This window comes from Microtus pennsylvanicus, chromosome 4, assembly GCF_037038515.1.
Source record: "Microtus pennsylvanicus isolate mMicPen1 chromosome 4, mMicPen1.hap1, whole genome shotgun sequence".
Taxonomy (NCBI): Eukaryota; Metazoa; Chordata; class Mammalia; order Rodentia; family Cricetidae; genus Microtus; species Microtus pennsylvanicus.
Window position 1 is genome coordinate 57,309,916 of NC_134582.1, and position 144,179 is coordinate 57,454,094.

General features: G+C 45.5%; 1 protein-coding gene and 2 pseudogenes across 3 annotated transcripts; all 3 read left to right on the plus strand.

The window, feature by feature from the left end:
- Nucleotides 1–44,697: 44,697 nt before the first annotated feature.
- LOC142848992 (tubulin alpha-1B chain-like) lies at nucleotides 44,698–54,876 on the plus strand (annotated as a pseudogene).
- Nucleotides 45,230–83,319, plus strand: Ino80c (INO80 complex subunit C). Of its 3 annotated transcripts, none has more exons than XM_075969170.1 (6): nucleotides 45,230–45,426; nucleotides 55,815–55,912; nucleotides 70,586–70,696; nucleotides 71,700–71,811; nucleotides 72,730–72,797; nucleotides 81,259–83,319. In XM_075969170.1, the coding sequence occupies exons 2-6, from the start codon at nucleotides 55,883–55,885 to the stop codon at nucleotides 81,388–81,390; spliced, it is 453 nt and encodes a 150-aa protein (XP_075825285.1). In that variant the 5' UTR covers nucleotides 45,230–45,426; nucleotides 55,815–55,882; the 3' UTR covers nucleotides 81,391–83,319. The 3 variants fall into 3 exon arrangements, 2 of the variants coding, with proteins under 2 accessions (XP_075825285.1, XP_075825284.1); XR_012910321.1 differs by lacking the exons at nucleotides 45,230–45,426; nucleotides 55,815–55,912 and adding an exon at nucleotides 65,298–65,543 and having other exon boundaries at nucleotides 81,259–81,907; nucleotides 82,110–83,319; XM_075969169.1 differs by lacking the exons at nucleotides 45,230–45,426; nucleotides 55,815–55,912 and adding an exon at nucleotides 65,308–65,543.
- A 56,818-nt stretch (nucleotides 83,320–140,137) lies between these two features.
- Nucleotides 140,138–144,179, plus strand: part of LOC142848993 (small ribosomal subunit protein eS8-like) — an 8,126-nt pseudogene continuing 4,084 nt past the window's right edge.

Genomic DNA, 144,179 nt, shown 5'->3' on the forward strand with positions numbered 1-144,179 from the left:
GGTGACTTTGGAAACTGGGTGGCCTGTGTGGTGACTCGGGGGACTGTGTAGTGAATCTGGGAACTGCGGGACTGTGTGGTGACTCTGGAGGGACTGTGTGGTGACTCTGGGAACTGGGCAGACTGTGTGGTGACTCTGGGGGGACTGTGTGGGGACTCTGGAAACTGGGGGATTGTGCGGTGACTCTGGGAACTGGGGGACCCTGGAAACTGGGGGACTGTGTGGTGACTCTGGGAACTGGGCGGACTGTGTGGTGACTCTGGGGGGACTGTGTGGTGACTCTGGGAACTGGGGGGACTGTGTGGGGACTGGGGGGATTGTGTTTTTTAAGCCCTTTTCTTTTTCTGAAGATTCATTGTCTTCACTGACATCCGTTCAGATCCTAATTTCCCAGTAGATGAGGTCACTTGTCCCCTCCCCTTAGAGACTGCTTCCTTAACCAATAGAATCTAGGGTCTTTAGTTTCACCGAGTGTCCATTTTGTTGATGCTAACACTGTGATTCTGTAATATTTCTCCAGGGCTTTCATTTTCAACTTTCCCCACTTTGCGGTTCAGTGTGTCCCCTGCAAGTGACATTTGAATAGGTTTTTGCTCCTCCATTCTACAATAAACCTTTCCTTAACTGAATTTACTCTGCTGAGAATTGTTCCTGGGGGCTGGAGAGATGACTCAGTAGATTGTGGAACACAAGCAAGCACGGAGGCCACGTTGAGATCCCCAGGATCCTCTGAAAAGCCAGGCAGATGTGGCAGCTGTCCATCATCCTAGCACTCAGAATTCAGAGACAGGATCCACAGGGCAAGCCGGCTAGTGAGACTGACCAGCATCAGTGAGCTTCTGACGCAGTGAGCAACTGCGCCTTAGGCAACGTGCTTGAGCACAATGGAGAAGGCTCCAGAATTAGCCTCAGACCTCAAACACTTGTGAGCACGCACATACATGTGTGTGCACCATACACACATGGAAGAAGAATCATAGCTGGTCACATTTCTATTGCCCATTGTAGGGCCATTATTTTTCTTATTTTTTTTTTCGCTAATAAATTTCTGGTTTCTGTCATCCATTATTTTCTTTTCATCCACACACTAGTTTAGAGATTGTATGTTTCTTGTCTGTTTATGATTAATTTCTCTTGGTTTATTTATTGTGTGTGTTTGTGTGAGGTCAGAGGACAGTTCTAGCAAGTTGCTTCTCTCCTTCTGAGCTGTGGGGCCTGGGGATTGATCTTCGATCTTCAGGCTTAGCAGGAGGTGCCTTTCCCACCAAGCCAGCTCATGATCCTCTGCTGGGGAGTTCACAGTCTTTCCGCGTGCTGTGTATTGATGTACTGCTTCACCATTGCTCCTCGGACCTCAGGCATCCTCCCAAAAGCTCACCCCGCTCTCCTGGAGCCCCCGGTGTTAGCAGTGGAAAGGTTTGATCAGCACTGTACTGTCGCTGTGTGTCAGGAAAGCTTTACTTCATCTTGACTCTTGGAAGAGTTCGATGAGGATGCAATCCTGGATGAACAGCTGCCTTGGCACATTGAAGATATTCTTCCAGTATTTCCCTTCTCATCGCCATTAGCTAACTTCCAAATAAATTTCTATTTTCTAGCCAGGATTTTATTTTTTAAAAAATTTCTGACTTTTTAAATTTTTTTCCCATTTTGGAATAATTACATACTCAGAGTAAGTTATAGGGCTGGAGAGTTGACTTGTGCAAGCAAATCCAGATGCCCAGAACTCACGTAAGAAAGCCATGAATTACCTCTGTTCAGGTAACGCCACTGTCTGGGAGGTGGAGCCAGGTGGATCTGGGAGCTTGCTGGTGAGCCAGGCTAGACTAAATTGTGAGCTTCAGAGTCAGTGAAGAGACCCCGTCTGAAGGAAACAAGGCACGCATGGGCCTGCTCACCCTCACACACATTTATAACACGCACAATTTACAACGATATTGCAGGAGGCCCTTTTGGAATTTCCCCCAGCTTCTCCTATTGATCATGCATTATTAACATGTACTAGTAAAGGGCACATGGCTATGGATGTGTGCATGCACTTTTCTGTGTGTCATTGCTTCTCATGTATGGATTCCTATAAGCACCTCTGATATCAAGACTCATATGTCTCACGATGCTGGTTATAATAACATCTAAATCCCTCACTGTCCCTCACCCCTAGAAACTACTGATTTGCCTGACAAAATGTATTTTTAAGGATGTCGTATAAAAGGAATCATGCCGTATGCTATGAACTGAATTATATCACAGAATCCATATGTTAAAACCCTAATCCTCTTATTTGACTGCAATTGAAACTAACGCCTTTATGCAGTCGTTAAAGTTAAATGATGAGACGTCAGAAAGGCCCCAACCTTGTTTTCCACCCCTAATCATCCCAGGGGGAAGCAAAGTAAGAAGGTAGCTGCTTGCAAGCCAGGAAGTGCTCTAGCTAGAAATAACCTCTGCCGAACCTTGACCTGGGACTTAAAACTTCCAGAACTGTAAGGACACAAATGTTTGTTATTACAGCTCCTCAGTGCACGGCATCATTTGTGGCTTCCTTAATATGCAAATGCACTGTCCTTGACCTTTGGAGAATGGCTCCCCACCGCCACCACACTCAGCCTAAGATTCATGAAATCCATTCAAACTGTGTAGGGTATGTTAATAATTTAGTCCTTGTTGCTTGCAAGTCCTCCAACTGACTTCTTCAAAAACTTCAGTTTAGTTTTGGTGTTCTGGAGATGGATATGGAGTGTCTAAGAAGTCTTTTTCTTTTCCTTTAAAAATTCTTCTGGAGATTTTTTTCTACTTCCTGAATTTAAGAACTCATGTGACTCACTGCCGGGAGATGGCTCAGTGGACACGGGGCTTGATATGCAAGGGCAAGGAGCATAAGGACCTGGGTTTGTACCCTTGGCATCCTCTGGAAACTCAGGTATGGCTGTGTGCAACCAGAACCACAGTGTTTTGGAGGTGGTGTGGTGACAGGTGCATCTGAAAGGCTTGCTCGTTAGCTAATCTCTGAAAACACAAGCTCCAAGTTCAATGACAGACCCTGTCTCAAAATCTAACCTGGAAAGCTACTGATGAGAAAGACTCCCAACGCGGATCTCTGGCCCCCACATAGACACACATGGACGCAAACCTCTACAAACACATGTATACATAGAACATCACACAACACATACGGAGGAGGAGGTATTTATTAAATTATTCTGAAAAATAATGATTATCTATCACCAGGTATGACCTCTCTTTTCTTTCCTTCTAAAACTCTGATTACACAGATATTTATGTATCTCATTTGCCCTCCCTGACTCTTAATTAGTATAATTTTCCTCTTTGTATCATCTTTGTATTCTGCTCTGTATCCTCAAATTTATATTCCAGTTTATTTATTATTTCAAACGATTTGATGCATTCACTGAAGTTTTTGTATCAGTGGTTCTCAACCTGTGGGTTGTAACCCCTTTGGTCAAATATCAGGTATTTATATTACAATTCATAACGGTAGGAAAATTACAGTTATGAAGTAGAAACAAAATAGTTTTTTATGGCTGGTGGTCACCCTGAACATAGGAACTGTGTTAAAGGGTCACACATTAGGAAGGCCGAGGACTACTGTTTCATATCAATTATTACTTTTGTAACAGTTTAATTGTGTTATAATTCACATACCAAAAAGTCAACCCTTTTACAAGCCCACTGCTTCTTAGTAAATTCACACATTGTGTATCCATGACCACTATCAATGTCCAGGTTGTTGTCACAAGCTCAGAAAGAAACTTGGTGCCCATTATCTGCCAGCTCCCAATCCTCCGGCCTCCCAACCCTGGGAAACTATTAATCTCATCTCTTTAAGTTTGTCGTTTTGGGCATTTCATGTAGCTAGCCTCCTCCAGAGTTTAACCTTTTGTATCTGGCAGGATGCACTCAAGGTTTATCCCACCAAGACAGTATTCCACTTCCTATGATAGTAGATACCGCCCCGTTGCACACACGGCAGTTCACACGACCTTTCTGTTCACGAGCTGATAGACACGTGGGCTGCCTTTACTTTTCAGCTGTTATGAATTACACTGCTGTGAACATTCGTGTACAAATTTCTGTGTGAACATATGTTTTCAATCCCCTTGGTTATTTTATATATAGGAGTAGGATTGTTGGATAATATGGGAACTCTATGTTTAATCATTTGGGGAGCTGCCAGATAGTTTTCCAAGTCTGCTGCATGATTTAACATTCCCCACTAGCAATGTGCGAGGGATCCAGTTTTTTTGCGTCCTTGCCAGTACCTATCGTTCCCATCGTCTGGATTACAGTCACATCCTAGGGTGTAGGGCGGTTGTGCCTCCTTGTGGTTTTGATTATAAATTTTCTAGTGTTGAGTATCTAGTCATGTGGTGATTGGCTATTTGTATACTTATTTAGATAAAGCTCTAATCAAATCCTTTATCTGTTTAAAAAAATTTCATTTTATTTTTAAATTGCGTAAGTACAGTGCCCATGGAGTCCAGAAGAGGGTGTTAGATTTCCTGGAGCTGGAGTACTAGATGTTGTCAGTAGCCTGATATAGGTGCTGGGGACCAAACTTGGGTCCTCTGCAAGAGCAGAACCTACACTTAGCTACTGAGCTGTCTCTCAAGTCCCTTTTACTCACTTTTAAATTGAGTTGTGTGATAGCTAATCTCTCTTGTCAATTTGGTGGATTAACAGTCATCTTGGAGACGTATTCCTGGGCACATCTGTGAGGCTGACTCCGGAGAGGACTAACTACGGAGGGAAGATGACCCAGAAGGTGGGCAAGCAGCTCCTGCAGGATGGCATCTTAGGCTGGGAAAAGGACAAAGCTAACAGAGCATCGTCATTCGCCTCTCTGTGTGTCCTGACTGCACAAGGTGAGCAGCCCTGCCACGCTCCTGTCATCACGCCTTCCCACTGTGGTGTCCTGTGTATCTCTGCATTCCCCCTTTCTCGCCACACTGGACCACAGCACCAAGAACAGTCACTGGTACTGCCGACTGCCTACTGCTGTAACAGATCTTCTATATGGTCTACAGACAGATCCCCTTATGAAGTTTATGTTTTGCACTAATTACCTTTTGTGTTTATGGGACCAGGTACAACTGAAGGGAGCGAGAATTTACTTGGGCTCATGGTTTTAGGGGGGTTCCAGACTGTCACAGCAAGGGAAGGATGGTGGCGAAAGTCCTGCGTTGTGGCGATGGGACTGTGGCGCAGCTCGTTCATGTGTGTTCGCCAGAAGGCAGACAGCTCAGGTCAGAACCAGGAGTGAGCAACACCTTCATAGACTGTCTCCTTGTGAGCGAACTCTTCCTGCCAGGCAGACCCCATTCCTCAGGGCTTCTCAGCCTCCTAAACAAGCACCAGAAGCTGGGAACTGGGCATTTAGAATACCCTGTGGGGACAGCTCAGACTTGAAGCTAATTTTATTTTCATTTCTATGTATTTATATCCTTTTATGTATTTGTGTCTTGTTTGGGCATGTATTAAGTGAGTACACATGTGAACTGTATGTGTATTTTGTACATGTGGGTAAGCCAGGGATCAACTTAGGGTATTGGGTGACTCACTGAACTCAGAGAGCATCAATTCACTTCTCTAACTTGCTCTGGGAATCCCCTGTCTCCACCTCTTGGGCTTGTCTCTTCAATGGAAGGGATGTATACCTGTTTTCCATGAGGAAGATTTGGAATGGATCAACTTAATTGCCTGGTAATCTGTAGGACCAGGCCTCGCCCGAATTTCCCAGATGTTTATTCCAGATTCTTTCTCTGTAGACCTTTGTCTTGGGCACTGTTTCTCAGTCAGTGGAACCCATTCTTAGGGGAGACATCATGGACTTTATAGCCTGGTGACCTCTGAGTTATCCATATGACCGAGGCCACACCAGATGCTAGGCCCTTGGGATGTAGAACCCATCTTCATGGTAGAAGTCACATGTACTTTGCAAAAGAGTTTTGATGTGGTCCTGCTTAAGCTTTATTGTGAACATGGATTGCGATAATTGTTGCCAGGAAACATTTTTCCAAAAATTTACTGTACTTAAATATGTCTAAATAACTGCCCTGGGACAGACTCTGGCAGTTTGAATCAGCACTGGCTGCTGAGTTATGCTGAACCAGATTTTATTCTTGCCTCATGTGGATCTTTGCTTTACCAGCTGTGGCATTCGCAAGGACCCCCAGAACCCACTTTTTCTGTTGTTGCTTCTGTGTTTCACATCATATTTAATAAAACACGGTTTAATCTAAGGTGAGATTTGTGTATATCTGTCTCTGAGCGCTCATGATTTAACGCTTATTTGTATTTTAGGCCCATTTCATTCTCTGCACAAGTCTGTTCCAGAACTGTGTGTTGGAAGGACTATTCTCCTTATGATTGAATCATCCCTAATTAACAAATGAAGTGAGGGGTGAACTCAGCAGTAGGATGTGTGCTTAGCATGCCCAGTTCACAGTATTTAATCCTCAGTCCATGCCCACCAAAGCAGTAAACACACAGGCGTTACATGTGAAATCTCAGTTTTATTTAATTTCTCCCTGCTTCTGCTCTTACATTACACTGTGTAGTTATTTACTGTACCCTTGTAGTGAGATTTGAAGTGTGTGAATTATTCATCAATGTCTTCTTTTTCAAGGGTGCTTTGACTATTCTGCATCCTTCCAGTTCTTTGTAAATTTTTGGGTCAGCATATCATGGTCACTATGAAAAGGTTGATGAGGGTTGTTTTGAATGTCTACTCCAGTTTGATGATCTTTGCCATTTTAACAACAGCCTCCCAATCCATGGATATAGGCTGTCTTTCTATTTATTCAGATTTGGTTGAATTTCTTTCAAGGCTCTCTGACAGTTTCAGTGTACAAGTTTTTCCACTTCTTTTAAAACCATATTCCTAGGGCCAGGCACAGCTGCGTACATCTTTAATCTCAGCACTTGGAGACAAAGGCAGGCAAATATTTGTGTCTTTGAGGCCAGCCAGGTCTACATGGTGAGTTCCAGGACAACCAGAGCTATGAAGATAGACCCTGTCTCAACAACCAAAGAACCAAACGCATTGGGATTGGGAATGTAACTCAGTAATAGAACCCTCACCTATCATACAGGAGGCCCTGAGTTAAATATCAGCGCCACAAAAGAAAGTATAGTTCTAAGTATTTAATTCATTTGGTTCTTACAAATGTAATTTTGTCAAATTTCTATTTTTAGCTTATTACTGCTCATATAGAATATAATTTATTTTTTATGTATGATACCACACTGTGCAGCTTTGTTATACTTACTAGATCATTATTTGTCTATTAGCTTATTTTTCCCCCTCCCCCACTCTGTGTGTGTGTGTGTGTGTGTGTGTGTGTGTGTGTGAGTGTGGTCTGAACCTACAGTGTAGTACTAGACAAGGGCTCTGCCACTGAGTTATGTACAACCCTCCTTTTAGCTTTTATTTTTGAAACATGGTCTGACCAAATTATCCAAGCCAGCCTTCAATTCACTCTGTAACTCAGACAAACCTTGAACCTGAGATCGTCCTGCACCAGCCCGTTCCTTATCTGGGAAGTCAGATCTGCATAGCCGATAGGGTTTGAGTCAGCATGGATAATCTTCTTTCTAAAACCTAGTTCGTTTCCTTTTGTTCTCCTAATTTGCTAGTGTACAAATTCTACTGTCCTTACTTCGTCACACTGCTCTTTTGTTTCGTAAAGGTCAGCTGTGACCCTCTCTTTCCTTGCCAGTCTTTGTGGTCTGAGTCTTCCCCTTCTTCTTGCCCAACCTAGCCAAAGTTTCCTCAATTAGAAAAGAAAATATCTCCAGATAGATCAGTAAGACTTTCAGTAGCAGCACTTAGTCCAAAAGGATGCCTGTATTGCAGTATGTGTTTAGGTGATAGTTTCGGAGCAGGCTAGAGGAATATTAACATTATGTAGTGAGTCTTAGCACCGTCGGGGAGGGGATTCCTAACTTGCACCCGTCAGAACCAAGGAGAGTACGTGTAACTTCACTGTTACTAACAACATTCATGGCACAGAGAAGTCTTGAACTATTTTTTACATTTCAATATAAAAGCAGATATAGTTCAGGTGTGGGATCTCTTTGGGGTCCTTTTAGAATTATACACGATGCCCCCTCCACAGACAGTCTACAGTAGTTAAATTTGAAATTGTTTTAATATGAAGTCGTGCTGCGTATTCGTAATGACGTTCTCTGTAGTCAGGTCGTGCTCCTTTTTATTTCTATACACAGAGCAAACAAACATTTCACATCTGACAAGTGCAGCAAGCCAGGTCTGTGAATGAGCCATTGTCTGGCTCTCACTCCCGGCACCTCTTTTTCTTATGTTTTCCTTAATACTTGAGTTTCCTGAATCCTTGCTGAACTTCTCTGAGCCCTGACTTCAAGGCTTCTTCTTTCAGAAAAGATTTGGCTTACTTCTGCAGGTGCCTGGGGCTACTTTCAGTTTTCAAGCTGGGGTTTTCAAAACCTCCTGGGCAGCTTGAATTCAGGCCAAAACCCATAGGTGTAATCCTGCTGAGAATTACACACGCTCAAGACTCTGTTCTATGGCAGCTTTGAGTCTTTCTTTGGGGTGAGCTCACTAGCAGTCTATCACCCCATCAATGATGCACCCCTTGGGGTCCTCTACTTTCTCTCAGACACACACTTTTACACTTTGAACATCAGGAAGGCTTTCGATTTTAGCTCCTGTTTCTCACCCTTTGCAGTGCCGTCCGGTGAAGGCTCACGTTTAGCAGGGTTGAGCTGGTGCCTCAAAGTGAGAGCCAATCCCATGGCTGACTTTCGTCTATGGATATCAACTTCTGTTCTATTTTTGCCATAGGAGCCTTCTTTACTGCCTTGCAAGCTCTTTGGCCCATATGTTGCTCAGGGCTTTGGTTGTCCTCTGGAGGAGAGAGAGGTATTTAAGATGCGTGTTAACTTGGAGTGCTTAGATGATGCTATTGCTGAAGTCGTCGCTTTACCTTATTCCCTTCGTGTGTGTGTGTGTGTGTGTGTGTGTGTGTGTGTGTGTGCGCGCGCGCGCGTGCGCGTGTGTGTATGTGAATGGGGCACTTGTATGCTATACTTGTGGAGGTCAAAGGACAGCTTTGGGGAGTCAGTTTTCTCCTTCCACCGTGTGGGCTCTGGGGACCAAACTCAAGTCTTCAACCTTGGCAGCAAGCACCTTTACCCACTGTCACCTCCCCAGCCACTATCACCTCTTGTTTTATTTGAAATGGTGTAGCCCTCACTGGCCTGGAACTCACTCTGTAGACCAGGCTGGCCCTTGAACTCCCGAGATGACCCTGCCTCTGCTTCCTGAGTGCTCAGGTTAAAGGTGTGGGCCACCACTCTGACCCTTTCTTATCTTTGAACTCACAGAGATCCCTCTGCCTCTGCTTCCTGAGTGCTCAGGTTAAAGGTGAGCACCGCCACTCTGACCCTCTCTTCTTTTAAAACTGATTGTTTGCCTAGTTCTGGAAATGCTACTATATTCTTTTATTTCCTAAAACTTGCTTTGGTTTTTATTTAATGGATTATATAAGAAATGATTTCACTACGTATCCCAGGCTGGTCTCAAACTCATGCTCTCCCTGCCTCAGCCTCCCTGGTGCAGCGAAGACAGGCATGAGCCACCACACCTGGCTAGCAACTTTTGTGATTTAGGGAAAAGATAGGGTTAACAAGTCCCATTCCAACTGCCTTCTGTAGAGCAGGCTGGCCTTGAACTCAGAGATTTCTCTGCCTCCCAAGTGCTGGGATCAAAGATGCACGCCTTCTATAATAGAGTTGGAAAGGACACTTCTTTAGAAGGAAGTGCTTAGGATGTCACCACACCCACTCCTCACCCTCAGCTCCTCTGGGTTTTTATCCTCAGTTACAAATCAGGAGTCGAGTATAACCAGAGCAGAAAGAAACAGAAAAAAAAACCCAAAGTACCAGGCTGGTGTGGGACAATTCTATATTCTATATATATTTAAATTATGTTTTAAATAAATGCTGATTGGCCAGCAGCCAGGCAGGAAGTATAGTTGGGAAACCAGACAGGAAATAGAGGCAGGGCAATGAGAACAGGAGAATTCTGGGAAGGAGGAAGCCCATTCCCCCCCAGTTCTGTCTAGACACCAAAGAAGCAAGATGTGACCTGCCCCACTGAATAAGGTACTAAGCCACATGGCTAACATATACTAGAATAATGTACTGATAATGGGCTATAAAAGTTATAAGAGTTAATAAGAAGCCTGAGCTAATGGGCCAATCAGTTTATAACTTTGTAGACCTCTGTGTGATTTCTTTGGGGCTTACTGGCTGTGGGAACTGGGCAGGACAGAAACCCCAACAAGCAACAAGCAGGCACTTATGTTACACCAGGCAGAGGCATTTTTCTGACCGTGGAGCCAGAGCGTCACAGTGTAAGCCAACCAGAGCAGCAGCTTCATGCCTCCCTAAGCCTTGTGTGGTGGTGTAAATAGGAATGGCCCCATAGACTCATGTATGTGAATACTTGGTCCCTAGGGAGTGGCACTACTGGAGGCATGGCCTTGTTGGAGTAGATGTGGCCTGTTGGAGGAAGTGTGTCACTGGGGGGGGGCAGGTTTTGAGGTCTCACGTGCTCAAGCTGCACCCAGTGGTGCACATAGTGTCCTTTTGCTGCCTGTGGATCAGGATGTAGAACCCAGTTACCTCTCCAGCACCATGTCTGTCTGCTTGCTGCCATGCTTCGGGCAATGATGATAATGGACTAAACCTCTGAACTGTCAGCCAGCCCCAATTAAATGCTTTCCTTTATAGAGCTGCCATCATGGTGTCTCTTCATAGAAACAGAAACCCTAACTAAGACAGGTTGCCAGAGTTGTGGCATGCTAGCTTTCATGCTATGGCGTAGACCGTGGATAAGCCATGCTTCAGCTTCTTAGAGCAGATACTGTCGCTCCAATGTGGTAGCCTGAATGCTTTAGCTTTGTCACGTTGTCTCAGCTTCAGGTCGACAGCTAAAATACCCAATTCTTTTTGTTTGTTTTGTTTTTTGAGACAGGGTTTCTCTGTGTAGATCAAGCGGTCCTGGAACCCATTCTGTAGACCAGGCTGGCCTTGAACTCACAGAGATTCCTCTGCCTCTGCCTCCTGAGTGCTGGGATTAAAGGCATGCACCAGCACCACCAGATCCAATTATTTAATGAGTTAATACTAACTCATTCCTGACTCTTCTTTAGATTCATTTATTTTATTTTATGTGTGTTAGGTCTCAAGACTGGGACAAATGGTTAACTAAGGAGTCTATTAACATATGAAAGTGAACCTGGCCAGCAGGTTTTCTCGGCCCCTACTTGTTATAGGGTAAGACTGGCTTACCAGCCCCATACCCTAATCTTCTCCAGCCCAGGGACTGGACTGCCTATAGAATCCAGACATTTTGGTTACCTGGCATTTTTATCTACACTTTGTTCTCCTGGCTCTCCTCTCTCCCCTCTTTTCACGTGGCCTGGTTCACTCTGGACTCTCCCAGATGTCCCTGTCTCTGGCTATGTTCTCCCTTTTATCGACAATAACCCTTCTTATCCTCCATACCTAGGAGCAGTCATATTCTTCCTTTTTTATTGATATTTTTCATTCATCTGGTGCCAAAACAATGGGATTGGCATATCTGAGTTCTCTTCTGAAAAACTTGGCCTCTCTGAATCAAGCTGCCTATTTGATTCTTCGAAAGTATGTACGGATCATTTGTTTCTGATGGTTTCTGCCATCTATCAAATCCCAGAGTCCACCTTCTCAGCTACTTCTCCTCTCTACGTGTTCTAGCCATTCCTAGCCTTCTCTATGCCATAGGAATCTCTCTGACTCCCAGAACCTTCTGCAACCCACAATGCACCTGCCTGGACCCTTGTCTCCAATCTCTCTCGGCTCTGGCCTGCCACACCTATCTGGGTCTCTCTGCTAAAGACACTGTCTCCCTTTTCCCGCTCCCCCATCTCTCTCTGCTGGATTAGTTTCACCCTGAGCTGTCTGATTTGTCCACTATAACTACAAAAGCCACACTGGTGTGCCAGGAAACTCCTCTTGTCCAACTTGGGCCCTGGTCACATGGGAAGAAACACCTTTTCTCTGTGATTTAGAACATTTTTCTCCTTGACTAGTTTCCCATTCCTCTTGGGGACGCCCCTGATGGAAATTCCTGTGACAATGACCCTTCATCACCTCAGCTCAGCTAGCTTTCCTTGCCTCCCCCAGGGGCTACAGTCTCAGAGCTCCTGCCCTCAGCTCCTGCCCACAGCTCCTGCCCTCAGCTCCCGTTGGCGGTACAGAAGAGTTTCATTTTTCCACCCCTCTCTCCCCTCTGAACTACAAACAGCTTGGCTTCAGTACAGCTCAGTGGCCAAAAGTTGGCACCCTTGGTTTCCAAGTTCTCACAAACCGTAGCAACTGCCCCAGCACGAGTAAACGGCCCGAGATCTCCTCTATCTAAACCTCCTCGGCGCCATACTCCTCTACTTCCTGCTGTTACCGTCTTTTATCTTTGCAATTTTCTGTGCTCTGCTCTCAAAAAGAGTCCCTTAAGACTATGCTGTAAATTCTATCTCAGGATTTCTAAGTTCATTGGAAATGGTTTTTAAGAAAATCTACAAAATCTGTAACAAAATTTGGCTTTAAACTTACGACTGAAAGCTTCTAATTAAAAATCTATACATGGATAATCTTAATTTGCTATGGCATATTGTATCTGATTCAAGTCTTATTTAAGGTGTGTGTGTGTGTGTGTAACTTAGATTCAACTCTTATTCAAAAAATAGATCTACTAGGAAAATAGATGTTTTAAATAGAAGCACTGTGACTTGCCTCCACCGTGGTTGGTGACCTCATCAGTACAGAAGCAACCGTGTGATTGGCAGCCATCTTTACTAAGGTTAAAGAGTATGTGCCTTGTAGCTTCACCACTACCTTAAGAGGACCACATGGTGCAAATCAACTGATGAAACTTCTTAGTCCGACTGCACCTCTACTTACTGTTTCAGACTAAAGAGACAACAGCAGCCCTCCAAAATATTTTGGACTGGTAGGAATTATTTTTGTATGATAATAAACTTTAAGGTTATGAAGGTCTACTCAGATTATCAGAAGCTGACTTAGAGATGTGTACCTAAGTACTTAGGTCTTTACTAACTGTTCAACACTAGGCTTTTAAAAAAACTCAGATATGTAACATGTTTGATAAATAAGGTATATTTGGTAAATAGATTTATAAACTCCTAGGGCCTACTGGGGTTCACAGTAATATTTGTCTAGCTTCTTTGTTTTTCTCACTTTGTTAAGCTTTAGCTATTTGGATAAGCTAAGTCATACAAAAAATGTGATATTCAAAAAAAAGGAGAAAAGAAGAAAAAATGTGCTATTCTATATCACTATAAAACGATCAGGAAAGTTGCTGATCTCCCTGCGGAGTGTACTTATGGTTTCTATGTATGTATGTGCACCACAAGCTTGCCCGGTACCTGCAGAGGTTATAGAGGGTCCAGGTTCACTGGGACTGGAGGCACAGGGACACAACTGTGAAGGCTGAAAGCTGAACCACGGTCCTCTGTAAGATCAACAAGTGCTCTTAGCTGCTGCTCCATCTCTCCAGCCCCTCTCTCTGTTCTTAAATAATTGGATGGGTTTGTTTTTAAAGAATACAGTGTAACACACATTCATGAGTGTCAAAAACTTTGGTTCTGATTTTGTCTTCTTCAGTGTTTGCTGCTGTTAAGGTTTGGGTAGAAAATGCCCGGCACGGCCTCATGTGCTTTAACACCCTGTCTGCAGTTGGCAACTCTCTTTGGGAAGCTTGTGGAACCTTTGGGAGGTGGGGCCTACCTAGAGGAAGTGAGTTGTGGAGAGAGGTGGCCTTGTGGTTTATAGCCTGGCCACAGCTTCCGATCCAGTTTCTGCTTCCTGTTCTGGGAGTGTGTGAGGTAAGAGGTCACGGTGGCAGGTCCCCCACCAGTACCACAGACAGAGCTGGGGATACTAGGTCTTCCCCACCATGGAGCGCCAATCTTCAAGTTGTGAGCAAAAGAAGACTTTCTTGCCTTAAGTCTCTTCCTGTCAGGTATCTGTTAGCAGCGAAGAGAAAAAGAACTATCTTCCTTGGTCCTATGCCATCTGTCAACTCCATGGTTACTGTACTATCTGTCGGTGATAAAAAAAATGTTTCTTTTTAAGATGTATTTATTATGCGTATGTGTGTGTATGTGTATTGTGGGGAGCAGGTTATGTGAGTATGAGTATACCCTGACATACATATACACAATTTTAAAAATGAAATGAATCTTAAGAAAGAAAGAAACCAGTAGTAGAATGTCCAGCATTCATAATGTTTAACACACATTTCTCTTCTTCCTCATTCCAGCCTCCCTGGCTATGCTCTAACATGCTACCTCAAGCAGGCAGCTGAACAGGAGACCCAAAACACAGGAAATCATACAACCTGGAGCACACAAAAGCTAGGCAGGACAGCCTATCCCATAATGATTAAGACCTGGCATCGTTTTTTTTTTTTTTTTTTTTTGGAGACGGGGTTTCTCCGTAGCTTTTGGTTCCTGTCCTGGAACTAGCTCTTGATACCAGGCTGGCCTCGAACTCACAGAGATCCGCCTGCCTCTGCCTCCTGAGTGCTGGGATTAAAGGCATGTGCCACCACCGCCTGGCTTCCTGGCATCGTTCTTGAGGCTGCAGATCTTCCTAGGTTAACACCGACCCAAGCTAACCAAGCTTCCACTTTTGTATTCTCAGCGCTGGGATCCCAAGGGTGTGACATTGTTCACCTTGCTTTGTCGTCCCTAACAGTCTGCTTCCTACCGACCATCTAAGACGCTCTGCCTGTACTTCTTTTTACCTCTTTATCTGAACCAGCTGGGAGGTGGGAAGGGAGAAAATGGGGGCTTGCTTCAGTGTGAATAACTCTGGAGATTCATACATTATTTCTGCTTTAATTTCTCTGGTCAGAGAACGGAATCACGGGGCTACATCTATCTGACAAAGACACTTGGAAAGAATCATATTCATTTGGGGGAAATGAAGGGCCTATCCTGGACCAGCTCATTGTGATTTCCTGGGGACTTCTTGTCTTTGACACTGAAAGTCCTGCACCTTGGGAATTCTCTAGGTCCGGAGTGAACAAAGAGAGTTGCCCCCATGAACTTATAAGTTTGAAAGAAAAAGGAAAGATTTTTCTTTTGCTGTGAAGAGACACCCTGTACCCAGCAACCCACAAAGAAAGCATTTATTCGGGGCTTCCTTACAGTCCATTGTCATCATGTCAGGAGAGCACGCAGCACGCAGCCAGACTTGGTGCTGGAGGAGCAGCTGAGAGTTCTACATCTGGATTTACAGGTAGCAGGAAGAGAGTGACACTGGGCCTGGCCACACCTCCTAATCCTTTCAAATAGTGCCACTTCCTGGTGACTGAGCATTCCAACCGATGGGCCTGTGGGGGCCATTCGTATGGAGCCTCCACAGATGGCTACTGATGTGCCTAGCTTTCCTCCTCTCTGCCCAGGATGCCCTGTGCAGCTGCTGTTTTTGCTGCTCTTCCTCACAGTAACCGCCCTTGAAAGGGAGGACTTGAGCAGCGAGTGTTGGAGAGCCCGCCTCACCCTTCTTACCCGGAGACACCATATCAATTATGCCCATTGCTTTTGGCCCTAAAGATTTTTTTAAAAAATTTAAAACAACATTCATCACACGTATTTATTTTGTGTGTGAATGTGTTTGTCTCTGTGTGGATACACATGTGCTGTGAAGCGCTTGTGAAATTCAGAGAACAACCTTGTGCAGTGGGTTCTCTCTATCATGTGGGTTCTGGGCTCAGACTCAGGGTGCCAGGACTGGCGGCAAGTACCTTTAGCTGCTCAACTGTCCCACTAGCCCTAAGCTTCTTACTACATTTTTTTCATTAGTCATGTGTATAGGCACACACATGTAGCACACCACACAGGTGGAGGTTAAAAGACAACTTATGGGTCTCTATTTTTTCCTTCTATCATGTGGGTCCCTAAGATAAAACCTAGGCCATCAGTAAGTGCCTTTATCCTTGGACCTATCTTGTCAACCTGGCTTTGAACACTTATTTAAGTTCTTTTTAGTGAGCATGGCATTTAAAAGAGAAGATCTCTGAACTTCACCAAAGAGACTCTAAACTTGCTAATAAATTTGTACAGATGCTAACCATCACTAGTCATCTGTAAAATGCAAATAAAACCCACGAGGAGATCCGATTATACATTCATTAGAATGACTCAAATTTGAAAGACTGATAATATCAAATATTGGCAAGGATGTGGCCAAACTGGCGGCTTTACAGACTGCTGCAGAGTTTACAAAATGGCAGAGAGCGTTCCAAGACAGTCTGGCGTCTTAAAAACTTAAACACAACTCTATCAGATGATTTGGTCATGGAATTTGCCCAAGAAAAAGGAAAACTTGTGTTGAAAGACTTCGCTACACATTCTGTTCGTAGCGACTTTATTTATACTAGCTGTAAGCCACAAACAGTTAAATATTGTCAACAGGAGCATGGGAAAACAAATGGTGGCACCGTCTCATACTAGGAGGTCACACAGCAACATCAAAGAATAAGGCCCGGAACAGAAACATGGACGGATCTCAAAATCCTGATGGTAGGTGAAAGAATCTGGACCAAATAAACAAGAAAAAAAAGAAAAAGGGAGTTGTTTGGCTGGTTTGGGGATTTCAAGATTATCCCATGCGTTCCTGGTTGGTCTCAAACTGTGTAGCTGGCGTTGACCATGAACTTCTGATCCTCCTGCTCCACCTCCTGAGTACTGGGATTGCAGGTGTGTTCTACCACATTTAATTCATATGTTTTTGAGGGTTGGACTCAGGGCTTCTCAGGGCTTCTTGCACTGAAGGCACTCTCTACCTTTAGAGCTGTGTGCCTTGTCTTTCCTGCCCTCCAGGAAGAAAGTATGTAATGTGTGATCCCAGTCACGTTAAGTCCTAGAAACCAGAACAACCCATAGAGAGAGATCGGAAAATGTATGTGGACAAGATGGAATGAGGGATGGATCACCAAAGAACATGAGGAACCTCCACAAGAGACGATGGGAATGTTCATTATCTATATTTTATCATATCTAATGTTATGATTTAAATGCCTGAAGCCTACACCTTAATGAAGACATTTTGTATGGATGAACTACTTTGGACAAAATGAAGGCTGGAAGTCAAGTCAACCATTAGCAGGGGTGAGGTGAGAGGTGGCTAGGGGCTCCCTCATTGGACAGAGTCATAATGATGCCCCGGGGATGGCAACAATGCTTGGTGTTCTGGTCTGGATGCCAGTTACACAGACATGTTTAGGCTTTGGAAATGAATTGAGCCGACCATTGTGTTGCTGTGATTTGGGGCATATAACTGTAATTCAGTAAAGATGGCGACATAGGAAATAGGAAGCTCCTCCCCATCTTCCTCACCTGCTTAAATTAGCGAGCTCCTCCTTGGTCCTTCTCTTCCTAGACACCTTTTACAAGGTGTGTTGTTTTGTTTTTAAACTGGTGGCAAGCAGTCATGGTAGCTCACACTATAAATGCAGTGCTTAGGAGGCCAAGGCAGGAGGGATACTACCAGTTTGAGACTGAATTCCAAGCTAACCTGAACTACACTGTCAAATTATATCTCAAAGAAACAAAAACAAAATTATCCCTTCCTCCATTCCCGCCAAGCCAAACCAACAAAGAAACGCTGCTGGCAGAGCACTCGAAGATTACATTTTCTTGTAGTTGTGCTTATATTTTCTTAGAAAAATAGCATAACATTTTCCCCATAACTTTCTTGTTGATTCTTTGTGAATTTTATACCACTCATTTCCCAGTTCTTCCATATCTACCCTCCACCCTTGTCACCTCCCCCCAAAAGAAAATAGAAAAAAAAAAGAGTCTTGCCCTGGAAGCTACAGTGTGCCATGGTGTAGCAGTGTGTCACGGTGTATCCCACAGTCCTCCCTTTTGTCCAACCAGCTTTACTTGTAAATGTTCATTGCAATGAGTTATTGGGCTGGCTTGACCTCTGGCTTCACCATCCATACTGGACCCTCCCTGAGATTCCTCTCAGATATCCTGGTGTTGCCCTGAGTCACAGAAATCTGTGGCTATGGATCTGTAGGGCTGGCCCCTTCACATGCCCCAGCAGCGTGTAGACAGAGTATGTGTTAGGGTGAGCCAGCTCGAAGTCTGGGAGGTAGCTAAGTTTATCCCCCACCTAGCATTCCTGCCCTGCCCAGGCAAGGGGCAGGCCATTTCTCCTGTATTCCATCTCACCGCTGATGCCAGCTGTGGTGGGCAGTGAGAGGCTAGTTCAGCTCAGCGTGGTGCTCAGATATCAACATGGTCTCAGACAGCAGCCCATGCCAAGGAGGTCCACATGATATTGGTGACACTGGCCACAGACATCAACACAAGACACCTGCTGCAGAAGGGGCAGAGACCCAAACATGGCCCTTGGTGGCAACAGGGGTCCAGATATCACCAAGGCCTTAGGGGGCAGAGCAGGCCTCTCACTTCTTCATCGCTGTCACGTCTCCAGTTCCACCTCTCTTCACAGTGCACAAACTGTCCTGCTCCTATTATTTCCCTCCCATCTCCGCACCACACACAGGCTCATCCCCATCTCCCCAGCACACACAGGCTCATCCCCATCTCCCCACCACACACAGGCTCATCCCCATCTCCCCACCACACACAGGCTCATCCCCATCTCCCCACCACACACAGGCTCATCCCCATCTCCCCACCACACACAGGCTCATCCCCATCTCCCCACCACACACAGGCTCATCCCCATCTCCCCAGCACACACAGGCTCATCCCCATCTCCCCAGCACACACAGGCTCATCCCCATCTCCCCAGCACACACAGGCTCATCCCCATCTCCCCACCACACACAGGCTCATCCCCATCTCCCCAGCACACACAGGCTCATCCCCATCTCCCCAGCACACACAGGCTCATCCCCATCTCCCCACCACACACAGGCTCATCCCCATCTCCCCAGCACACACAGGCTCATCCCCATCTCCCCAGCACACACAGGCTCATCCCCATCTCCCCAGCACACACAGGCTCATCCCCATCTCCTCACCACACACAGGCTCATCCCCATCTCCCCAGCACACACAGGCTCATCCCCATCTCCCCAGCACACACAGGCTCATCCCCATCTCCCCAGCACACACAGGCTCATCCCCATCTCCCCAGCACACACAGGCTCATCCCCATCTCCCCAGCACACACAGGCTCATCCCCATCTCCCCACCACACACAGGCTCATCCCCATCTCCCCACCACACACAGGCTCATCCCCATCTCCCCAGCACACACAGGCTCATCCCCATCTCTCCACCACACACAGGCTCATCCCCATCTCCCCACCACACACAGGCTCATCCCCATCTCCCCAGCACACACAGGCTCATCCCCATCTCCCCACCACACACAGGCTCATCCCCATCTCTCCACCACATACAGGCTCATCTACTGCCCCCCCCACCCCCCCCCCCCGTGCTGGCAGGGCTGCAAGCCAGGCCTCTGCAGTCTCTGACTATCGGGTAACATTTAATGACATACTCTCGGGTTTTTTGTTTTGTTTTGAGACAGAGTGTGGTGGTTTGAATAAGAATGGCTTCTATAGTTTCATACATTTGAATGCTTAGTCATCACAGAGTGGCCCCATTTGAGAAGGCAAGGAGGAGTGGCCTTGTTAGAGAAAGCGTGTCCCTGGACGTGGGCTTTGAGGTTTCAAAAGCCCACACCAGTCCTAGCTGCTTCTTCCTCTCAGCCTGCAGATCAAGATGTAGCTCTCAGCTACTGCTCCAGTGTCTGCCTGCATGCTGCCATGTTTCCCACGTTGATGATGATGGGCTTAACCCCTGAAAGTGTAAGTTAGCTCCCAGTTAAGTGCTTTCTTTTGTAAGAACGGGTTTGGTCATGGTGTCTATTCCCAGCAACAGAACCGTGACTAAGACGCAGAGTCTCATTATGTAGCTCTGGTAGACCTGGAACTCACTATATAGACTTGGCTGGCCTCAAACTCACAGAGATCTGCCTGGCTCTGCCTCATAAGTGCAACAGAACCGTGACTAAGACGCAGAGTCTCATTATGTAGCTCTGGTAGACCTGGAACTCACTATATAGACTTGGCTGGCCTCAAACTCACAGAGATCTGCCTGGCTCTGCCTCATAAGTGCTAGGATTATAGGCATGTACCACCATCCCTGGCAATGCTATATATTTTTTTCATACTCTGGAATCTTAAAAGCAGTTTGAGATTATAGACTACAGACTTCTCAAGAACAGGTATCTGGTATCAACATTAGCACAACTCTTGGCACATTTCAGATGCCTGACAGCGTCCACTCATGCATGCCTGACGGTGTCCACTCCTGAGTGCCTGCTGGCGTCCACTTCTGCGTGCCTGCTGGCTCCTGCGTGCCTGCCGGCGTCCAATCATGCGTGCCTGGCAGTGCCCATTCACTTCATGAAGGCTGCTGCATGCTGTCTTGATTATCCCACTTCTGTGCCTTTTATTTTTGTTGTTGTCTTCCTACAGGGAGCACTTAACAAGCTGGGAATCAAACCCACGGTCTAGCACAGCTTGGCAAGTGTTCTACTTCTCAGCCGGGCCTCTCATCTGCTTTTGAGTCTCATCACCTAGCCTTACCTTAATTAAAACTGTGAATTTGTCTAACCATTGTGCTCCAGTGAAGAAACCCAGGCCATAAATGCTTTGCTTTCCAGCCACTCTCCCCACAGCGTTATCAGGAACTTTCCACACTGTACATATTTTTTTTCTTTTTTCTTTCCCTCTCTTTGGAATTTTCTACCCAACATTTTAGGTAGTTCCAATTTTTTTTCACATGCACGTAGTTTATTTATTATTTAACATTGAGACTTACTTTGCAAGGTGGACATTTGGACTGTTTTGATTGCTTTGTTTTCATCTTCCTATTTATCTTTTTTCTTTTCTGTTTTTTTGAGACAGAGTTTCTTTGTGTAGCCCTGACTGTCCTGGAACTTACTTTGTAGACCAGTCTGTCCTTGAACTCACAGATATCCGCCTGTCTCTGCCTCCCAACTAGTGGAATCAAAGACCTTAACTGTCTGGCCTTAGGTATATTTTTATCCTTCATACAATGTTAAAAAAATTTTCCTGGGACCAGTGAGGTGGCTCCACGGGTAAAAGAACTTGTTGTGCAAACCTCATGATATGAGTTTAGTCTGTGGGATACACAGTGGAAAGAGAGGTTTGGCTCCTTAAAAGTTGCTGTCTGACCTCTATGAGCATGCCATGGCACACAGACCCACATGCACACACATTACACACACATACACACCCACCAGTAATAATGATATGTTTAAAGTAAAGCTTTAAAATCTCTCCTGATAGATTACCTAGTCCCCAAACAAAACATTCTTCTGTGACTGTGGGTCTGTAGAGACCAAAGGCCAGAAAAAAAAGCCAGATTCTCACACTCTAACAGTCCAGCCACAACTGTTTAGAGACTGACCCATGCTTTCTGTCTTAGTTGAATTTCTGTTGCTGTGATAAAAACAAACAAACAAAAAATAAAACACCCTGGCAAAAGCAACATGAGGGAGAAAGGGTTTATTTGATTCAGAATTCCAGGTCACATTCTATCACTGGGGGGAACTCAAGGGGACAAGAACCTAAGTGGCTGGTCACACCCACAGTCAAGAGCAGAGAGAACGAATACACGCCTCACCAGTACCCAGCTTAAGAAATGGTGCTGCTCCCAATCATGGTAGGTTTTCTCCTCCATTAACCAAACTAAGAAAAGTCCTCACAGACAGGCTCACAAGCCACCTGATCTAAACTGTCAGAATAACAATTAACCCTAAGCATCATGGTGCTGGAGATGTGGCTCAGTGGCTAAGAACACTGACTGTCCTTCCAGAGGACCCAGGTTCAACTCCCAGCATCCACGCGGCAGCTCACAACTGTTTGTAACTATGGTTCTTGGGGACCCTACACCCTTACACATAAAAAACATCAATGCACATAAAAATAAATATTTTTTAACAACAACTAAGCATCATGTGTCTTACACAGACGTCTGGCGCCTAGCTCCTGATGACTCAGTATGTCTTACACACATGGCCAGTGTCAGCAAAAGAACTTAACACTGTGAAATCACTACTTAACAAGATGAGAGGTGCACCAGTCCCCTCAGATGCTATCCCTACGTGACTTCCCCTTGACTACTCTACAAGAACCTCCACACCCTCTCATTGGTGCGGTCCCCTTGCTGGGAACCCAGCCATTGTTTTCAGTGTAAGAAATAAATTATTTCTTTGTCTGTAGAAAATCTTCCTTTTTAAAAAAATTTTTTACTTCTGGTGATGCTGTCCTCCCACATGCTAGCTCTCAGTGAAGGAGTCTTTTCATTATTAGTTAAAACCTCATTCCAAGCTGGGTATGGTAGCACACACTTTAATTCCAGTACTTGAAAGGAAGAGGCAGCTGGATCTTTCTGAGTTCGTGGTCAGCCTCATCTACAAGTGAATTCTAGGACAACCAAGGCTACATTGAGAAATTCTGTCTCCAAAAGCTAAAACCAACCAACCAACCAACCAACCAAATAAACAAACAAAAAACCCCAAACAAACAAAACCCAAAAACAACAAAAAAAATCCCAGCCCTTTATGTTAAAATCTAGAATGTCAAATGCCCCCATATCATCTGATAGGAATATAAAATAAATAAAATTTCCTCCCCCAAAGTCTCTGTGTGGCATAGTAAGAAATATAAATTTGGTTTCTATTTCATTGGTGTAGGGAGATAAGGCCTATGAGGCCAAGAGGTAGCCAACTAGGAGTCTGCCTGAGGGCCTATCAACAGGCGCTGTCAGAGGTCCTGATGGTGCCTAGCCAATGAGGGGTGACCATGCATTGTCACCAGAGGGACACAGCTTGGGTGCTGGGAGGAGGGTATGTAAGGCTCTTCCCACTGATGAATAAACGACTCTGCTGTTGCCTTTTACCTGACTTCCGGTGTCTATGCCATTGATGCTGCCCCTTCTCCCCTTCTCCCCCCTCCCCTCAGGGGTTCTTAAGACCCAGAAACATATGGGATATAAGACTTTAGGGTTTCTAAGTTTAAAACTTGGGGATTCCCATGTGGTAGGGATATCTTTGGTATTTGATCTCCATTTCAAGTTCTTGACACAGAGCTAAGACACAGGGAGTCTGTGGTTATTGGTGTCCTCACTTGTCAGGATCTCTAGTCACCTAGAGACGGACTCCAGGAACACCTGCGAGGGCTTTGTAGCCTCCGGAGACACCTGTGAGGGCCTGCCTGTGTCAGTTAGGATAACTGAGGTAGGAAGATCCACTCTAACCCTGGGGTTGGATCATGGCTGTCGAAGTCTTTGCTAAGGATGTCCTATGATCAGCTGCCTCCAGGTCCTGTGACCGCCCCGTGAGCCAAAACAAGCCCTTTCTCCTTCAGGTTACTTTTGTCAAGCATTCTGTCATAGCTGCAGGAAAAGAAACCAAGAAAGAATCCGAATGGCGAGAGTGTGTTTTTATATGATAATGAGATGACTGAACGCTGACAGCCCCTAGACAGCATCAGGAAGGAGCTGGCTGCTGGAGGAACCGATTCCAACCCCCACCCCCTACTTCCTTGGGAGAGGGCTGGAGATTGACTTTAATCACCAGTGACTAATTATTTAATCAATCACACTTACATAATAGAACCTCCATAGGAACATTAAATAATAGAATCAGGAAACATTTGGGATTAGTGAACAAATTTTTTGTGTAGAAAGGGTGGTGTGCCCTTATTTCCATGGAAACAGGAGTGCCCTCCCAGACCTTGCTCGGCATTCAGTCTGTATCCTTTAAAATACATCTGAAAATGAAAATAAATATTCCCCTAAGTTTTGTGAGCTGTTATGCTGAATTAACATCATGAATTAAATTTATATCTGGTTGGTCAGAAGTATGGTTGACAACTTGGGACTGGCCAGTCGTTCTGAATGGAGTCAGTGTGGTGGATTTAATAACAATGGCCCCCATAGGTCCACAAGGAGCGGCACTATTAAGACGTGTGGCCTTGTGGTAGTAGGGTATGGCTTTGCTGGAGGAAGTGTGTCACTGGGGGTGGGCTTTGAGGTTTAATAAGTTCAAGCCAAGCCTAGTGGCTCAGGGTCTCTTCCTGCTGCCTTCAGATTCAGATGTAGAACTCTCAGGAGAGTCTCCAGCACCGTGTCTGCTTGCATGCCACCATGCTTGCTGCTATGATGACAATGTAAACCTCTGAACTGTAAGCCAGCCCCAATTAAATGCTTTCCTTTATAAGAGTTGCCATGGTCATGGGGTCTCTTCAGAGCAACAGAATTCTCAGTGTTTAAATAGGAGCGGCGGGGCTGCGTCCCCAGCACCCCGGCCGCCTGCTAGCTTATGCCCCGAAATAATTACACGGACACTGTATTCTTTTAAACACTGCTTGGCCCATTAACTCTAGCCCTTACAGGCTAATTCTCATATCCCGATCAACCCATCTCTAATAATCTGTGTAGCATCAGTCTTACCGGGAAAGATTCAGCATGTCTGACCTGGCAGCTTGCTTCATGGCGTCTGCCCGGGAGAGAGGAGCATGGCCTCTGCTCCAGAGAGCAGAGCTGTCGAGTCTGAGCTCACTTCCTCTTCCTCCCAGCATTCTGTTCTGTTTACTCCTCCCACGTATGTTTTAACCTATGAGGGCCAAGCAGTTTCTTTATTATAATTAACCAATGACCTTCCTCCATCACCCCAACGAGGACAGGCAGGATTGCGAGACTGAGTCCTTAGTCCATGGATCTGACATCAGCTCCAGGTGGGCAATGTCAGTCTTCAGCTGAACTGCAGAGCAGGACGTTATCTTGAAAAGTGGAAAAGGTGATTTCTGTTGTGAAAAAAAAAAAAAGCCCATGCCATTTCATAGACACTTCAAAATTTCCACATATATCCCTTAGGTTGTAAGTCTTCTATTTAATCATTTAAACATAGTAAACAAAATCTTGCTGGGCTTGGTGGAATGTGACTTTAATCTCAGACCCTGGAAGCCAGAGGCAGGAAGATCTCTGTGAATTCGAGGCCAGCCTGGTCTACATAGAGAGTTCCAGGACAGCCAGGGCTACATAGTGAGAGACCCTGTCTCAAACCAAACAAAGCAAACAAACAAAATTTCTGGTCCTTCTCAAGAAGTACTCTTTTAAATCAGAATGTGTGGCTGTCTGTGTGTGAGTCTGAGGTTAGAGTCCTCCAACATTATTTCATTAGGAAGGTAGCGTAGTGGACTGGAGGGATGGTTCAGTGATTAAGAGCACCAGCTGCTCTTGCAGAGGACCCAGGTTTGGTCCCAGCACTCACACGGTGGCTCACAACCATCTGCAACTCCAATATCAGAAGTTCTGACATCCTCTGCTAGCCTCTGATGGAACTACTTGTATGTAGAGAATAGACATTTATGCAGACAAAATACCTATACATTTAAAATAAAAACAAATATTTTTTTTTTAAAAAAGTAATGTTTTTGGCAATACCTGTATCTATTTTAGATTCAAATCCATCTGGACTTCACTTTCTCCTCTGCCACCATCTTTGGTGTGTGTGTATGTGTGTGTGTGGTGTTCCATGTAGTTCCATGGTAGGAACTAAACTCAAGGCGTCATGCATACTAGGCAAGTGCTCTGTCTCTTGTACACACCCAGCCTTCTGCTCACTAGTGGTTCTTGTCACTATTTTGGCTGAGGTTTATTTCTATCCACTTCCTCAGAATCAGAGATTGCCTAGTTTTCCTTCCTTCTGGGAAGTAAATTGTTACTTCTAACAGATCGGGGAATTTTACTTTCTCTCAGTTGGCATCAGAATAATATATAATAATATAATTAACCAAGAAAATGCAAATTCAGAACTACGAGTCTCCCCTTTTAAGACGGGAATTAGAGCAGGGTAGTGGTGGAATACACTTTAATTTTAGCACTCTGAAGGCAGATCTCTGAGTTCAAGGCCAGCCTGGTCTACAGAGCGAGTTCCAGGACAGCCAGGGTTAGGGTTAGAGAAACCCTGTCTCAAGAAACCTAAAACAAGAGGAGAAGGAAGAGGAGGAGGAAGAAGAGAATTGGCCTTTAATGAAGGGATGTGTGGATGCAGGCTCATGAGAGTCTGTTGAATCGGGGGCAAGGCAGTGCATCCCTCTGCTCTGAATATCTCCTGTGCTCCTCAATTCCTTGGTAGGCCTTAGACGACTGAGCTCAAAGGTCCACGCAGATAGCATTCTGCTCTACTCTGGTTCCCTCCTTGATTTCATTCACCTCTTGCCTCTAGAAATCTGAACCCTGCCAGTTGTCACGTTTCACAAAATGAAGCACTTATTACCATGTATTCTGCTAATCCTATGACAAATTATAGATAATGTCACACAGTTGTAATGTGACAGAGTAGATGGCTGCTAGCTTTAACTTGGCACTGAGTGTCTAGTGGTAGATCCCCTAACATGTGCAGTAGTTGGAGAGGGTGTGAGCCATATACAAATACCAAGGCACAAGTCACAAGGGGACAGAAAACTGGTCGCTGTCATCCTTGAGACCTCTGCTCTGTTTTGTCGCAGACTTACTTTCGCCAAAACTCCTTGCTCCTTCACATTACATAGGTTTCTGCCAACCTTAGCCCAAGACTCCTGAGCAGCACAGGTCCTCTACCCCACCACTGACATCCTCGTGACACGTAACTGAATGCCTGGGAAGACGGGAGATCGGGGCCCTCTAACATACAGGCCTGGGTGCAGATAGAAGGGGAAGAGCTAAGAGTGAGTCTCATCAGGCAGATTAGAGTCGAAGTGGTGTCTGCATTCTTCAGACTGTACCACGTCTGGCTGGGAAGCCATGGCATCTGAATCTAAGGAAAGCAGTGAGCAGAGTTTCCAGCCTTACGCAAACCCCTTCCTGCGCTCTCAAAGTCCCTGGGCTGTTCCCACGTCAGGAGGAAGTTCTTTATAAAGTTGGCGTCTGTTCCCTCCTTTGGAGACTTGCTTTCTTCTCTTGTCTTGCCACTTTTTTGCTGTTGTGGTAAAACACCACAGCCATAGCAATTTATAGAAGGAAGGGTTGACTTGGGGATTGAAGTTCCAGGGTGTGAGAGTCCATCACCATCACGGTGGGGCGCATGGCAGCTACTGCAGGCATGGGTCTAGACCAGCAGATGAGAGCCCACATCCTGATCTGGAAACATGGAGCAGGGGGAACGCTGGGAATAAAGAAGTCTTGAAATCTCACTGCTCAACCCCAGTGACTCACCAGACTCATCTCCATCAGCAAGGCCACACCTTCCAACCGCTCCCAAACAGTCCTACCAACTGGAACCAAGTATTCAAACACGAGCCTGTGGGGGCCATTCTCATTCAAACCACACCTTTCCATGGCAAAAATTACCTTTTTCTGAGTTCTCAGGTACTGGTTCATTGTATTAAATAATGATTTAATGAGGCGGGGGTGTACTGCTGTTATACCCTGTTGAATAGGAGGAAATCCTAAATTATAAGGGCCATGAATGTAGTTCAGTAGTAGAGCATTTGCCTAGCATGTGCCAGGCTCTGGGTTTGATCTCCAACCCTCACGATCCTCATTCACGCCTCAGTGTACACACACACACACACACACACACACACACACACACACACACTCACACACTCACACATACACACACACACACACTCACATACACACACACATACTCTCTCATACACATACACACACACTCTCTCTCTGTCTCTCTCTCTCTCTCTCTTTCTCTCTCTCTCTCTCTCTCTCTCTCTCTCTCTCTCTCTCTCTCACACACACACACATACTCAACGTAATCATTTCTTTCCTTCATTTTTTCCCCCTGAGACAGATCTCATGTGACCCAGGCTAACCTCAGACTTACTATATAGCAGCAATAGATCTTGAACTCAAGACGCTCCTGCTTCAACTTCTCAAGAGCTGCTGTCACAACCATGTGCTAGTATATCTCTGCTAGATGTGGTGCCCATGTTTGTAATCCCAGTATTTGGCAAGCCTGAGTAGGAGGCACACCAGTTCTGGTCTAGCCTAGGCTACAAGGAAGACCCTGTCTCAACATGAGCAAAAACTAATCCATGAAGTGAATTGATGCCACAGCTGGATCCTACAGCTGGTGATCGGTTGGGATAGGAGCCTGGAATGGGCTCCAGAGTGGCTGGAGAGAAAGGTGAATTCATCAGCTTCCCACATGACGTCTGCCTTGGGCTCCATATTGTTCTGAGTCTCTTGCAGTCTTTACCTCATTATTGGGACCACTTCAAAGTCATAAATGGAGGATGAATCCCATACATTTATCTCCTCCCCTGGAGCCCCACCAAATTATGGAGGAAAATACCCGAATCATGGGCTTCTACCATAAGCACAGTGAATATTAGGTGGCAATGGATGAGAAATTTGAACCTTGGGCAAAAAGATGACGAGATGGTAAATAATTTAAGAGACCGTGCGTGGCTTGCTGTGTCAAGAGCAAGAAGACGGTTTTCCCACATTCTCATCGGACTCCACCCCAATAGCCTCAAAACCCTGAGGCAAGGAAGCTCTGGTACTGTATCCAGGATAGGGGAACCGCCAGGTCAATTCCTTGCTTATGTGGTGCTATCTTGTGCTCCACCGTGGCCCCTTCCAACGTGACATGGCGGGAGGGAGGGCATTCCTGTGTGAAACTGTGTTGGAAAGGCCTGCTCTGTGTGTGTGTGGGCCTGTTGGATGGCTGTTTTCCTCATTGTTGTGACCCAAATACCTGACAAGAAGTGACTTACAGAAGAGAGAACTTCTTTTCTCAGGGCTGGAGGTGATACGGTCCACACTGAAGAAAAGGCGTGCTCCTCGGATGGAAGGTGTGCGGACGAAACAGCGTCTCTCCCCATATGAGAAGAACAGGAAGCACAGGGAGGGGATCCTGTTTTCTCCTTTTTTATCCAACCTGGGTACTCAGTCTACATGGTAGCCCCCCCCCCTCCATATTCAGGGTGAATCTTCTCTCCTCAGTTAAATACACACACAGAGGTGTATTTCCTAAGTGATACTAAATCCGGCCAGCTTGACAATGAACACTGCCCACCGTCATCAGGTCCTGATGTTGACACACTGGAATTCTGGACGTTTTTGAGGAAGGCATGCTGCATTTTCAGCCTGTGCTGGGTTTTGTCAATTATGTAGTCGGCTCAGCCAGGTGGTGCATTTGTGCAATCCTAGCACTCGGGAGGCAGAGTCAGGAAGGAGCTCTTCTGTGATTTAGTTGACGCAGAGATGGAAATGCAGGTGTGGTAACCACAGGAGGTGATATGTAGCAACAGGGCAACAGGGAAGATTAAATGGACGTCAACAGCTGAACTATAGGCTCGCCTTCCCAGATGCCTTGCCACTGTCTTTCCCCAGCACATCCCATACTAAATACCTCTCCATTACAGGTTTGGTGGTTTACTGCATAATCCTAGCACTCCAGAGACTGCGCAGGAGGATTGCCTTCAGAGTTCCAGGCCATCCTGGGCCACATGTAAGTGTTAAATCTAGGACAAATGGCTGAGGGGTGTATTTAACATATCAAAGTGGACCTGGCTGCCAGGTTCTTCCAGCATCATTCAGCCCCTACCTGTCACAGGGTGTGGCTGGCATACCCTGCCCTCTACCCTGAACTTTCCCCAGAGGCTCTTCCCTATATAATCCAGGTGTGTGGTTACTTGCCCCTTTGTACCCTTGACCTTCTGGTTACTGCACCGGGTCCACCCTCCCCTCCCCCTCACCTTCCTTCCCCTCCCCCTCTCTCCACATGGCCCATCCCAGTCTGGTAATGTCCACTCTGAACTCTCCCAGATGTCCCTGCTAGGAACATCTAGGCTAGGCTCCCCCTGTTATCTAGAATAAACTTTCTCCTGCACGACACCTTAGGAGCTGCCACACCCTCTTTTTCCTTCCTTCCTTCCTTCCTTTATTTCTTTTTCTTTTTCATTCACAGCGTTAGATCCTTTCTTAAAAATCAAAACAAGCTAGGTGTGGCGGCTCCCACCTGTAATCTCAGTACTTGGAAGGTGAGAGAGGGAGCCCTGGATTTCAAGGCAGGCCTCGATGCCCAGCTAAATTGAGACCCTTGCTCAAAAATCTACATAACAAAATGAACCCAGTGGGGAACAAAAGAGCCTAAAATAGAAACAAAACAAAAGGCACCCCAATTTTTTATTAACTTTTTCCAGCTTCATTTACCTATCTGAGTGGAAGAAATTCCCAGCAATCATGTGCTTTCCTACGCTCTTTGATTATTGTGATAAACCCTGAACTGCCCATTTGTTGGCCTTCCTTTCATACAACCCCTCTTTCGTGTTTATTCAGAGCCTCTCGTAGAGAGCCTGAAGGGCCCAGTCTAAAGGCTTCTTGTTGCTTAAACCCAAACAAACCAAAAGGTACCCGCTGACCTCAAATTCACAGTCTTTTGAGAAGATGAATTTGCACAATGACAAGGGACAGCTGAGGAGAGAGGAACCCCTCTGGGAGAGGAGGCAGCTCCTTGTCCTTCGGCAAAGATGGTCAGAGGACACCAGGAAGAAAACCCCTTCCAGAATAGGAACAGGTGACTGGGACAGCCAGGTCTCAGCTGGGACAGCGACAAAGTCGGCTGTCCAGCAGAAAGTCCCTTCAGGTAAGGTCCAGGAACAAGGCAAAACATCTTTCGCCACTTACGTAGAACAAGACATTTTATTGCAGCCTGTTGTGCATATAAGAACAGACTTTTAGCCAGGCGGTTGGTGGCGCACGCCTTTAATCCCAGCACTCGGGAGGCAGAGGTAGGCGGATCTCTGTGAGTTCGAGACCAGCCTGGTCTACAAGAGCTAGTTCCAGGACAGGCTCCAAAACCACAGAGAAACCCTGTCTTGAAAAACCAAAAAAAAAAAAAAAAAAAAAAAAAAAAGAACAGACTTTTAGTTGGGCAAGGTGGCTCCCACCTGGAATCCCAGCACTTGAGAAACTGAGACTGCAAAGCCATGAGTTCAAGGTTGCCTGGGTTACGTAGTGAATTCAAGGCCAAACTGAACTCCATAGTAAGACCCTGTTTCAAAAGATAAAATCTTAGAATTAATGAAAAAATAAAAACTTGATCTGGGTATGGTGGTGCAGGCCTTTAATCCCAGTATGTGAAGATGCAAGCTGGTTACCTCAGCACTTAAGGCCCTGGAAGGAGAATGGGGTGGGGGAGGGGCTCAAGCTGGAGAGTGTGGAAGTGGAGTATACTTTCCTTTAGGTTCTCACTGTTTCTTTAAATTTTTCATCAGTGAATATGTTCTACTTGCATAATTAGGAAAAATATCCTTTAAAAAATGAAAATGTTTTTATAAGATTTTTGAGCCAGAAATTTAAAAGGGGAAGAAAAAAATTAGCTTAAATAGCACTCTTTCCAAATGCTTTAATATTTCTTTAATTGCCTAATTCGTGTGCTTGAAACAGGATTTTAAAATAGGCTACGTATTCAATAATTTTGAACTGGTTAATTTTCTCTTGTTCTTTTACATCATATGCAAAAAACGAGGGGAGGGAGGCTATGGATAATGTTTCGACACTGATAGCTAAAGTACTGGGACTGCAAAGGGTGCCTGTGTGTTTTCTCAGCTGTATTCAGCTCTCGGGTTATTCAGGTTATTCGTGTGTCATGCTCTTCTGAGGTGGCTTTCCTGACTTCCAACACCTGCCTCCCTTTCTTTGTCTCTCAGTAGTGGCTCCTGAGTACTCGTTAGTTTAAGCTGTGGCTATGGTTGGGGAAAGAATGGATCCCCGGGGACTCCAAGCTGATGTCGGGCATCACGGGATCCTGCCCAGGGCAAGGCACCTCATTTTATTGTCTTGTCTCTAACAAAACCACACAGCTGCCAATCAGATCCTACGAAAGGACCAGTCAGAGATGACAATCAGAGCCTACCAAAGGACCAGTCAGAGCTGCGAATCAGAGCCTACCAAAGGACCAGTCAGAGCTGCGAATCAGAGCCTACCAAAGGACCAGAGCTGCCAATCAGATCCTACCAAAGGACCAGTCATAGCAGCCAATCAGATCCTACCAAAGGGCCAGTCATAGCTGCCAATCAGATCCTACCAAAGGACCAGCCACAGCAGCCAATCAGATTCTACTAAAGGACCAGTCGGAGCTGCCAATCACATCCTACCAAAGGGCCAGTCATAGCTCTGGGAGCCAGAGGTCCCAACTCTCTCAGCAACAGTGCTCATAACCATCCCCCACTGCCAAGCTCAGGCCTACAGACTGAAGCAGCAGGATGCCCATCGGACACTGCTGCAGGGAGCCAGCCGTCGGGGAGAAAGGAGAGCTAGGGCAGCCGTTTAGATGCCGTCCTGCTGCCGCTGCCTTTGGATGCCATTCGTTCCTCTGACAGCTGCCAAGACCTCTATTTCCCAGTCAGTGCACTAAGTGATAAGGATTGAGTAGTTCTGCGGGCAGAACTGCGTGTCTCCAAATTCACGTTTTAAATTCCTCGTGTCTGGAGACAGTAAGTTAAAAGGCCATCAGCGTGGATCCTAATTCACCGTGGTTAAAAATCAAGTACTTTTCCCTGCTGAGCCACCCGGCCAGACCAGCTCACACCTTTCAGTGCGCAGCATTTTCATTTTCCTTCAGTTTGGAACGGTTTCAAGTTTCACTTGAGAGTTTCTTTTTGATACTATTGTTTCAAAGCAAGGCCTCATGCCGGCCAAATGGGCATTCTTTGATACAATTGTTGAGCACTGCTTTATTTAATTTATTGCTATTTTGAGGTTTTCCCACTTAGACTGCCATTGTTCATTTGTAGTTCAATTTCAATGAAAGTGAAGATAAATCTTATAGGATTTAAATTCCTTTTTTTTAAAATGCTTGTTTGATGATTCTGACAATACCTTGGTACGCACTGGGTATAATGTTTAAGTGTCAAATCACTTGTTGCCCGGTGGTGTTTGTTAGATTGGGATTGATGGAGGGGACATGGAAACAAAACCGAGCAGACAGACCTCTTCAGGTAGATAGTCCTTCCGTCAGAATAACCGAGGGGCTGCAGTCTCTCCATGGAAGGGCAGACTCTGGGCCTGTGGTGTGGGGTGCTTGGGTACTATCCCCTCGTCAGTCCTGCCTCCAGTCTCCAAGTGGTAGATGCCACTCGAAGAGGTGTGGTGATCCTCTGACTAGAAGCTCCTGAAACCCAGCAGCCCACAGGTGTCACGATGACGTCAGCTTTCCTGTCCAGCACTTTGCCTTTCACCTGAGGCTTTTAAGCCATTAACCTTTTGGTATTCGGTTCCAAATTTTTGCCTAATTTTTCATCGATTTGTTTTATCAATATATAGGGTATGAGTGCTAAAATCTTCAAATATATTTCTGAATTTCTTTGCTCTTTTGGGTATGTCCATTTTTGTTTTATATATTTAAAGCTGTTGCCTTGTGTGTGTATGTGTGTGTATGTATATACATATATGTATATATGAGATGCATATCGTCTGTGTGTGTGTGTGTGTGTGTTATACCTAATAATTTTCCTTACTCCAAGGTCCCTTTTGCTTGCCTGCTGGTTGCCACCACCTCTTTCTTTCTCTTCCCCCTTTTTTCCTCCTTTTTCCCCTCTTCCTTTGACAGTATCTTGTTATATACATGTATACACACGCATGCACACACAGATACAGCGCCCTAAAACTCTCAGATCTGGAGTGCTGGGATTGCAGGTCTGCACCAAGGCATCAGACCCAGTGTTGATGAGTGGTTGCTGACACACCTTTCCTGACCTCTCACTCTGTGTAATTATACGTGCAGTGAGATCTGAGAATCTTGTAGACAGCACATGGTCATATCTTGCTTTAGAAAAAGAACCCATTCTCAATATTGTTGTCTTTTTGTTATGTGTTAGTACCATTTCTGTGTTACGTATGTGAGAATTCCTATACTTCCTTTCCATGATCAACTCTGGTTGTTGAATCTGTACATCCATGTCTTTTGGTAAATTCTGGAAGTTTTCAGCCATTACTTTTCAAATGCTTTGGAACCACATTCTTTTTTCTCCCCCAGTTTTCTGAGGATTCAAATTTGAGATTTCCCTCATTGTCCCATAGTTCCCGGTGGCACTGTTCACTCTTTAAACTCATGTTCCTTAATTGCTCATATTGCAGAATTTCCCAACTCGCTGACTCCTTTCATTTTTATTCTACTATTGACATCTTCCAGTGATTTTTTTTATTTTTGTTATTTTATACTGAAGTTCTAAAGTTTTCATTGAATTCACACACACACACACACACACTCACACACATGAACTCATGCACACACATATGCTTGGGCACCATGAATGCACACATGCATGAGCACACACACACACACAATTCTTTCTCTGCTTAGACTGTCTCTTTCCAGTCATTACCAAACCATTCCTGCTTATTTATCAAGATCATGGTTGTTTGTTTATCAAAGCCTCATTGCAACAGCATCTTTGAAATTTTCATCTTGTAATTCAAGCTGACCTGACATCTTAGAGTTGAAGACTTAGGTCTCACTGGGCAGTAGTGGCCCATGCCATTAATCCCAGCACTCAGGAGGCAGAGACAGGCAGATCTCTGTGAGTTCAAAGCTAACCTGGTCTACAAGAGCTAGTTTAATAATAATAATAATAATAATAATAATAGACTTAGGTCTTCTTCCTTCCTTCCTTTCTTTCTTTCTTTCTTTCTTTCTTTCTTTCTTTCTTTTTCTGAGACAGGATCTCTCTATGTAATCCTGGCTATAGACCAGGCTGGCCTTGAACTCACAGAGATTCATCTGCCTGATTTTTTTTAACTCTGCTCACCAGCCAGCCCCCAAATAAAAACACGGAGTCTTATTCTTACTTATGAATGCATGATCTTAACTTGTTTTGTTTCTTGCCAGATTTTCCTTAGCTATTCTGTCTCCCTTTAGCCTCTGGGCTTTAACCTTCTCTATTCTATATCTCTTTCTATCTTTCTTACTCCTTGACTGGTTGTGTAGCTGGGTAGCTGGAGTCCTCCTCTGCTTCCCTTGCTCTTCCCTTTTCTCCTCTTCTTTTAATTCTCTCTGTATTCCAGCCCTGCCTATCCTCTCTCTCCTGCCTAGCTATTGGCCATTCAGCTCTTTATTAGACCAATGAAGTGTTTTAAACAGGCAGAGTAACACAGCTTTACAGAGTTAAACAAATGCAACATAAAAGAATGCAACAGACCTTTGCATCATTAAACAAATGTTCCACAGCATAAAAGAATGTAATCCATTTTTAACTAATACTCAGCACTTGCCTTTGCCTCTCAAGGGCTGGAATGAAAGGCATGTGCCTTCATGCACTGCACTTTTTCATTCTGAAGATGTACTTATTCATTTTAGGTGTATGATTCCTTTTTTGTCTATATGTATGTACATGAACCATGTATGTGCAGTGCTTGAGAAGGAGCTCCTGGAAGTGAAGTTACAGGTGGTTGTGAGCTGCCATGTGGGTGCTGAGAACTGAACCTGGGTCCTCTGCGCTCTTAGCTGCCGAGCCGTCGTCTCTCCAGCCCTCCTATCCATGGTCTTGGGACCAGAAAGCCTGAACTTCGGTTTCCCTACTCTGGCACATCTGCCTGCGCCCAGCCTCTGAAGCCAAGTGGGAAGACAGACTCAGAGAAAAGCTGCTTCAGGTTTTCACTATGCTCTGGTCAGAGAGAAGGGTCCCCTACCTTCAGAACTTTAGACCTATCTGACTGTTGCCATCACCATTGCTGTCACCTTCATGGGACACAAGGTTAGGGCAGGCATGGTGGAACAACTAAAAGGAGGATCCTCCACGCTCTCTGACCTTGTTTGTCTTATTACCAGACCAGAAAGAAAACCTTTTCTTGCAGCAGCTTCTGCTCATCCCCAGTAGACTGTTCTGTGACGTAGGCTGCCTCTGTATACAGGTGTGGGCTGGGGGGACGCGGTGGACTGTTCTGTGACATAGGCTACCTCTGTACACAGGTGTGGGCTGGGGGGACGCGGTAGACTGTTCTGTGACGTAGGCTACCTCTGTACACAGGTGTGGGCTGGGGGGACGCGGTAGACTGTTCTGTGACGTAGGCTACCTCTGTACACAGGTGTGGGCTGGGGGGGCGCGGTAGACTATTCTGTGACGTAGGCTACCTCTGTACACAGGTGTGGGCTGGGGGGACGCGGTAGACTGTTCTGTGACGTAGGCTACCTCTGTATACAGGTGTGGGCTGGGGGGAACACGGTAGACTGTTCTGTGACATAGCCTACCTCTGTATACAGGTGAAGGGGGGACGCGGTAGACTGTTCTGTGACATAGGCTACCTCTGTACACAGGTGTGGGCTGGGGGGACGCGGTGGACTGTTCTGTGACATAGGCTACCTCTGTATACAGGTGTGGGCTGGGGGGACGCGGTAGACTGTTTTGTGACATAGGCTACCTCTGTATACAGGTGAGAGGATATGGGGGACTAGTCTCTCTTGATACTCTGGCTTTCTTCCCCAATCTTCCTGCTTTTGTTCCCCCAGCCAACCTCAGGCATCATTTCCACAGAACCTGTTCATGGTCCATAGTTGCAGTCAGTAACAGCCTTTTGAATCGAAGTCAGAATGGGAAATACCTTTTTGATATTCCGTCATTTCTTTACGGCAATTGAGTCTTCTTAGAACTTTGTTTGAAACTCATCCATTTTGGAAAACCCTCTCCCTAAAAAGAGTCTAATTTCCACAGGACAGTGATGGCACACACCTTTAATCCCAGCATTCAGGAGGCAGAGGCTAGCCTGATCTACAAATTGAGTTCCAGGACAGCCAGGGCTACACAGAGTAACCCTGTCTCAAAACAAAACAAAAGAGTCTAATTTCCCAGATGTAGTGACACACCTCTAATTCCAGCACCTGGGAGGCAGAATCGGGACTGGAGGCGGGTAAAGCTCTAGTTTGAGACTAGGTTCAGGGTACAATAGAGAGAGAGGGCAGAGCTCCCTCAGCTTCCAGAATTCCTGAGGTTCAACATGAAAGAAAGTCAGAACTAGGCTATGTCTTAGGCTTTAGGACATTCTAAGCTTACATTTGGAAATAGGAAGCTATGAAGGAGGCAATAAGGGAGATCCAGAGCTGATGGAAAAAGTGCTCTAGGCAGGGATTCCTGGAGAAGCTGGAAAGTAGTGCTAGGAGATGACCTTGGGTCTCGCTTGTTTTGAAGGGATCTGTCTACCCTGTATTTGAGACTGAAGTCACAAAAAAGGTGTGTGTGTGTGTGTGTGTGTAGGTGTGTGTAGGTGTGTGTGTGTAGGTGTATAGGTGTGTGTGTGTAGGTGTGTGTAGGTGTGTGTGTGTAGGTGTCTGCGTGTAGATGTGTGTGTGTAGGTGTGTATGTAGGTGTGTGTGTAGGTGTATGGGTGTGTGTGTGTAGGTGTAGGTGTATAGGTGTGTGTGTAGGTGTGTGTAGGTGTGTGTGTGTAGGTGTGTGTGTGTAGGTGTGTGTGTGTAGGTGTGTGTAGGCGTGTGTAGGTGTATAGGTGTGTGTGTGTGTGTGTAGGTGTGTGCGTGTGTCTGTGTGTCTCTGTATGTTTCCAAATGCACTAGACACTTGCACATGCAGGATCTTGAGTCCAGCCGTGTTGACTTCTGAGTCTGCCAGTCTTTGGACCATGTGCTTGTCCATTCTCAGGCTAGACTTCTGCTGGCTGTTGTGAAAAGAGTAGCTTTTTCCTGCCTTTAAATAAACTCTATTGAAGCGGGGCAGTGGTGGCGCACACCTTTAATCCTAGCTCTTGGGAGACAGACGCAGGCAGATCTCTGTGAGTTCGAGGCCAGCCTGGTCTACAAAGTGAGTTCCAGAACAGCCAGGGCTTTTACACAGAGGATCTCTGTCTTAGAAAAAGAAAAGAAAAAAAAAACTCCATTAAGTGCTGAAGAGATGGCTCTGGGGTTAAGAGCCCTAGCTCCCTTGCTGCTCCCCCAGAGAACTATGAGTGAATACAGTGAGCCGAGTGGACGAAATGCAAGAATAAAAACCCAGTATCCTGTGTACTAACTTAAAAAAATTAATTTAGGAGGAAACAATAATAGAGAATATGAAAACCCCTGGCTGACAGCCGGTCCCAAGCAGGCACACTGAGGGCAGAGAGCATGAAGCCCACCCCCAGCCGTACTGGAGAGGAAAGCCCCACGATCTTGGTGACACAGTACCTACAAAAGACCTCCACACGGGGCTCTTCGACAACTGCCAGAAAATGAAAGAAGAAAGAAAAGCAAGGAGAAGCCCGGGCCACTGGGAAGAGAAAGGAGTTCTAGGTTTTCTTGTTAGATTTTTTTTTTTGAGGTTCTATAATTAGATGTTGAAACAGCAAGCACAGGAATAACCAGCAAGGTTGTCCCCCCTTGGGCATTTATTCAATCCCCTGCCAGCTGTGGGGCTGTGGCTTGCTGGGCACGCTGCCAGGCAGTGAAATGTGAACTCAGTGGATTCGCATATTCTCCCCAAGTCACTTACAAGCTGGTGTCAGCAAAGTGCTGGCTGACGGTCCCACAGTTTCTCCTTCAGAAGCCTCCTGGAGAGAGCAGGTCAGGCAGCTCTTGTTTGGAGATAGGAAAGACACAGCGAAGAGGAATTAAGAACTGTGTAAAAAGTCCACTTTCCATTGCTATGGCAAAATGCCAAAACCAGGCACCACATAAAAGAAGAGGATTGTTAGTTTACAGTTCTGGAGATCTGGCCACCCCAGCTACCCGGCTTGAAAGACTGTCGTTCTGTAAATACATGCGAGAGGCCACATGGAGGGACCGGAAGCCAGAGAGAAAGACTGGGGAATGGCCAGTCTTGCTGTTTGTCACAACCCTTCCATGAGGTCTCAGTTGGGTTCTCCGTACAGACATTCATTTCACCTAGGGCAACATACACGATGACCTTCAATGAGGCTCCCTTCTTAACCTGACCACACTGAGGACCAGGACTCCACCACATAAGTACTTGGGGGACAAAGCATCCAAGGCATGGCCAAGTACTTCCAATCCTCTAGAACCTCAAATAGCAAAAAAGTCACCCAAAGAACTACTGAACCAGGTAGGAGGAAGGACAAGAGGCCCAAGAGTCTCCTGATGGTGTTGTGGAACAAGCCGTACTATAGGAGCCCAAAACAAAACAGTTGACCCAAGCCGGGCAGTGGTGGCACATGCCTTTAATCCCAGCACTCAGGAGACAGAGGCAGGCAGGTGGATCTCTTTGGGTTTGAGGCCACCCTGGTCTACAGAGTGAATTCCAGGACTGGCTCCAAAGCTACAGAGAAACTCTGCCTTGAAAAACCAAACCAACCAACCAACCAAAACAACAACAACAAAACCTTGGCCCAAACCTGTCACTCTCCAGTTGTCTGTGTGATTTCCAACAAGTTATTTAACTCCTTGGTGCTTCAGCTTCTTCATCTATGAAAGAGAAACACTGATATTTGTTGCAGGAGGTTGCCATTAAGAAGGATTGAGCATCTAAAGTCATTGGCATAATAATACTCAGTGCTCAATAATTGTTACTGTTAGCCTCCTGGGAGCTATGGTCAGGTCCCTGGCTGTCACTCAGGATGTTACTGGGCTTTGGAGGACATCATGGGTCACTGCCCTTTTGTTCTTTGACGACATAATTTGGAGTTTTGATGCTGTCAGAGTATGTGGTACCGAGAACCTGGCTGCATGGATAGCTTGGCCATCTCTGATAGATTTTGGTCCTAACAGAAAATCTGGTGAAGAAAACACAAACAGTGGAGCAATGGCGGTTAATGACTTTAATACCAGCACTTGAGAGGCAGAAGCAGGCAGATCTCTGAGTTCAAAGCCAGCCTGGTCTACAGAGTGCATTCCAGGATAGCCAGGGCTACACAGAAAAGCCTTGTCTTGAAAATACCAAAAGAAGCCAGGTAATGGCGGTGCATGCCTTTAATTCTAACACTCAGGAGGCAGAGGTAGGTGGATCTCTGTGAGTTCAAGGCCAACCTGGTCTACAGAGTGTATGTTCTAGGAAAGCTAGGGCTACACAGAGAAACCCTGTCCTGAAAAACAAACAAACAACAAGAACAAAGGAAGGAAGGAAGGAAAGGAGGAAGAAGAAAAGGAAAGGAAGAAAATGAAAGAAAGATAAAGAAAACATAAAGTTCCAGCCTTAGGAAAACCCTATAAACACCCACAAGGAAGAGGGAAATGTGCTGCATGATCAGTTTCCTTCAGAAGAACAAACTGAGCATGTGTCTCACCACCAAGGAGCCCCGTGGCTGTCCTCTTCCTATTGAACTTGGGCCAGATGCTCAGATCTCTTAGGGCTTGTCCCGTCTATAACTGGTGCTTCTTGATACACTTCCTTGCATCTGGGCCCCAGCACACTGGGCACATGGTTGGAGTTCGACAAACACCTGATGAATGCAAGAAATGACTATGCTCACTTCTCAGGCTTTATTTCTCACCCCAAGAGCAGCCCCTTCCTGTCATTGTATCAGCTAACTGAGCATGTGTTGTCTAAGTTAATACCCAGTTGAGCTACGCAAGATGAAGAATTTTATGATGATGATATGTGTGTCTGTCTGTCCATTGGTGTGTCTGTGGAGTTCCGAGGACAACTTTCAGGAGTAGGGTTTTTTCCTTCTACTGTGGGTTCCACCCATCAAACCCAGGTCTTTAGGTTGTAAGGCAAGCACTTTTTGCCTGTGGAGCCATCTCACCAGTTCAAGATACAGAAATTTCATGACAGAAATTCTAGAGCTCAGGTGGGTTCACATGTACTCCCCATCTGGGTTTGAAGCAAGACTCAACATCTCCCAAGCACTCCAGGGTCCTTCCTCTCTGCCAGCTAGACCTGTCCCCCTTCAAACTCCGGATTCCAGCTCTTATCATCAATGAAAACATTTAGTGGCTAGAGAGATGGCTTAGCAGAGAAAAGCACTTGCTGCACAAGATGAGGATTTGACTCCAGAGCCCCAGCAGCCACATAAAATCTAGGTATGACATTGCACATCTGTAACCCCAGGGCTCGGGGATGGAGACAAGCAGATCCCAGGGCCTTGCTGGCCAACCAGCCCAGCCAAATGGTGAGCTCCAGGTTCAGTGAGAGAACCTGTCTCAAGAATGAAGGTGGAGAAGCAATTGAGGAAGACACTTGACATCAACCTATGGCCTCCACATTTGTTTAACTCTGTGAAGCTGTGTTACTTTGCCTGTCTACAACACCTGATCGGTCTAATAATGAGCTGAATGGCTAGACAGGAGAGGGATAGGCGGGGCTGCCAGCAGAGAATAAATAGAAGGAGAAAAAGAGAAGATCAAGGAACGAGGAAAGGAGGAGAAAAAGACATCAGGGACCCAGGCACCAAGCTACACAAACAGTCACAGAGTAAGCAGTAAAGAAAGGTATAGAGAACCAGAGAAAGATAAAAGTCCAGAGACAAGAGGTAGATGGGAGAATTTAAAAGAAAAGCTGGCTGTCCAGGACAACCAAGGCTGTGACATGAGAAATCCTGTCTTGAAAAACCAAAACCAAACCAAAACAACAACAACAACAAAAAAGCCCCCAAACAAAAATAAAGCAAAATAAAAACAACAAAGCTAAACTAAAAAAAAATAAACAAAACTTACCAAACAAACAAACAAACAAAAAAAACAACAACAAAAAAGAAAAGCTGGCTAGAAACAAGCCAATGTAAGGCCAGACATTCATAAAAAAAGAACAAGCCTTCATGTGATTCATTTGGAAGTTGGGTGGTGGACCCCCAAAAGAGTAAAGGGCACAAAAACAACCATCAACATTTGGCACCCACAGGCTCCTGTTTCCTCTATGCGCACACAGAAACCAGCCATACTAGTACTTAACCTCCGGGGTCGTAGTATTGAATTAGCAAATGCATGTAGAGTACTCAGCAGAGTTCTTGGATTCTCCCGGTAGGAAGAGAGAGGAGTAACAAAAGACATGCTTATCTGTACCAAGGCTCTACTGCCACTGTCTTGAAATGATTAATTGTTTTGAAAGAGTCCAGCATTATCATCCACACTGAAACCTACAGATGGTGTTAACTGGTTCTGGCCTTCAGTGGTGGAAGCCGTGGAGATACAGAGAAACACAGATTCTAGAATGGGCCTGAACGGACCCAGGAGTCCCCTCTCCCAGTGTGGTAGCACCTAAACACACACTGCCGTTACCACGCAGACTGAGGAAGAAACCTAGCATTTGGAAACCTGCAATTTTCTCTCTTTGCAATTAAGTTGTTTTAGTAAATTTAAAAGCAGAAATGTCAACCTTCCCTTTCCCTAAGGGTTCTCTCATACCTCCTGTGTGGCTATCGTCCCATGATTCAGTGGGGTAGGGAGGGGGGTGGATGGGAAAATGGAGCAAAGGTGAGGTAGAGCCCGAAAAGTGCTCAGTGGACAGAGGTGGGGGGGCGGGGAGATGGTGGGAGGAGAAGCAGAAAGTTGCTCAAGGAGGTCTTAGAGGGGGAACATGTGGGTGGCCCTGACTTGCCAAGAATTCCGTTGCAATTTTCTACAGCCTGTCTTGCCTTGCATAAACCTTCAATATGCAAAACCAGCAAAGTTTAAGCATGAGAACAGTGTCAAAGTATCTGGTCTACGCTAGTACATATGAACATGTGCGTGCGTGCGTGCGTGTGTGTGTGTGTGTGTGTGTGTGTGTGTGTGTGTGTGTGGAGACTGGTGGACCCTTGTGTCTCAGTCATCAGCCCTGTTTGAAGCAGGGCTCCTGCTGTTTACTGCTACAGTCTCTAGGCTCCTCAGCTCCACAAGTCCCCAGATTTCCTCTTCACCTCCACTGTGGGAGCACTGGGATTACAGGCTCACATATTATACGAGTTCGGAGAGTTCAAACTCAGATCTTTATGCCTGCATGGCAAGTGGTTTAGCCATTGAGCCATCTCCCTAGCCTTGAACGTATGCACCACTCATATTTGTGTGTGTGTGTGTTACAGTTCAAATGTGGAGGCCAGAAAAACACTTGCAGGAGTTGGTTCTGGGGATTGCACTCATTAGACTTGGGGGAAAGTGCTTTTAGTGAGCCATCTTCTCAGTCCTGTGTCCCACGTGCACACACAGACACAGGCACGCACACATATACATATACATATTCATACATACACACACATACATACACTAAGTGCTTTTACTAAGCCATCTTCTCAGTCCTGTATCCCACGTGCACACACAGACACATGCACGCACACATATACATATACATACATACACACACATACATACACTAAGTGCTTTTAGTGAGCCATCTTCTCAGTCCTGTGTCCCACGTGCACACACAGACACATGCACGCACACATATACATATACATACATACACACACATACACACACTAAGTGCTTTTACTAAGCCATCTTCTCAGTCCTGTGTCCCACGTGCACACACAGACACATGCACGCACACATATACATATACATACATACACACATACATACACTAAGTGCTTTTACTAAGCCATCTTCTCAGTCCTGTGTCCCACGTGCACACACAGACACATGCACGCACACATATACATATACATACATACACACACATACATACACTAAGTGCTTTTACTAAGCCATCTTCTCAGTCCTGTGTCCCACGTGCACACACAGACACATGCACGCACACATATACATATACATACATACACACACATACACACACTAAGTGCTTTTACTAAGCCATCTTCTCAGTCCTCCACACATACACACAAAGTACCTTTAGGAAGCCATCTTCTCAGCCTTGTGTTCCCCCACATATGCATGCACACACAGACACAGACACACACACAGACACACACACACATACACACACACACACACACACACACACACACACACACTGGCATCTTTTCCATTACAATGCTGTTTTCCATGACTGTGATTTCACATGTATTATGGATTAGCTTGAGCTTAGGTTTTCTGTAGAACGGAATCCTGAATGCCGAGTAACCAACATGCAGCATTACTTTTGGAATACAGCTTCTTTGTAAACTGGGTCTGTGTCCACTTAAAATTAGCTTAATACTGGATGTCAAAGTTCCGAAGAGCTCCCTGGAAGGATGCTTGGAATATTTTCTTAGATGGAGCCATTGTCCAGAACACCCTCCACAGGTGATGACGATGTCCATTAACAACTGGGGACAAAGTGGCTGTGTACAGAGTGTTTGGTCAAAAGTGAGACCCCAGCCCTCTAACACCCCTATATCCAAAGAGTCTGGAATGTAATATTGAGTTGGAAGTGTCACCCCAGCCCTGACCTGGGAATTGCCAAGCACTTGGACTCCAACTCCCAGCCTGCCAAGTGCTGACCCCTCCCCGGGGACAGTCAAGACCACTCCCACAGGGTATTTAGGCTTGCACTGGAAAAAGGAACATGGGGTTTCAGGTTTTGCATGTGCTCTCCCTCTGTCTTCCCCCTGCCATGCTCCCGGCCACCCAAGAGTGCAGCATTTATTAAACGTGGACGTCTTTGATTTGGTCTATTCTGGTTTGATTGAAGTTCTTTGTGCTGGCAGAGAGGCTCTATTAGGAAATATTCCTAACACCGAGTTCTTGGTTTCATTTTCATCTAAGTCCACGAAATCGTGTTTGACCCCATGCCATTAGATGACCTTGTTGGAACCCATTGAGATCATTGAGCAGTCAGAAATCCCCCCAGATAGATATCACCTTACTGGTTGGACCCCCTGGGTCCTCTGTAAGCTGAAGACACCACCTCTGCCCACAGGAAGGTTGCAGGGACCTCAGGATAACTCTTCTTCACTGGTGCGATCTGGGCTTGCTAGCCACTGGTGTGCCCGCGTCAATGAGCAGTGAGAATAATTCCTCTGTGTTTTTGCTTTCCTTCTTTCCTGGTCTGAAGTTAGCTGTCTTCGTTTCCCTTAGGAACTCTCTTCCAAAAAAGTCTGTGCCCTTAGCTCAGACCTAGAGAGCTTTGGCTATCCACAAAGGGAGGGATTTCCTTGGCTAGTGTGAGTCTCCTGGGGGCAAAAGAAAGTCAGCCTGCTGAGCTGGCTGCGCTCACTGGGGTGCAAACAGGAAATGGCTTTATTTTCTCTTTCTGTCTTCAGAGTCATTTAGTTGAATTTCCACTCTTGACTCTGTGACAGTGCAGGATAACCTTTACTCTCAGGCTTGGGAGCCTCAGAGGCATTTAGTGGAAAATGTCAGCTTCCTTCTTTTCTCTGCTCCCCTCCTCCACCCTTATTCTGCAGTACATTCCAGAAGCAAGGAGAAGCCACCTCACCCTTGAGCCACTCTGCTCCAGCAGGGAACTCTCCTTCTGAGTTTCAGTCCTCTTCTTACCTGAATGTGGAACCGAGGCAGAAGGACCAGGTGAGTCTTCCCTCGGTTGGTTCTGTGGCTGCTCTTGGGGATGTCAACAGGAGCAGGAGGCTGGGGCAGGATGACAGTCATGAGTCCAAGTCCAGTCTGGGCTATAGAGAGTTCAAGAAGTGCTTGACTAGAGTAAGGCCTTGTCTCGAAAAACAAAACAAACAACAAACAAAATAAGGAAACAAGAGGAAGGAAGTGGGAGGGGAACCCTCCCCCCATCTCTGTGGTCCTGGAGCTAGAGAGAGCTACGTGGAGCTACTTGGCAGCCTTTAGAGAGGGAGCAGACTCAGAGAGGAAAGTCTGGCAGCTGGAGACCATGTTCAGGTTTGGTTATACAGGCAGAGGTCTTCTTGAGTAAGGCACTGTAAACAATTTGAATTGTGAACTTTAGGCCACAAACTGCTTTGCCCCAGAGTTTCTTTCCTTAGGTATCCATGGCACGGAGATTCTCAAGGAACCCAGGACCCAACCAGGTCATTTAAGTCAGAAGACAGAAGCTGGTTGACCCAACACTGCCCACCTCCAGGCCCCAATCCTGACACCTGGGCAGGGAGGAGCACTGATAAGGAGAGCCCACACCCTTCACCAGCAAGCAGCACTGGTGCACAGTGCCGGGCACTCACATTTAATTTAGTTCATTTGTCACATTATTTGGAGACAGGGTCTTATGTATCCCAGGCTGACTTGGAACTCACTGTGTAGCCAAAGATGACTTGAACTTTGGATCCTCCTGTGTGTTGGAATTACAGGCTTGCATGACCACACCCAGTTTTATATGGCCTTAGGGATTAGAGCCAGGGCACTGTATATACTAGTCAAGCTATGCTTTTAGAAACAGGGCCCAGCCTGTAGTCCAGGCTATTCTGGGAACTCATAGCAGTCTTCCTGTTTCAACCTTCCAAGAGCTAAGATTACAGGTGGGATCTACATGTCTAGCAAAGACACTAGTTTGGACTCAGTCTTCCCACCATCCATCCATTTTAGGGTTGGCTATCCAGGGGATGGTAGTCGCTGAACCAGTTTGAGCCAGTAAGAAAACATCTGTACTCTTAGCAGCACAAGGGGCCAGGTGTGGCAGGACACACCTGTAATCTCAGCATTTGGGATGCTGAGCTGGCTAATTTTACATCAATTTGGTATAGGCTAGATTCATCTGAGAAGAGAGAACCCCAGTGGAGAAAATGCCTCCACAAGACTGGACTGTAGACCCAGATAAAACAAAAGCCATCCTATCAAAGTTGGACAAGGCAAACCAACAGGAAAAAAAAAAGAGCCCCAAGAGAAGGTACAAGAATCAGACGCCCGCTCGCTCATACATACAGGAGATCTATAAAAGTGCTAAGCTACAAGCTATAACATATATGCAGTGGACCTGGTGCAGACGTGGGTAGGCCCTGTCCTGCCGCTTCAGTCTCTGTGAAGTCATATGAGCTTTGCTCAACTGATCTAGAGAATCATGTTCTCCTGGTGTCCTTCATCCCCTCTGGCTCTCACCCTCTTTCCACCTCCTCTTCTAAGGGTTTCCTGATGGAGGAGGGTCATCTGTCTATGTGTTACTTTCATTGGTTAATCAAGAAACTGCCTTGGCCCTTTGATAGGACAGAAAATTAGGTAGGCGGAGTAAACAGAACAGGATGCTGGGTAGAAGGAAGTGAGACAGTCGCCATGATTCTCCCACCCGAGATGGATGTAGGCTAGAATCCTTCCTGGTAAGCCACCACCTAGTGGTGCTACACAGATTATTAGAAATGGGTTAAACAAGATGTGAGAGTTAGCCAATAAGAGAATACAGATAACGGGCCAGGCAGTGTCTAAAAGAATACAATATCCGTGTTATTATTTTGGGTGTAAAGCTAGCGGGGTGGCAGGATGCAGCCCGCCATTCCTTCACAGTTTCCTGAGTTCTGAGGGGAGGGATTTGATGGAGACATTCCATCTAGAGCTGTGTGTTCCAAGGTCTCTTTATGGATGTGATGTCTGGCTGTATTTGTTCTAAGTCTGCTGCAGGGGGAAGCTTCTCTGATGATGAATAAGGCACTGATCTATGAGTATAGGGAAATATTATCAGGAGTCATTACATTGGTCCTTTTTCTTTTTTAGAGCAATAGTACTTGGTTTTACCCAAGGTCTCTGTTCTGTCTAGTCTCTGGTTCTCGGTCACATAAACAGTGTCAGGTATGGGTTCCATCTCATAGAGTGGGCCTTAAGTCAAATCAGACATGGTTGGTACTCTCATAAGCTTGACGCCACCATTGCCCTAGTGGGCAGACAGCATTATAGATAAAAAAGAAAAAAAAAAACAACTGTAGTTTTTGTGGCTGAGTCAGTGTTTATGTTCCACTTTTTGTAGCCTGCAGAGTACCTTTCTGCGCCAAAGCTGCTGGCACATAGGGGTGAAGGCTCTGTGTAGGCACCAGCTCGACCTCTTTGTGTTCAATGAGTTGTGTGGGTGTTGTTTTCAGCAATGGGGCCTTGCTGCCAGTCTGTGGAGAACAACCTATTGTCTTGGCAACAGCCTGGGTTATTTGGGGATTTTCATGAAACCACTTCGGCCAATGGATGTAATCCAGTCCTGGTACTGGAAGCTTCCTTAAGTGACAAGAGATGAACAGTTGGGACTTCATTTCCCTCTTTATTTGGAGACTTCATTAAGATAATCTTCATTTATTCTAGGATGTTTATACTACACTAGGTCTCCACACCACCCCTCAAATGCTCCTCGATTGTAGCTGTCTCTCCTTCATCCCCTCCCTCTAACCCACTTCCCCTCCCTGCCTGATACACTCATTCCTGTCACCTCTGCCCTTGCCCCAGTCCACCCATAAAGTCTATTCTATTTCCCTCTTCCAGGAGATCCACGGCCCCACGGCCCCCCATCCTTTGTTATATACCTAACTTCTTTGGGTCTAGAGACTGTAGTGTGGTTATCGTTTATTTAATGGATAATATCCACATATAAGCAAATATTTTTATAAACCCTGTTTATCTTTCTGGGTTCAGATTACCTCACTCAGGATGCTTGTTCCATCCATTTCCCTGCAAATTTTCATGATATCACTTTTTTAAAACAGGTGAATACTACTCTATTGTGAAAATATATCACATTTTCTTTATCCATTCTTCTGTCTCCTCTCTTTTTTCTTCTGCGGCATCTAGGTTGTTTCTAGTTTCTGGCTGTTATGAATACAGCAGCAATGAGCATGGTTGGGCAAGTGTCCTTGTGTAAGGACGAAGCAGGGAAATAGTTTTATAGCGTTTTCATGGGAACAGAGCAAAGAGAGTTATAAAAGAAAGGCATTGGAGAAATACGTTAGTGGGAAAACCAGAGAGATGGGTTACTGCACAATAGGGGGATGTCAACTACAGGCCTTCTGTACTTTCTGATGGCAGTCTTAACCCTTGCATTGATGTGGGTAGGGTTTTGTGGAGTTAAGACATTCTGAAGGGTTTTCTCTGTTTCTCAGGATGTTAGGTCTGATACAGTAGTGTGCAGGAATGGCTCTCTGTGGGGCTAAAGGTAGCCTGAGAGAAAAGGTGATTAAACTCCCAGACCGGCAACATTCCAGAGTCTACACAGTCACTACAGCTTTAATGGGTCTCTAGCTTCTTTTCAGAAATCCTCATTCCGAGGCTCGGTCCACTTTTCCCAGCTGGCTTCAGCTATCCTAACCGTGAAGTCGTTTATACCAGCATGTCTGCCCTTACCCTTCACAGAGAAAACAAAAAGAATTTTAAAATGTCCATGATTCTAAAATCCAACAGTAGTTTAAAACACATTTCGCAACAGCATTGCCAGCATCCTCTCCTTTCATAGCAATTCATGGCATTTAGATTTCAACCAAGCCATGAATTTCTTATTACATTTTCTTTGTTGATTTGGGTGGTACGTGTGCGCTACGGTGCACATCTGGAGGTCGAGGACAACGTAGAGAAGTCGGTTTTCTCCTGGAATCATGTGGGTCCCAGAGACTGAATTCAGGTCTTTGGGCTTGGCAGCAGAGACCTCTCCTCCCTGGGCCATCGAAGTGGTCTCACGTTAACCAATTTTACTTAGTGAGTTTGGGACAGGACGTTAAATTTGGGTCACTATGAAAACTTTGTATTAAATAGGCGGTGGTTTTGAGATGTCGTGCTTGCGTGAAATCAAAGGACCTGCACACCTTCTCACCTGACTTGGTCGTGCTTGCTGAGAGAATGTCAAGCTGTCTAAACCCCAGTGTGGTGTGACATTTCGACCTGCTATTGCTTCTGAATAAAGATTTCTGTACCTCAGAATCTTCTGGCAGGAAATCAATGGCATGCTCAAGTTAGGGAAATTTGTGGAGAATGTAATGACTTAACAGTCTGGAAAGGTAGAGTCTGGGAGTCAAGAGACCACAGGAATAGTGCAACCACCACACGGCTGGCCGTTATGGGAACAAGGAAGGAGAAGCCACCTGGAAAGAACCACGCCCTCCAAATCTTAGGCTGAGCTGTAGCTTACTCAAAGGAACCTTTGTCCATGGGGAGCTGAGAGAATAAATACCCGGACCTGTTCACCCACTTGGTAGCCACAGGCCAGGAGAGGTTTTTAGTTGTTTATCTAATCAACCACGTCTGTGTATGTGTGAGTGTGTGTGTGTGCATGCATGTGTGTGAGTGTGTGTTTGTGTGCATATAAGTGTGCATGTGTGTATATGAGTGTGCATGTATGTGTGTGTGTGTGTGTGTGTGTGTGTGTGTGTGTGAGAGAGAGAGAGAGAGAGAGAGAGAGAGAGAGAGAGAGAGAGAGAGAGTGAGCTGCCTGATTCCTGCAATTGTTAAGTCCCAAAGAAATCATACAGAGGTCTACATTAATTGTGCTCTGATTGGCCTAGTAGCTCAGGCTTCTTAGTAACTCTTATATCTTATAATAGCCCATAATACTTGTCTGTGTTAGCCATGTAGCTTGGTACCTTTTTCGGCAAGGCAGTCACATCTTGCTTCCTCTGTGTCTGGGTGATGACTGTAGACTGAAACTTCCCTCTTCTCAGAATTCTCATTGTCCTGCCTCTACTTCCTGTCTGGCTACTGGCCAATCAGTGTTTATTTAAAATACAAGTGACAGGGTACAGACCATTGTCCCACAGCAAATGTGTGTGTGTGTGTATGGAAGAGAAAGATAATTTATCAGGGGATGAGTGTGTTCTCCTTTTCAATAAGCACATCAGATAGCTGAGTCTACTCTCTCTCAGATACCTGAGGAATGCTTAGCCAAAGACATAAAAGATGTACAGTTGCACTTTTAAGGCTGGAAGGCTATTTTATCTCAAAGTATTTTTAATCTATCAACAGGAGCAAAACTATATTCACACAAAAAGCCATGTTACCATAGCATGATTTAATTCTCATGTGACCTGTGTGTGTGTGTGTGTGTATGTGTGTGAGCTGAGGCCCTCTTACACCCAGGATAAGGGGTTCTAAGGCTCTTGGCATTTGTGATGAACTTGGACTAGCAGCTGACCTCCAGGGATTTTGTAAAACCGGATAACTGTGGATAAAATCTGAGTTAGGTGCAGGGCTTTGACAGATGCAGAGAGACACTCAGGATACATTCCCAGATGAACAAGGATTTAGAAAATGTAGAAGTGGAAAAAGAGGAGATAATATTGAGTTAATGGGTATTGATGGTAAAAAGTGTGTGCATGTGCACACGCAAAGAGAGACACATGCACACAGACACACAGACACACACAGAGACACACAAACACAGAGGCACACTTTCAGACAAGGTCTCTCTGTGTAGCCCTGGCTGTCCTGAACTCATAGAGATCCTCCTGTCTCTGAAATGTTGGGATTAGAGCTGTGCATCACCATGCCAAGCAAGAGCATATATTTTTAACAATAGATTGGTATTCAAGCATGATTAATTCCACTAAGGCAGCATTCACTTGCGGGGTGTGCATGTGCGTGTAATGGACCCTGGTAGATTTCCAATCCTAGGAAACAATGAGGACCGGGCATAGAACAGCAGGGCAGGGGGCGGGGAGGAGTAGTGGGGATCAAACATATGTACAGAGTAAGTATGGTAGTGCCATGGAAAAGTGAAACTTGTTCTCTCTCATAATAGAATGTAAAAAATGTTTTAGATATTAGGAGACTGTAGGAAGTTGAATGTGAAGAGTTCCAGGCTTACGTATTTGAACATTAGGTCCACAGTTGATTTGGAAGGTTACTGAACCTGTAGGGGGTAAGGTAGCTAGAGGAAGTAGGTCAGTGGTGGGTGGGCCTTGAGGCTTATAGCCTGGCCCCACTTCCTGCTCTCTCAGGTTTGCTAATCTGTGGGGGTGTGAGCAAGCAAGCCTGGGCTACTGTTGGAGCATTTGCTACTGCTTCTGCCCTGCCGAGTGTCCTCCCTACCAGGATGGGCAGCATACTCATCCTGCTTCCCTTAAGCTGCTCACATCAGAAGAGATGTAACTGATACAGTCACATGCTCTTTGTTTTCATTTTGCTGATAGAAAGCGAAGTTATGTTTAACAGAAGCACAGATTTGATATACAACACATGCAATAAGCCAGAAGTGGGAGCACACGCCTTCAGTTTCAGCACTCAGAGGCAGAAGGACGCAGATAACTGAGTTTGAGGCCAGCCTGGTTTACAAGTGAGTTCCAGAACATCCAGAGTTACATAGAATTTGTCTCAACAAGACAAAACAAAAAGCTAAACAAAATGTGTATGAGAATGTTGTATATGTGAAACCATCTTCTTAGTATTTGCTTTCTAGTGGAACAATTGTAAAATGATCAAGCTTGTGAAATTAGAACTCTCATACACAAGCTGTAATGATTTGCTATGAAGCCATCCACCTCCCATCGGGTACCCTTAAGTATAAGGTGAACAGTTTACAGCCTAGTTAGAAAAATATACAGAAGCCAGCAATAAAAGCACAAGAAAGATGTAACAAAAGGCGCTGTCATTCTGGCTGCCAGAGTGTCAGGAGGTCAGAGAGACCTCTGCCAGGGTCTTGGGAAAGTTGAGAAGGCAGACTGGGTTAAGAAGGAGGCAGAGAATCTGAAACAGGCACACGAGGGAGTCTCATATTTGCAGAGTAGATGGTAGTTGTGCAGAAAAGAGGTGAGACTTGGCCACAATGTGGGCGTCAGATGGCAAATAAATAAATAATAAAATTTTTAAAAAATCCTCAAGCAATTTAAACAGAACTCACTCATGTCAGAAGCCATTGGTTTCTGAAGTATTTAGGTCAACAGTGACAGAAGCCCTTTCTGAATCATCCCACAAGTCACACTAGAGCATAGTTCAGATGCCAGCTCCACTCTTCCCATGAGCTGGTGGGGACGATTAAAGTCAATAACACCGTCTACTGTTGCGTAGGGTGTTTCCATTAGCAATGGCAATTGGAATCACTGGCGTTTGCTGGATTCCTCATATTAATTATTTTAAATAATAGCCCTCAAATAGTCACAGTTGGCTTCAGTAGTAAGCAGTCAAACGCACTTAGAAGAAATAATATGCAAACTTTTACAGGAAACTGAAGAGGAAGAACCAACTTGTGATTCAGCCTGTGAGATTGGTGTTACCTAATCTGAACCCACCAAAGACACGACAGGAAAAGACATTTCAGATCAGTGTTTCTCACGAATATAGATGCAAATTTTTTAAAATAAACTTGTAGTAAATCAAATCCAATATTGAAAGGGTAAGAGAAATTTTAACACAGGAATTCAAGGTTAGTTTAACCTTTGGAGGGAGGGGACATCTAATTTGTCATTAAAAAATATTTTTAAATATGCCTTGGTATGGTGGTACATGCTAGCTCTTGGGAGGTAGAGGGAGGCAGAGTTCAGTGAGTTTGAGGCCAGATTGGTCTACATAGTAAGCTACAAGACAGTCAGAGTTACATAGTGAGACTTCGTCTCAAAAAACAAGACAAACCAGAAAACATTTTTTTAGGTGTATATAAGTATGTCTGTGTGTGGGTATGCACATGTGAATACAGGTGCCTTCAGAGGCCGGAAGAGGGCCAGAGTGTCTGGAGTTACAGACAGCTGTAGCCACTTGACATGGACCTGAGCCTGGGTCCTCTACAAGAGCAGTACGCGTTCTTAACCACTGAGCCACCTCTCCAGCCAGTAATTAATTGTCACAATAATGTAATGTCTTTACTAGATGCAGAAAAAGCAAACATTTGATGAAATCCAACCTTCACTCCTGAATAATAGTAAACTCACACTGGGCCAGATGCCCAGAGATGTGGCCGAGTATCTGTGATGTAGTAGCAGGATTAAGGCACAGAACCAGCTGGGTGGGACGTCAGCTTGAGCTGTGCCTCTTCTCTCTGGTAGGACAAAGGGGGTCAAAGGTGGAGAGTGAGTTACTGGAGAGGGGCAGGACACCTGAGAGCCCTAGGGGAGGTGTTAGCAAGCCCCCTCCTTGGACAAAAGTGTCAGTTTAACAGCGTCTTGAACTTTCTAAGAGACAAACGTCAGCACGTGGGTGAGGGAGTTTCTAGATTAGGTTAGCTGACCCACCCTAAATGTGAGCAGCACTCTTTCATGAGCAGGGGGTCCTGGACTACAATAGACGGGGGAAGTGAGCGGAGCACTCCCAACCCTCTCTGCTGCCTGACTGCAGGTCCAAGTGACCAGCTGCCTCGTGTGCCTGCTGCCGCGATGCAGCATGGAGCATGTCGTGATGCACCTTGGCGCATTCTGATTGTGTCTTACGGTAAACAGTGCAGCCATCTGTAACATCTGTTGTAGAAACCTTGACTGTGAGCACGACCTACACTAACCTTACCTGCCTTATTAGCCATCTGTGTCTTCCGTCACTGCTGTCCTCAGACGAGATGGAGCCCTGAATGTAGATCAAAGTGACTGAGTTCCAGACCAACCTGGTCCTCTATCCTGACATCCACTTCCCTCCGGCCACATAAGCCCCTGTCATCTCTGATGAGAAAGCCTACCATGAATGGATTTCTGTAGCAGAGATCACCAATGCCTGCTTTGAGCCAGACTAGAGATGAAATGTTACCCTCACTATGGTAAATACATGGCTTGCTATCTGTTGTACCATGGTGATGTGGTTCCTAAAGATGTCAGTGCTGCCATTGCCATGATCAAGACCAAGTGCAGTTTCCAATTTGTGGACTGGTGCCCCACTGGCTTCAAGGTTGGCATTAATTACCAGTCTTACATTGTGATACCTGGTGGAGACCTGGCCAAGGACCAGAGAGCTGTATGCATGATGAACAATACTACAGCCATTGCTGAAACCTGGGCTCACCTAGACCACAAGTTTGATCTGGTGAATGCCAAGTGTGTCTTTGTGCACTGGTATGTGGGTGAGGGCATGGAGGAGGGGGAGTTTTCTGAGACCCCTGAGGCCATGGTTGCCCTAGAGAAGGATGATGAGGAGATTGGTATGGATTCTTTTGAAGGAGAGTGTGAAGAAGAAAGAGAGGAAAACTAATCCATTCTTTGAATCCCTGGATCACATCAAACTCCCAGAACTTCAGGTTCAACATTAGGTGGCAGGCACTGATGCTTCCAATTGTGTTGTCTTTATTCTGTGATCATGTCTTCTCCATGTGTAGGGTTTTCATGATGTCTCAAAGTAAAAGCTTTAAGAAAAATAGATAGTGGCCACAGTAGCTCCCCAGGATGTGACGGGGCCCAGGGCTCCTACACGGGTCACATTCTTCGCACACAGTCCCCTGTTCTCAATCGCATTGTCTGCTTGCTTGCCCCAGAGCAGGGAGTGGAGGAGGTAGGTGAGAAGGAGTCACTTTGTGGAGAAAGCACCACACAGTGAAGAGGGAAGGATAGGGTAGAGACAGCATGTGGCCATTAAGCAGTCTTCCCACTGCAGGCCCCCAGGAGGAAGACCCAGCCATGCCAAAGCCAGATGTTTTTATAAAGTAGAACATTATCAACGCCTTAACAGCTTATTCCCATTGTGAATCCAGTCATGAAAGCCTCCCATACCCCAAAATTGCCTAGAGGCATCTGAAGGAGGCATTTTCTCGGTTCAGGTTCCTCTACCCAGATGACTGACTAGTGTCAATTTAACACACAAAGAAAATCCAACCAGGACGCTATTGGTTTATGCCACCACCACCAGACCAAACTTTACTCAGGCAAAGATTCACAGATGGCTGGCAGAGGTACAGTCTGCTTGTCTGAGCATGAAGGAGCAGGTGTTTGTCACCAAGTCAGTGAGTACGGTGGTTTGAATAAGAATGGCCCCCCTAGGCTTATGGATTTGAATTCTTCATCTCCAGGGAGTGGCACTATCTGAAAGGATTATGAGGTGTGGCCTTTTGGAGAAAGTGTATCCCTAGGGGTGGGCTTTGAGGTTTCAAAAAGCCCATTCCAAACTCAGAGTCTCCCTCTTCCTGCTGCCTGCAGATCCAGATTGGAACTCTCAGCTACTTCTCCAGCACCACGTCTACGTGGGTGCCAGAGTGCTCCCCACCATGGTAGCAGCGGACGGAAGCTCCGAAACTGTAAGCAAGCCCCAGATAAATGCTTTCCTTTAGAAGAGTTGCTGTGGTTATGGAGTCTTCTCACGCAACAGAACTCTGACTAAGACTGTGTGACAGCTCACCCATGATGATTCTAACAACTCATACCTCTGTCGCTGGCTCCATTGGAACTCAGCTCTCCTTTGCTGCCTGGAGCAAAATAACCAACATTCTGAGACCAAGGATTTTGCGCTCAGTTCCCTCTTAACTTCCCACCCACCTTTCATAAGCAATTCAGCTGTCCAGTATCCTGGCACCACTTCAGTCCCTGCGCGGGAGGCGGTGCCTGGATGGCGCATGCGCGACCTGCTCAGCGTCCACCTAGAGCTGGTCCTGGGATGCGTTCAACAAGACCCCAGAGAGTGCATGCCACAGGAAGCTTTTTTTTTTTTTTTCCATGAAAGGTACACGGTGAGCCAGTACTTAGGGTGAAAGTGGTTGGAGGGCTTTATGGTCCAGAACAACTGTCGGCTTCACTACATAGCGTATAGCCTCTTGCTTGCAAGGGGCATTTGCTTGGTAAAAATAGTTATACAAAAGTTCAATACAAGCCGGGCGGTGGTGGCGCACGCCTTTAATCCCAGCACTTGGGAGGCAGAGGCAGGCGGATCTTTATGAGTTCGAGACCAGCCTGGTCTACAAGAGCTAGTTTCAGGACAGGCTCCAAAACCACAGAGAAACCCTGTCTCGAAAAACCAAAAAAAAAAAAAAAAAAAAAAAAAAGTTCAATAGAAAAGCCTCAGTCATGTGGAAAAACTGGAACTCTCATTTTCAGCTGGCGTGAAGGTAGGCAGACACAATTGTTTATCTTAACTCTTGGATAAGAGTTAAACCCATACTTTACTACTTCAAAATGCCATAGTCCAACATGAATGTATACCTCCATTCATTTAAACTCACGTACCTTCATGTTAAAACAAAACATGGATAGGTGAGCACTTTCTTTGAAAGTGTGCTGGCTAAGTAATGGTGTTCAAGTCTTAATTTTTTTTAGTTCTCTCTCTGTGTATGTGCATGCGTGGGTGTGTATGTGTGCGCGTGCGCGTGCGCGTGTGTGTGTTGGTGCTGAGATTAAGCCTAGAACCTTGTACATGCTAGGCTAGTGCTCCGCTACTAAATACCCCAGTCTTACTCAAAGCACTTTGAGAAGACCCCAAATGTCCTGTAGAACAGACGCCCTGCAGAATACTGTCACCATAGAACTGCACAGCGTGACAGTGAAGGATTGCCCCATCCCGTGAAAGGAGTCTCACAAGAGCAGAGGGACACTTAGAGGACATGCAATGTGTGTATGACTGCCTTGTCATGAAGTTCCGGATTGTTGCCCAGCTAGAACTGGGACGGTGATGTCTTGAGGTATGGTAGTTTTTAGTGATTGGATTGACAATGGGAATAATACATTTTAAGATGCTGGTAATTTCTGCAGTTTTGAAACCAAAAGATTTACTAAAAGAACTGGTATCCTTGGGAAACAAGAGACCCTAAGATCAAGTTCTCAACACAAAGGAGATTTGCCCAGAGGGACAAAGAGCAGGGAATAAGAGACAAAGACAGAAAGGACAGGGAGAAGGAGAAAGGAATAAGGGAGAGGGGGAAGGGACATTTTCTCTGGCAGGATAAAAGACTGCCTCTGGACAGAGAGGGTGGCACATAAGAAAATGGCAGTTTATAAAGGACAAAGGGGAGACCCCGTGTTAGGATGAGCTGTTTAATTTTGATCGGACAGGTTAATTAGGGTAGAAAAGGGGGACTTTTGATTGTTAGATTTCAGTACTTCGATAGCTGGACCTTGGTAGTCAGAATCAGGAGGAGGAAGTGGCCAAATAAGGGAATTGACCTTTGTGGCTAGCTATAAGAATGTCATCTAAAGGTCTTTAGCAAGGCAGAGGGATGGGGGAAGGGCGAGCCCTGCCCTAGCCCCTTCATTTACTTTATGGCTGATGGTTGAAATTCTCAAGATGAGTTGGGTGCTGTCGTCATCCTCTGGGGTTTAGAGCGTTGTTAATTCAGGAGTCTGTCTGAATCTGTGATAAACAGTGTTTAGGTCTCTCACTTGTCTTGGCATATTCTCTCTCTAGCCATGGCATTCCAGTTGAACTTTCTCTTGAACCTGGCCAAGGCAGCCACTTTTGCCTCAACTTCTGAAGATGAGAGGCCTTAGAACAGTAGTTCTCAACCTATGGATCGTGACCCCTCTGGGGGCCAAACAACCCTTTCACGGGGGTTGCCTAACACCATGGGAAAACAGATATTTACATTATGATTCATAACAGCAAAATTACAGTTACGAAGTAGCAACAACAACAAAAAAGATTTTATGGTTGGGATCACCACAGCATGAAACTGTATTAGAGAGTGGCAGCGTTAGGAAGGTTGAGAACCACTGCCTTAGAGCCACAGAGGTGGCACAATGTGTGGATATCATTGCAACAACTTCCAAAGGATGATGTGTTCCCTTCTTCGTCTTTCTTCTGCCACTGCGGCCAGAGAGACCAGAAGAGCAACCTTCTATTTCTTAACCTCATTCGAATCACCGGATGTATTTATTTTGTAAAACTTTACCTGCTTATCTACATACAATTCAGGGATTTTGTTGTTGTGAGCTGTGCTTTAAGAGAGGCTCAGGCAGTAAAGTGCTTGCTTCACAAACCTGAAGACCACATAAAAAGCCAGGCAAGGCAGTGCGCATTTGTAACCCCTGTGCTATGGGAAGCAGGGACAGGTGGGTCCCAGGGGTTTGCTGATCTGCCAGCCAAGCTGAACCAGAGTTCCAGGTTCAGCTGAGTCCAAAAGTGAGATGGGAAGCCAGCAAGTGGCTCCATGTGGACAAAAGTGCTTGCGCCCAAGTCTGAAATCCACCAAGTCTGAAAGCCTTGGGTTGACCTCTGATGTCTACACATGCGCCACGGCACCCACACACACAGTAAACGAAATGTTAAAAACAGTCAGTGGAGAGAAGGTCGACATCTACCTCTGGCCTCCCCGTACCTGTGGACAGCATGTGTATTCTCTTCCTCTTTCTCTCTACCTGTCATGAAACAGCTCCTTATGGAGATAAAGAAACTGAAGCCCTTCTTCCTTCTTACTCCAACCCCAGGCAAAAGGAAGGTACAAGACTTAGCAAAACAGAGTTCTTGATCAGACAAACTAAATTTCCCCAAAGACATTGGCCGTGTACCTTTGGTCTCTGGACAAGCACCCTGGAGCCTTACTGGTGGACACCTGCGACCATTTTAGACATACCTCTAGCACCATGGTGACTTATCACTCCAGTCCACAGTTTTTTAAAGGTAAAATCCTGTTACTGTGTGTGCTGATGAAAATGTCTAAAATCAGTCTTCAAAGGCAGGTATGGAAAACCAGAAGGCAAGCACCCAAGCCCCCGACTACATCTGCATGCAGGACTGTGTTTGGGGGAAAGGGCTCTGTACACCTGCTCCTGTTAGGACAGAATCCCAAAGCCTTGCAGCTCACACCAACAATCTGCACTCCTCAGAAGTCCAGAGACATAGTATAAACAGCTGGAGAACACAAATGTAAATTTCCAAAAGTGTCCCACTGCAGGGCTGGGGACTGTGAAAGTGAGGGGGCTGAGGGAAGAAGTCAGGAACACTAGCCACACAGTCCGGGAACTGGAATCAAAAGAGCCAAGTCAGCAGCGGATCCAGGCCTAGGATGGGGCTCAGCCTGCAGGAGCCTGATAGCCTGGGCTCTGGTGGTCAGCAAATGCTCAGCGATCAAATGCCCCTGATGAGCTTTACAAAAGAAAGATGAAGAGGCAGGATGTGGGCCATACTATGCAGTTTGAGTCTTTATAGGATAAAAAAAACCAAACAAAAACAGCAACAAACAAACATAAGGGCATTAAATCTCTCGCTCTTGCGAACAGCAGCTCCCTGCGCATGGCAGAGAACAGTGCTATCTTTGTTCCGCCAAGCTCTGGGCGCTGTCTAGGGCTGTGTCCGGGAGGAGGACTGCTGCCAACCTGTTTCTTATTGTTCCTTTGCCCAGAATGAATCCCCCCCCCGCCCAGCCATACCCTTCACTTGCCTTGCCCCTTGTGTGCCTAGGCTGGAGCATTGTGGGAGTTGGATTGCTTGGCTCAGCTACTGAAGGGCAAGAGCAGAAAGGTCTGAAGAGGGTTGACTAAGCGCGTCTTGGAAGAGGCTTTGCTTTCTCAGCCTTTGGGAGGCTTTGTTTTCCTTGAGTTTACAAAACGAGTCTTTATCTATGTTAATTCCAGAAGCAACAATTTCCAAAGCTTGTAGATCAACCTTCTTGGGTACTACCTCAGTGTGCTGATGCCACAACAGAAACCAAGAGTTAGGCATCAAGAAAGATAAACGAAAATGAAGAGCATGGCAGCGGTTAGGAAAATGATACAGGGGAAATGAAGCAGGCTAATAATCTAGGAAGGCAAATGCGTCACAGTTGAGGATTAACAAGTTTGAAAAAGAAGAGAACCTCAGAGATGGGAGAATTACAGTAATCATGGGTTTCTTTCTCTATGGTATGCACAAAGAATATGTGTAAAAATAACAGCTCATGCTAAGTGATGGGTGGGACCTCTGGTAAGAGAGAAGGGAAGACCAGCGCCCAGAGGCAGAGTCAAGGGTGGGTACCAAGGGCCAGGGAAATGTCACTCTGCTAGTAGGTCCGACCTCTAGCAGAAGAAGCCCGCTAGTTGGGAAGTCTTTTGTCAGCCCCTTTGGGGCTATATTCGTAATGTTAAGTTAGTAATTACTTAACATTGAGGAAGTCATTCCAGTAAGCAAAATGACCCATGAAAACCTATTTTTCTTTATTCTGACTTTGTAAAACAGCAACCTGCGGGGATCAAGTTTAGAGAGGAGGCTGCATGGCCCAGGTGTGCCAGGTGTCTGCAGAAAGGAGCAATATTTGACCTTTCATGTTGCAGGGGCTATAGGGTGTCCTGGAAGTGGACTGGGGCAGGTATACTGTCCGGAGGCCATCGCTCACAGCCCCTTATCATGGCTTTCCCAAGCCTTACTGAGCCTTCTGAGCTCTGATACCTTCTCTCCACCTAGCACGTGCTGTGGTTTCCTCCTCTCCCCACTTTCTGTGGAAACTGGGCCTAAGAGACAGAGAGCACCAGCTTCCCAGCACCTCAAATAACAGTACGCCTGCTCCTGGACCTACCTTCTGCTCCCCCAGTCCAGCAGGAAGGAAAACCGGAGATCCCTACCCACTGCTCAAGTTCATCTGGGGCCTTCTCTGAGCTGAGACCTGTTCTACAGGTGGCAGTCTGAAGTGGGCAAGGAGGCCCTCCTCCTTTGCCTGTTTACACTGAGCAGGGAGGTAGAAATGAGGAGTAGTGTCTATCCAGTTTCTTGGCTTACACTTGGAGAACCTACTCTAGGTACTGAGAACCTTGGAGTCTCTTGTGCAAATGGACTTGCACCCTTCTCAGGGCCACTGAAGACTTGTTCCTCGGTTCAGTGCATTTCCCCAGGTCCTAAGAGGTGGCCAACAGGAGGCGGTGGTTTGATGCATGGAACTCCATGTATGTTCACATGTCACGATGAACTGTTGAGCAAGGGGCTCATGGTAGCTGGGAGAGCTTTCTAAGCGTCTTGACCAGCAATTCCCAAGTTTTCCCTCCCACTGGGGAGTCCTCTATCAGCCACCTTTACATGGCAGCTCTGACTTTCAGACTTCAAGCCCATTATCAGAAGAAAATGAACAGCTTGTCTTCCAACCAACAACAACAGCCTGATCCTCAATATCCACTGTATTTCCTGAGCTTTTCTGAGACAATAAACCAGGCACTCTATGTCTCAAAATATGGAGCGGCTTAACAAGCACGATATTTACTTGCAATCTTTAAGTCTTAACCGGGATCAAGACTGTTTAACTGATACATTCAGTCTGCTGTCGCTAGCATCGCAGCAATGCTCCAGTAGCCTTTAGTGAAAGAACTATGGCACTGGTGAGGGACCCTGGAGCTTCAAGGAGCAGTAAGGAGGCTGGGGAGGCGGCTCACAGAAGGGGCACATCTTGCAGCAGAGGTAAGACAGGTTTTCCCAGCTTCCAGGCATAGCTGGACATTTAGAAGAAAGTCAGCTAGTTGAATATGGGCCACAGGCGTTCAGTTCACTGTGCCATTCCAGTGCTCAGAGGTCACGTGGGAGTTTTGCATGCAGTGAAGTGTACTGACAGTGGGCAGTGACCAGTGTGTCCATGATGGAAGAACAGGTTTCCAGCCAGCTTAAAGCTTTTGTATCTATGTAGATTTCCTCCAGCACTCACCTCACACTCTCTATAGGCACTGTCTGTCAAAGCTCTGTTGCTCAATTCTTGATGACTCTTGACAACTACACGCAGGCAGCCACATCCATCTGGGAAGACAGAATCTCTTCTTCCATACTAGACTGGGTATCCCCAAGAACGGGAACTGATAGTCTTCTTGCTCCTTATAATCTCCACCCTCCAGAAGTAGTGTATAAAGGGCAACCAACAGGTACTGCGTACCTATGACTTGTGGTGACTCTGGACGGGGGATGCTAAAAACGAGCCAGTATCAACCAAAAACAAACGGGGGAGTGGAAATCACCGGGACTGTAGGAGGCTGGAACCAGAAGAAATGTAACTTCCATACCAGAGGAGGGATGTGGATTGAGGCCCCAAGGGAGGAAGAAACACAGTTATTGAGATCGACAAAAATGGAAACTGAGGGCGAGTGCAGAGACCCGAGGAGGAGGCGAGATTGCAGAGATGGCGGGTTTCTGACTGTGGACCGTGAGCTTCATTCTAGGGATTGCAAGAAGACAATGGAGGGTTTCAAATAGGGAGCACAATCTGAAAATCATGAGCCTGTCACCTGGAATTGATTGAAACTACTCAGCCACAGGCACCAAAATTGGAAGCAAGGAGACAGCCCATAAGGGAGATGGTAGCTCAGGCCTTCAGATTTCTTGGAATGGCTGGGAAATGTATAGACTTGGAAGGCAGAGGGGCTTAGACATCAAGGGATTCTCCGTTTAAAAAATGGAGCAAGAAGATTCTGGTTCAATCATAGCTACTCATAATGACTCCCAGGTGTAGTAGGTTGAGTGTCGGGCTGCTTGTCCCAGCTGCCTGGCTAGCTTAGCCCCCAAAATAATCACACAGAAATTGTATTAATTAAATTACTGCCTGGTCCATTAGCTCTAGCCTCTTATTGGCTAATTCTCACATCTTGATTAACCCATTTCTATTAAATCTGTGTATCACCACCTGACTGTGGTTTACCAGCAAGATTCTAACCTATGTCTGTCTCAGGCCAGAGGTTCATGGTGTCTGCCTGTCTTTGCTTTCTTCCTCCCAGAATTCTGTTCTGTCTTCCCCGCCTACCTTAGTTCTGCCCTATCAACTAGGCCAAGGCAATTTCTTTAATAACCAATGAAAGCAACACAAATACAGAAGGACCTCCTACACCACCCAGGAAACACTAAAAATGTGTGTCTAGAGGGATTTGACCGTGTGACATAATTTTGAAAATCCCATAGTGGCACCACAAAGCATTTGGTAAAACAAGACAGCTGTCAAAAAGACAACTGGAGTTTAGGAGGAAAAAAAGAAAGAGCTGACATTTTAGAAACCAAGGGGAGAATTTTAGCAAGAAAGCAATTAGTGAGATGAAGATTGAATTTGGTATTTGGAAACCAAATGGTGTTACACCCACTTGTCTGACTCCTTCCTACTGGGACTCAGTAAACATTACAAGAAGCAGGTCAATAGGATGTTCCATGCTCAATGTCCTCAGAGATACATGCACAAGATTCAGATTGGGGGTCAAGGTGAATTGGGTACATCGGCTGCTTATTACAATTTGAACTGAGGCAAAAAGTGGATAGTCACCAGCCCAGGAGCTAGGCATCCTCAGGAAAGAAAACAATGGGAACAAAGTATGAGTTCAGAGACCAGAATATTCTAGGAAATAGAATTTGTCCCTGGCAGGGGCACAAAGAATTTGTTGTTGGGAATTGAACAAAAGAAGAGGAGTAAGCCTCAGTTATTAAGGACTTAATGTACCAAACTAAAAAGTTATCTGGTTTTTATCTGGAGGATAAAGGGGTCCTGTATATAAGAATGTTAAGTGCTACAGTCAGATTTAAAAGCCCGTTCTAGCAGGCTGTGGAAGTGGCCTTGGAGCCAAGGATAGATTAGGAACAGTGGCTGCTCAGACTTCCATTTGGAGGCTGACACAGGGATCACGTGGTTGGTTGAGGCACTGGGATAGGAACAGTGAAGACAGGAATTAGGCTGAAGGGGTGACTGGAATAAGATTTGCTAGAGTGACTGCCGGCTGGAGGCGCGAGTCCTTGTGACAGGGACTAGAGCTCGATGAGGATGGGAAGGAGAGCTGGCACAGGAAACAACATTTCAACACTTGAGGTGCCAGTAATAGTATTGTCAGTTCCTGTTCCCTTAACTGGTCCTTCCCCTCTGCCTCAGTCGAAAGCCTGTTTCAAACATCGACTTGTATTGCTGCTTTAGCTACTGACTTGTAGGGACACACTCCTTTATTCTGAACGTCACCCAAACATAATTATAGTGCACCAACTACTTGCAAGTCACTGTAACTGGGGACAGATATATTTATCCCTAAAGACACAATTGGCAGTCACCTTACAGAAATATTATTATATCCTAACCAAAAGACATGCATTGCCTAGTTAGAAACCATTAAGGTAGGTCATGGCATAAAGGCTCTGGAGAAATACAGCGCAGGATGAGGCAAAGAACAAGGCGTGAGGAATTGTGATTCCTGAATTTGTTTAGATCTGCAACCTCCCCGACATGAGTATGTAAGATTCTGTCTGTTGATGCGCACTTGGTGAAGAGAGTAGAGGTCAGGAATGGCAACAAGTGGTCTTGGATCCTAAAAGACTGAAGAACACTACCTTTCTAGTCTATTGTGCAGTACTGATACAAAAACTTCAGCAGAAATAAGAAATAGGACCGAACAAATAGCTCGTTAATCTGCTAGTGCTCTGATATTTAACTTCCTTTATTCTTACAGCCAATGAGATGGGCATTGGGGCACTTAACTGTAATCCTGGCATTTGGGAGGTGGAGAATGGGTTGGAATTCAAAGCTAACCTTGGGTACATGAGTTTGTGGCAAGCCTGGTCTACACAGAGAGCTACAGGACTCTGTCTAAAAACCAAGAAAAAAAATTAATAGTTACTAAAAGATCGGATGATCACTGAGGCCCTACAAGAAGGTGCCCAGACCAAGGCTCACAATCTCATCAGCAGCCACCAGCTCGACTCCTTCCGACCCGGAAGGAACACTTCCAAGCCCCGCCTCCTAGGAGCAGATAGGGAGGAGTCCATTAGGCTCCTGGTGACCAGCAGTCTCGGAGCATCAACACGGAAGTAACCTTCAGCCGGAAGTTCCTGGGCCTGCATGAGGAGGGGTGGGGGCTGGGAGCCGCAGGCGGACTGCGGGCAGGATGGCGGCTCAAATTCCAATCGTGGCTGCCACTTCTACCCCGACCATAGCCAGGAACAGCAAGAAGAGGCCAGCCAGTCCTTCCCACAACGGCAGCGGCGGGGGATATGGCACCAGTAAAAAGAAAAAGCTCTCCGCCTCCAGCTTTGCTCAGGTACGTTGTCCGCACGGTTCGGGGACGACAGCGCATGCGCAGGCTCGAGAGGCGCCGAGAACGCTTGCGCAGGGCCGAGCGGAAGCTGCGGCGCGTGCGCAGTCCAGTGGGATGGTGCTGGTTGGGAGGTGTGGCTCGGTTCCAGCAGGAGAGCGTAGGAATTCCTGGTGGAAATTAGTGTTTTTGAGTCATAGGCCGGACCTACGGCTTTGGTTAGAAGTCAGCCGCAACATAGCGTAAGGTGGGAGGTTATAATCGGCTTAGAAGGGCCGCCCGGTTCTGTTAGGACTTGTTTTCTGTATCTCTCAGCAAGGGAAGTTCGCGGACACCCATAGCGTCTCAGGCAGACACCCCTGAGAGCCTGAGGGGTCGCCCCAGTGTGCAACATGGAGGAATACAAAGATGACTGATACCTGTGGCTTCCTTCATTCTTTTTTACCTGTGTTAAATCTGAAGGTTAAGAGGTTGAGGTCTAGCCGGCGGTGATAGCACACGCCTTTAATACCCACATCCCGGAGGCGGAGACAGGCGGGTCTCTGAGTTCCAGGCCAACCTGGTCTATAGAGTTCCAGGACAGCCAGGGGGAACCCCTGTCTCGAAAAACAAACAAAACAAAAAGGAAGAAAAGAAAGAGATTGAGGTCAATGACGAAAGTGCGGAGCACAGCGGGTTGGCGCAGCAGACTGACAACAGCTGGCGGAGACCAGCAGTGGTTTGGTTGGGCTTGTGTTTTTCCCACTATAAGGATGGTTATGCTCCTCAACTTGTGTGGTGCGCTTGCTCAGCGACTCTGTCATTGTCATCACTTCCACCTCCTTTTTTGCATTTTCTGGGGTGTTTGCATGCAGTGAAATACACAAACCATACATAGTCTCCACATGAGAACATTCCTGAGAGGCCCAGAAAACTCACGCTGATCTTGTCCTCCTGCCTCAGCCTTGCAATTGTGTCACAATGTCCTTCCCTCCCTGCCACAAGTAACCACTTTTATGCCCTCTTCTACCTCGGTTAGCTTTATTTATGTACCCCTTCTTCCTCTGCTCCCCAAAACAGGGTCTCTGTAGTCCTGGCTAGCCTGGAACTTGTTCTGTAGACCAGGCTGGCCTCAAACTCAGGGATCCACTTGTCTGAATGCTCCACTCTGGGCTTGTTTGTTTTGTTGGGGTATTATTATTATTATTTATTATATCTTTGGTTGTTTTGTGTTTTGAAACAGGATCTCATTATGTTTCTCAGGCTACCATAGAACTCAGTATGTATTGCAGGTTGGGATACAGACTTAAATTGCTAATCCTCTGTTTCAGGCTCCTGAATGTTGAGATTACAGGCATGCATTATCATGCCCAGCTCTGTTCTTGATTTGAGTCTTCATGAGCTGTATAATGTGTATTCTCTTGTAGTTATCCATAATGTGATTTAATGTTCACTTATGCTGAGACCAAGCAATACAGTCACTACATTAAGATGAATTTCTGTTCTTGATTTTTTTTTTGCGTTTTGTTTTTTGATTCAGACTCTCAACAATATAGACCCTTGTGATATATAGACCAGGCTAGCCTTGAATTTACATAGCTCCACCTGCCTCTTCCAGTTTTACCATGCCCTGCTTTTTGTGGGCCACCTTTGGTTTGGTTTGGTTTGAGACAGGATCATCTTGCCTTGTACACATTGGTGGCCTGAAATAACTGGTCTTGTAGCAGTTTTCCTGCCTCAGCCCTTCTTACAGACATCTGCCATACCATTCCTGGTCTGAATTAACATTTTTCTTTTTTCCAGTCTTTTGAGACAGAATCTCGCTGTATAGCTCAAGCTGACTGTACCCCAGACTGGACTTCTTATTCCAAATTACTGTCAAATCAATCAAATCTGTTGTATTTGATTCTTTTTGTTTTGTTTTTCAAGACAGGGTTTCTCTGTGTAGCCCTGGTTGTCCTGGAACTTGCTCTATAGACTAGGTTGGCCTCCAACTCAGAGATCCTCCTGCCTCTGCCTTCGTCTCCTGAGTGCTGGGATTAAAATCGTGAACCACCACCCCTAGGCTGCTATGTTTGATTCTTAAATGATGACAAAACACCCCAGGAGGAAGACAAGGTTGTCCTGAAGTCCCAGACCCAGTCATGGGGGCTGCTGTTGGCAGGAGCCATTGTTCAGCAGACGCGGGGGGGGGGGGAGCCCCTTGCTCCAGTGTCTTACATCAAGACTACCCTGGGACCTACACCGTCATCTTTAGTAACAGGAAGAGAGCATAACCCTTAGTTCTGGGCATTACTTTCCCATCTGTCTTGGCCTTTCATGTCTCAGGGCTGGATATTCCATCTCTTAAAGTCTCTTGGTGTTAATGGTACTTTCATGACATGGAAACCGTAGATCATCATGTGTCTTATTTTTAACTGGGGCAGAGCATTGTAGACTTGATTTTCCCTCTGACTAAAGGCCTTCCTGTCATCCTGACTCAGTACTGACTCGGAGGTTGTGAATGGGAGAACGGGGAAATAAGGGTGGAGTCACATGGGAGTGGGTTTAAGAGGAAAGACAAACAGAAACCAGAAAGCTCCCTGGGGTTTATCTGGGTAGAGGAGGCTTAGAGCCCTACACTGCTGGAGAAGCCGTAGTCTTCCATACTCCACAGCAAGTACTCTACCGCTGAGCCAATTCCCAGACCGGCATTCCCTAGACTGCTGCCTGGAACAGCGAGCTCTGGTCACCCACACCCCATTACAGTCAGCAGAAGCACTTTGTTTTGTGGGGTGACCTCTCCCTGGCAGAACTTTACAACTGTCTGTCTAATCTACACTGACTTGCTGCCATGACTGCTTTTCCCAGGGGCCCCTGGAGGCTAGGGCGCTGGAGTTGGCTGTGCTGTGTCCATAGTACTCTTGTCACAGTTGTCGTGAGAGATGTTAAGGACCAGGTTTCTTTCCCCTTAGCATCCCTTTGCTTCCTTAGCAGTTCACCTTGTTTGGCCTAGATGACCTCTTTCCTCCTGACTGGAGGTCTCCGAGATCCTCTAATTAGCAGCTTGTCTTTTCCCTTTTGCCCTGGATCACAGCCTCTTCAAACAGATTTCAGGGCCAGGCAGGTGGCTCAGTGGTAGAAGGGCTAATGTAGCAGTTCCCATGCCCTCTCACGTGCTCCAAAAATACATGCAAGGAGATTTCAGTGTGAGTCTTCTCCCTCCTTCTCTCTCTCTCTCTCTCTCTCTCTCTCTCTCTCTCTCTCTCTCTCTCTCTCTCTCTCTCCCCCTTCCTCCCTCCCTCCTCCCCCCTCCCTCCTCCCCTTCCTTTTTTTTTTTTTTTTCTCAAGACAGGATCTCTACATAGCCCTGGCCCTGGAACTAGCTCTGTAGGCCAGGCTGACTTTGAACTCACAGAGATCCACCTGCCTCTGCCTCTTGCACTGGGATTGAAGGCGTGCACCACCATCACCCAGCTCCAGTGTGTTTCTTAAGGCTTAAGGTTTGGCATAATGCCGGGAAGACTGGAGTAATGGAGGGTGATGGGAGAATGACACTGAGGAGTGATGTGGGCAGAGGAGAGGAGTCCAGGTAGAGACCATGCAGAGACCCTGAGAGGAGTCTGAGAAGGTGGTTAAGGAGAGAGCGTTCTGAGAATGGTTGTGACAGTGAATGACCCTCTCTTCTCATTTCTAGTCATGTCCCAGATCCCACAGAGAGGGTACACACACACACACACACACACACACACACACGTACTTTCTCAGGAACACAGTCTTCACTCCTAGGTAAATGTTCAACGGAAATGAAAGCACGACAGCTGTTGTAGTTTGGTTTCTTTTTTCTGGGGAAGGTTTTGCTTGAGACAGGCTCTCACTATGTAGCTTACATAACAGACTTGTTATGTAGACCAGGCTGGTCTCAAACTCCCAGAGATCTGCCTGCTTCTGCCTCCTGAGTGCTACGATTGAAAGTGTGTGTCACCATGCCTGGACTAGTTTGATTTTTGTTTCTGATAAACACCATGACGAAAAGTAACTCCTGGTAGAGAGGTAGGTGCTTGTGTATGGCAGCTTTGTTTATGATTGAACATTGAAAGTAGACCAAATGGATAGATAGGTTTTACCACATCCACATAGTGATTTCTTCTCTGCTGAGAAAGAAATTGATGACGCAAACCACTGAGCCATATGAAGGCGTCAGAACTCCAGGTATAAGACACATACTGTCAGGTTTCTTTTGGAAGAAGTTCTGGAAGTAGAAGTGATGTAGCAGAATCAGCAAGTTGGTTGCCCTTGGGTCTGGGAGGGATTGGCCAGGAAGAGGCAAGAGAGTGTTCTGGAATGGCGATGGTGTTCGGTGCCTCGGAAGGGTTTGGTTGTACCAGTGTCAGAACTGGAAACGAGTCTACCTGACTCGTAGGCAGCTCGCTTTGTGAAGACAATGCCTCTGTTCTTAAGATGTTTGTTTGGAAATTGGTTTAGAAGCCAGACAGCATTTCTTACCTCTGCCTCTTTTCTCTTGTGTTGTTAGCGTAAAGGCTTGTTTTAAAACTGCTTTGCAGGACACTGTGTTCCAGCAACAGCCAGCTGGCCCACGTCCCTCCAGCTTCCTCTTTTTCAGAATTCCCGTGTCCTGTTGTCCCCAAATGCAGACTAGCTCCAGCCTGGATTTTCTGACCAAAATAGACCCTTGAGGTCCAGATTCTAAGGCTAGCTTTCCTATTTCGAGACACGGTTGACAAGATCATTGAGATATAAAGACTATGTGGTGTCATAGAATGGAATTAAATTGAAAAGGTGTGTGCTGTGCTGTGTAGCCTTAAACCAGTCCACCTGTGCCTCAGTTTCCTGTAAGATGAGGATAGCCACACTTCCTTAGCAGTTGTCAGAGTTAATGAGACAGCTGGCTCAGGACAGCAGTCCCTGGGCTCTGCACCCGGGCTCCTGCTTGTGTCTGAAGTGTTCCCCAGCCTCCAGGGCAGGCGCCTGCTGGAGCCCTGGGCTCCTTGCATGTCTGTCTTGTTGAAAACAGATGTGAAGAACCCACCTGGAATGGCTTCAAAGATTTTTTTTCCCTGTGTTTTAAGGGTGTCAGCATTGAAGCCGTGAGTGAGAATAAAATGGCGTCCTCTGAGTTTAGTTCGGGGCCTGTGGAAAAAGCTGCCAAACCGCTGCCTTTTAAGGATCCCAACTTCGTGGTAAGCATATAAGATGCTATACAAATACAGGGGTGAACAGCTGCACCTCAGCTCCGATGTAGCTGGGCCTGAGTTGGGTCAGGAGTCCCCTTCTCCCTCAGTTTCATTTGATGGACAGATGGGATGGGGCTGGAAAGGCCTTTCCAGAATTCCCCAGAGGATAGAACTTGGAGGGTGATCTTTCCCACGGTTGTTCCCCTACGCTTTTACTGGCCTTCAGTTTTAAAAGAAGTTTGAAATAGATAACTAAAATAGGAGAACTCCTCACCAATTCCTTTAGATCCCTTTCATTCATGAGGGCTATATTAAATAATCAGTTTTAGTGACCCAAATTATACCTTTAAACATTTATTTATTTTTTATTAATGAGTCTTGGCATCTATTGTAACTGGAGTCTGCAAATACGTTAGTATTCTTTTCCATTTTATTTTTTAATCTTTATAGCACAAACAGAAATTTCCAGAAGGCTTGCCATACCATGATTAAAGCCTGCTTGGGTTTTTCAGGACCACTGGTGATTAGGAGGCCAAGTTACACACCCTCAGAGGGGAGTTTAGAGATGTGATCTTAAGGCGAAAACCAACTTTGTGGCAAACTTATTTTAAAGGGATGAGGTCATAAGTGAATTCAAGTAGGCTGAACCCAGGAAGGGATTTGCTTTCCTGTGTACATGCTGGGAAATAGCCATTTGTTGGTTTCTTTCTTTCTTTCATTTATTTATTTATTTTGAGAAAAAGTCTCCTATAGCCTAGGCTGGCCTCAAACTCATCCTGTAACTGAGGCTGGCCTTGAACTTCCAGTCCTGCCTCCACCATGAATAGCTTAAAACTATGTTCTTCCAAACAAAGATAAAAGTATACGGTGAGGTATTTTTAAAAGTCTCAGTGACACCAATAGTTGCTTCCAGACTGAGAGGTGCCTGCCAGCTCTAGCGGGCATGGTGTCGGGTTTGCCAGGCGCATCTTAAACTGACTCGTCTCTTCTAACCTACTTTTCATTTGAGCACTCTGGCCACGGCGGTGCAGTAGCTGGCAAGAAGAATAGAACCTGGAAGAACCTCAAACAGATCCTCGCTGCTGAAAGGGCATTGCCATGGCAACTGAATGATCCTAACTGTGAGCATCTAGAGCCTTCCATGTGTTGGTAATGCAGACAGGAACTTCCCTACAACAAGCCTACGTTATTTGCTCATGTTTGTGTTATCGTGGGTGATGTTCTTAGCCTGAGAACTGTAGGGTGGCACCATCCAGGGATATTATGCATGTATCCCCCCTTCACTGTGTCTGTGTTGAGTTCGTTTGTTCAGTTTTTAGTGTCATTATTTGAAATTTCAATCTGGAGAAGCAGGTCCCGCTGTGATAAAGATGATGTTTCTAGTAGATCTCTCATTTAAACATCTCCTCCTTACATTTGTTTCACAAGCAGCGTAGCCTACCTGATGTGGGATTTGGGAGAGTCTCCATCAAGCAGCTTACAGGCCACACACTTACTCTCTGAGTAAATACCTCCTGCCTTAGTATGTCCAGACCTGGGCAAAGCCCGTTAGATGTTTCTGTTCGACTACACTGGAAACTTCAGGTTCCAAGATCTCACCACCTCCTGTCCTGCTGAGCGTCTTCCATGGGTGACTCAGATGGTGACAAGTTAGTCATCTGGGTGTGGACCGCTTGAGTCTGGGTGTGTGGATCCAGTTAGTGGCTGTGTGGCCTTTCATCAGTGGAAGCCCATTTGAACTGGAGACTGTGACATGGCCTGTGGGTAGATGAACCTGGCAGTTCCACTGGGGTAGCTTGTCTCTGGGGGCAGGGCAGGACCGTAGCTGAGGCCGGCACTTAGTCTGCGACATACACAGTCTGCTATTTTTGAGAGACCTCCCTTGTTTCCCTGGTTAATCCCCGGAGGCTTCTGCAAGTGTGTAATCACAAAGGAAATCTCAGGACTATTATCACGTTACCTTAGAATAAAGGAGAAGGAATTCGGATAGTTTGAAGGTTATTTGGTCATCTTTTTTTCCTTTTCTTTCTTCTTTTTAGACTTTAGTATTGATGCTCCTCCATCCTTTAAGCCAGCTAAGAAGTATTCCGATGTTTCAGGCCTTCTTGTGAGTATAATTACATCTGACTATATTAGCATTAAATGTAAGATTTCACAGTTAAGTCTGTCTAAACCAGTGGTCCTGCCTGGAGCAGGCTGTGACCTGAGTCTCTGGGTAGTCGGGAGAGGCCATTGCTGCAGAAAGCAAGACACAGAATTCTCACTTCTTTTTTCCTTGATAGTTAACTGTGCGAGACAGCATGAATGAACAGCCATTTCTGCTTTTACTCTTAAGGTTTTAAAATACTGATTTTACACAATTAGTGGTACTTTAAAGAAAATCTCCTGGACTGGCGATGTAGCTCAATGGTAGAGCACCTGCCTAGTGTGCCTAGCACCGAGGAATGCATCTTTAAGTCAGAGCAGGCAAACACAGTTTCTCAGCCTTTTCTCCAGTGAGGTGGTATATGTAACCCACATGTCTAAAAGAGCCGGAGCCCCCCTCTCCGTGTGGTCCTCTGGATCTGGTCCTCTGTCCTCCTTCCTAGCCCACCACCTTGACCCCTCCCATGCTGCTGCATCAGAGCTGCACTGAGGCAAGCGTTGTTGATGGGGGTGGGGTGCACTGAGCTCCCGCTTCCACTCTTGCCGAACAAAGAGTGGGTGCAGAACCTGTAAGGAGATTTCAGCTCACCTTCATCCTTCTTCATCTCTTGGAAATTTGAAAAGTGAGATTTTTCTGCAAATTATAGAAATGATGAAGCGTGCTACTTCTAAAATTTACCTGTATATCATTTCAATGCTTTGCAGTTTAACGAGGATAGCTGCACCATCTGTCACAAACTGGCCAGATTAATTCTATACATTATACCAGGAAGTGTGCTTCTTCCATCATTGCATAATCTCCTCTCTCAACTCTTTCTGAGGTCTGCTTCTGTCTGAATTCATAGAGCTATGTGCTTGGGTTAGGGTGTTTGTTCTCCTGAAGGCTCGTTTGCTGTGAACTTGGCTCCCACTGTGGTGTTGAGCTGTTGAGAGGTGGGCCTGATGAAATAATGATGCTTCTTAGAAATGGATCGCTTCAGGTCAGCTCCCATAGGATGGACTAGTTTCTGCAAGAGAGTGCTGTCATGAAAAGAGCCTCTTCCTTTCTCTGTCTTTGCTTGGCCTGTTCTCTTCACACCATGTTGAAATGCATGCAGGTGCTCTGACCTCTGAGCTCTCACTCCAGCACTGTAAGCCACGTTTCTTCATAAAGCATTCACTTTCTTTTTAAAGAGAGCAGTGCAGAATGAACTAGAACACTGTTTCAGCTTTCTTTTTGTGCAAGTTTGCATGGCTTATCTCTCGTGAGTGTTTTGCCTTTGTCTGTATCTTTGTATCTTTGTATGAAGAGGGAGTTTCTTATAGAGTGAGTCTTGCTTTGTACCCACCTGGCAATGTGACACCGGATAGATTTATGTGGTTCACATTTCAGTGAGCATTACTGTGGGTGTGTAGTTGGAATTTTCTTTGGGCAGCCAACCAGCTCTCAAATAAAGACACGGAAAATCATATTAATTATGACTGCTCAGCCTTAGCTCAGGTTTGTCTCACTAGCTCTTTTAACTTAATTTAACCTGTTTCTATTCATCTTACATTTTACTGTGGGGCTTTTTTACCTTTTTTCATTCTGTATATCCTACTTTCCTGGTCTTCCATGTCTGTCTGGCCCCTGTCATCTTCCTGTCATTTCCTTTTCTTTCTTCCTTTCTTCCTGAGCTTAAATTCCTACTTCTACTTACTTTCCCTGTCCAAGAGTCCCATGTATACCTCCTCTCTTGCTATTTGCTATTCAGCTTTTTATTAGACCAATCAGGTGCCTTAGGCAGGCAAGGTAAAACAGCAACACATCTTTATGTAAGTAAACAAATGCAACACATCTTTACATAGTTAAACAAATATTCTACAACATTTCTGCATTTTTGACTAAAGAAAGGTTTTAGCTCCAACATAAGATTATATACAATACGAACAATTATCAAGTAAGGATTACATTTACAATATCCAGTCCATTTGGATTTGGCAAATTCAGAGAAAATGCTCCATTATTTGTCCTATCTTGGTGAGTCCAAAGTTGTATACCTAATTTACTTTCTAGACCTCAAAATACTTTCTTAGATAAACAGTTTAAGCTTTTATATTTCTTAGCCTTATATATTTTACATTTCTTATGTAAGCTTCTTTGTTAAGTTTGGTAACAAGGAAAACTATAACTATCTCATTTTCAACTCTGTCAGAGACACAGGAAGGATATAATATTCCTGAGTAAACAGGAAGTGAAAAATAAACAACTTCCAAAACTATAGAAGTGACAGAAACAGCTGGCTGCCTGGATAGCCACCCAAGTTTCCTCTGCAACATTGGGGCATCCATCTTTGGCCTACAGACCTAGAATAGCTGACAGACTTTTCTGTGAAGCAGGAATTTTGAAAGAATGTTCCACGTTGTGTAGACAAAGTTTGGCAGTCTTTTTTTTTTCCTTTGTGTCCTGCTTATCCAGTTTTACAGTATACTGTCAACAGTCAAGACCAGGGCAGTGTCTTGCCCAAATGGCTAACTGTGCCTCTATATGGAGGTTCTTCGACACCCATTATCCTTTTATGAAGCAGATTGGTTCTGCCAGGAGCAGACGTGTCTCATTGTCATGAAAAACCTTAGATAATTAAACATCTTAAATGTCATATTCTGTTAGGTATCTGAAGCATTTGAAGATCACCTATCTATCTAAAATATATGTTTAACCTTGAAAACTTACCTAACATGACTGCAAGTGTGATTGTTATAGGTGACTAACTACTAACCTGCATTTTTAATTATCCTAAATAGTTTGTAATAATAACTTTCAAGGACTAGACTTTATATTACATTTTAAAATGAATTTCATAGGTACAATACCTTAAAGAACAGTAGAAACATATATATGGTATAGCAAAAATAACCTTAAACTTGTATCAGTATACAAAAATCCATAGTAAGGTAAAATATTTGAGATGAATAGTTGTCTTTCTACCCTTTATTCCTATATCTCTACTAGATGATGACAAACATGACCCACCAAATAACCAAAAACCACCCACCCCATCTCTTGAGAATGTGGGCATTATATTCTCTAGACTGCTTCCTATTGTTTGGGGGGCAATGGCATCCCCAGGGAACCCTAAGAAAACTAGATATAATATTTGTTGTTCAGTCTCTGTCATGGGAAAGTGCAAGGCTTATCTGTGAGACTGGACCATCTCAGCTAGCAGCCTTGAAGTTGTTCTGAACACAGATCTCTGAGGAAACTGCAGCAGAACTCTATCTGAAAGCCTGGATCACCTCAGCCACCTGTTTTCATTGGTATCTGGTCCCCTTGCTCTGAAAACACACAAATTTTCAAAGATAACCTACATATCTGTATTAACACAAGTATGGACTGTACATTGTACAGAAGCCAGCCAAAGATTTTTGTTTGTTTGTTTTATGTTTGATCAGGTAAAAGATATCTGTCAGCTTTATGATTGTTTGGACTGTATAACCAAACCTCTGTCCATGTCATATGAAAGGATGGCATGTAAAAATAACTCATGAGGACTCTGTAACCAACAAGATAGATCATGTCTTGTCCTGTCTCAGAGTTGTTCCCATGTCAAGGGATCAGCATATGTCACCTGTCTGGTAGTTTTTCTAGGTTTAATTCTTTATGTCTTGTAGCCAAGATTTTCAGGGAGTCTTCCCCAATCAAATCTGGTCTCTATTAATGTTTCCTGTAGAAACAAAAGCATAACCTTTCCCCCAACACAATACACTTTCTGAATTCCACTTTAAAGTTAATATATCTCTAAAGTATCTAGGCTGGTTTAATTCAGCAGTTCCTTTTACAATCCCATGTCTCTCAGCAGCTGCCATTCACTCATCAGCATTTAAAAACTTCAAAGTCAACAAAGCACCATTCAGGATCCAGATTCCCTCTGTATATCCCATCCTTACATGGCTTATTCTTTTTATATTACTTTACTCCTTCTTTAAAGATTTTACTTAATTATTTTAAGCTATTTTTTCCCATGACTGTCTTTACCCATTTTTTTTTTCTTTCTTAAGCACCTACTTACACTGTAACCTGTTTAAAGTTTTTCCAGTCTGGACCTGTTTTACTGTTCACTCATAGTGTTCTCTGACCATGTGAGCAAAACCTTAAACTGCTAAGTGGCAGCCAGGTCCTCAACTGTGCGGCTCTAGTGGCTGGCTACACCCGTCCTCAGGTCCATGAGAGCCAAGCCTTAAGCCAAGAGCTGCATTTAACTGCCCCAGCTCTAGGAATTAGGTGCGCACCAGGGCAGGCATTTTTACTTAACTAAGCTGTTTCTACTTAGCGTACTGGTTGTTCAAGTGCTCTGCTGCACAACAGCGCCTCTTAAGGGAGGTATATTTTTGTCAGCTTCCTCAGACTCTGTGTGTAAATTTGGGCCTCACATTGGGTGCTGTATGTAGTTGGAATTTTCTTTGCATCGTCAACCATCTCCCAAATAAAGACATGGAGAATTATTATTAATTATGAATGGTTGGCCTTAGCTTAGGCTTGCCCCACTAGCTCTTTTCACTTAATCTGACCTATTTCTCTTCATCTATGTTTTACCTCGGGGCCTTTTACTTTCTTCACTCTGTGTCCTACTTTCCTGCTTCCTCCATGTCTGTCTAGCTGGCCCCTGTTGTATCCTTTTCTTTCTTCCTTTCTTTCTGAGCCTAAATTCCTCCTCTTACTTAGTCTCTCTGCCCAGAAGTCTTGCCTATACCTCCTCCCTTGATACTGACTATTCAACTTTTTATGAGACTAATCAGGTGCCTTAGGCAGGCAAGGTAAAACGGCAACACATCTTTACATAATTAAATGCAACACATCTTTGCATAAACAAATATTCCACAATATGAGTGAACTTAATCCACCTGTTTTCTTTGATCCATCTGCATGCCTTTATCCCTTGTTTTGGTCATGTGTTGGTCTAATTGGGCACTTTTAAACACTTTGGAACAGTTTAGTTTACGGTAAGACTGAGAGGCTTGTCCAGGGGGAGTTCTTACGCTCCCAATTCAGCTCATTCCATTATTAACACCTGCGGTGAGTTTTTACGATTAGTGAACCACTAGAGATGCATTGTTACCACAGTTTATTAATTTTCTTAGTTTGGGGCCAGGTGTAGCCTAGTGATTAGCTTTGCCTCATGTGCAAAGGATGGTTTGATCCTCAGTACCACCAGCTGAGAAGGAGCATGAGAGAGAAAGGCAGGCTGGGAAGAGGTGGGAGATGAAGAAAGAAAGGCAAATATTTTTAGATTCTGCCCAAGCCCGGTGTCCGGTCTTGTCAAGGACACCATAGACTTTAGTTGTCATAACTCTTTAGGCCACTCCTAACTGTGCCACTTTCTCAAATTTTCCTTGTTTTTGGCAGCTTTGTCAGAGGTTTGTGTGTGTGTGTGTGTTTTGAGATAGGTAGTCTGCTGGACTTCTCTAGCTTGTCGTGAGCTCCTGAGTTCACGTGATCCTCTGCCCCGGCTGTGGAAGCGCTGGGACTAGAGGCCTGTGCCACCACAGCTGGTTGCGGGTCAGGTTCTTTACAGAGCGCTCTGCTATGGAACTGTGCCACGTGCTTTCCCCATGAGGGAGTGAGGCCAACTGGGCATTTTAATTCTTATTTATGCCCCCTTTAAAAGAAGCTGAGTGGTTGCCCTCCTAGATCTAATGTTCATCTTGCCACAGAGTTTGTTTTCAGCACTACACTGCTTTTTCTGGAGTGTGAGGCTCATGTACTAATCTCTTTCCAGCGCATTCTTGTTCTATGTTGTCATATTTGCTGCTTAAGATAGCACAAAATAGATTGTTAGTTCTTGTTTTAGTTATCTTTTAGAGAAACAAAATTTTTAAAGAATTTTTTCTTTGTTTATTCTATTCCTAGCCTTCTTCACTAGGTTATGTATGTCCATCTAGCAATCTGATCCCACAGCTTTTCACTAGAACTACTTCCTGAGTCTCCCATGATTTCTGTTTCCTCGGCCATTGGTCTCTGAACCCTCTTTTCTGTTGAATGTGTGCTGTGCTCATTTCAGTGGTCATCTGAGGCAGGAAACCTGGTGTGGCCCCCATTACTGTTCTATTCTGAAATGGGGATCTTACCCTATGTCATTTTGAGCAGCTGGAAGTCATGGTTTATGTACAGACTCAGAGGCTGGCTCCTTGGTATATCCGCTTTTTCCTCGACCCTGACAAGCAACCATCAGCTGGTACAGTGGTTCTCACCTGTGAAGAGGCATAAGCGCCATTTTGAAGACCATTATTCCAGGCCGTTGTGTCGTCAGCAGAGGTCTTGCTATATATTTGTTACCTAAGCTCTGACTATAAGAATTAAGGCGTTAAGAACGTATGAAGAACTCTACTCCCAAACCACTGACAGTTCTTTAAAAGGAGTGGGGAAGAGCTAGGCTAGGCAGTGGCAGAGGAAATATGGGTGATCAGGAGTTCACCTCACCGGTAGCTAGGAAAACACTATCAGATGGAAGGACTGAGAATGTTTGATTGTATATTTCAGCCTGGATGAAGAGATTGTGTGTTCGTACACTGCTCTTTGGGAGTAGGAAGGGCATTGATGCAGCTCCCTTGAATGACAACTTGGCACATTTTCTTAAAGAAAACAAACAAAGAAAGAAACCTATGACTTGGCAGTTTGCCTTCCATGCAGCTCCCCAGAGAAATGGGATGCACAAAAAACTCAGGCAGAAATGTTTCTGAACGACTATTAGCAAAGTGTTGGGGTCCCATGATGGTCTTTTGTTGAGATGTGCTGCTGTTTTCTGTGAGCTGGATCGATGTGGAACAGTTCCAGGGTCCATTCTTGACTAGAAAATGCCAGCAGTGTGGATTGTATGGTAAAGACACACACATACACACACACACACACAGACAGACACACACACATACACACACAGACACACACACACACACACACACAGACACACACACACACACACACTGGGTAATTTCTCTGCTTGGTTTGTCTAGTAAGACATAGATTTTGAAAGCCTGGAAGGATCTCCACCAACAGTGGCTTTTTCAGGGAAGCCAAAGACTCTGAGGTAGAAGATGCTGGTGAAGGCTTCTTTCTCTCTGTGGAAAGCTTTAGTTTTATTCTTTAGATGACAGTAATTCAGCTTGCCTGGGCACAGGAGGAAGGCATAGGTGTGTTACACCTGCGTTTTACAAAGCTGTGATGAATGCCATGACTCTAGAGGCTGCTGGGGGTTGTGAACACTGCCTGTCATCCTAAAGCCAGGGCAAGGCAGAAGCAGTTTGCTGAGTCCCATGGGCAGGGAGCCTGCTTTTTCTTCCAGTCTCAAGGGACAGAATCCAGAGGAGGGTGGGATATTCTTTATTCATCTGGCTCAGGGATATAGTTTGGCTTACTCCTTTCTGTTCAGAACACTGTGTGTTGACTCCTGGCTCCAGGCTGTTCCAGCTTTTGTCTGTGACCATTTTGTCTGTGCCACAAGGTCTCTGTGTTCTTAATTGTTTATGTGGCAGCTTTCTTGGCATGAGGTGTGAACTCAGGTGGCCAACTCAGCATGGTGTAGTGGTAGGAGTGAGGCTGCCACACATAAAGCCCCAGTGAGGCTGACCGTAGCTTTATGTGTGGAGTTAGGTTATCTAATCCAAGTTCATGTCCTGCACCCTCTGAGAACACGAAGATGGCTTGCCCTGCCAGAGAGCTCACCCAATTACTGCACAGCCACGAGCTCTGAAACAGCTTTGTTACTGCTTCTCAAATCGGGCCTTTCCCTGTGTTGCTGTCATCAAAGGAAACGTAATTCACGGGAGACAGCATCGGACAGCATTCCTCCCATCCTCTGGCCCTTCCATGTCTCTCTGCTCCTGTCCTTGAGCCTCAGAAGGGAGAGATGTTCGCTTAGGGTCGGCCGAGCACTCAACAGTCCCTCATTCTCAGCACTTTGATGAGTTCTGAGTCTCTGCAGAGGTGGGAGTCAGAAGGCCGGGATATGTGACCATCATGAAACGAGTTTTGGATCTGCAGTTTGCAGTCCTTGAGATACCAATAAGAAGTGTCCCAGGATCTGGTGGGGCCGTTCCTCTTCCTCCAGACTGTCCCTGGAGTGCTCTTCAAGTCTGGAAAGATGAATGAGTCTGCCAAAGTGAGCAATTTAGTGGTTTTGTTTTTGTTTTGTTTTGTTTTCTTCAGTTTTTTGAGACAGGTTTTCTCTGTAGCTTTGGAGCCTGTCCTAGAACTCACACTTTGTAGACCAGGCTGGCCTTGAACTCATAGATCTTCCTGCCAGGGTTTAAAGGTGTGCGCCACCACTGCCTAGCACAATTATTGTTCTTGGTGACAGTGAAACATAACGAAGATGTATTTTACTTTGACTAAAGTAATAAAAGATAAAAGTTGTGCTTAAAATATCTCCACTAACAACTTTCTGTCCTTCCCTTGCCTGTTTCTCTCCCAGGCCAACTACACAGACCCTCAGAGCAAGCTGCGGTTCAGCACCATCGAAGAGTTTTCCTACATTCGCAGGCTACCGTCTGATGTCGTCACAGGCTACCTGGCCCTGAGGAAGGCCACGAGCATCGTTCCCTGAGCCTGGGAAGTGGAGATGAAGTGGAAATGACCTTGAAAACAGACTCTGCCCTTGTGGTTTTGTTTCAGGGAAACAGATGTGTTCTGCTGTCAATCCAAGAGTGCCAGCTCTGTGTCGCGCAAAGATTGTCTGGCTTTACCATGAGGGTCTTTCTGACTTTTTCCCTCCAAGTGTGATGTACCTCTTTTAAGTCATACTTCAGTTGTTGCAAGTAAAAATTGTTTGATAAGAAAATATAGTAAAATTATGCATTTAAATTAACTCAGGCAAGTCCCGGATTTGGTTTGCGAGTTGTAAACCCTTGTCAAACATTTTCAATGAATGTGCAATGAAAACACAGGTCTAGATCGTCCTGGACCTTGGCCAGCATGTCAGCCCTTCCCCGGATCAGAAACTTCTGTTTTCTGCTGTGCTGGCAGGAGTTGGAAACTTTAGAAGACTTTATCCATCATGGCATGCCTGCTGGTGATTTGTCTCTGCTAAAGCCCAAAGGATAAATCCAGCCTTAAAAGGAAAAGCAGGGGGCTGGAGAGATGCCTCTGTGATTAAGAGCACTGGCTGCACTTCCAAAGGTCCTGAGTTCAATTCCCAGCAACCACATGGTGGCTCACAACCATCTGTAATGAGATCTGGTGCCCTCTTCTGGCCTGCAGGGACATATGCAGGCAGACCACTGTATACTTAATAAATAAATAAAAAAAAAAAAAAAAAAAAAAAAGGAAAAGCAGTCGAAGAGACAGATTTTGGAGGCCCAGCAGTTAAGATCACCTGTTGCTTTTGTAGGAGACACACGTTTGGTTCTTAGTGCTCACATGGTGACTCCCAACTATCTCTAACTCCAGTTCCAGGGCATCCAACCCTTCTTCTCACCTCCAAGGACACTGAGTGCGTGTGTATGCAGACAAACTCTCGTAATTATAAAAATAATATAAATATTTTTTAAAATTTGTGTTTTCTTCTCAAGACCGCACTGATATCCACACTGCTCTGACGTGAGTCCTGCTAATACATGCTGCGTGTCTCCACTGTAGAAGAGGAGCCAAGAGGTACACCTTAGAGTGGCCAGATGTCAGAGACTCTGCTAGAGCGGGGAGAGGAGAACCATGCCACGGTCGTTACTTTTCCTGCAGTGACCACATGTCTGGCATGGAGGATGCGTGTCCACGGCTGTGGGGCAGGCATGAGGCAGCTGGCCACACCGCAGCCACGGCCATAAAGCAGAGAACAGACAAAAGAGGCTGGACTGGAACCCCTCAAGGTCTGCCTGTAGTGACCCATGTCCTCCAGAGGGACTCTGCCACTGTGGCACAGCTCAACAATCTCCTAAAACTGGGCCACCCACATTTGGGTAACTGCACCCTGTCTCCCGAGGGGAAGTGTGTGTCCACCCAGCCTTCAAGTGTGATCTGTAGCGGATGAGACCTAACAGAGGCCACATTATTTCCCAGCAGGTACCACTGTTCTGAGCTGGCACCTCTTAGGAGGAGGCCTCCTGTCATCCAACACACAGGTGCCTATGGAGAGGTCACAGATGTCTTCTTGCATGAAACAATGTTATTTCCAATAATGTCCTCATCTGAAAGGATGTGTGGGCCTTATTTGGATCCTGGCTCAAACGAAAAGCCTGGAATACTCCCGAGAAGATGTGTGGGGATACTTACGTTCACTTTTAATCGGGATGCTGGTGTCACAGTGTTAAAGGAACAGGTTCGTATTTTAGAGACAGGCTAACACATTAATGGACAGAGCAGTGTGGTATCTGTGATTTGTTTCAGGATGACGTGGGAGAGAGGAAATAGATGGAAGTAGTGTTGAGACAAGATTGGCCGTGAGTCACCTATTGTGTGCTAAGTACACGGAAGTTCATTACACCGTTCTACTCTGTGTGTGTTCTAATTTCTCCATAATAAACTTAACAAGGATGTGGTATTTTTATTACCAACAGTTGAATAGGGAAAGTACCCACTTTCTGAAGCTTCTCAAACAAAGAGGAGATTAGGGAGAAAGAACCACAAGGCAGTGACATTGTCCTGTCAGTGGTCCGAATCGAGGTCACCTTTGCTGTCTTGGAGTCAGAGAACTGTGTGGGTCAGCTTTCTGTTGCTGTGTCAAAGACCTGAAAAAAGTTGGAACATTCACGATCAAGTCACCTCTCAAGTGAGCCGCAGTTTGGGGACCAAGCTTTCAGTGCATAAGCTTTTTGTGGGAGCGGGGATACTGGCAGCTTCTTGGGTATAGTAAATCGTAGGAGACAGGGTTTGGGGTGCATCGGGATGGCTTCTGTGGCTTGAGGAAACACTGTCAATCGTACTCATGACAGTAGCTGCACATGAGGTCTGGAATCTGTCAGCACAGATCCATCTGTTCTGTCTACAGAACTTCCCAGAGAGCTGAGCGAGGAGTATGGCAGAAACAGTCAAACGGATGCATGCAGAACATCGTATTCAATGTCTGGCATTGTCCCTGAAGGGGCCTTTTCTTTAGAAAGGCCACAAACTCATCTTTATCTCTGGCTAGCAGTTTCCTCCCATTTGTTGTCACGACTGATAACAGTCCACCGAGGCTGGGCTGGCCTACTGCAAAAAGCCCTTGTAATATTCCACGCTGCAAAACCCCAGGCCACACTTGCCAGTGTGCATCCTGCAAACACACAGGAGGAAGTTCAATCGTCAAAGCACTGAGCACAAGCGAGCTGTTGGGGTGAGGGGAACTGCTGTCCCTGAACTTCAGCTGGGCTGTGCCTCACTGAGGAAGGAGGGGAGGAGACGCTGTCTTAGGGTCCATGGTGCTGTGATGAAGTAAGCCACTGGGGGTGGGAAGCGTGCCTGTCAGCTTACACTTCCATCGCCTGGAGACAAGCGCTGATGCCCTGGCCACAGAGCAGTGCTGTTTGCTGGCTTGCTCCCCATGGCTTGCTCAGCCTGCGTTTTTATAGAACCGGGACCACCACAATGGGCTGGGCCCTCCCTGATCAATCCCTAATGAAGAAAATGCCCCATGTGCTTGCCCACAGCCTGATCTTCAGAGGTTTTATTTCCTCAGTTGAGGTTCCTCCTTTCAGATAACTGTAGATTGTGTCAAGTTGATATAAAACTCACCAGCACAGACACCGCTTGTGTCTGCTGCAGAAACATCCCAGGAGCTCCTGCTGTCCCACAGGTGAGCTCTTTGGCAGAGCACTCAGACCTGAGCTCGAGTTACATTTTGTTCCACTTCTACAACTGACCAACCCTGTGGTCTAGTCTGGTTTCTAGTTCAGTCTTAAGTTATTAATCCCTCATAAAATGCCCTTCTTGATAGACTCAAACAGGATTAGAGTCAAACTCAGAAGGTGACCTTCAGCCCCTGAGGGTCTGAATGGGATCTTCTGCCTCCCTCAGTCTGTGTATTAGAAAGGCGGGTCTTTGCCGACCTGGACCTTCTCCTTGATTGTTTTTCTCATTCCTCTCGGATGGAAACTTGTAACCCACGGGTGGCAACTGGACATGCTGTGGCAGCTTCACCAGCCGGCCTCGGGTCTGCCGGTTCTCCTGCTGCTTATCCTAGACACTCGCTCTGCCTTTCATTCTGTGTGTTTTATAAGCCAGTTCTTTGTCATGGGTCAAAAGAAGGAGTAGCTGAGCAGCTAAATCAATAATGAGATGGGGTTAAGGATGTCGCTGGAGTGGCCGAGCGCTTTGCCTCGCATGCTCAAAGCCTGGCGTCCATCCCCAGCGCTACTGAAAACCACCCCTGTGCACACACCTCTAATTCCAGTGCTCTGGAGGTAGAGGCAGGAACTCAGAAGTTCAAAAGTCAGCCTCAACTACGTCATGAGCTTGAAGCTAGCCTGGGCTACCGGAGGAAAGGAGGAAATAAACATGATCTGTAACGGAGACCAGGAGGGAGTGAGGCATGGTGGGTAGTGAGCAGAGACCCTGATGGACAAGCTCCTGCAAAGGCAAGAACAAGGAGCCCAGCAAAAGTGTTTGCTGAGCCTCCTAACCACCCTTAGTCCTTTATGCCTCCTTTCATATTCCTTGTGTACCCTGCCATTGTCAATTCCCCATGGATAACAGGCCATAAACGTTTAAAGGCAAACAAAAATGAGGGCTAGTTGTCCGCTTGTGTTGGTGACTGGGCAGGGTGGAGACAGGGAACTCTTCTGCTGTAAACACAGAACTCCTGGATCCACCTGGGTTTCTTCCATGACTCAGTGGCCTCCGTTCCAGCTGCAGACAAAGCCCTTCCTGGAAGAGCCGATGTTTTCCTGGCCTACAGGATGCTGGCTGCTGACAGGTGCACAGTGGGCACTGAACACAGCTCTCCCCCCACAGGGGTCAGAAGATGAGTCACATCCACCAGCCTGGTGACTTGACGTCTTGGCTCGCTCCATCACGCATGTGGGACAGCCTGGCCTAGGGTTATGCGGTGTGGAACACCGGAGGGCTTCTGCAGCAATCCAGTTGAGACCTTGGTGAGTGACATCTCCCCTCATAACAACTGGGGAGGAAACTGGAAGCTGGAGATAAAGAAGAGAGCTTTTGGTCTTTTCAAAGAAAGAATCTATCCAAAGAGCACAGATTACTGCGTACAAAGTGTACAGTTGCCCGCACTTCTTACTCCAGTGTGGTAGGCTTTGTAGAGAAACTGTAGCCTGATTATTTGTGCGCTGAGTGCTCATTTGTCCTTCAGTGAAGGAAGCAGTCTCAGATATTGGGCCATTCACACAGGAAACGTGGTTGAGCCTGCTCAGGCCTCTGGGAAGAAGAGGGAGGGAGGGTGTGTGCTGACTCCGCAGGACTCCATCGCTGACCACTTCCCTTCCGCCAGGCCAGGCGCAGTGCCGCACCAGGCTTCTCATGTGCTGACACCGTGTTCTTCCCCCTGTAGCCTCAGAACCGGGAGCACAATGAGCTTCTGCTATTGTCAGTTTACCCAGTGTGTGGTGTTCTGACATAGCGGCAGGAGACAGATCAGCACGGACACCATTTTATAGTCTAAAAAAAGTAAGAAACTATTGAAATGATTCCTGTCAATGGTTCCTGTCTGGGAGGTCATACGTGAATTGTTTGGGGGCGAGGTTGGCGAAGAAGGTGAGCTTAAATATTTGGGAAGAGAGAGAAATTTGCTTTAACTCAAGGTTAAAAGACTGCTGATGTTTCCCACCCCCCCCCCCACCCCCCGAACTTGGGCTCACATACTTGGTGTGGGACCCACTCCCTCCTACTGCTTCACTGCATAAGCCCACCTCCTCCATCAGGACACGGGCCCCTTCTGTCCCCGAGTCAGTGAGCTTCAGCCATTGCTGAAGGGCAGTGGCCACTCCTAGGAGAGCTCGAAGTATCTGTTGTCAAGTGTGTCGCATGCTCCCAGCAGTGCAGAGTGCTCCCCTCACACCCAGGGAGCCTGAAGTTCAAGGGTGAAACAGCCCAGCTCCCAGGAGCAGGGAGGGTCACCAGCCAGGCCTCTCTGTCTGCGCACAGGGCACCTCAGTCTCTGCTTCCCCTGAAGAAGATTGGCATGGAACTACCTGAAGAGGGTAAGGGGGAGACAGGGACTTTGTCTGGGTAAGCACACCCACGTTATCCTCAGTGTGTGATCCCGCACTGCAGTGATGGCCCCCAGGAACTGAGTCAAATGTGTCTAGAGCAGTGGTTCTCGACCTTCCTAACGCTGCGACTTCCTCACGTTGTGGTGACCCCCTGACCATAAAATTACTTTCACTGCCACTTCATAACTGTATTTTTCTAGTGTTATGAATTATGTAAATATCTGATATGCGGGATATCTGATATTTGAGCATGACAACCCACAGAGGTTGAGACCCATAGATTGAGAAACTCTGACGGGGTACTTTTGAGATGTGTCTTAGATCTTTTGAAGGCCTCCAAGAAGAAGAAAAAGAATGAGGTCCCCAGTACCTTAGAGAACTGTGTATCATTCCTGCTTTTTGCTGAGGAGCCCTGACCAATACACTTGCTTGGCAGGGACGTTTGGATAGATACAGTTAGTTAAACCCACTTTTCACTGGCATTCCCAGACCTACCAGTGAGTCTCACACATCATATGTGCTTTTTAAATTTCTGGGTAAAACAACAATTACAAGAGCAGAGATGTCTGATGTCTTTGTCAGCTGTAATGTTTCTTTAAACGTTCGTTTTGTTCCTTTAGGAGTCATGGAGTCTAACGGAAATGGATTTGTGTCGATGAACCTGCTGGGTCCAAGGTGGGAGCAATAGACAGCGAGGTCCCTTTCATTTCTGGAGATTTTCTGACCCACTGTCGATCAGAAACACTAGTTTTTGTTTTGCCTTTTAAATCAAAGTAAACAGGAGGTGGGAGGCTGGGGCAGGGCAGTGCTTGCGTCCAGACATAAGCACTTGAGTTTGAGCTCTAGCACCCTGCCAGAGAGTAATCCTCCTGCTGGGGAGGTGGAGGCAGGAGGATGCCTAGAGCTTTCAAGCCAACGAGGCAGGCGGAAGTGGGGAGCTTCAGGCCTAGTGAGAGGTTCTGTCTCAAAAATAAGATGTAAAGTGATAAGACCCCTGACATCAACGTCTGGCCTCCACACACATGCATGCATCATCATGTGCACATTTGTACATGTACGTATCCAAACACCTGTGCACACACAAACATGCACACGTACATGCGCGCGCACACACACACACAATCAGAGTAAGCCAGGTCTGTAAGGGCCAGAAGATGAGCTGTAAGGCAGGCAGTCCTGTTGTAAGTGTGCTGTGTCTCTGTATGCAGCTCTCAAGGAAGAGCCCAGCCCCCATTCTGCTCTTGGTGACAGCCAGGTTGTGTCGGTTGCTCTTGTAAGCAGGTCACATGCTGTGTCACTAGTACTCACAGAACGTTATTGCCTCATTATTAACCACGGAGGAAACAGTCTTGGGGACAATGGTCCATTCACCTAAGCTACATGAGAGTCGTGGCCCAAGCCTGTGCAGCGGCCTCTGGGAGGGGAGGGTTATCAGGGAGGAGTGTGCTGGCTCCCTGGCCTCCCCCCCCCCCATCCTCATCCTGATGAAGACTCGCGGCTTTGCATCCTTGCTTCACGGTTCTCAGAACTGCATTCTGCATGTAGAAGCATGCTTCTTACGTCCCACTGGCGATTCTGGTCTAGTGTCTCCTGAAATAAGTTGTATCCAGTGTCCCATTTGTTTTCCCACATCATGGCAAGCTCATTCTCAGTCCCTGTCACCAGTTGTCCCTCAGCCCTCAGTTCAGCAGTTGCCTCTTCTGGAGAACTTCCGCACCCCTCCCTCCAGCCATCCTCCCATGGATCTCTGCTCCCTAGTTGCCGTGTTCACTGAGACCCCTGTGGTCTGGGAGACCGACTCCATGTAGACTCTGAATGCAGCAGAGCTCTAGGAACATCTCTCGCGGGCTGGAGAGATGGCTCAGAGGTTAAGAGCACTGGTTGCTCTTCCAAAAGTCCTGAGTTCAATTCCCAGCAACCACATGGTGGCTCACAACCAACTGTAATGAGATCTGGTGCCCTCTTCTGGACTGCAGGCATACATGCGGGCAGAACACTGTGTATATAATAAATAAATAAATAAATCTTATTTTAAAAAAAAGAAACATCTCCCAGCTGTGGTGGTGCACAGCTGTCTTCCAGCACTTGGAATGTAGAGGTAGGAGGAGGCATTTATTCCCAGATATTTTTGGGTTTGAGACCAGTCTGGACTGCATAAGACACTGTCTCAAAAAAAAAAAAAAAGACAAAGAGACAAAGAAACACCCACAGGAGGCTGGGGGATGTAGCTCACCTAGTAGAGTGAAAAACTTGGATAAATACAGACACTCCCCCCCACCAAGCAGGAAAAAAAATAGAGCCAAAAATCTAAGCAGGGAGGGAAGAATCAGAAATCTAGGATTAGCCCGTTCAGTGACTATGTTTCAGGAACTAGCTGAAGATAAAGTCAGTTTATAATCTTGAGAATAATCTTGAGAAACAGGGAGTTGCCCCCTTGTGATTATCATTGGTATTTTTGGAATTTTCTATGATGCCCTCCCTACCCCTTTGGATTACTGGGCTGTGTTTTCTTCCCTTCACCCAGTTACTCGGGGTCGAACTCCTTCCCTGCGTGGGTTATGAGTCTCAGCCCCAGTGAACTGGTACCTGTCAAATAAACCTCGTGTGATTGCAGCAATGACGGTCTCTCTTGAGTTACTGGGGCGGTCGTGTTATCCCGAGACTTGAGTAAGAGTCTCCCCACACTGGGGGTCTTTCAGAGTACTTGTTTAGCATGCATGAAACCCCAAGCTTAATCTGCAGAACCACACAGAACCGAGCCGAACCACCATTTGGGAGGTGGAGGCAGGAGGATCAGAAGTTCAAGGTCAGCCTTGGTTATGCAGTGAGTCCCAGGCCAGTCTAGAATGCGTACTAGTAACTATTAGGTATTGCTAACCTAGGAAGAGAGGGAGGTGTTCAATGGAGGAAAAATAACCAGAAACTTCTTGGCACTCAGCATCACGCGCAATTTGCAGAATAATGAATAGTTCTTCAAAGTGGTGGGGGGTGGGGTAGGTGAGATGGGTCGGGGGTAAAGTTCTCGTCATCAAGTCTCATGATCCACCCCTGATTCTATGTGGAGGAAGGAGAATTGACTCCTGCAAGCTGCCCCCCCCCCCCCCCCGCAACACAATGAGTAAATGTAACTGAAAGTGTGAGCATTCTGAGGACAATGCTCTAACCCTTCAGCACCGCTCTTTTGGGTAAAGTTGCCAGTGCCCATAGAGAGAATGCCTGCAACTTTGTCTTCTTTCCATACACTTGCTAAACCCACTGCCATCCCGTTGCTTCTCTAGAATCTAGGAATTAAAACAGAATTTAGCCCCAATTATATGCTCTACTTATGTTGAACTTGAAATTTGACATGCTATGACTGTGATTTTAGGAGACTAAAGTACCTGATTTCAAAATTGCTGGTTGATACAAGTTCAAAATAATTTGGTTTAGAAGTTTGGCAGTTTGCTTCCTTCTTTTCTTACTTCCTTCCTTTCTTCGTCTCTCTCTCTCTCTCTCTCTCTCTCTCTCTCTCTCTCTCTCTCTCTCTACCTCTCTCTCTCCCTCCCTTTCATGTATGTGTGTGTGTGTGTGTGTGTGTGTGTGGTATGTATGCATGTGGGACATATGTAGGCCAGAGAAGGACACCAAGTGATCCTGTTCTATCTTTCTCCTTCTTAAAAGACCTTGGGACAGATCTCTTGCTGAGCCTGGAGCTAGGCTGGTGGCTAGCAAATCCCAGTGATCTTTCTGTCTCCTTCACACACACACCTGCCCACCCCGTGCTGGGATTACAGGTGCACATAGCCACACCTTTTACAAGGCCTTTTACAGGGTGCTGGAACTTTGCACCCTCTTCTTCATGCGTATGCACCAAGTTCCCTAACCTGCTGAGCCAGCTACCTCGCCCTCTTTCATTTCTTTCTCCATTCACCTGGGAATGGCGAGACACGTCCCGCCACATGAGCATTTAAATGATGATCAAGGTAGCTGGACATGGTGACACACACCTGTAATCCTAGCACTTGGGAGCCTGAGGCAGGCGGATTGTGAGGCTAGCCCGAGCAATACAGCAAATTCAAGTCGGCCTGAGTTACACAGGGGGTTGTCTCCAAAAGGGGCAGGGTGAAGATGGTACAGTGGTAGCTGCTATTGTAGGGTGCTACTGTAGGGTGCTATTGTAGGGTGCTACTGTAGGGTGCTACTGTAGGGTGCTATTGTAGGGTGCTACTGTAGGGTGTTACTGTGGGGTGCTATTGTAGGGTGCTACTGTGGGGTGCTATTGTAGGGTGCTACTGTAGGGTGCTATTGTAGGGTGCTACTGTAGGGTGCTACTGTGGGGTGCTATTGTAGGGTGCTACTGTAGGGTGCTATTGTAGGGTGCTACTGTAGGGTGCTATTGTAGGGTGCTACTGTAGGGTGCTACTGTAGGGTGCTATTGTAGGGTGCTACTGTAGGGTGCTACTGTAGGGTGCTACTGTAGGGTGCTATTGTAGGGTGCTACTGTAGGGTGCTACTGTAGGGTGCTACTGTAGGGTGCTACTGTAGGGTGCTATTGTAGGGTGCTACTGTAGGGTGCTACTGTAGGGTGCTACTGTGGGGTGCCAGGAAGAGACACTGATAAGCATGAAGGTCAGATGCACCAGAAAGATGATGGGACCCGGACTGAACGAACCACAGTAGGCTCTCTCCACCAAAAATGGTGCTGGAATAGTCGGAGGAATATAAATAAGAGATGTATTGTCATGTTTTAGTAAAAGCCGGGAAGGAATAGGCTAGAGTTTTGAGGACACAGAAAAGGCGAGAGGGTAAGTTAAGAACAGAAAACTTTCCCTGGATAGTGGTCATTTCCTACAGCAATTAAAAAGTTTGTAACGTCTGTATAGAAGTCAAGGATAAGCCAGAGATGGAGCAGGCAGTGGCCTGGTTTCCAGCAAGGAGCCCAGGCCTGCAGCAGTGACTCAGGAAGGAGGAATGTGGCCCAGGCAGCCTGCAGCTGTGATAAGGACAGGATGGGGCACTGAGGAGGACATCCTGCAGAGGCTTTGGGACTTTCCATGTGGGAACAACCCACAACTCCCAAGAACTCTGGCCTGCATGCCAGGCACAGTGCTTGAGGAAGAGCAAGAAGAAACTGGGGGAGTGCCGTTCCAACCCTGAGGCCGGGAGCTGCTGATGTCCAGTGAGCCCTGGGTGGCCGCATTATAGATCCTGTGGACTCCGGACTCCGGCCCATGCAGTGCTGCTGAACACTCCCCAAGGCTACTCTGGGGTGCTCCCAGGGCCTGTAGCTTGGAACCCATGTTTCAAATTGCAGAATGTTTCTGCTTCCGCTCCAGTTTGTGTCATACATGTTCCACGCCTGTGTCTTAATGCACTTAGGGTGCTCTGAGCTGGGATGACTCCATGGGAGAGCATTTGCCTAGAATACCCAGGGCCTTAAGCTTAACCCTCAGTACTAAACTACGACAGCCGCAATCTGAAGAAGTGGGGTGTTCTTTTCAAGAGGCCTGCTTCGTGCATCCTAAGCAAATGGCCACACTGATGATCGACCCACCTGAACTGCTGCTGCTCCCATCACCCGCAGGACTCCTGCGCTCGCTTCCTGTGTCCCAGTCCGTGTCTGCTGGGCACCTACTCACTGGACACCCAGGGAGTCCGGAAGGCAGGGTAACTCCTCCCTTCTTTGAAGCAGTCGCCTTCACTCAGTGGTGTGTGTCGCTGGAGCTCCCTGGGAGGCAAGCGAGGCAGGTGGATCCTGTTTGGTCAGGTTTCTCCCCCAGTTCTCGGCTGCTGAATCCAGAAAGCAACCCATTGTCTCCCACAGTACCAAGTCACCTGGATAGCAAGTGCCCCTGGTAAGACACAATGAAGTGGCACGTCCCCTTTTATCATCTTCTTCCCTGGCCCAGTAACCCCCGACTCGTCACGAGAACACGAGACAAATTCTTCTGGAAGGACGTGCTACAAAACGCTTAATGAGTACTCCTTGGAACTGGCAAGGCTGTCAGAAACAGTAAAGTCTGAAAAATGTGATGGTCAAGAGGAGCCCCAGGAGACTGGCAACTAAACATAGTATGGGGTCCTGAGATGGGAGAGAGCACTGGATATAAACCAGGGAAATCTGAATCAACTATGTACCTTAGTTTTAACAATGCATCATACTGGTTTAGTAATTCTAACAAATACACCATACAAAGGGTAAGGATGCAATAAGGAAACTTAGTTATGGGGGTTTTAGGAAGGGTGTATAGGACTTTTGCACCTATCTGAAAATCTGAACTATTTTAAAACTTAGATAAAGAATAATGAAGTCTTGAAAGCCATCTTCACCCCTACAACTTTGTCAGATATCATGAAGCAGGATCTTGCTCATTGTTTGTTTCCTCACTACACTGGTAAAATACCCCATAAAAATCAGTTAAGGCAATTACTGGTCATTTATAACCCGCAATACAATGGACATTGCCTATAAAAAGACACGGTCTAGCAGAATGGATATGAAAACAGGAGTCAACCTTCTTCTGTGTGCAGGAAACATACCACAGCTTCAAAGAAAGACATTAGCTCAGAATAAAGGGTTGGGAAAATACTAGTTTCCAATCAAACAGACCTAAAGAAGCAAGCTGGTAGAACTAGTCTAATATCTAACAAAATAGACTTCAAACTAAAATTAATCAGAAGAAATAAATAAAGATATTTCCTGTTCATCACTGGACAAAATCTATTGTGGAATATTCCTGTACACTGTGCAAATTATTCTTTGATTGGTTTAATAAAGAAGTTGACTGACCAGTAGCGTGGAAGGACAGGGTTAGGCAGAAAAACCAGACTGAAAATGATGGGGAGAAGAAGGGTATCCGGTGAGAAGCTAAATAGTGGCTGCACCAGCAGAACGTGTAGAAAATGAGATAAAACTAAAGCCAGACTAATGCAGGCATAGAGAAGAGAGTTAGAAACAGAGCCCACCACGAGCTGTAGAGCTAAGGAGAGATGGAGATTGGTTTGACTTTTAAGAGTGTACCCCTGGTATATGGATTGAGCTTGCGCAGAAGGCTACACACCTAATAATTTACGGCCAGCAAAAACTGACGTGTGGAGATTCAAAGAAAAAAAATGTAGACACAAAGTTGGCTGCTTAAAGATAGAGCTGTGGTTCTGTGATAAGTTGAGAGAGGTGAATGTAATAGAACCACATTGTATGAAATACGCAAGGAATTAATAAAAGGGGAGCTATGTGTTAATACATTTATATAACACTTTAATTTAAAATGGAGTTTAAAAGTAAACAATAAAAGATTCACAATTGAATTACAAATAGTAAACATTTTAACTTTTTATTTGTTTTTGTAATTTTTATCTTATTGGTTTTAGATGTTTTTGTTGTTTGACCTCTGTTTTATGTTGATGTCTTTGTTCTGAGAGCGAGAGGTCAAAAGAGAGATGAAGCTTACGGCTAGGGACGTGATAAAGATGGGAGTATTTGGAGAGGGAAAGAAAATGATTAAAATATATTTCATATAAACTTTTTAAAAAGTCAGTTAAGGGAAGAAAGACTTATTTTAGTTCACAGTTGGAGAGTACAGTCCACCATGGCGGGACAAGTTGGCAGCATCCCTGGTGTCAGGAGCATGAGGCCTTCAGGTTGGTGACATGCATGGTGTCAGGAGCATGCGACATTGCATCCAGAGTCAGGCAGCACAGGGAGCAGAATACAAGTGTTCACCTCGCTTTTTCCTTTTTATTCAGTCCAGGTCCCCAATTCATCAAAATGTGTTACCTGTATTTAGGGTGAGTGTTTTCATGTAAACCTCTTCAGAAGTGCCCTCAAAGACACGAGCAGAAGTAAGTATCCTAGGTGATCCCAAAGGCTACCAAGCTTATCCATCATGCTTGTGAATCTTCACACAGCCTTCCAGCCCACAGGAATGCTAAGGAGCCGCTGCTACCGAGCAAGCACTCATCCGTCTTGGCTCTTGATCAGCCTCTCTGATATCTATTATGCAACCCACAGGAACTGTGAATATGTACTTTAAAATCCTGGATTAACTTATTTCTGATTCAAAAGGCAACTCCTCATTTGTTTAATGTGTTGAATAGGACTTGAAAAAGCAAGAAGTTATTGTCAAAGTGTTGCCTGCCTTAAGAAATGGTGTATTGCTGAGCTTCCCTTAAGAGATGTTATAGAAACGAGTTTGAATGCCTCATCACTGTGCTACATTCTACCCAGTAGAGATGGAAAGAAAATAGTTGCTTCCAGTGGCAGCCAGCTGTGATGAACGTCAAACCCCTACCTGGCTGCAGCGCAGAGTCCCATCCATCCCTTCCTGCAGCGATGTGTGAGGTTATGAATTTACGGCTCTCTGATTTTCACCCAGTGTGAGTCTCTCAGGCTGTGGTTGCTTCACTGGGAGAGAGACGCTAACCAAGAGGTGAGTTTGAAGAAAAGTTTCCTTGTCTCCAGGAGAAATGACTTAAATAGAATACTAGAGTCTTTTTAAATTTTTAAATTTATTTAACTTTTATTTTTTATTTTTATTTTTTGGATTTTTTCGAGACAGGGTTTCTCTGTAGTTTTTGGTGGCTTTCCTGGAACTAGCTCTTGTAGTCCAGGCTGGCCTCGAACTCACAGAGATCCGCCTGCCTATGCCCCCGAGTGCTGGGATTAAAGGTGTGCGCCACCACCGCCCAGCTTAACTTTTATTATTTATATTTTCAGACGAGGTCCGTATTCCAGGCTAGCCGCAAACTTGCTCTGTGGTGGAGGATGACCTTGAACTTCCAATCTTCTTGCTTCCAGTTCCTGTGTGCTTAGGCACGTGCTGCTGTGCACAGTTTACGAAATAAATGCTGGTCTGGGGTGGAGCCCTGGGTTTCATCCCTGCTAAGCATGTAGTCTGCAACAGCCTTCACGTTAGCCCTTTGTTGTCGTCATTGTCTTGCATACTTTGTGTCCACAGAGGCCAGAAGAGTGCATGGGGTGATCCCTGGGAACTGGAGTTACAGACTGTTGTGAGCCACTGTGTGGATGCTGGGTATTGAACCCAGGTCCTCTGGAAGAGCAGTCAGTGCTCTTGGACACTGAGCCTGCTCTCTAGCCCTGAGCTCTTTGTTTTAGAATAAACTTCTGTAACCTACATTGGTCACGAACTTGCTAAGAATGACCTTGAATGCCTGATTCCCATCCCCCCACCTGTCTCAAATTACAGGAGTGTACACTACACTCAGCAACTATAGTCTTGATTTGCCTATTTGTGGCATATCACACACAAGCTAATTAAAGTCACAGGAGAAAGAAGCAAGCAGGCAAACACACCTTTGAAAGACTGAAATACGCCACACACCACGAAGCCTCAACAAGCTTGGTTCAGCTCCAAAAGCCTGATCCTGCAGGGACTACAGTGCTGTATCCTAGGCTTCGCACAGTGTCTTGGCCTTCTGTTTTCTGCCCTTTGCTGGCCTCTTCCTGCCTTCACGTGTTTTACTGTCTAGCATGAGACCTGCACCTATATGAGCCAACACAGAAAGCCAAACCCTAAATGGCCAGCAGCAGGCAGACTAGTCATCAGATTTGACCACGTCCCCTGCAGGCTCAGTCCTTCGTCAAACGAACGTCATAATTTGTGCCATTTAATTAATAAGAGTTTTAATGCTGCCCAGTGAAGCAAAGTTATGCAGAATCAGCTGGTCTTCTAGCTTTGGGTTTTCTGAGGCACTGAATACCGCAAGACAAGCTGGAGCTCCCAGGGCCTTCTGGGGCAGCAGGATTGGCCCATCACTAAGCACAGCGTTATGCAGACATAGACAAAAATGCCTGGCTGGTTCCCTCACTATTCTGTAACTACGGTAAAGGTTACTTCCAGGCAGATTTACCTCCCCGTCATGCAGAAGCATCAATCAGTGGCTGATCCCCTGTTCTCTTAGGACTTGGCCTGAGAAACGGCAGAAGCACTGGACTAGAGTCTGGAGCTCTAGCACTGACGTCAGTGCACCAGGGTCAGCTGAAGAACCTCAGAGGCCTCGATGCACCCACCTTCAGAAGGCATGGTTCCACGCTGCAGGGTCCTTCTGAGACTTTACACGGAAGGGCACAAAGCTACGCTGCTGGTTTGTTCATGCCTATGATCCTAGTGCAGGCAGGAGGATAGCCATGAGGCCTACTTGGTCTACATAGTCCTGGAGGACTAAACACACGTGTACATACACACACACACACACTGAAACTCTTTAGTGTCGTCAGTATAAGCTCCTCCTCAAGCCTGGGTATTGTACGGCTGTGTCAGAAATGTCAGTTTCACCATGATGTTCAAAATGTTATTTTCAGCGCCTTACGTGCCTGGAAATTGGCTATCAATTCAGAGCCAAGGGAATGAGGAGAAAACCATAGCCCAGAGGATTCTGCCAAAGTGACATCCCAAGTGTGGGCATCGTTGTTAGATGGGGAATCTCTTGATCGGGTAGAGCTGCGCTCATTTTTCACAACCTGTCAACCCTGTCAGTCTGTGTGACAGACAGGCAGGTAGGAGTTAGCAGGGCTTTTACATGATCCGAACTTCTGGCGCGGGGAGGTGGAGGCTGCCTAGGTGCTGGGCTGCATGAGGCTCCATGGTGTTCACTCTTTTCATTCCGACGAGTTGAATTTTTACGTAGATATCCTTTTTGTGTCTTTCTTGTATGTCTAGTGCTTTTCCTTTTCCCTTCTTTGTGTGTGCCCTAAGAAAGCATTGCCCCTAACCCCCTCAAAGTCATGAAGCTATTCTTCCCTGCTTATCTCAGAAGCCATTATAGCTCTATCTTTCTAGAAGGCTTGTGACCCAATTCAGATTATTTTGTGTAGGATGTGAAGTGGGAAGCAATGTTATTTTTATCTACTCCTATCGGCATTCTGTTGTTCAAGTACTGTCTGCTGAAGAGATTTTCCTTCCCCAGTGGAGGACAGTAGTTACCTGTCTTGATGACCAGTTGGACCAGAAAGAATGTGAGGACCCATCCTTTCTCTTTTATCTTTTATGTGTGAGGGTAAGTGCATGTGAGTACAAGGTGCCTATGGAGGTTTGTGCACGTAGGTGGAAGGTACCTGTGGAATCCCCACAGCTCTCCCCAAGTGGTTGTTAGCCACTTGACACAGAGCTGAGAACCAAACTCCAGTCCTCTGCGAGAACACTTCATGCTCTTACCCACAGACCCACCTCACCAGCCTCACCACAGATGTACTCAGGACTTGAGACCAGGTCCCATGAGGCTCCAGTTCTGTCTTTTTCAAGATTGTTCCGAGGACTCTAGGTCCTTATTGTTCCCCACATAACAGGTAGACCAGACTATTGTTTTCTCCTCCTCCTTTCCCTCCTCCTCCTCTTCTTCTTTTTGAGATAGGGTTTCTCTGTTCTACCGTGGCTGTCCAGGAATTCACCCTGTAGACCAGATTGTTCTTGAACAGAGATCTTCCTGCCTCTGCTTCTGCCTCCTGAATGCTGGGATTTTAAAGGCATGTGCCACCATCACCTAGCCAGACCATTGTTTTTTTGTTTTGTTTTGTTTAAAAAAAATCAAAGCATGCTAGGATTTTGATTTGTGTCTACAGATCAGTTTGAAAAGACTGAGTATCTTAACAGTACTGAGTACTCTAAATATACGCTTGACCTGTCTGGCCAGAAATATAAGTCCTTCTTAACTGCTCCTAGTGGTTTCTCGTAGCTTTTAGTATACAGACTTTTTTTTCATATATTTTGTTAAATTTATTCCTTATATTTGTGGGTTTTAATTGTTATTATAAGTGATATTTAACTATTTACACAGTAGTATATACATTGTCTATTTTCTTTTAAAATCATTTTTTATGTATAACAGTGGCTTTTGTGTGTGTGTGTGTGTGTGTGTCCATCTGAGCACCACGTTAGGTGCCTGATGCCTATAGAGAAGGGAAAAGGGGGCTGGATCCCCTGGCACTAAAGTTACGGATGGTTGCGAGGCACCATGTGGATACGGGGAATCAAACTCAGGTCCTCTGAAAGAGCAACCAGTGCTCTTAGTTACTACTGAGCCGTCTCTCAGCCCCCACATTTTAAATGTTTTTATATTTCTAGGTTCTTGTTTTGAGAAACGTTGAAAGATAATTTACATGTAGTAAAAAGAATTGTAGGGACTGGAGAGATGGCCCAGCAGTTAAGAGCACCATTGTTCCTGCAGAGGACCTGGGTTTGCTTCCCAGAACTCTCATGGAAAGTTCACAAGCATACAGCTCACAACCATCGTAACTCCAGTTCGGGAGATCCGATGCCCTCTTCTGATCTCTGTAGGCACCAGGGACACATGTAATACACATACAACCATGAAGGTAAAACACTCATACACAGAAAATTAAAAAAAATACTTTAAAAAATCACTTAAAATATACAAATGAATAATTTTAGTACACCCACAAGGCTGTGCAACTCTCTCCCTGTATCCTCCAGCCCCCCTACATTGGTTAGTAGCCACACTTTCCAACCTTCCCATTTCGACACTAACCACTTCCTCTTCCTATAGACTCTACTCTGGGTTTTCTGTGGAAGTGGAGCGTGTGTCTTGTGAGCACTGTGCCCAAGAGCACCTATGTCCATGTGTACTGACTGATTTTTATGTCAACTTGGCACAAGCTAGAGGTTCTGAGAAGAGGAAACCTCAGTAGAGAGAATGCCTCCCTAAGATCAGGCTGTGAGCAAGCCTGGGAGGCATTTCCTTAATTGGTGATGGATTTTGGAGGGTGCAGCCCCTTGTGGGTGGAACCACCTGTCTAGGTTCTGTGAGAAAGCAGGCTGAGGCAGCCATAAGGAGCACGCCAGTAAGTAGCATTCATCCACGGCCTCTGCGTCAGCTTCCGCTTCCAGGTTCCTGCCCTGTTTGAGTTCTTGCCCTGACTGCCTTTGATGATGAACTGTGATAAGGAAGTGAATGAAATAAACCCTTTCCCCCTCAAGTTGCCTTTGATCAGATGTCACACATAATAGAAACCCCAAGACAATGTGTCTTGTGGATACTGTACCTGTGAACACCGATGCATTTGTCTGATGACCCCTGGCCCGTGGACTCCAATGCATGCGTCTTATGAACCCTGTGCCTGTGAGCACCATTGCTTGAGTCTTGTGATGATTCCACCCATGAACACGTGTCTGTGTGTCTCGTGAATACAGTTCCTATGGACATTTATGCACATGTTTTTGTTTAAATAGTTGTTTTTGATCTTTTTTGAGTGTATATCTAGGAATAGAATTGCTGAGTCATAATATAACCCTTTGTTTAGCTTTGCTAGGAACTACTGAGCTGTTTTCCAGAGTGGTGGCCCTGTTCACACCCCACCAGCAATGTGCACAGGTTCCTGTTCCTCCATATACTCATGAGCATTTGTGTGTGTGTCCATTTTCTTTATGGTCATCCTAGTCGGTGTGAAGTGTCTCGTCTTTGCTGTTTGTGTTGCACTCATGATGTGAGTCTTTTTCCGGGTGCTTATTGCTCCTTAGTGTTTGGGGGAGAAGTGTGTATGAGAGTCCTGTGGCTGTTTTGCTATTGGGTCTGTATCTTTCTTACTGTGGAGTTAGAAAGATCTTTCAATATTCTAGATCCTAGGCTCTTATCAAATACATGCCCCAAGGATGTTTTGTTCTATTCTGTAAGCTAGGCTTTTCCTCTTGTGGTCGTGTGATTTGATACACAGGACTTTAACGTGTGTGTGTGTGTGTGTGTGTGTGTTTGAGAGAGAGAGAGAGAAAGAGAGAGAGAGACAGAGACAGAGAGACAGAGAGAGAGATTACGCACATGTGTAGGGGGGGTTGTGAATATCGATCAACTGTTGAGTAGTCCCTCAATCTTTGTAGTCAAGTAGGATTGTTGATAATTTTATTTTTTAATTACTTGTTATTGGTACCTAGAAATACAGCTAAAGTTTGTCAAATGCTCTTGTATTCAGAGAGGTAGACATTCACTCAAAGGTTCATTTTAGTTCTTTCCAGTCTTTGTCAGCCTTTAGTTTGCCTTCCTTGCTCTGTTGTTCCAGGGAACAGTGGTTTCCAGAAAATGTGGGCTGCGGTAGTTGGAGTGGACATTCTTGCTACGCTGTTCACTTTCAGAAGAAATTTTCTGCATTGCATGGTGTTTACTAGAAGGTTTTGTTTTTAACTCCCCGTGTCTGACGGAGGACACCCCTTCCTTCCACTATTCTGAGGATCTGTATCATGACAAAGTATTACATTTGTTAAATGCTGTCCTTATATCTACTGAGATGGTTGTATGTTTTTTCTCATTAATTCTGATAATGTGATGGATAGTCTAAATGATTGATATTGAAATAATAAAACAATCTTGCATTCCTGGGAACAGATCCACTGGGTCATGCTGTATTATTGTCGCTTTAAAAATACTGTGTTCAATTTGGTATTATTTTGTTAAGGATTTTTATGTCTGTATCCATGAGGAATATTGGTCTGTGGTTTTCTTTTCTCGTAATATCATTGTCTGGTTCTGGATTGGGGTTTGTATTAGTCAGATGTCTGTTACTATAACAAATACCTGAGATTCTGAATTTACAGAAAGGTTTATTTTGGCTTGTAGTTTTGGAGGTTCCCATCCATGATGGACAATGGCCCTGGGTGAGGCAGCACATGACCAACGCATTTTGGGCCCAAACTTCTCACCTTTTTACTGAGGAGTAAAGGAGAGGAAGAGGAAATGTTTGGGGTCCCATGCCCAGGGTTTGCCATGTTAGCTCCATTGTGTGAGTGTGGGAAGGGAGGACACATGCAGATTGGTCACCAGCAGCTGACCCCCTCCTTTTTCTTTTCTGTTCAGCTCTCAAGACTGAAGCCAGACACATGAGGTCAGTGTTTCTTGTATAATATAGCGTTCACATCTTCAGCAGGGCTTTTGCTAAGGCAAGGTGCTCTGCCTTCTTTCTTCCCCAGACTACTCCCAGAGCAGCGACTGACATTCAACAGGCTCCATAAGCAAACCATGACCAAACCGATGTCTAAAATGTCCTTTTCTGATTAGGGGGATGGAATGGAACACCATGCCCTTGGGATCTACAAAAAATCCATACATTGAAGCCTAAAATCGTAATATATTTGGAAAATACAGTTAAGGCTTAGTGGTGTCATAGGGGGTGGAATCCTGATCCAATAGGATTAGTACAGTCACTTTCCCACTGATATAACCAAACACCTGAATCTGGATACTTTATAGTGAGAGTGGTTTATCTAGGTCACAATTTGGGAGGTTGGAGCTCTGAGAATTTATTCAGCCTCTGATGAGGAGCCCCTAGCTAAGACACATCATGGTGGATGACATCATGGTTCAAGTGAAAGAAAGCAAAGAGAGAAACTACATGAGAGACAGGAAGCTAGCGAGCAGGAGGATGGGCCAACGTTGCCCTCTTGTACGATGTATTTTCCCAGAAGTTATACAGGATTCTAGAAGAACTACATCAATACCTTCTAAGGTCCGTGCATTAGTTCCTTTTCAATTGCTGTGTCAAACATCACAACTAAGACACAGCTTATAGGACCGGGCGTTGGTGGCGCACGCCTTTAATCCCAGCACTAGGGAGGCAGAGGCAGGCGGATCTCTGTGAGTTCGAGACCAGCCTGGTCTACAGAGCTAGTTCCAGGACAGGCTCCAAAGCCACAGAGAAACCCTGTCTCGAAAAACAAAAAAAAAAAAAAAACACAAACAAACAACAACAACAACAACAAAAAAGACACAGCTTATAAAAGTCTTTCATTTGGGGCTCACAGCCCCAGAAGGTCCTGAGTCCAGGACTGTCGTGGTGGGGAGCATGACACCAGACAGATAGGCACGGCACTGAAGCAGTAAGGGCGCGTACATCTCGATCCACAATCACAGGGCAGAAAGAGAAAGATACTGGGAATGGCTCGGGTATCTGAAACCTCATAGTCCATCTCCATAGATACATCTCCAACAATGCCACCTCCTAATCCTTCCCAAACAGTTCCACCAACTTCTGGCAGTGTATTCAGATATATGAGTGTATAGGGAGCATCCTCACTGAAACCACCACAGGTATCACCTGATGACCTAACCACCTCTCTCTAGGCCACTCCGTTACAGGTTTAACACTTTGACACCATCACATGGAGGGCACAGTTTCACTCCAAACAGATCAACAATTGAGACATCAGGAGTGCTCTCTCTCTCCTCCCCTGTGTGTGTGTGTGTGTGTGTGTGTGTGTGTGTGTCTGTCCATATCCCATATAGGAAGAGGGCCCTTACAAAAATCTAACTGGCCATAGACCTTTATCCTAATTTTCTAGACTCAAAAACTGTGAAAGCTAGTGTCCTTGTTCATACAACTTATTTCACAGTATTCTGTTTTGAACCTCCAAGCCAACTAATATAGAAGTTCCATGAAATAGGCCCAGTATTTCCTGGCTCATTAACTCAAGCTCTGGGGCCTCTGATGGATGCTGAGGAAATGGCTGTCTGTCTAGAATTGTAAGCCTGGACAAGCACCTGCCTTTCCCCCTACCCATGGCCCACAGTGCCCATTACACTTCGTAGCTTAGTCTTTGAAGATTCCTGCAATTGGCTCTGCCCTGTTCCCACAAACTGATGTCTTTCTCAGAGATCGCACTGAAGCATGAATGAAACATCTTTCCTCTGACCCTCACATTCACCCCAGTTCCCGTAGCTCTCATGATGGCCTAGGTGAGCTGTGGAACTCAGGCTGGGGTCAGGTTGCATGTGGTATAAAGCAGATCTGGCAGTAGTGACTGCACCCTGGCCTATGTCACCCTCCAGTTGCCCTGGGCTGGAAGCCTTTGGGTTGGGGAGTTATAGGATTCTGCTGAACGTGGTGGCTTACTGCATGGAGCTTGTGATGTCTTACCCATCTTCACTGTTGAGGCTTTCGGGATAAGACTAGAGTATAATTAAGTCATTTAACAGGTCTGGCTTAGTATAGAAAGAAGAGGGTGAAAAGATAGAAGGATAAAGTCAGGAGAAAGGGGCTGGGGATTTAGCTCAGTGGTAGAGCGCTTGGCTAGCAAGAGCAAGGCCCTGGGTTCAGATCTCAGCTCTGAAAAAAAAAATAGGAGAAAAATGGGTAGGGAATAAAAGTGGAGAACAAAGCCATGGATGACTGATCGCAGTTACAAGGGGCACCTGGGCTGGGAGGGGACACGGACACTTGTACACAGCAGTATCTGGGCCATCTCAAGAGTTGATCACCTCTCTCTCAGATGCAGAGACACAGCAGTTCCTAAGGGTCAGAGCCACCACATAGATGGTTGCCATGAACTTCACATCAGGGTCAGTTGGCACACCTGGGTGCCCATGTATATGGCTGTCATGAGCTTTATGTTAGGGTCAGGTGGCAGAGGGGAAGAATATGTTTATCAGTTATTTTCCTCTTGCTGTGACTAAGCTAACTTAAGAAAGAATTTGTTTTGGCTCACAATTTGAGGGGACACTGCCCATCCTGTGGGGGAAAGCATGGTAGGACAAGGGGCAAACAGCCGTCACATTGCACCCACCACACCCAGGAAGCAGAAAGAAATGACCTCTGGTGCTCAGCTCTCTTTTTCCTTTCTATTCAGTCCAGGTCTTCAACCTATGGTGTAGGGATAAGTCCCGCCCCTTAGGGGGCATGTTCGCCTCAGGCTAATGTTTACCTATAAATCTGGCAAGCATGCTCGCAGCGCTTGCTTCTGCTTTCCTGGTCTCTGCGGGAACGGTGGTTCTGTAAGTCTATTTCGCCATTAAAGCTGTATACATTTTTACAATCTGTCTGCATTCGTTTACGCCGTTACACTATGGGATGCTGATACCACATCCAGTTAAAGCTTTCTGCAAACACCCTGGGTTTCCATAGCAACTCTAAATCGAGTCCTGCCATGTGTATGCAGAAAGGGCCTGAGAGCTCTGGCTCACTGGGGCTTGTTGAAGTTTTGATGAGGGATTCCCCTCTGTATGCTGTGAATACCATTGGTGAATAAAGAAACTGACTTGGCCTATAGCAAGGTAGAACTCAGGCCGGGAATACTAAGCTGAATGCTGGGAGAAAGGAGGTGAAGTCAGAGAGAAGCCACAGAGCCCTGCCAGAGACAGACGCCAGAACTTTACCCGGTAAGCCACAGCCTCATGGCAATACATAGATTAATAGAAATGGGTTAAATTAATATGTAAGAGTTAACCAATAAGAAGCTTAGAGCTAATGGGCCAGTCAGTGATTTAATTAATACAATTTCTGTGTGATTATTTCGGGACTAAGCAGCCGGAAACTAACTAGCAGCCTCCCAACAACAAAGTTTCCTTCACCTCCATGTGTTTTTGAAGCAGCAGCACAGTAGTTGGGCTGACACCATCTGGTGTCGGCGGGAATGCTATAAATGTTTCCGTTTTAAGTCAGGCCAAAGCGTTATTTTACAATATTATCAAATCATTTCTCCCAGCAGTTCCCTAATAAGTACACATGCCAAACAAATGTCCAAGGTGAAGGAAATCAATATAATAAGACAGTAAGAGATTAATTTAGGTAAGAATAATGCCCCTCTCCAGCCCAGGCTTGGGCCAGCTGAGTACATAGGATTCTGAATTTATTCCAGAAGCTTCTGCAGAAGCCAGGCATGTTTTGGACATTTACTCCCACAGTTGACCGGCCTGTTGCCGTGACAGGGAGTTTTATTTATTTGGTTTTCATTTTCCAGCGTGAAATACAGACCTTTCTTGATTCCCCCACGTCTGGGGCTGTGCAAATGTTTTTTAACTAAAGTCTTTCTGCTCATTTGAAAGGAGAAGGCTTCCCTTGGGACTAGTGGGTGCCAGGAAACTTCACCAGAGAGACAGGTTCTGTTTGGACATCTTATCTATCAGGAACATTTGCTCAACTCCCCTGTCATAATAAGATTTATTTGGGGCTAGTACCACTTTCCCTTTTGAACTATTATGATTTTTTTTTTAAATAACCTGTTGGGACGCTCTGTCTGGAGATCACATGCCCAGGCCTGTCCCCACATCATGACCTAAGTCTACAACTGTGGGTGCTGAGGCCTTTGTACAGACTGGTAGAGGACTGGCCTCAGATCCGCATCAGTGATCCTAAAAGGTATTCAGGGTAAAAGGTGGGAAGGAGCTGGCGGGGAGCAGGCAGGAAGGGGCAGGGAGAGGTTTCCCTGGAGCTTTGGAGCTCGCTCTGTAGAACAGGCAGGCCTTGAAATCAGAGATCCATCTGCCTCTGACTCCTGAGTGCTGTGCCTCCACCACCTGGTGTGGGTTTGCCTTTTTAAGCCCCTGCAAAACATGACTCGTGCCCATTTTCTGGGAATTCAGAGATGGATCTGGCCAGAGCCCATCCACCTGGCCTGTATTTAATTAAAACTTGCTTCGAATTTGGCTTTAAATCATGGTAGTGGTCTTCTTGGCCTGTGGGATCAACAATGGTTGAACACACTGTGGTGCATGCATACCATGGAATAGCACTCAATAATTAACACGAGAACAAACTATTGATACACATAGTCGCCTAGTGAATCACTCGAGAATTGTCCTTAGTGGATAAAAACCAACCCCCCAAAGGTTACTTGCTGTGGCTTCCCATCCATGTCCATGGTATTCTTGAAAGGACAAGGCCATAGAAATGGTGAACAGATGAGGAGCTCCTAGGGCCTATGGAGGAAGTAAGGGCAAGGGTTGGCAGAAGTTTCTGTCCCACGAGCAGCTCCCAGATAAACACACTGAGGCTTATAGTAGTTACAAATGCTCGGTCAATAGCTCAGGCTTGTTACTAACTACATCTTACATTTTAAATTAGCCCATATTTCTTATCTATGTTTTGCCACGTGGCTCATGGCTTGTTACCTCATTTTCTCCATGTCCTGCTTCCTTGGTGTCTGGCTGGCGACTCCTCTGACCCTGCTCTTCTTCTTCCCATCATTCTCAGTTCGGCTTTACCACCTAACTTTATCCTGTTCCACTATTGGCCACTCAGGTTCTGTATTAAACCAATCACAGTGCCGTATATTCACAGTGTAAAGGAATGTTCCACAGGGAAGAAATGTGTATGGCTATTAAAAGGGTGATTTGAGGGGCTGTTATATTGGGCATGTTAATCCCACCGATTGTGTATAAACCACTACCACAGTTTAAAGCCAAATCCGAAGCAAACTTTAATTCAATACTGACCATGTGGATGAGCTTTGCCCAGGTCCATACCCAGATTCCTGAGAAATGACCCAGAATCAAATATGGCAAGGGTTTAAGAAGGAAAACCTATAATTCATTGCATTTCCCCTCAGGTCCAATCAGAGGTAAGCATACCTCCTGACGAACTTCCTGCCTGTGCACCACCTGCACAAGTGTGACTCGTTATCGCTCATAAACAACAGCCCCCAGCATTTCGTGAACTATCCGTCCTTGGGCAAGGGGCGTGCAGATCAGAGTCTGCCCACCCTGATGGATCTCTAAGGCACAGTAATTAAAACTTAAAATGTGACATTGGCTCTCACGGGACCCTTCGCGCTCGCTCCACTGTAAATGTCCGTATCCTGGTTGTACATTTACACGACGCTGCAGTTGGGAGCTGACGTTGTTCACCACTGGAGAGATACAGCACCCTCTCACCCTCAGCCGTTGCTTCTTCAAGATTTCGGGAAGTTCTGCAGTTCCTTGGCTTCCATCGGCCTCACTCACCAATGCTGCGTCTTCGTGTCTTCGTGCCTTTGTCTTCAAACCATTCCCTCTTCCTGTGACGCCAGTCACGCTGGATTAAGACCCACCCTGACGTGCTCTTTTAACTACTTCTGCAAAGGCCTCGTGTCCACACAGGAGCACAACCTGAGGATTAGGACTTGAATAGACGCTTTGGGGTGACACAGTTTAGCCCACAGGCAGGCCATGCTCGGAAAGAAGCAGTAATGGGAGGGGCAGCCCTTGCTCCATGAGACTAAGCCACAAATATTGGGCCAGAGCAGCTTCTCTGAACTCGCGTCCACGCCCTGGGTCGGCTGACTCTGAGTCACTCCCACTGACACCTTGGAAACATATTTATTGCAACTGTTTCTGTAACGATTTTTTTTTTCTCACAGAAAACTGTTTTTTTTTTCTTTTGGACCTTTCCAACTTTCAGTGGGTATGACTTTGGGAATGTTGCTCATCACCAGATATATTTATTAGTGTGAAAATGAGTATAATATTGTTATTTATTTTAAAACTTAAAATATAATTACATCATTTCTCCTTCTCTTTCCTCCCTCCAACCTCTTCCATGTACTCCTCTTATTCACTCTTGAAATAATGGTCTTTTTTTCTTTGTTATTGTTAACATATTTATGCACACACAACTACTCAGTCCATTGAGTGTTACTTGGTGTATATGTTTTCAAGGCTGACCATTTGATATTGGATAACCAATTAGGGGGCTCATCCCTAAGCGGGATTATTCCTCCTGCTCCCAGAATTCTGCAGTTGCCTGTAGTTCCTCGTTTGTGATAGCTGGAACAAGAATGGCCCCCATAGGCTTATATACCTGAATACTTAGTCACCAGAGGTTGGAACTCTTTGATAGGATTAGAAGGATTACAAAGTGTGGCCTTGTGGGAGGAAGGGTATCACTGTGTGTGTGTGCTTTGAGGTTTCAAAAGCCCATGTCAGGCCCGGATTCTCTCTGTCTCTTTCTGCCTGCTGATCAGGTTGCAGCTCTCAGCTCTAGCTCCCAGGTCATGCTAATTGACTAAGCCTCTGAAATGGTAAGCAAGCCACCAATTAAATGTTTTCTTTTATAAGAGTTATGGTGGTCACAGTGTCTCTTCACAGCAAGAAAACAGTGACTAAGACACCCCACCAAACCCAGGTATAAGTGGGATTGTCTTAAAGATTAAACAGAAATCTTAGGAGATACATACCACAGGACAATTCTGAAAATCAAGTCACAGCATGCATTTATATGGACTGGAGAGATAGCTCAGCAGTTAAGAACACTTGTTCTTCCAGAGGACCTGTGTTAGATTCCCAGCACCCAAGTGATAGCTCACAGCTGTCTATACTTCCTGTCCAAGGGGATCTGATGCTTTCTTCTGGCATCCACGGGCACTAGGCACAAACATGGTAAACCTATATACATACAGGAAAATATTAATCACATAAAATAAAATAAAATAACTATAACTTGAAAAACTATATGCACACACACAGTGGTAATAAATAAGATTTTTTCAGAGGAGAAAAAGAAAAGAGAATCCAATCTTAATTCTATATATTTCTGAAGATATCCACATCTTAAAAAACACTGTGAATCATACAAGAAGAGAGCTCACTGTGAGCCTTCCTGGGGAGTCCACGGAAGCTGTCTGTGAGGGGTCCAGATGTGCAAACTGTGGGCCTTCCTGGGGAGTCCACAGAAACTGTCTGTGAGGGGTCCAGATGTGCACACTGTGAGCCTTCCTGGGGAGTCCACAGAAACTGTCTGTGAGGGGTCCAGATGTGCACACTGTGGGCCTTCCTGGGGAGTCCACAGAAATTGTCTGTGAGGGGTCCAGATGTGCACACTGTGAGCCTTCCTGGGGAGTCCACGGAAACTGTCTGGGAGTGGTCCAGATGTGCACACTGTGGGCCTTCCTGGGGAGTCCACGGAAACTGTCTGTGAGGGGTCCAGATGTGCACACTGTGAGCTTTCCTGGGGAGTCCACGGAAACTGTCACCACTCACAGAGTGGTCCAGATGTTGGATTCAGCAAACATTTGAAAACTGCTATTTAAAATATGTTGAGAAAATTAAAGAAAACCATGCTTAAAGAATTTAGGGAAAATATTATGAAAATGACTCCAGGAGTAGAAATATCAATAAAGAAATAAGATTTTTGAAAAACCACATGGAAAAGTCTGGAGTTGAAAAATTTCACAGCAAAGAGAAACACTGATTGCAGGGGGCTGGGAGCAGCCTTAAGTGAGTTTGCCAGTAGATACACTGTTATCCTATCTGAAAAACAAAGAGGAAAGAAAGAAAATAGAGTCTGTGGGGCAGATCGACCCCACCAGCTGCAAATGAGTTCAAGAAGAGAGAAAGGAAGGGAGAAATGCCAAGACATACTGGCTGAGCACTCCCTTAATTTGAACATAAAGCATTAACTTGAGGTTCAAGAACCCAAAATTGAGTCGTGGCACCAAGACACGACTGGTCACAGAGTATGTGCCACCTCTGCTCACTTAAAAAAAAAAGAAAACAAATGTGTTTGGGGGGAGGGTCTGTAATCTGAAGAAGTTTTCTTTTCTGTTTAAAATGGTGTCAGAGCGGTCCACCACAGTGTCATTTTAAAAGGCTGCACTCTAGTCGGCGATGGTGGAAGACAGAGAAAGAGCAGTCTCAAGTGCTGAAAGAAACAGTTGTCAGCCAATAAATTTATAGCCAGCAAAACTAACATTCAGACACATTCTCAGATAAATACGGAATGAAATACTGTAACAGTCCCGAGTTGATCCCCCTGAAGAAAATGCTAAAAGAAGCCTTTCGGTGTCATAGTCAGCTGGCTGTCACTGTGACAGAGCACTGGAGGTGATCAGCCTACAAGGAAATAAGGTGTAGTGATGTGGCAGTTTCTTCTAGGCCTGCCATGACCATTGGCCATCACTGGAGCACAGGTTGCTGTGGTAACCTTTGATCTTACAGCTATGGCAACAAGACATGCATAGCAATGCAGTGATAGCAAGGTCCGTGCTGCTGGTGATGGGATATTATCACTCTCCTTTAGAAGGTGGGGACTACCAGACCTTATCTCGAGAGTCCAGCCATACACCTCTTCCTGTCGTCACTCAGCTGCACATGATCTCAGGGCGCTCTGGAGTAGTGGGGAGGAGGAAGGTTAACTGAAGGAGGGTCCAACTGATGCAAGATGACTCAGTGGGTAAAGTACTTGCCATGTGAGCATGCGGGCCTGAGTTATGAACCTCAGTATCTACATAAAGTCTGGATATGACAGTGGGAATCTGTATGTGTAGCACTGGTTTGTTGGAGCAAAGTTGAGCCTAGAAGCTGCTGGAATGGTGAGGGTCAGGTTCCATGGAAGACCGAGCCTTAAAACCCAAGGTGGGGAGTGATAGACAAGGACACCTGATATCAACCTTTGGCCTGCACACATGCATGCATGCATGAACAAATGCACATGAACACACCTGGGCACATACCACACGTGTGTGCATGCACAAAGATACACAAAAAAAGACCAAAACAAATACAAGATGAGACTTGTCTGCTAAAATGTATAAAATGTTGTGAGAAAAATTAAAGGTCTGAATAGAAACATCTGTCTTTGTGGATTTAGAAAGCGCCGTTATTAAAATGGTAGTTCGCTGGCAGTGGTGGCAGCATACACCGGCTGGGGGCTGAATCCTCAAGATGTGAATTTGAGGCAAGCATGGGCTACGTGGAGAGATCCTGTCTCAAGGCAAAACTGCAGTTCTCACTAAAATATCTGATAGATTTAGCAGAGTCCTAATCAAATTCCTAGCAGTGTTTCTTGTTTCTATTAACAACCCAACTCCAAATGACTATGAAAGGTAAAAGACCTAGAATACGTTAAGGGAAAGCAACTTGGGAAGACTTCACTGTAGGCACTCAAACACTACAGCTGCACGTGGTGGTGCGTGCCTATAACCACAGCTGTACGTGGTGGTGCGTGCCTGTAACCACAGCTACGTGTGGTGGTGCATGCCTGTAACCACAGCTACGTGTGGTGGTGAACACCTGTAACCACAGCTGCACGTGGTGGTGCGTGCCTGTAACCACAGCTGCGCATGGTGGTGCATGCCTGTAACCACAGCTGCACGTGGTGGTGAACGCCTGTAACCACAGCTGCGCGTGGTGGAGCACACCTGTAACCACAGCTGCACATGGTGGTGCACGCCTGTAACCACAGCTGCGTGTGGTGGAGCACGCCTGTAACCACAGCTGCGTGTGGTGGAGCACGCCTGTAACCACAGCTGCGTGTGGTGGTGAACACCTGTAACCACAGCTGCGCGTGGTGGAGCACACCTGTAACCACAGATGCACGTGGTGGAGCACGCCTGTAACCACAGCTGCGTGTGGTGGTGAACACCTGTAACCACAGCTGTGTGTGGTGGAGCACGCCTGTAACCACAGATGCACATGGTGGAGCACACCTGTAACCACAGCTGCACATGGTGGAGCACGCCTGTAACCACAGATGCACGTGGTGGTGCATGCCTGTAACCACAGCTGCACATGGTGGAGCACACCTGTAACCACAGCTGCACATGGTGGAGCACGCCTGTAACCACAGATGCACGTGGTGGTGCATGCCTGTAACCACAGCTGCGTGTGGTGGTGAACACCTGTAACCACAGCTGTGTGTGGTGGTGCGTGCCTGTAACCACAGCTGCACATGGTGGAGCACGCCTATAACTACAGCTGCAAGTGGTGGTGTATGCCTGTAACTACAGCTGCACGTGGTGGTGCATGCCTGTAACCACAGCTGTACGTGGTGGTGCATGCCTGTAACCACAGCTGCACGTGGTGGTGCATGCCTGTAACCACAGCGCTTGGGAGGCAAAGGCAGGAGGGTCATTCTATGTTGAATAGTGAGTTCTAAGCCTGTCATAGAGAACTAGATAGCAAAACGTTTTCTTAAAATTTCCTTCCTCATACAAACAAAACCGAAAGAAACTCTAAAGCTGTAGTAATGGAGACAATGGGAGTGTGAGCAGAAAGACAGACATATAGCGCACAGCTAAGCATAGTGGCCAACGGACAATCCAGGAACTGGAAAGGCAGGATGACTGAAAGCTTGGCACCAAGCTGGGTTCAATCCTTGGACTCACAAGGTGGAAGGATTTGCTGTGGCATGTGAATGCTGACTGTCTCTCTCTCATACACACACAGTTATTTTTTTTAATTAAGAAAGAAATTAACCTGTATATATATTATCAGTTAATTACGGGTAAAGATTAGCCTTCCACAAATATTGCTGGGAAAATTGAATATCCATAAGTTGAAAATTTCAATTAGACCCTTCAAGATATATATGAAAAATTGCCCATAAATACACCAAGGATTTAAGAGTAAAAAGTGTGAAATATCTCGGAAAAAAACATTGCAGAAAATCTTTGCAAATTGGGGTTGGGTATAGAATTCTTCAATAGCATTTGAAAAGCATAAGACAGCACAAGCAATAATAAATAAGCAAATAAATAAATTAGGCCACCAAAATTTAAACTTTTGCTTTTTAGTTGATCGGTTCAAGAAAGGTTCTGGAGATACAGCTTAGTTAACTAGTAGAGAGTCTTTGTAGCCTGGGCAAGACCCTGAGTTTAATTCCCTAATACCAGGCAAATCAGGCTCCGTGCAGGAGAGGCAGGAAGATCAGAATGCCAAGGTCATGCTTATCATGAGACTCTGTCTAAAAACAAAACAAACTAACTAACTTTAAAAACAGATAAAGGCCAACTACAAACTGTGAGAGATATTTGTATATAAGGGATTTGTACCCAGAGGTGCCCCAGTAACGAAGGGCAGCTGCTGCTCTTGCAGAGGACCTGAGCTTGGTCCCCAGCACCCACAAGATGACTCACAACAACCCGGAATCCCAGCTACAGGGATCTGACACCTTCTTCTGGCCTGCACAGACACTGAATGCACGTGGTGCATACATATGCATGAAAACACACACTCATACACATAAAAAATAAATATTTTTAAAAAGATCTCTTACAATCTATCAGTTTGTAAGTCAAATAACTCAATCTGAGAATAAGTCAAAGATTTTCATAGGAATTTCATTAACAGTGATACTCAAATGACCAGAGAAGTGCATGGCAACACACCACACTTCTGGCAAATGTGAGTGTTCCAGACATCTAGGGGCTGGCTCTGAAGGCAGCAGGAGTTGGGGTAGGGTTGTTTTGCTGTCCTAGAATATGTGATGCCTAAATCAAATCTCTGAGTAGCCAATATGGTAAGAACAGCGCAAGCCTGGAATGCCTTTGTTGCTGGTAGCCATGACGTTCTGTCTCAAAACCCTGCATTTCCAGAGCGTGTTGTCGCCAAGTCATGGGGACCTCATTCCCATAGTGGATAAACTTGTTCCTGGTCACCTGATTGCTTTTTTACTTCCCTCTCCTAGCCTAACCATGCCCTGAGTGGCAGTGGTCCAGTTCCTTGCCTGGCGCTCCTGGCCAACTGTGTCATAGCTGGTTGGAACTAAATATTTCCACTCTTCTGATGGAGTTCTTTGAAAACAGAGAGCTGTGTCCTGTCACCCTGTCATGTCTTACAAAGGAAAGAACGGAGAGAGAAGTGAAAACGTTGTTGATAACTGAGATGGGTAAAAGGCAGCGGGAGCACACAGTCCCGGGAGCCAGAAGGAGAGGGAAGTGTGGTTTTCTGAGCTTTGCTGAATAGAAGGTATTTTCTCTTGTCGGGCAGCTTGCTTGGAACTAGAGGGAGGCGCAGCTGAGACATGTGATTCTCATTACCAGCTTCAGCCTTTCAGACAGGACCCAGAAATAATTGGACACATTTCTCCTCTAATTGTAACTCTTCAGCTTAAGAAATGACCGGTGGAAACCTGCTAGCCGCTACAAAGCTCCATTTCAGAGTCCCTGGATTTCAGCCTGGTGCAGATTTCCTTCAGCGGGGCCGTGGTCACAAGCCACAATTGCTGCTTGTTGTCACAGCCCTAAAATTTTCACCCAAATGCAGATGAACCCATCTATCTCTCTGTGTGTCTCTGGCCTTTCCATTTCTCTCCTTGCTTGTTACGTTTATCCTGCTAGGGTACATAGCAATTTTCTATTTTCCAACCTCTCCCTGAACAAAGAAACAGGGACAGGAGCCTCATGGTGAAAGAGAGTAGGGTCCAGCGTGCACTCTGTCCTTCCTCTCTGTACTGTCTAGAGCTCCAGGCTCAGGAACAGTCATGAATCTTGAAAGGGGCTTTAAATCAGGACACAGGCTCCCGTGAAGCCCAACAGCACAGCCGAGATCCTGTAGCTGAACTTCGCTGGAGCCCGATCCCCTGGCTTTCTTCCTGTCAGGGACAGTAGGGATGGAGACACAACAGTTTCACACGTCAATTACCGCAGCCTGGGACCTTGATTTAGGGACTTTGACCCACATAAGACGACATCCTTGGCTTCACCAAACAAAAGAATTTCAAAGTGAGCCATTTGAAGGAGAGATGTTCATTAGGAGAGACAGAGAAGTGGTGTGGGGACCAGGGACCGACACCCATGAGGTTCCTGTCTCTGGACTCCACAAAGACTGCCTACACAGAGCGAGTTCTGAGCTGGCTTTTCTTTGGAAGGCAAGAGGATAAACAGAAGCGCACAATCTGCATTGCAGCCACGATTCCCAGTATAAATAAGAATTCCGACGAAGGAGGAAATCACCCCAGCGCCTGGCTGGCTTTGATTCACCTCCAATCACGTGTCTTCTCCACACTCGCTCTAGTTCCACAATTCTAAAAGAAGTCGTCTCGGCTCATGTTCTGGTTTCATTTCTGTTGTTGCAACAGACTCTGACAAACAGCAGCATCGAGGAGGGAACGGGCCGTTTGGTTCCAGTTCCAGATCACAGTCCACCCTTTCGAGGAATTCAAGGCAGGATCTTAGGCAGCCATTCACGGTGCATCCACATTCCGGGAAGAGAGAGAAGCACATGCCTCCCTGCGGTTGCTCTTGCACAGTTCAGAGCCCAGCTCCTGGAATGGTGACCCCACCTTCAGGGTAGGTTTATCGACAACCCCCACAGACCACCTATAGGGCAACCTCATCTAAGCTGTCCCTCATTCAAACTCTCTTCTGCCTGATTCTAGGTTATGGCAAGTTGATATTTAAAACTGGCCACCACAATATGGAAATAGAACACCGTTTAGTTGATTCTTTTATGGAAATAAAAGTGTGAAGCACTCATGGACACACGCCTACACAGACAGACACAGACAGGAGAGCGTTCCTAGGTAGCTAAATAAAATACCAAGATTTATTTATTTATTGCATTTATTTGGTGTGTTTGTGTGTGTGTCTGTGTGTGTGTGTGTAGATCAGAGGGCAGCTTGTGGGAGTCAGTTCTCTCTTTCTACCATGTAGGTACTGGGAACCAAACTCAGATGCTCAAGGCTTGGCAGCAAGTGCGTTTACCCACCGAGTCACTTCACCAGCCCTTGATATTTAATCAAGATTGAGTCACATAATAACACACCTATTCTATACTATAGAAAATACATGCGTGAGGAATACCAAAGGGGTGGTATCTGAAAATGATTTCTAGAAACTGGCCATGAACTCAAGAAGTTCCAGCAAATGGAGAAGCATCAGCAAGTGTGGATGACTGTGAGTGAGTGTGTCCGTTATGACTGCAGACAGGCTGGCTTTGAGCAAGGTGAGCTTAGCCACAAACCCTGGCTTACACGAAGGCATTTCATGCTTAGGAATGATTTCTGAGATCTATGTGTGATCCTTCCAGCAAATGTGTCTGATGTCGCTCTGCTCGTCCTTCTTTCTAATAAACCCGAACACATGAGGTTTGACATACCCCAGTGCTGTGGGAGATTCAGACACTGTGTGAGGATGTCTTTGCAGTGACTGGCATAATAAAAAGTTGAATGTCCAATAGTTAGGCAGAAGATATAGGCAGGGTTTCCAGGGAGAGGAAGGAAGAGGAGGTGAATCTAGGAACACAGGAGATGCCAACAAGACATGGAGGGAGATGGACATTTATTGGGGTCCAGTGCCAGCCCTGACCCTAAATTATTTCTCCTGACCAGAGGGGAGGCGTGGGATTAAAGACACACCTCACTTGACTTTTTCGGGAGGGTGGGAGATTCTCAGTGATCCCTCATGAAACCCTGAGTTCACGTCCTGAAAATTCCTCTGTGTTTATTCTCCAGCCTTTATACTAAAAAGTGAACTGAGGGGGAAATGTATTAGCATTGTGTTTCCTAGGTAACCAGGTGAATGTGGTCACATCCACATCTACCTATGCCAGCTCTGTCACGTAGGCTGAATTAACACCTCTTTTCAGGCATCCTCCAAATTACAAACAAGGAGCAGCACAATACCATATCCTGACCCTTTGTTAGGGAGGTGACCTCCTCCTGTGTGGCCGGTGCAAACTATGGCCTGTAAGTCCGACCACCTTTCAATGTAGAAATATGGGCCTACAGGCATTCAGAATGAAAGAAAGGTAAAAAAAAAACCACTTGGTTTTAATTAAAAATAGATAAAAAAAATAAAAATGCCCCCAAAAAGCCACATGGTAAAATGTAGATTCATATAAACTGGTTAATTTAAGTTATAAGAGCTAGTTAGGAACAAGCCTAAGCTATAGGCCAAGTGTCGTTATTTGTGAACTGGCAGTCCAAAGGAAAGTCCAACTCCCTATGGCATTGAATGTGGATGCTTGGTCCACATAGAGCCTGAGAAAGCGGTTTCTCAGGTAGACTTGGAGTAAGGCACGCTGCTCAGTGGTGGGAGATTAGTGGAAGCATCTACCTGAGCTGGTTCCTGCAGGTCCGAGGCTCCACTCTCACCAGCCTGAAATGGGAGGAACCAGCCACTAGGCCACGTGCTAAGTTGAGCGGTGCAGCTGAGGGCCTAGCCTCTGCTTAGCACTTTAAGGTTTGTCTCACAGTTAGAGAACACTGCAGATGCACAGAAAGTCAGGTCCAGATCATGAAAATCTCTGAACAGGTAGACTATGTTTGAAAAATGTGTTTGGATTCTAAAGAAATAAAAGAAAATGAATATAGACAGTCATAGAAAAATAATATAAAAATAATAAAGTCTTTAAAAAGAGAGTTAAGGAATATAAAAAGTCACACGAGGATGGAAAATATTATAACGCAGGGAGTTTATACCTTGTATGGTGCTGTGTTGAGTTTGATTTTTTGAATGCCAATGAGCAGAAAATGACAGCTCCGGAGAGACACTGGATTGTGGGAAGGACTGCCGAGTAAAACTAGCCTAGATATTGTAGGGATAGCTTGGCTTCAGAATGGAAGTCGGACAATGTGTAGTGTCAGGAGAGAGGTTGTGCTTTTGTTTCCATAGGAAATGGAAAGCTATGGATTCCTTCAAAATTAATTGAGATCAGATTTGATCAGGGGAGACCGCCTGAGGATCTTGGCTGCAGACATGAGGGACAAAGTCAAGAAAGACTGCAAAACAGATGATCTATAAGCTCATCCCTCAACATGGGAACACCTCCGAGACTGAATGAGACATGATAAATCTTGTTGGCTTCAGAGTCCTGATGACTTATTATTACATGCCATCTTTTTCATATGGTATGAATAGAGATTTATATTACAGTTTGGTTATACATTTCAAACAAACAAAGTTAACAGATGCCTTTTACCTGCTCAAGCATAAAACAAAAAGTCATCTTTAACTGACTTGTGCACACTGCACATTCCATGCTTGTGTTAATGCAGATATACGTGTTACCTTTAAATGTTTGTGTGTTTTCAGAACAGAAGGACCAGTTATCAGTAAAGGCAAGGAGTCCCGGCATTCCAAAATGCCTCTGTTGCAGTTTCCTCAGAATTCTGCATCCCGAACAACTTCAAAGCTGTTAGGTCCAGCCTCATAGACTATCTATCCAAGACTTCAGATAAGATCTACACTTTCCCATCACACAGAGTCTAAACAAAAAATAATACAGCTCGCTCTCCCAGGGCTTGACAATTATCCCAGTTTTCCCAGTGTCCCCTAAAGATGCCTTTATCCCTAGACAACAGGAAGCAGTCTAAATAATATGACACCTACATTCCCAAGAGGTGGGTGGGTGGTTTTTGTCATTTGGTGTGTTATGGATGTTTGTCATTGTTTATTGGGGTTGGTTACAAGTTGTTATTTGTAATGGTCAGGGATCTCTTTCTGAAGGGAAAAGGGGGGATATAGCATAAAAACGATGGGATAAAAGGATAGATTATTGAGCCTACCTTTAAACTAAAAAACAACTACTAGTCTCAGATATTTTACATTGATATGGATTTTTGTATATTGATACAAATTTAAGGTTATTTTTGTTACATTGTACATATGTTTCTACTCTTGTTTAAGGTATTGTACCTATGCAGTTCATTTAAAAATTTAATGTAAAGTTCTAGTCTTTGAAAGTTATTTAGAATGATAGTCATCCATAACAATCAAACTTGTAGTCATATCAAGTATGTTTTTGAGGTCGAATAGAGATATATTTTAAATAGATGAATAGTCTTCAAGCTCTTCAGAGACATACAGAATATAGTCTTTAAGATGTTTTAATAACAAAAGGCTTTTCTTGACAAAGAGAGCATCTGCTCCTGGAAGCATCAATTTACTTCAAGAAAGGATGATACATATCAAAGTACCTCAATATGAACTTTATTTTCAATCTAGCAAAATTTGGTCAAGAAACTGCCCCTGACTTAGCTGCTAACAGTATACTGTGGATAAGCAGAATACAAATGAGACAACTACCAAACATTGTCAAGACAATGCAGGACAATCCTTCAAAAATACCTGCTTTACAAAAAGTTTGTCAGATATTCTAGGCCTGTAGGCCAAAGATGGAAGCTCCAACATTGCTGAGAAACCCTTGGGTGACTGTCTAGGCAGCCAACTGTCTCTGTCATTTCTATAGTTTTGGAAATTGTTTTCTCTCCACTCTCTGTTTAATCGGGTAATATTATATCCTTCTCAAGTCTTTGATGGGTTTAAAGACTAGATAGTTGTAGTTTTTCTTGTTACCAAATTAAAAAAAAAAAGAAACTCACTAAAGAGGTATAACATATATAAGGATGAGAGACATACAAGAGCTTAAGTTATTTACCTAAGAAAATGTTTTGAGGTCTGAAAACATAGTTTTGGGTTGATAATACAAGTTAGAATAAAAAATAAATTAGGTTCAAAACCTTGAACTCACTAAGATAGGGTAGATAATGGAGTATTTTCTTTGAATTTACCAATATTAGTGGACTGGACAATGTAAATGTAATTCTTACCTGATAATTGTTCTTATTGAATATAGTTTTACTATGTTGGAGTTAAAACCTTTCCTTTGCATTTAGACAAAAGAGGGGGAAATATTGTAACATATTTGTACACTGTATGAAGATGTGTTGCTGTGATTGGTGTAATAAAAATCTGAACGGCCAATAGCTAGGCAGGGGACATAGGCAAGATTTCTGGGGAGAGAGAAAGAGAAACTAGGCGTGCAGGAGACACCAGGAAATATGGGATAAATCAGACTTCCAGAAATGGAGAAGTAAAAAAAGGCACAAGGTAGAATGTAGACTAATATAAATGGATTAATTTAACTTGTAAAAACTAGTTGAGGGCAAACCTAAGCTAAAGGCCAAGCTTTCATAATTAATAAGAAATCTCCATGTCATTATTTGGGAGTTGGCTGGTGAGACAGAGAAAAACTTGTTACAGTCCAGTGTTTTGAAAGAGAAAATGAAGTGATGGGATCCTTTCTGCAGCATTTTCTCCTGGGCACATGCTCTTGGGCAGAGTGCATGTGACACACGCTCATCAGTGCAGACCTTGTCAGCTGACCACAGGAGAGGAGACGCTAGTCTGTTCAGTTGTGCAACAGCACCTCCGGCCCTGTGGGCATTCCTTGCAATAGCCCTCTCGCAATGAGAACCAGACCTGCATGGATGGTCAAAGGCTTGTCATCACTGGTTGATAATTTGCCACCATTTGGGTCCTATGGAGTGTGAGTCTCTTTAGAAGAAAGAAAGGACCCCCAGATCTCCCCTCTCCAATCATATCCTTAGTGTGCAGCCTGGTTGGGCACAGTGCAAAGGTGTCTCAGTTCTTACAGCCTGGCGGGGCACAGTGCAAAGGTGTCTCAATTCTTACAGCCTGGTTGGGCACAGTGCAAAGGTGTCTCCGTTCTTACAGCCTGGTGGGGCACAGTGCAAAGGTGTCTGTTTGCACCTTTCTCATAGGACTTGATATTTCCTTTCTTCATGGTGGGTATGATGGTTAGTTTTAGCTATTTGTTTGGAATTTGTGAGAAAGGCTCTCTCCTGATTGTCCTATGTACACCAGGCTGTCTTCTATCTCAGAGATCCTCTTGCCTCTGCCTCCTAAGTGCTGGAATTAAATATGTGCTCTGACACACTTATTCATGTGATAGTTTTAATTGTCAGCTGGACACAACCTAGAACACCTGGAAAGAATCTCAAGGAAGAATTGTGTGGATTGTGTTGTCCTGTGGGCTTACCTGTGAGGTACTGTTATAATTATGCTAATGATATAGTAAACCCCAGTGTACTGTGGGTGGCACAATTCCCCAGGTCCTGAGTTACATAGAGTATAGGAAGCCAGCTGAGCAGCAGGCATACATGCATTTATTTCTCTCTGCTCTTGACTGTGGATGTGATGTGACCAGTTGTTTTAAGTTACTGACACTGTGACTTACCTGCCATGACAGTAACCTGGAACTGTGAACTTAAATACGTTCTTTCTTCCCTAGGTTGCTTTTTGTTAAAGTATTTTTTTTTTTTACCACGGACATAAAAATGAAGCTAAGACACAAGGACTCCTTGTGGCTCTACAGAACTCAAATCCTTTTTCCCCTCGTGTTTCATATCTTGTTGTTACCTAGCTTTTCTGGCTTCTGTACCCCAACCATATGCCTAAAACCTACAGATAAGCAAGGGAAGGGGCTGTGGCAGAGAGAATCCTAAAGATATTCACAACCTGGGCTGGAGAGATAACTCAGTGGTTCAGAGCACTAGCTGCTCTTTCAGAGGTCCTGAGTTCAATTCCCAACGAACACATGGTGGCCCACAACCATCTGTAATGAGATCTGTATGCATAACAAATAAATAAATCTAAAAAGAAAATGTTTAAAAAAGATATTCATAGCCCAATCTCTGGAACATGATACTGTATTAGTGTTTTCCTTTTTCTTGTTGCACTGGTAAAATATAGGACAAAAGCCACTTAAGAAAGAACATCTTTATTTTGGCTCATGGTTTAAGGAACTACAGTCCGTGATGACAGGACAGACTTTAGAGGCAAGGGAGGCATGGTGGTAGAGAGGCCTGGTGGCAGGCAGCTCCACGACAATGCAAGAGTATGAAGCAACTGGTCGACTGGGATGCCAGTCAGGGAGGAAGGAGTGATTGGGGTGGGAAGTAGGGCTTAGTTGTAAACCTCAATGCCTTCACCCAAATAACCTGCTTCCTTTGGCCATGCTTCATGCCCTAAAGTTTCCACAACCTTCCTGAATAGAGCCATCAGTTAGAGACCAAATGTTTGAACACGTGAGCTTATGGAAGACATTTCATGCTGAAACCATAAAATGGTGGTAGGAAAATACACTTGTGTTTGTTCCTCTATCCCTTCTTCAAAGTTTTCTCTACTGTAAGATCACCATGCTCCAGGATGTCACCAGCATATTGTTACTCCTGAACCCAAACACACCTCTGCTCCTCCCTTACCAACACAAGACATCTCTTTTCACAAACAGGCTAGAGAGCCCTTAGGGAGGAGACAGACATGGAACCCCACACACAGAACCCAGAGTGGGCCTGTGTCTTTTTCCATCTCCCTTGAGCCTTGCCTCTGGGGACCCAGTGCTTCATATAATTCCCTGGAGCAAACTACTCCCCGAAAGAGCTGGGGATTAGCTCAAGGATAGAGGTGCTGAGTGTGTGCAGGCCTTTGATTCAGTCCTCAGCACTGCAGAAATGAAGGCCTTGATTCTGCGGTTGGGTGTTTCTTCAGCTGTTGGGTGTGTTATGAAGGTCAGTGAACCAGCTTCAGGAACCCGGTGAAAGGCCTTCACCATGACTGCAGGCAGAAGCGCATGGAGACCTCCTCAGCCGTGACTGCAGGCAGAAGCGCATGGAGTCCTCCTCAGCCGTGACTGCAGGCAGAAGCGCATGGAGTCCTCCTCAGCCGTGGCTGCGGGACAGAAGCGCGTGGAGTCCTCCTCAGCCGTGGCTGTGGGACAGAAGCGCATGGAGTCCTCCTCAGCCGTGGCTGTGGGACAGAAGCGCATGGAGTCCTCCTCAGCCGTGGCTGCGGGACAGAAGCGCATGGAGTCCTCCTCAGCCGTGGCTGCGGGACAGAAGCGCATGGAGTCCTCCTCAGCCGTGGCTGTGGGACAGAAGCGCATGGAGTCCTCCTCAGCCGTGGCTGTGGGACAGAAGCGCATGGAGTCCTCCTCAGCCGTGGCTGCGGGACAGAAGTGCATGGAGTCCTCATCCTTCTCTGGAGAAAGATCTAGTTGGTAGCTTGGCTTTATTAGAAATATGCTGCAGAAAAGGAAAAGGACACTATTTGTGAGCACCTACAAACATCCTAGAACAAGGCAGATATTACATCCGTGAAGGGCTACGGTTGAAGGGAGAGGGGTGTGTGATGGTGTGTGAACATTACAGAACAATATTTGAGCTCAACGTTTCTATCTGCATTCTTTGCAAAAGAGAAATAAAGATGCCCTCAGCCTTACAAAAGTTAAATAATGTCTCCTTTGTTCTTGTTGTTTTTGAGAGTCTGATACATCCAAGGCTCTCCTTGAACTTACTGTGTAACCAAGGATAACTCTGAACTGATCATCCTGTCTCTACGACTGGGAACCACAGTGACTGTGGTGCTGTCCTCTGCCATCTGAGCTGCGGGCCTAGATCCTCAAAGTCCCTTTAATGATAAACTTGGAAAAGAAATCTTTCAATAAAAAGGACAATAAAAAGGTTCTTAGAATGAGAGATATAATGGTGATTATACGACTTAGTCAAGTTTACTCTATAAACACAACTTTTACCGTTTTATAGATGGGATAGAATTTCCAATTAGCTTTTAAGCATTCCTTCTCAAATGTGAATAGGAAAGCAAGGATCAGCTTATGTAAAACAAAATATGTAACATAAAATTTAGAAATCAAATAAATGATTTGGAAGGGGTCTTAGGAAGATAAGAGACTGTGTGGACAGAAGAAATGCTTACAAATAGATAAATATTTTAGGCAGATGAGATACTACATGTATTAAATAAGAACATGGGGTCATAGAAAGAAGCATCGAAAAAAGGGAGAATTCTCTAGTGAATTAAAATTATAGTGGGAAAAACTAATGATTCAAGAGACGATTTAGGAAATACAGTCAAAAGGTCTTCAGGAAGAACAACAGAAACTGACACCAGAGGAAGGAAAAGGAATACAGAGCTAGCAGCTGTGGGCTGGGGAGACAAAGGTGCTGGCCAATAACTGACGACCTGAGTTTCGACCCTAGGACTCACTCAGTGGAAGGAGAAAACCAACTCCCACAAGTTGTCCTCTGACCTGGACACATGTGCGGTGGACAAACCCAACATGTGCGCACACACATGCACACACGCACACACACAGGGTGTAAATAAATAAGTATAATTTTTAAAAGAAAAGAAGAAAATAAGAGATTAGTTCAGAAAACCTAACATTTGAAAAAAACAGAGAGGAGATAATCAAAAATGAAGACACAGACGGAGAGGAAGAAGGGAAGGGAGGGAGGAAGAGAGGAAGGAAAAGGAGAAGGGAGAGAGGGAAGAAGGAAAAGAAGGAAAGGCAGCAGCACTCAGGGACAGCAGCTGGCCACCAATATCTGTGTAAAAGAAATCTTAAAGGAGAGGCAGGCAATGAAGAAACTTGACCAAGTTCCATGTGTTTTAATATCTAAGAAACTCACTGAACCCTAGGCATTACATGCATAAAGAAAAGAAAACCAAACCAAAGGAAATTATTCCATTAATAAAAATATCTTTTAAAAAATCTCTTTAACTAAAAATTTTCTCATATAATATATTTTGGATCATATTCTTTCCCCCACCTCTTCCCAGATACTCTCTAACTCCCTACCTGACCAATTTCATAATCTTTTCTCTCTATAAAAAAAGAAAATTGAAACAAACAAAAAACCCAATAAGATGAAAAAAGAAAGGAAGAAAGAAAACAAAACAAAACAGAAACTACACACACACACACACACACACACACACACAATATGAATTCATTTTTGTTGGCCAACTAGTCCTGGGCACAGGACTTGCCCTCGAGAGTGATTGTTATGCCCAATGATACTCCTTTGGAATAAAACTTACTTCCCCTTCTCCACTAGGTCAACTACAAATAGCTTCTTATTTAGGAGTGTGACTTTGTTCAGCTTTGTGTCAACTCCCCGATCTAGTGCTGGGATTGTCTGATTTTAACTTATGCAGGTCTTGCACATCCTGTCACAGTCTCTGTGAGCTCTGTGCATCAATCCTGTCACAGCTGGAAGGTACTGTTTGCTTAGCATCATCCACCACCTCTGGCTCTTTCAATCTTTCCGCCTCTTCTTCCATATAGGTCCCTAGGTCTTCAGGGGAGGGTTTGAAGAAGATATTATGCTAATTGCTCCAAAGTCTCACTCTCTGCAATGGCCCAGTTGTGGATCTCTGTGTTAATTGCCATCTGCTATAAGAAGACACTCCTCTGATCTGGATTAAATGATGCTCTCATCTATGGGTACAGCAGTATGTCATTAAGGAGTTGTTTTATTGCTATGTTCCTTTAGCAGAAGAATAGTAGTAGGTTTTCCCCTAGGTCCATAATCTGTTTAATCTCAGGTTTTAGTAGCAGTGTTAGGCATGGATATCATGATATGGAGTGGGCCTTAAATCTAAGCCGAAGGTTGGTTACTCCAACAGCATTTGAGCCTCTATTGCGCCAATGCATCTTGCAAGCCATTCACTGTTGTAGGTTGAAGGGTTTGCAGCTGGGTGATATTGATGATTACCCTTCTCTTCTGGTAGTGTGTACAGTACCTCCTAGCAACATGAAAGATAGTCAGTATGAATGAAGCTTCTAGATGGGCACCAGCTTGTTTCTCCATGTTTTTTGATGACATAAGAAAGTTACTTGGTGGTGTAAGATATCCAAAGATACATTCCCCCTCCCCTTTATATGATGGCTCCATTTAACTTTGTTTCTTATAAGTTTGTATTTTAGGAAACTCCTACAGTAGTAGGTTTCCATAGGGGTCTCTTCCTTCCTTCCTTCCTTCCTTCCTTCCTTCCTTCCTTCCTTCCTTCCTTCCTTCCTTCCTTCTTTCCTTCCTCTTTGTTTTCAAGACAGAAACTCACTACATAGACCAGGCTGGCCTTGAGCTCGCAGAGACCTCGCCCACCTCTGCCTACAAATGCTTGGATGAAAGTCATAACCACCATGCCTGGCTTCCATATGCGTTCCAAAGGTCTTTAGTATTGATTGCTTTCCCCATGTTCTTTCCTTTATTCTTCTCACCCATCCACTTCCTTACTTAATCTTCACATTTGAGTTTCTTCTTAGTCTCTCCATAGTGCTATATTCTTTTCCCTTGCTTGGAAGATTCCTCCTCCACCCCCACCCACACACCTGGTCCTTTATCAGCTACCTAATCTCAGTGGTTATTCTGAAGTACAGATACCTAAACCTTAAAAGTAATACATGAAATATTCATCTTTAGGGCCTGGGTTACTTCACTCAGGATGACTGTTTCTAGCTCTATCCATTTATATGTAAGTTTCATTTTTTAATAACTGAATAATATTGCATTGAGTAAATATACCACATTTTTGTTATCCATCAGCTGATGGACATCTAGGCTGTTTCCAATTTCTGGCTGTTGTGAAAAGAGAAGCAAGGAATATGTCTGTAGTGACATGTCGGGTCCTTTGGTTATTTGCCTAAGAGTGGTATAGCTGAATTTTCTTGTTTTTCAACTTTTTGAGGAACCTCCACACTAATCTCCATAGTATCTGTACCAGTTTGCACTCCCGCCAGCAGTGAAAAGTGGTCCCCTCCCCCGAAACTTTCCCAGCAGGTGCTGTCATTTCTTTCATTGATCTTAGTCATTCTGGGGTAAGATGAAATCTCGAAGCAGTTTTCATTTGCATTTCCTTGATTTCTGAAGTTGTTGAACGTTTTACAAGTGTTTCCCAGCCATTCATGTTTCATCTTTTGAGAACTTTGTTTAGTTCTGCACCACATTCTTTTATATATTGGGTTGTTTGCTTTCTTGATGTTCAGGTTTTTTTTTTTCTGCGTCGTCTTCTTCTTTTTTATATATATTCTAGAAACTAACCCTCTATCAGATGCATAATTGATAAAGATTTTCCCACCCTGTAGGCTGCTGCTTTGCTCAAATGATGGTGTCCTTTGTCATACAGAAGTTTTTTAGCTTTGAGACATTCCATATACTGATTGTTGGTCTTGGTGCCTGTGCTGATGGTGTTTAGAAAGTCCTGTCTTGTGCTAATGAGTTCAAGACTATTCTCCACTTTCTTTTCTATCGAAGTCAGGGTATCTGGTCTTATGCTGAGGTCCCTGATCCATCTGAGGTTGAATTTTGTGCAGAATGACGGTTGTGGATTGAATTACATTCTTCTACATGCAGCCATTCAGCTTAACCAACACCATTTGTTGAAGAAGTTGGGTTTTTTTCCAGTGTAAAATTTTTGGCTTCTTTGTCAAATATCATAGATGGATGGAATTATATCTGGGTTATTATTTGATCCCGTAGATTCGTGCATGTGTTTTTATGCCAGTATCATGCTGTTTTTATTGCTATAGCTCGGTAATAGGATGGAAATCTGAAATGGTGATACCGCCAACTGTTCTTTTATTATTCAGGATTGTTTTAGCTAGTCTAGATATTTTGTATTTTCATGTGAAACAAAATTATCCTTTCAAGATCTGTGAAGAATTGTGTTGGAGTTTTGATGGGGTTTGCATTGAATCTGTATATTGCTTTAGGCAGGATGGCCATTTTTACAAAATTAATCCTACCTATTTTCTAGCATCCAGTTCAATTTTTTTTCTTGCTTGGTTAGAGTTATGACAAGGTAACTTTTTGAGGCTATTGTGAAAAGTACTGTTTCCCTGATTTCTCTCTTAGTATTTACTTTTTGTGTTGTGTATCCTGATGCTTTGCTGAAAATGTTTAACAGCTGTAGAAGTTTCCTAATGGAAACTGGAGGCCCTTTTGTGTGTAAAATCATATTATCTGCAAATAAAGATTCTTTGATTTCTTCCTTTCATGCCCATATCCCCTTGATCTTCTTCTGTTGTCTTATTGCTCTAGCTGAGACTCAAGGACTATATTGAGGAAGTTTGGAGAGAGTGGCCATCCTTGTCCTGTTACTGATTTTAGTGGAAACGGTGGAGTTTTTTTTCTCTGGGTGGATATTGGCTGTGGGCTTGCTGCAAAGTGTCTTCATTATGTTCCATATATCCTTAATCTCTCTACGACTTTTATCATGAAAGGATGCTGGGTTTTGTAAAAGGCCTTTTACGCATATAACAATATAATTGTGAGGTTTTTGTCTTTAAGTCTGTTTATGTGGTGGATTTACATTTATCAATTTATGTATGTTGAGCCAACCCTGCATCACTGGGATGAAGCCAACTTGATCATGGTGATAATGTTTTTGATATATTCTTGAATTAGATCTGTGAATATTTTACTGGGAAATTTTGCACTTATAAGGGATATTGGTCTATATTTTTCTTTTTTATTGTTATTGTTGGGTCTTTTTGGTATTGGAATAATTATTGGGCTATTATTGGTTAGAAGATTTTTAAGATTTATTATCTTTATTTCATATCTATGAGTATTTACTTTGCATGTGTGTAAGCATGTATGACATTGGTGTCCATGTTTGGTAGATCAGGGCATCAGATTCCATGGAACTGGAGTTATAGACAGCTGTGAGCTACAGTTTTGGGACTTGAACTCCAGACCCAGCAGGACAGCAGTATGTGCTCTTAACCAGCCCCTGCTTGGAAAAATGACTGCTTCTATTTCAAAACAGGTTATCCTTTTCTTTTCGGTTTTTCAGTTGGATGTCACCATGGTTCTCGGCGGCAGTGCGAGTCACTCAGATCAGTATGGCCCAGGTGACAGTATGACCCTCCGACACCAACATGGCCTCAGTTGGCAGCCCATTCCCCAAGCATCTGCATGACCTTTGATGGTAGCAGGAGACACAGACATCGATGCAGACCCTGGCTGTGGTAGGGCCATGGACCCAGACATGGCCCTCCCCATTTCAGCACTGGATACCATGGCCCTAGGTGGCAGCACTGCCACCCAGATCTGCATGGCCCCAACAGAGCCATGGACATCAATACAGACCACGGCTTTGGCAGGGCCACAGACCCAGACATCTCCTTTGTCAGCAGCTGAGGGCTGATGTCGCCATGGCCCCGGGTCGCAGCCCAGGCCACTCAGGTCAGCATGACCCCTGCAGTGGCATGGCCCTTGGACACCAACATGACCACAGGTGGTGGCCCCAGGCATCCATGTGGCCTTTGGTGGCAACATGGGCCATGGACATCAGCACAGACCCCAGCTGCAGTAGGATCACACACCCATATGTGGTCCTCAGCAGCAGCCTGGGCACAGATGTCACCATGGTCCTGGGTGGCAACACAGACCGTCCACATCAGCCCCTTCCCCGCCCCCTTTGCTTCCTCAGTTACTCCTCTCTCCACAGAGCATGCACCTCTCTGCCTCTCTCTCCCATTTCTCCACCACATAATTGTTGAGCATAATGGTGCCCAGTGGGCATGTTGAGTGCCCTCCACCTGCCCAGGCCTACCAGGACCTGACATGTTGACTGAGGTTTCTGTCCTGCCTGGTTCCCACAGTCGTTAGGTCCCAAAGAATCATGCAGAAGTCTACATTAGTTATAAACTGATTGGCCTATTAGCTCAGGCTTCTTATTAACTCTTGTAACTTATATTAACCCATTATTCTTATCTATGTTGGCCACATGGTTTGGTACCTTTTTCAGTGGAGCAATCACATCTTTCTTCCTCTGTGGCTGAGAAAGGAGTGGGGAATAATAGGCTTCCTCCTTTCCAGAATTCTCCTGTTCTCATTGGCCCACCTCTACTTCCTGTCTGGTTGTTCTACCTATACTTCCTGCCTGGCTACTGGCCGATCAGCATTTATTTAAAACATAATTGACAGAATATAGACAATTGTCCCACACCACTGATGGGACTCAGATCCTGTTTTTGAATCCAATCTGTTAGCCTGTGTCTTTTTATTGGAGAATTGAGACCATTAATATTGTGAGTTAGTAATGGTTATGCCCATCAATTCCTGTTATTTTGTTGTGGTGGTAAGGTTCCCCACTTTAATTAACTGGTCTGAGATTATTTATTCCTTGTGTCATTTTAGGGGTAGTGAACCTTCTCTTCAGACTGAAATTTTTCTTCTAGTACCTTCTGTAGGCTGGATTGCTGTACAGAAATTGCTTACATTTGTTTTTAACGTGAAATGTTAAAAACCTCTGTCAGTTGCTGGGTATGGTAGTTTGGGCTGGCATCTGTGGCCTCTCATACCTTGGGGAACAACCATCTAGGCCTTTCTGTCTTCCAAAGTCACCACTGAAAAGCCAGCTGTTATTGTAACGGGCCTGCTTTATATATGACTTGGTCTTCTTCCCTTCCAGATTTTAATACCCATTCTTTGTTCTATTCATTTAGTGTTTTGATTATTATGTATCAAGGGAAATTTCTTTTCTGGTCCTGCCTATTTCATGTTCTGTAAGCCTTCTGTATCATTTATGAAAATATTTTGTTAAAAATATTTTCTGTGCCTTTGACCTGGTTTTATTCTCCTTCTTCTATACCTATTATTTGTAGGTTTGGACTTTTTACAGTGAGATAGATTTCTTGGAGTTTTTTGAGATTTAGATTTGTATTTGATTGAGATCTCCATCTCTTCTACCTCATTTTCAAGACCTAAAATCCTCTCTTCCTGATCTTTAATCTTTGGTGAGGCTTACCTTGGACAGTTTTTTTTTTTTTTACTTTCTAAAGTTTTTGTTTTCAGCTTTATTTCAATTTGGGTTTTCTTTAGTGATTCTATTCATTGTTAAATTCTATTTTCATATCTTGAATTGTCTTCATTATTTAATTCAGCACTTTGTATTTCATGATCTTCCTGAAAGTGTGTATTCTCATCCTCTTTAAGGTCCTTGAACATATTCATAGTTGCAATTGTGAAGTCCTTGCCTTTTGGACCAGTTAATCTGTTTTCTCCTGCTGCACTGAGCTTCCTCCCTCCCAGAGGAGGCACCTTGTCTTGCTTGTTCACGTTTGTTTTTGCACTGAGATCTAGGCATCTGGAGTTATGACATTTTAAGTGTTTCTAGGTATAGAAATCTGGTCTTGCCTTTTTGGGTGAGTGTTCTCTGGTTCTTTGGTTGCCCACTCTGGGTCCTAGCCAAGGATGGCAGCTGTGGGGTCCCCTGAGCTGTGCTGTGATCTGGCAGGGAGTCACAAAGGAATAAGGATGGTCTCAGAGGACAAGGTGGCAGGGGAGGCAGGGAAAACTGGGGAGGCCCGACTTGGGTCTGCATCAAGAAGCCCAGTCACAAACATCTTAAGTGCAGCAGTACAGTGTTCTGTCTGTCTCTGGGGGCGTCTTACATATGAACACACACAGGCACGAACAACAGACTCCTTTCTTGAAACAATGTAAGCAAAAAGCATGAAACAATATCTTTAATGTACGGAGGTATTAACACCAGTCAATCTAAACTTCCTTGTTCAATACACTGTCTTTCAAAACAGAAGACAAAGTAAAGCTGTTTTTCTAACAAAAATAGAAGGAATCCATCACCAGAAAACTCATATTACAAGCAGCATTTGAGAGAAGTCCTGCAGACAGCACAATGACATCCGACAGAGAGTTAGATGTCCTCATAGAAATGAGTTAGGAACAGCAATTTCGGGAGGATGTAAAAAGACGGTTTTTATTTTTTAAATCTCACATGAAGATAATGGGCTGCTTAAAGCAAAAACAATAACCATATGTTGTTGGGTTTAGAGGTAAAACAAATGACCACAATACTACAAAGGCCTGGAGGGGAGAGACGGGAACACACTCTTGTAAGACTCTTGCAATATATATGGGTAATATAACATAATTTGGTTCATTAAAGATGAATACTGTAACCCTAAAGCAAGACAAAAATAATATGATGAAGAGTGACCGCCAATGAAGCAACAAATGAGATAAGACGGGGTCATAAAATATAATCAGCAGCAAATAAAGCAGAAAAGGAGGGCAGAGAAACAAAAAAGCAGGATACACACAGGAAATAAGTGTCAGGATGAAAGCTTTCAACACAACAGCATCCGTAGTCACGGTCAGTGAGAGTGCGCAGGTTGTCGGTGGGGTTTAAAAAGCAGCACTTGGTTAAATGCCACCTATTAAAAAAATGCAACTTCCGTGTAAAGATGTGTGCAGTAAGACATGTATAATTATCTATTGCCGGACAGCTGAGCCAATTTGATAACGAAGCAAAGAAGGGCAAGCTGTCCTAACAATTACCCATAAACGCTCCAGAAGTGTGGTGTCAATGCAGGGTGACCTGCACAGGAGCAGGCAAATGGAGACAGAACCAAAATGGGCCTTGGTATGACTGGAGCTTTACGACTTTGTGAAAATGCTTCCACCCTCTGGAAGGAAGGCAGGCATTGTTTCATAAGTAGTGTTGAGAAGACTGCCTTCCATCTGGATAGAAGTGAAGTTTTGCTTGAGACTATGTATAAACAGGAACATTGATCAGATTAAAGAACTAAAAATTGAAGACAACACTTAAAAAAATCAAAGAAGATTTGGATAAGTTATGAGCATGTGTGTGCATGAGCATGCTCACCCATTTCTGTGTGTGCGGAGGACAGATGGCATTGGGGTCCTTCTCTGTCATGCTCTGCCCTTGAGACAGGGTCTCCCGCTGAATCCAGAGTTCACTATTTTTCAGCTCTGCTGAGAGGCCGGATCTCAGAAATCTCTCTGTCTCTGTCCTCCGGCACTGGTGCTACAGGTGTCCATGGCTGCACCCAGTTTTTATGTGGGTGCCGGGGAGCTAAGCTTAGGTCCTCATGGTTGCGGTGTTCATACTTTCACCCACTAAACCACTCCATCCACCTGCTGGGCAGCAGTCTGGTCAAATGAACTTGGCAGAGAGTCCATTCTAGAGAAAACAGTGACCCCGAAAATGCCAATCATGAAGCAAGAGTCAAGTTCAACGTTAAGGGTCTCTGCTCTCCAGAAGATCCAGTAAACCAAGTCACTGGACAGTTGACAGAAGATATTTTGGGTGAAGATCTTTACAATGATAACAACCTGACAAAGGATCAATATATAGACCCTGAGCTGCCCAACGTGACAACAGCTAGACACCTATTGCTATCTACGTCTACATTTAAACTTCTTCCCAGCAGGTCCCTCTCCCACTTTCACGTCTCCCTTTTGTATGTGATCCACTAATTGTATTTACAGCATAGGGAATGTGACAATGGCTACACCAGTGAAGAAAGTGACCTCCCCCCACTGCCAGGCTGCCCCCACAACCCAAGAAACCATCAATTGCTAATAGACCCTTGGGGATGGGGCGGGAATTCACAGCTCCTCTCCACTCATAGTGAAGTACTGGTGAGGTGCATTCCCGTGCAGGTCTTGTGCGGATGGCCCCAGTGGGGTGAGGTGCAATGAGCAATGGCTATATCACATCCAGAAGATCTCCTCATCCCCTGACTTTTATACTCTTTACACCCTGAGCCTCTGGGAAGGTCACACAGATGTACCATTTAGTGATGAACATTCCACCACTACTTATTGTTGACATTCTGGCCAGTTGCGGGTTTCTGTATTAAGCATCAGCCCCTGCAATAAGGAATTTTTCTGATGAAGATATCTATAGATATATCTATAGATATAAACAGAAATATTTAGAAGGCAGTTTGGTACCATGACTATTTAACAAAGCAATAGTATTAGATATCCTCCCCAGGGCCTATGACCCTCCCAACCACAGGCTCAAGACCATTCTAACAGAATTAAGCATGAGTTCCCTCTTGTGGAGTGGAGCTCAGATGCAATCGTAAAGCATTTGTTTACTCCCATAACAATTGTGCCACTACTGCACCATACCGTACAGTGGGCCTGGCAGCTTGGTATTGTAGCTGCAAGATTTGCGACTGGGTGAGGCTGTTAATGATGTTCCCCCCCCCCACACACAATCCTGTACAGAACCTTCTGATACTGTGAAAACTAGGCAGTAGGTGAGAAAGAAGCCTCTAGCTCATTCCCGCTTGACTTCTCTGTACTGTGAGACAGAGTTTTCCGCAAAAGCCTTTCCCATCTAGTTCAGGTGGGAGCCAAGAGCAATGGCGGAAGTCTGTATGGTTTTGGAGGCCTCTGAGGTCTCCCTGACCATTGTACTTTTTTTTAGTTTTGAGATAATGTCTCACTAAGCAACCCTGGCTTGCCTATAGTCATGGGATAGCCTAAGTTTTTCTCAAACTCATGATGATCCTTCGCCTTATCTTCTTAGTTGCTGGGATTGCTGGGATTACATGCAAGCTGCAGGAAGGTCACAGCTAATACCTACCCGCGTGGCCTCATGAACTATTTACCTGGATGTGGAAGCGCGTCCAGCCCCTACCTTCCTCTCTCTCTGCTTGCCCCTGGGCCCTGTTTTGGCTGTTCCGTTTGCTTTGGATCTGATCTTCGTCCATTGTTCAAGCAGAACATCCTAACTTTAAGTCTACCCCTTAATAACACCGATCTGTTTTCTTAGTTCTGAGCTAGTGTGAGATTCCTTTTTTGTTAAGTGTCCCATCATTTCTGCCTTCATACACATGCATCACTGCCCAGACTGAAATGTCAAATCACCAAATGCTAAAGCTGAGAATTCTAAAGAAACCAATAGAGATGGGAACAAAATAGAAAATATTGGGAATATGGGTTTCTGTCAAGTGGGCCAGATTACAGGATCTAAAAGCACAATGCTGTTGATATAACATGAAACACCCTCTAATGAACACCATGGATTTTTCTTAAAGACTCATAAATTACGTAAGGGTGTATAGCAGACACATCAGGGCAGTACTGCCGAAGAGCAAACAAAGAGAAGGGCCCCTCAGAGATGAGGCTCAGGGGTGGCTGCTGATGCCAGTGTGTGGACGCATGAGGAACATCATCCCTCGTGGAGACAGAGGAGGGCTGTGATGAACAGAACTCATGCTCAGAGAGAGAGTTAAAGGTCAGCGAGGGGAAGGGATCTGAAGGGGAACTAACCGGCTTTCCCTTCTCTCTGGAAGTCTTGCGCGAGAGGCAAGTGAAAGTGGAAATGAGGTTCCTGAGAATGGATTCTTTCAAAATGGCAACTTAATAATACTTCCTCTCCAGGGAGCAAAGGTCCAGTCTCGGCTGACCTGATGTCTGTCTACGGCTCGAAGCACTCTGAGTAAGGAAAGTAGACCTTGCAGGATCGAGCAATGCTTGTATGAGGAAAGCGGGACTGCCTCTGATTAGGATCCATCAAGAAACAAATGAAAATCCTGCAGAAGCTCTCAATACCAGAGGGGCACTGCCTCTGCCTGTCCCTGCAGAGAGATCCTTCTCCATTTCGCCTCCTTTCCAATCTGGGCATCCATCCTGCTCCCAGTACCAGAAGCTCCGCCTCCTCCAAGCTGACTCCCCTGTGTGTTCCAGCCATAGGCAGGTTTCCTTGCATCTCCCTAAACTTCCGCAGGCACCTGCTCAGTGCCCTCCCACCTCCTGAGATCTTCTCATACTCTCTGCTCCTTCGTGAATCCTGCTTCCGACCTGCTGTGGCACACGTCCACGGTGTTCATCACCTCGTGTTTCCATTTTTACAGGTGTCCTGTTGTCTCCCAGATCCTGTTGTTTCTGCTGAGAAGTCAGCTCTGAGTTAATGGCTTAATTTAAAGTTCTTATTTGATTTATTATTATTGCGTGTGTGCACATATGTGCACTGTAGAGGTCAGAGGTCTGAGAACAACATTCAGGAGCCAGTTCTTGCCTTCCCCTAAGGAATGCAGGTTGGCATGTTTGTACGGTAAGTGCTTTTGCCTTCTGAGCCATCTTGCTGGCCTACGTTTAAGTAACATCTTTTTGTGTGCATTGTGCGTGGTGTGCGTTCACAGTTTGTGTTCAGGTGAATCCATGTGCACAGGTGCTCATGTGTGCAGACCTGAGGTCCGTGTCAATAGTTTCTCTCACTCCATCAAGTTGAGGCAAGGTAGCACAAACCGAACCCAGAGCTCACTAAAACAATTCCAGGGATCCCCACCTCCTCCTCCCAAACGCCAGGATTACAGGTGGGCTGCCGAGCTCCACCCAATGCTTACATAGAGCTTTGATGTTTCTGCTAACTTTAAATCAACTATAAATTCTTGACATAGGGCTTCTGCTCTGCTACCTTCTCTTCACCTCAGGTTCCTTCCCATGGTTCCTTGGTTGTTACTTTTGCTGCTGTATTTGAGATTCTCTTCTGACTCATCAGATGCTCATTAATTTCTTCTTCAAATGTCTATTCCAGATTCACAGTTATTGAATTTGTCTTTGCTTTAAAAAAATAATCTCATATTTCATTTTTCAAAGATCACAACAAGCAATTATTTTAGAATCAGCTTTGGTCTCTGGATTTCCTGCTGGGTTTGGGGGCTATGAATGAACTGGAGGAAATAATTTGCTTCCCTCATCCCAAGGTCAGTGCTTTTGTTGCTTCTGTCCAGGCTCCTGAGGACCATTGTTTTCTGTGTTTTGTCCGTTCTCCAAGCCCTTGGGTGGGGGTTGCTTCCTATGGGAGGGTAAATATAGTCTCTTATTTTGCCTTGGTTAAGAGCAAACCCCAACTTTTCTTTTGAAACGTAGGCTATGAGGGCTGGGGAGATTGCTCAATCAATAGAATGCTTGCAGCTCAGGCATTAGGACCTGAGTTTGGTCCCAGAACCTGTTCCAAAAGGAAGTCAGGTGCAGAGAGTCACTTGTGACCTCAGGGTAGAGAGGTAGAGCTGGGAAGACCTCTGGGCTCGTCAGCCAGCCTGGCCTACTTGGTGAGCACATGGTAAAGGTGAAAGACCCTGTCTCAAAAACAAAACAAACTAGTAGGTAGGGTTTAGTGATGCATGCCTTTGATCCCAGCAACCCAGCGCTGAGGAAGACTGAGGCAGGCAGATCTCTGTGAGTTTGAGGCCATCCTGGTTGACAGCCAGAATTACGCAGAGAGACCTTGTCTCAAAACCAAACCAAACAAACAAAAAAAACCCTCCAAAACAAAGAATCAACAAGGTAAACTGAGCCTAAGAATACTCAATGTCTTCTGGTCTCCACAAGTGCTCTCTCTCTTCTCCTCTCTCTCTCTCTCTCTCTCTCTCTCTCTCTCTCTCTCTCTCTCTCTCTCTCTCACACACACACACACACACACACACACACACACACACACGCTGCATGTTTTGGCTTAAAGAGCTATATTTACTCGGTTCTAATTTTAGTTAACTCATATTCTCATTTCCACTTTCTTGAAGACGTGGACATTTCATTATATTTTAACTAAGACAACAACCAACCTCAAGTCTCCTTAGTAGATTACACTGTACAAGATATGCCCATTTCTTCTACGCTCCCTTTCTTTGTCTGCAGTCAGCATGTGCCAGTCAGACTTCAGAGCCTCTTTCCTGGTAGCTGGGGATAGCTGTTGCTGCTGTCTTTAGTCGTCAGATGCTGTGACCATAGCTGGCTTCCCCTGAAGCAGGTATGGTCACATCAGCCATGTCCACCTAACTTTCCACAGAAGCCCTGGGCTCTAGAGGATTTTGACATAGGTTTTAAAACCCAGCCCATTTATCTTTTGGGTGTTTGTAGATTTCTGAAATCAGTCTCCTTTTGCCCTAAGATATTCCTAACCACTTTTCTCCTCTTTCTCTATTTCCATCCCCTGGTCAGCAGTGCTTCCTCAAGCTCCCCCAGCTTCCTTGCTGCTCAGCCCAGACTCTCTTGGGTGTAAACTCTGCCCTGTGGACACTGTGGGATGCCTGTGACCAGTGTCATCAATGGCATTGTTAGAGGTAGACACTTGTGTGAGTCCCTGTCCACAGGTCAACTGGATGTCACACTGGCTTTGGCACACTACAACAAAGAAGCAGCTAAAGCAAAAGCAGACTTTCCGTCCTGCTCAAACCTCACCCATGAGAGACACGCCCTCCTTGCAGGTACTACTCCCTGCCCTTTCTCAGCCAGACTTCTACAGGAATGGTCTGTGCTTGCTTTCTTCCCAGCCTCATGCCTGCCCCCATGTTGATCTAGCTCCAGCAGGCCCCTCTCAGCCTCCCACTGTGTCTTTCAGTCTGTCAAGTCTCATCTTGCTTGTGGATGCAGAGTCACCCACCCTGTCCTGTCCTCTCCCCAGCCTCCTCCATTCTGTCTAACCTCTCCCTGCTCTGGTCTTAGTCCTTTGTCCTGATCCTTCTCAGGAGAACCATCAGCTCCAGTGGCTTTGATGACTACAGTTTGATGAAGGTGCTTACATCAAAGGATGAGGCAACTTTGTAATCAAGGGAGTATAACAGGTCTCGTCTTAGACCCCGAGAGGATTTTTTTTGTGTGTGTGTGAGGCGGAGAATCAAGCCAGCTGAACAAGAATGGCACAAGGGCACGCCTGTTGCTCCTAGGTGTGGCATCTGAATGCTGACAAGCTTGGACGTCCATGACTTGGGCATCTGGAATAAGCAAGGCAGGTTCCCATGCTAAGAATAGTATACATCTGATATTTCATGCAAGTGCAGAGTAATCCATCGGGTCAGGGAACTGAGTGAGATCCCACTGTCTCAAGTTGCTGGGAGCATTTGCATGTGTGTTGCCACTGGCTTTGCATGCGTCTATCTGGACACTAAGCTGCCTTTCTTTGGCTGCTGTTCTGAACAATCTCAGCCTGGGAGTTCTCTGTCCTGCAATGACTTCACAGCCCTTCTCAGCTGAGTTGGATCCACGGTCCCTTGTGTGACCATCCGAGGACTCCTCGTCATTCTCCGGTGGCTCTAGGGGCTCTCAAGCAAGCCTCTCCCCTCCCGCTCCGTAGGCTTCTTGAAGGCAGGTCTGGTCCCTCACAGCAGTCAGCGAAGGTCTTCACACTCTGACCCCTGAGCAAGTGCATCTAACAGAGAGTCTGGGGATTCCTGAGGAAGTTGCCAATGGATGACAAGACTTGGGGCAGCTCACCCACTCCTGCCAGTTATGAAGTACCACCAGAGAGGCTTAGTGTGACCACTTGGCAGACGCTGAATTAGGCAGTTTCCTGAGTGACGAGAAGAGGCCACCGGGAGACTAGTCCACGCTGTCCCTGTCCCACACTGCACCACATTCTAGTGAAGTGAAGACCAGGAGAAGCGGGCATTCAGTTCATACAAGCCAAGTAATGGCCCAGGCCCAGGCAGGGAGTAGGGAGGAGGCTTCAGGCTTAACATTCTCATCATTCCAGCCATCCAGATCCCTTCAAATCTGCTTCTCCTCCCCCCGCCCCCCCCACGAGAGCTTCTGGAAACTTCTGTGGCCACACCCCGTCCTGTGCCTGAGTCTGCTCATCCCCCTTGTCCTGCAGCAACTTTTACACCTGCCGTCTGTACATCAGTACACCAGTCATTTCACCTAAATTTCTTTCTCAGCCATGCCCGGTGGTTATAGGTTAGCTGGGTCACAAGACAGTTTTTAGGAACATCTTTTGTTTTGTTTATTACAGTACTGGGAACCAAGCCCAGGACCTCATGGGCCTTGTGCATTTGAGGGAAGCAGTCTACTGCTGAGTGAAAACCCCAGCCCTGACAGTGTCCTTTGTAATAAAAAGATAGTCTTTATTTTTTCTCTTTCTCCCTTCCTTCTTTTAAAAACCTCACGTCTTTTTGTGGAGCCCAGGCTGGCCTTGAACCCATGGCCATCTATTTTACAGTACAGTGCTGGCTAGGTATCAGTCCACACTGAGTCAAGTGTTGCTCCTGTTGCAAATGTTGCCAGCCTTGGCACATGCTCAATGAGGTCAGCTGCTTTTTGCTTGCTGCTGTTTTAAAGCAGGAAGGCAGTGAAAGGCCAGGAGACAGAACTGGCAGAAAGGAAGGGGCTCTCTGATCAGGCCTTGGCATCGGTGAGAGACCAGCCTTTCCCTCAGGCCCCCAAAGCTTCTCAGGCTATGAGAGGTTTTACTACCGTGTAGAAATGAGTGTATCAGTACGGAGCAGGTAGCTTGCAGCAACCAGCAGGCTGTCGCCAGATCCTGTCAATAACCAGAAATCCAAATGTGAGCAGGTGACAGAGACACCTATGATATGGTTGTATGCCAGTTGCCAGTGGCTGCCTCCCCAGATGATGGCTGCCATACAACCCATGGACAGACGAGAAGGATTAAGGGCCAAGGTGTTGCGATGACGGGGCTCCCCAAAGGAGGATTCAAGGTAGGGACTCCCAAGAAACCAGGAGCCAGAGCCAGCTTGGGGCCAGAGTTCTTGTCCCCTAGTTGCCCCATGCTGCCTGGAGTGAGGGACTGGTACTGCAGAGGGACCATGACCATCTGCCAAACTGCTGACAGCACCCGGCCCAGCCCTTTACAGTATGGGCAGCTGTACATTACAAAGCCTTCAGGGAAGGGGAGTGTGGGAACCTCAGGCTGCAGAAGTCACTGGCACAGAGCCAAGGACAGTGTGTCCCTTCTCTTCTGTCTCCCTTCCCTGCTTTCCGCAAGTTATTCAGATCGCGGTCTGTAAATCAACAAATTTAACAAGAGACCACAAAGGAGGCCCTGGGAGAACATTCCTTTCCCTGAGAAGTCTCACCTGAGTTTCACCAATGAGGAAATAGTGATAACTCTAGCGACAGCCACACGTTCTCTGTGAGGGTGAGACTCTTAGGCACCAGAGGTTTCTCAGGACAGCCTGGAGAGCTGACGCCAGCAGGTTCGCGTGCCTCGGGTGGCCTTTCCAGAAAGGGGCAGCCCCAGGGGAAACCACAGCCTCTGTGATGCCTGCTCCCTTGTGCGGCGACTCTGCCCTGTTTAATGGGGGTAATCTTCTAGAAGCATGTTGGGAATCTGAAAGACGGGGCTACGTGACTACACTTTCCATTGCTTTGTGGTATCAGATTGACATACAAGAATGGAGCATGAAGACCAGACAACCAAAGAAAGGATGGAGGTAAAAAAGACTGTGTCCATGAGGGCTTTTTGAGACCCATGGGGCAGACTGCTTTGGGGTTCTCTGACCATCTGACAGATGAAGAGACTGAGAGAGCAGTGACGTCATCCTGAAGCAGGAAATAAAAGGCTTAGAGGGCGATGATGTCGCCGGCTTTTAATCCCAGAACTTGGGAGGCAGAGGCAGTCAGATTTTTTATTTTAATTTGAGACCATCCTGGTCTACAAAGTGAACTGAGTTCAAGCCAGGGCTACACAGTGAGACCCTGTCTTAAAATAACTAAACAAAAAGAGGCTTAGAGAGCTAAGAGGCTTCAGGGAAGAAATACCCAAGACCTGAAGAGGCCTTTGCCGGAAGGGTTTGTAGGTCCTGAAATAGAGAAAGCCTGGCTTGATATTTTAGAGTCACTCTGACAACATACATGCATGAGTGTGTGCACGCACATGCTCACACAGATAGAGACAGAGAAGGAGAGAGATCATAGGGGAAGACATGAGAAGCAAACAGATGTCTTAAGCAAAAATTTTTCTGAGCACAAAAAATAATCACTGTGGAGGGAAAGAGAGAATAAAGTCTGCAGAAGGCCATCAGCTAAGGGAGGGTGGAGGAAGGACGGGCAGGGAGAGGTGTGTGAAGATCACAGGGTGTGTAGGAACAGAATAGCCTTGTGGGCTTAAAGAATATTCCGCTCTGTGTTAGGGGAACTGGGAAGGGGTGTTGAAGAACTTGAAGAGAGAAGATCTCAGTCTGCCCAAGTCTTGGCAGTCTTGGTGAAGAAACCCAACTCTTTCATCCACGGCCCAAAAACCTAGTGAGGGACTGCCTACATTCTCAGCCACCCTGGGCCCTCAACATTCCCCAAACTGGCTTTCTTTGCGCATCTAACTCTTCCTTGTTGCCTCTTTTAAACACACTGCTGATGTTGCTATGGATACATCCTTCCATAGCTCTTTGTCCCCCTCTAGTACCTTCCTTCAGCCCATTGCCTTTGAGACATGTCCTTCAAATGTGTCCTTTAAAATTCTTTGTTCTGGTGTCTTGTGTATGCTCGGCAAGTACTTGACAGCTGATTATACCCCAGGCCCATTATACCCATCTCAGGTCTGATTACTGTGGATAGTGCTTTGAACTGACTTATTTATCTGGGCACTCATTGCATGTCAGCTCTTTGTGTAGGGGTGGGAAGAGGTGAGCCCTCTCTGTATCTGTCCTAAGATGGGTGGACAGGTGTTGTGGTCTGGACATGAAACCTTCTCCACAGGCTCAAGTGTTTGAACCCTTGGTCCCCAGTAGGTGGCACTGTTTAGGAAGACTGTAGAACCTTTAGGAAGTGGGTTCTTGGTGGAGAAAGTGGGTCACTAGAAGCAGGCATTGAGTTTTCATAGCCTGGCTCCACTCCACTTCCTGTTCAGGCTCTCCTCTTCCTATGTAGCAATGTGGCCAGCCAGCCTTCTGCTCCTACCATCAAGCCTGCCCTGCCTGCTGTCATGGCTTCCCTGTCATAATAGACTCCATCCCTCCAGAGTTGTAAACCAAAATAAACTCTTTCTCCCTTAAAGTTCCTTTCCTTGGGGCGTTTTATCACCATAGCAAGAAAGTAGCCAAGGCTATGGTTAGCAAGAGCCCAGCATGATACATTTTGTTTGATCAAAGTTTTACATGACACAAAAGCCCTCAGAAATGAAGACCAAGGACACAGAGAACTGTTTTTTTTATTAGTATTTTTAATTGTGTGTGGTATGTGGCTACTTTAGCATGGCACAGTGTTTCTGGTTTTTGGTTGAGACAGGGTCTCATTTAGCCTAGGCTGGCCTCAAACTTGCCAAGTAGCTGAGGCTGGCCTTGATGTTCCTAACTCTGCCTTCCAAGTGCTGGATTGCGGATGGGTGCCACCACGCCAGGCTGGAGGAGCTAATGTGATAGAGGGTGGAAAAACCCAGAAAAGCCCCTGTTGCGATTCTTTCTGGCCTCTCAGTGCAAGGTTATCTCTGCTGGGGCTTAAGCCAGGGCCTTCTGGAATAACGGCTCAAGGGGGAAGGAAGGGAGTCGCCTTTCCAGGTTTCATCCGGGCATTTGAGGAAAGGACTTCCAGTTCCTACACTCACCTTGGGAAAGAGGAACCCTAGTTTCAAGGATGCAGTCAATAGGAAGGCAGAGGGTCAGGGACATCGCTTCCCATAGCTTCCAAACCCCCTTAGCCCAAAGTGTCTAAAGTTCTCTTCCTTGAGTGGCATTAATTTCTCTACCCTTTAATACAAAAGCGAAGAGATTTATTTTAAACTTGAAAAAGAAAGATGCTTAGAATGACAAGAAAATGTCTGGGGAAAAAGTCTAGGAATGTGGTACAGCTGAGATTTAAAGCAGACCAAGTTACAGGAACTGGAAGAACGGGTATGCTAACACTGAAGGAGAAGAGCAGCCACCCAATCAGATAGGGTGACAGTGAGTGGCATGAGAACGGATTTTCAAGTCAGGGGGAGGAAGGAGGTGACTGTCCAACACTAGTGTCAAGACTGGTCTTTAAAACAACCACAGTGTCTAGGGTCAGTTTGCCTTCCATGCAAGAAGTTCTGGGTCCAGTCTCCATCCCCACAATAAATAAATAGATAAATAAATACATGAACAAGATCAAAAATAAATAAAAAGGATGGGTTCTTGTTTTGTTCTTTATCTCAAAGAATACTACAAGTAATTATAAAATGCAGAAATATTTTGCATGTATGGCAGGAAAATATTTCCAGGGACCCCACGTAAACTGGGAGCTATGGGGAAGGACAATAGACACAGATGTAGGCAGAGGTTTTCAGAGGTTCGTTTACAATGCCCCAGAAATCCCCGTGCCTCCTCTACCACTCTACAGGCCTGCAGGACTGCATTCTTGTATGGCAAGCACTTTGCCAACTGAGCCATCTCCCGGGGCCCACCGTTAGTTCTTATAGTCAGATCGAAAGCTGGATACCAAGAGTGCTCATGGTGGCATGCCTATAAAGCTTTAATTAATTGGTTTGTGATCCCACATCTGGGTGTAGAACTAAGCAAACAGAAATGGGATTTGGAAAAGATTTCCATAGCCACTGCAGAAATGGTCTCGAAAGCAACCGAAATGCGCAGTAACAGATGAAAGGACGAAGGAAGTGTAGTGTCTTTACACTCCGGATGGAAATCCTGCCATGCGCCATAACATGAATGGATATTAAGTCATCATGTGAACTATAGTAAGCCAGTCTTGAAGTCCGACTCTGGGTGACTCCACCTCAGTGAGGTGAAGTCAAACTCG

Excerpts from the sequence above, each read along its gene's own strand:
- Ino80c (XM_075969169.1), top strand. The coding sequence starts at position 65,391 with ATGGCGGCTCAAATTCCAATCGTGGCTGCCACTTCTACCCCGACCATA. Across the intron at positions 71,812-72,729 it reads GCAACTGAATGATCCTAACT|ACTTTAGTATTGATGCTCCT; the intron begins GTGAGCATCTAG and ends TCTTCTTTTTAG. Across the intron at positions 72,798-81,258 it reads CCGATGTTTCAGGCCTTCTT|GCCAACTACACAGACCCTCA; the intron begins GTGAGTATAATT and ends TTTCTCTCCCAG.